The sequence below is a fragment of the Mytilus edulis genome, chromosome 7 (assembly GCF_963676685.1).
Source record: "Mytilus edulis chromosome 7, xbMytEdul2.2, whole genome shotgun sequence".
NCBI lineage: Eukaryota > Metazoa > Mollusca > Bivalvia > Mytilida > Mytilidae > Mytilus > Mytilus edulis.
This window is the reverse complement of record NC_092350.1, coordinates 62,881,895-63,004,800: the sequence shown is the minus strand read 5'-3', so window position 1 is coordinate 63,004,800 and position 122,906 is coordinate 62,881,895. Positions and strand designations below refer to the sequence as shown.

The window sequence follows — 122,906 nt, the reverse complement described above, 5'->3', positions numbered from 1 at the left end:
TTAATATTTTTGATTAACTTAAAAACATTTCAAACCTCTTAAATGATGCACACGTTGTCATTAATTCAGACTGTAACGTGTTGCACTTCGAAATTGACATAATTGACCTAGATACGACATCCGTTCATGCTGGCTGTTTAAAACTCCACCCTCTGAAAAACAACCTGCCAGTCGTTTGCTTGATTACAAACAAAAAAAGGGAGGTTCATGGAAGAGCCTACACAAATATACACACCTATACACATCGGACATAGAAATTACCTTAAGTGTCCTAATTAGAATCGAAATAATTGATGCAAGCTATACTCACTATCGCTCGGGCAAAAATAATCACGAATATATAATCTACCCATGTTAAAACTACAATAAAGTATAGCTGCATCAATTATTTCTTAAATTAAAGAAAGGAAGTATGTATAAGGCTAGCATTAACATGCTAACAAGCTCCATGGTTCATTACACCTTTTCTAACACAAAGAATTGCTGACTTTTTTTTTAGCAAATGTCCCAATCTAGCTCCTGCAACGACCACTGCGATATTTTGTGTGTCTAATGTTAAATTCATTCTTAAAATAATGTTACTTCATTCTATCATATTTCGTACAATTACAGCGTTTTCAACCTGGATAACACCGTATAATGCCGTATACAATAATTAATGTTAAGACATTGCTGCAAATATATAAGAAAAAATTCGTTACATTGTTTTGGTTCGACGGTTTATTTTTACACTTTGAGAAAGCCCAAGATTTATATGCTTCCTGTAAGTTTAATTATAATCCTAATCGTAGGTATATGACAGTTTCTGCAAATGTCTAGTAAGCGCTGCAGTCCATCGATCCTTTACAACTGGCAGCAAACCATCTACCAACACCTAATACAAACCACACCAAATCAAAAGGGACAAACTTAATGTTAGGAGCTTCAAATTGTTTGAGAGTCGGTTTGAAGACAATTTAAACAATGCCTTTATAAATGGTGAACACAAAATAGACGAAATACTAAACAAACAAGTTAAATTTTACTTAAAGTTATTTAGCTCATAGGGATTATATATGCGATCGTCATACAACTGAGAGGTTTAGCTAGCTTTAAAACCAGGTTTAATCCACCATTTTCTAAATAAGAAAATGCCTGTACCAAGTCAGGAATATGACAGTTGTTATCCATTCGTTTGATATGTTTGAACTTTTGGTTTTGCAATTTGATTGGGGACTTTCCTTTTTGAATTTTCCTTGGAGTTCAGTATTTTTGTGATTTTACTTTTTATAGAGTCGAATAAAAACGGAAAATGGGAATTGCATGTAAACACATAATAGACGAAATACTAAAAAAACAAGATAAATTTTACTTAACTTTATTTAGCTCATAGGGATTGCATTTGGAAAATGTTCAATTTCTAACAAGCCATGTATTAACAAACTAAATGAGGACGACAATCAATTACTTGACCGTGAAATTAACGCGGAGGAAATAATGAACGTTCTAACAATTATAATATCAAGCAAATTCCAAGGTGAGGACGGAATCATATCAGAATTTTATATACTATTTTGGATTACAATACAATCAGAATTTTGCACGTTATTGCAAGAAATATTAAATAAAAAAAACAATGTCGGACTCACAAAATAAAGGAGATGTAACATTATTATTTAAGGGTGGGGAACAGGAAAAGATACGGAATTGGCTCCCTCTCACACTACTGAATTGTGATTATAAAATTATAGCAAAAAAACTAGCAGAAAGTTCAAAATAGTCCTTCGAAAGCTTATTCGTCCCGACGAAAAAGGGTTTGTAAAAGGCAGACATATAACGAAAGCAAATAGAATGATTGAGGATATCATAGAATATATTGTCTGATAATGAAGATGAAGAGGGTATAATTGTCTTTCTAGACCAACAAAAAGAGGCTTTTGTTAGGATGGAATGGGGATGTTTAGACTTCGATATGAAGGAATCTAATTTTGGGATAATTTTCGTGGCTGAATTCAAATTCTATTAAAACATGCAAAGACATGTATAAAAACAAATGGCTACGTCTCTAAATATTTCTTCAATTACTAGATCAGCAAGGCAGGGGTGTACTATAGCCCCCTTCTTATATTTATTACAAGCAGAACCCCTGGCCTGTGTAATAAGGGCAGAAAAAGACATTGCAGATATCATGTTGCCCGGGGGAGAAAATGTGGAGCTAATATAAACCAAATTGAGTATGTTTGCAGATGACACGCAATTATTTTATAAAAATAAAAGTTCTGTTTAGAAAATCTTTTGAAATATTAGATAAATATGAAAAGACCTCGGGTTCAAAAATTAGTTACGAAAAGACTAAGGGAATAAATATTGGCGCAAATAAACACAAACGGCCTACGTTTAAAAGATAAGCTGGACACTGGGTATTCACCATGTTTATAACATTGATAACGACAAAAAATGGAAATCAATATTGGAAAAAGTACGAAATTGTGTCACATCTGGAATAGTGAAAAAATTGACATCCTCTGGAAAAGACCTTATTGTTAAAAATTGAATTATTTCAGTGTGTAGTTATGAATTAGAAATAAGAGGTATACCTGAAAAACACATAAAAGATGGAAATAAGATAATATGGGATTTTATGTAGGATGGTAAAGTGAATCAAGTAGACCGGAAGATTTGTTGTTTAGACGGCAAAAAGGGAGGCATGGGGATGGTTAATTTGGATAGTTGGATAGAAAGTAAATATATAAAATCGTTATATTCGATAGTGCACAAGCCATTATGTAGTTGGAATGCAATAGGTAAATCTTGGTTAAAAATGTCTGATAAAAAATTTGCAGATACATATTTTATGTGTAGATGTTCAGACCTTTCGGGTCTTGAGATAAAAGCCTACCTAGTCCTGGTACCCTTGATAACTACCACATTATTACAAAAGTGCTTTACAACCGTGGTCAAAATTGACAAGAATCACACAGGGTATATCTAATAAAATGGATAGGAAATACAGAAACAGCCTTTATTTGGAAACTCAAATATTTTATTCAAAGAGAATCTTTATTTTATTCTTCTTTTGCAAAACGTCTAATAAAAACTATTGGTGATATATGGGATGATAATACCAATGATTTTAAATCGTGCAGTGGAATATATCAACAACTTATAGATAAACGTAATTGTATTTCGGAATATTTAAAAAAAAAAAAAAAAAAAAAAAAAAAAAACCGAACAAATGCATATTAAAAGATACAATAAGACAACTATCGACCATAGATTAAATGATGTAATCGTTAGCAACTTCTAATCACAACATGACTTTCGAAAGTGAGCAAAACAAATCCTGTCTCAACAAAATGCACCATACATAACTAAATGTGAAACAATATTAACAAAGTATACCCCTTTTATTTTCATCACTTTCTATTTTATCTGTGTCTGTACATCCATTTTGATTAAAATTAGCAACAAAGTGTCTATTGCATTGTCAAGTAACACTCATTAGCATCTTTAAAATGTAATACAAATATTCAGTAAGCCTCGGGAATTTTCGTAGCGTGTTTTCTTTTTTCTTAACAAAAAAAGTTCCGTAAAAAATATACGAAAACAAATGGTTAAGACTATCGAGCATTACATGGAGCTACGAATGACCAAACTCAAAGTCAAAAACCAAAATTTCCTATCAAAGGATAAAATCAAAAGCCCAAAATTTATCGAATGAATGGATAACATCTGTCATTTTCCTGACTTTTTAACAAAAATAACCAATGGTGCATTAAACATGGTTTAAAAGCTAGCCAAAACTCTCACATGCATGATAGTAGCATACAATTCCATTTTATTGACAACAATGCATAGAAAAAACAAGCTGTATCAATGAAATAAGTAGGGATATATCAGTCACCAATGTGTTGAAGTCTTAGTGACTAAGTCACTCTTAAAACAAACAAATATGGTATGCATTTTAATGCTGTAGCTTGTCAACACTTCAGTTTTATCATATACATGTACATGTATATCAATTATATAGTTATTTTATCAAATATATAAATAAAAGGATGTTCTTGTCTGAGGCGGATACCCCTGGCCGTATTTGTCACAACTTTTTGGAACTTTTGGTCCTCAGTGGTCTTCAGCTTTGCACTTTGCACTTGTTTTGGCTTTCCAACAAATTCTCTATTTGTCAACGTCTGTCATATATTATAGTTCTTATATGACCACTCAAGTCAAATTCGAGGTATACATGCAAGTCTTAAAATCAGGCAGAAAGACACCGTGTCTGTTATTTCTAATACTGGTAGGTGCATTAAGTGAACCCAACCAGAAAAGTTGACATGTTAATGAAAAGAACATGAAAAACGCATAAAACTTACATCTTGAACTCCAATGCTAGCTAAAAAGTGGAAATGTCCATAAAAATAGACAAAATCAAACGCCTTGTTTGAACGTGTTTTTTTATATGTTATTACACATTATATAACGTACAATCGACAAAAAAATGCATTTTTAGTGGTTTTTGATCACAAGCTTATAAACTTTCTAGTCTGTAACAAAATCTTGCCGCATAGTGGCGTTGATAAACAATTAAACAGAGCACGTTGATAGCTTTGTAGATAAACGACATGAAAGATCCACGACATCTATTATTATGTTCTAATATGACGACCTATTATTGTCAACCTCATTTGAGGTAAAACGGAACAACCAGAACAGTATAGGGTTTTTACGGTTAACACAGTTATCGAATTCGTTCCCTTAGAATCGACATATTTTATGGCAACCGTAGATTTGTTTTCATTTAGTCATGGGTGGGTCAGTTAGATTCTTATTTTACCTCTCGCTAACGCTCAGGGTAAAAAAATCGAATACAAATGCCGAACCCATTGTTAAATGAAAATAAATCTAAGGCTGCCATGAATTATGATATTACTTAGTTTTTCATGCGGTCCCATTTGTTATTTTGATGATTCCATGAAAGTTGGTAAATATGTTGTTATATTTTAAAAATGTGTTCTTTAACATGTTTAATATGTTTAAGTATCAGTCATTTCTATTTACCTACAAGAATACGTGTGTTTAAATTCTTTCATCACAGTTTTCCTCTCGTATAATTGTGTAGTTTGCCGAAGCTTTGTTGTTAAGGTCACTACCAACTGAAAAACATATACGATTTAGTGTATTGGATGTTAATAATTCAATATCTGTACATTTCTTTGGTTGTATGAAAAAAAAAACATGACGTTCATTTCTACAGTTCTATTTAAGTAAACCTTAGTCATCTATGTATCTAGAAAATTTTCAACATTTTTTTCTTTAAATTGAAGTTTTATATGACTTTAACTGTACTTAGGATTTTACAATCTATTTTGTGTTCTATAATTTGAGGGTGATATTTATATTTTTTTCGAAATGCTCAATGTTGAGTCATCAAGATGATCAGTATGTATATAAAAAAGTGCTATTTGAAAGATTGCAAACATATGCCTATGATGGTATCTTTAATCAGTCGGATCAAAGATATCCTAATTTCCCATGCCCGCTGATTAAATAAAGAAGTCATTATTATCATTTCATCAATTAACTAGTCAAGTAATGTGTTATGTGAAAGTACAATAACGAAAACAACTACATAAACGTGATAGGAAATAGATAACAATCTTAAAACATTCCCGTTATAATTAGATATTTGTACATACGAAAGAGGAAGACGCTAATAATTTATGTATCTTTGCCTCAATCAAATGCTTTTCTTAGAAACAACTAGTTGGCCTATAAATAGCTTAATATGATATCTAACCCAGTATTATAAATCGTTTGCATGTGAAGGTCCAGTTGTTAATTAGCAAAGATAAAACACATCTATTTAACTGAAGTTTACTTTTTTGGTGAGTATATTAAAAATAAGTTCAAAACCGCCGCGACAATGTTATTTAAACAGGGTGTATGACTGGCGATAGAGGTTCTATTGGTAGCTGTTACTTCTTTGCCACGCAGGTCTCTTATGAGTAAGAGCAACTACTTGTTGTCTCGAAGTCATATCAGGTTCCATGAAGGGTTATAAGTGTTTTTCTAGCATATTTTTAGTCCGTCTCATAGTGTCAAATACAAAGTAGGGTTCATTTTTATAACGCATTAATATGTGCTTGTTTATAATATACATTGTATGCGCCATATGCCATTCCAACATCGTAACAACAATTTTCAAATGATTTATAGAACTACAAAAAGTGCAACAAGACAATCAAAATTAATACTTAGGTTGGTTAATTATATAGACCAAAGCCACTGTGGTCAGTTTCCTACAAAACACGCATGCGACTCTTAATTTATATAATAAGTAATATTTGCCTTCCTTTCCTTCTAAACTAAATTTAGATTTGTTTAATGTATAGCTAATTGGAATTCAGTGAGCAGGAATGAATACCAATTTAGCATTCAAATATATGTTCATGACATCAACTCTGTGATACTCATGATTAACCGTCTTGATTATCAAGTTGTATTGTGCACAACACGAGTGCGAATGGCCGTGAATTTCATCAACAACATGACCAAGCGAAGTCCGAAAGAGTTTGTAAGCTCAGCTGTAACGCTTATTGAACTGAACATAGAAGAGATAGCATCACTTTTGTGTTCGAAGTCAGAATAATGTGTCCATGTAAGGTGACATGTCCTCGTGCTCGCTGTTACATTGTAATTTGCACGTGAATTAGGGGACATACCCATCTACATTGCGTACATGATTTCCATAATAATTGTCCCCTTTATCATCAATCATATATGCAATTAGGTTAGTAACAAATCAATAATAAAAGTATAGATAAAAAATATTTAATCAGCAATTTGGTGTAAGCGTCATATATTTTACGTAGCGACCCGTCTGTCCAAACATGAATATTCCTATACAAATCTGATTGAAAAATAATAAAAAAACAAACTCATTATTTTTAATGATGTGGCAAACAATTCAAAATAGATGTAATTTAAACAGATATCTTTGTTAATTTCAGCTTTGACCATGAGATAAAATATTTTCAATATGAATTTTACCGCAGACAGCTTGACCCTTGTGCACTGTATTAAAACTGTGCCAACGGTCATAAATAATACCATCACAACACCATTTTGGAGTAACAAAACAACGACATCAGGTAGGAAGATATTTCATTTTAATAGTTGATATCAAATACATGTAATAAGTCCTATTTATTCTGACCCTAGCTATACCACACAAGAAACAATTTGCAATCAAGACAACCGATCAAATCATCAGATATCTTCATGGTTATCTTACATTTTGATTGATATGGGTGCTAGGGTTCCTACATGCATAATCATGGAAACTGACCTTTAAAAAAATGGGCGAACATGCAAATCCGAAATTCTTTTTAATCAGTAAATTGATTGCAATCAAATTATCACGGGTCCGTACGATACGATAAAATTGTGGACCTCTTGATTTACCTTTTTATTAGAATGTCTTTTTGTAAATTCATTTATTGAGGCGTTCCATCGTCCATCCGCAAGTCATCCTACGCTTGAGAGATCATTGCAATCAAACATTAGTCATCCTCATTACAGGACTCCATATTACCCCTCATATTTCCATGCTGATTAGAGTAGTTTCTGGGGTTTCCCATACACAAAAATGATATCTGCCTCTTTATATTATAATAGAAGTGAACTTCCTATATCCGCCACTCCTTATGAAAAAATGGCATTTTTCAATCAAACATAATCTGTTCTTCATTAAACATCTAGAGCGTGAACTGCTATTTTTTCTGTTACGATTCATATCTTTCCTAGGGTTTCACATATAAACCACCGAATTCGTCCTTTCATTTTTAAAGTGCTGTATATTCCCAATCTGCGACATGTTCTAAAAGAAGTAAGTTTATTTCAAACAATGATAATTGTTTGCAGATTTTGAATGGCATAATCATATTGTCCACTTCATTTTATTTTACTTTTTTGCGTTTCATTTTCAAAGTTTCCTTTATTGATACAATAACTTCGTAGTTCAATTATTGAGAGATACTGCTTTTGAATAGCTTAATGCTTTTTATTACCGATAGACGTAATTAAATCTCGTGGGTTTTTCATACAGTACTTAAAGTTGATGTTTAATGTTCAATACGCAAGGTTCTTAGTTACAAACATGAATTTATAAAAATTATTAGTACACCCGTTTAAAAGGGGATTAATATACTATAATTTTATACTATGAACTTACACTAAAATATATTTACAGACACATCGTCATCGATAAATGAATCGTCAGAAGTAGAAACAATGGTTTCTATAATTTTTGTAATGGTGTTGATGATTATCTTGTATGCAGCTGGTTGTCGACTGTTCTCCAAGGAAAAGTACCATGATTCTTTGAAGAAGGCCATACTCCATATTGCACTAACTTTGTTAACATATTTTCTCTACCTCTTTGATACTATATCTGATGTGTTCCTGCTCATCCATTACGGAAAGATTGGAGAATTATCATCTTTTGCCGTGGTTTTTGTTTTTACCGTCTTGCCAGTGTTCTTCATTGCGATTTATTTTTATATGCAAGTTGCCGGAAATGACGTCACTAAGTATTTTGAAAATTGTTGTGCAATATGTGTCAATAAATGTCGATATTGTGGCGTGGCAATCAAGATACTATCAGTATTCCTGTTTGATATATATGCAGTATTGTTGCCAACATATACGTATGTAATTTAATGCTAATATTTGTTTATGTTTAACAAAACACAAGCACACATTATATGTATTTCAAACACGTTCTACATAATATAAATAACACATAGCTAAGAGGGTGATATAGCAGACTGTTACTCTGAGAAAACATTGTCAACCGTAGCGAAGCTTATTTTATGCATAGACTGCTGGTAAATGGTACTGAATTTGTGTAATTGAGTCCAGCAACGGTGTTTTACTCCAAACCATGAATTTTAACAGATAAATACACACTCGTAGTAGAATAGTTCCATATTAATATGAAACACAAATGTTGCATGTCCAATGCGTAAATGTTGAAAGGTCCATCTTTTCATACTAGTTATTTATTGTAATATTTACATTTACAGGCATGCACAGGCACTCGCACAAGGGAAACAACCAGATAGAAAATTGGAATATACTTTAGCTTACCTTACTCTCGTCGAAGCTACAGTAGAGTCAGCATCACAGCTAACAATACAAATATACCTGTCAATTACGAATACGCTCACTGACACTACCCAAACAAGTAAGTTACTGTAGAAATTGAAATATATCAAGGAGGCAAAGACAATAAGTTTTCTTTTATCCCTAGGCAAAGATAAAGATGGCAACATACGACGCAATAATAAGAAAGTATCAATCGAAAAAAAAAGACATGTCAAAAGCAATTAAGAACCATCAAATATCAGATCTCTACGTTAGATAAGTAGATATCGCTTCACCCAAAGTTGTTTTGTACTTCTATTGAATGAATTTTTTTTTAAGGTTTATGACCCCTTCTGTTGTCATTTTTGTACGAATTTTTCAAACTGCAATAGTATCAAAACAACAAATATAATGAATAATACAGACCATTTTGTACATATACCAAGGGGAAACTTGATTTACTGTTTCATTGCATTTAATAGAACTTTGTGGCAAATAAACCAATATTTTAATAGAAAATATACAGCCTTTAATACAGAGATTTAATTTTAAACATAGTTTACTCACTTGCTTTTCTATGATGTGCTAGCGTTTATTGTTTACACAAAGTTCTAAGCAACCTGTAAATTTCAAAACACCTCGTGCTGAGTCACTAAAGTCGAGCGCATCCTAATAGGTGTACTTTGGTCCATATTTATATTTGTTTTAAGCAATAACTACATCGATAAACTTTTTTTTAAAGGAAATCAATGCTACATTGCAGCACAGCATGCAATAATCCTCTATCAGTCACCGAATTGCCAAACATGAGTGTACAAGGATAAAGGCTGTGGATTTTTTATAAAATTTCCATATGTTTAGTATTGAATCAACACAAGGGTACATAATCCTTAATAAATGACTTGTGTGAATGATTTACCAAACGAGCATTTGTTTTTGCCTTTCAGCATGTTCAGTATTTGAATTTTGTTCATGTTTTTATTTTTTGTAAGATTATTTCTAACATACACATATTTAAAAATACCAAACACTTTTTTATGGAATCCGATGTGGTTGTTGTGAACGCTATTTGACATTTTTGTATTGAACAAGCCTTTGAGAAGATTCCTGAAATTTCCGTATAATTTTATTATGAATGTAATGAATTGATGTCTATTTAATTCAAATGTATCAGAAATTATCGATCAATGATTACATAATCTGCTGGTTATTTTCCAACCGATTGGAGATAGTGGTCTAGGGCATTTTATGTCGTTCATATAGGCTTTCAAAATACCTTGTGGCATGTTTTATGATATGTGATATATTGCCTCCACACGAACTTCATTTTTATGCATAATTGAAAAGAATAAAGGTAATACTTTGGATAAAAAAATGTTAGCATCAATAATATGAAAAAGGTGTTATCAGAAATTATAATATTATTAATAATTATTGTGTATATTTTAAGTCATGAATATACATATCAGTTCTTCATGCCCTATTCAATATTACTTGTTGCAAATTGAGGTGGCATAGGAATACATTTAATTATTTTTCGAAACATATATTTTGCTGAACACTTTAAATGACTGTTAAGTTCAGACACAATGCATACATGTAGCATATCAAAACATTGTGTTTACCTTTAAACATGTAGTAACATCAGTAACATTCTTATTTTTGTTGCATAGATACTTCGTTATATGAGTATAAGTGCATCTTCTCTCGGATTGGCTTGGTCTTTGAATGCCTTCAAACACCAATATCGAAAGACGAAACAGAACCAGGAAGATAGCATTTTGATTAAAATCATTCACTGGATATCACGGTTTGCTGAAATTGTGCCACGTATCATCTTAATTGCGCTCGTTATGGCTGAATATAGCTATTTTGTGTTATTCTTTATAGCTTATCGTCTTCTCCATGGACTCATGTACATCTGCAGTAAAGGAAACAATGTTCTGGACATATTGTTGGGAATATTTGGCAACATATTTTGTTTTTCCGTTTCCCGCATTTATCGGTGCCACAAGAAAGAACACTGCGGGGGAATATTCTTCCCATTTTACTATATTTTATTTTATTTTGAAAATGCGTGCATGTTGTATCTTTGGTACAGTGATGATTCGGCTTTACTTCCGATAAAAATTGGGGGCGCGTGTTCAAATCATAAAGGGGGTGTGCCTTATGTATTCGCAGTTGTCATTTTGGGGTTCATTGTTCAACCGTCATGTCTGTTACTTTACTATCGGCTACGTAAAAAACAACATACACCAGAAGATACAGACACGTCTGAATAGAAACTGTTTTGCAGTCAAGCATGATTATGGCAACTGAAAGGTTTCATTGCTGTAACCGTTATCTTGACTACTGTGAATCGTTTGATCATCTGCGAAAGATAGTTATGACCGAATTTTTACGTAAATAAATTGATTGAGAAACATTATTTGTGTAACATAAATAAACTCATCATAGAACCCAGGACTAAATTTTATATATACGACAGACGCGGGTTTTGTCTACAAAAGACTTATCAGTGACGCTCGAATCTATATGTCACTGCTTACACCTACGAATCACTTGTGTTCATCTCAAGTTTTGTTGTGGTTCAAGTTGCTCAAGTGTGTTTCCCTGTACTGTCATTTATGTTTTGTTGAAAGGGAATGTATATTGTCGCTCTTTTACAATTTATGTCTCATCGTTCCATACAAATGTTTTACTGTTGTGCTTTCATTGTTCCCTTGATATTTTCATTATCACTTGCAGTTATAAAATTTATTGGTGAAACTGTTGTTAAAATTAAGTATCCAATTAATTAACCAATTTGCTATCTAATGTCAGATATAATGAATAACTGAAGTAAAAGAGTGATGTAACTTTGTGTTTCATGTAAAACAGAAAATAAACTAACATAGAAAAAGTCAACATCAGCTCCAGATCAGTTTCAGAGGAGATTATCTCAAGGAAAAATAAAAGCTTTTACAAGACTTAAATCTTAATTGAACAACTTCCTTATGGATGTTACAACAATCAGAAACAAAGTTTGTCGATAATGTTATGCATACGAATGTAAAACTATTCTCTAGAAAATAATCATACACAATTAAGTGCTCGAATGATTTTCATTTAATTGTTGGAAAATACTTGTGAAAATGCGGTTATGTTTCCAAATCAATATGTCAATTTTAGTATTAACTAGTTTTCTTACACTGATTTAAACATATATTTTGTAAATCAATTATAGAAACAAGAATTGATTGCAAGTTCACTAAATGTCCACTCCCGCATCCAATCATTGGATCTTGTATAAATTTAACTTATTGATAGACATGTAAATCAATAATGTACACAGTGTGCACTTTATGCATATGTATATGTTTTTTCCGCAATACTTTCACTTTAGAGACAGGCAGTATTGGGTTTTACGATGTAGGCAATTGTGCTTAGCATACAATGTACTGTTGCATTTTAGAATCTAAAAATATAAATTATCTTATACATAAAAAAAATGTATATAAATAAAACCATTTGTTTGTGTATATAATTGTTATCAGTTGTGTATTAACTAGTTAGTAAATCATTTAGGAACATAATACATATTGTCAAATCCTCTAAGTTTTTTTTTTTACATATGTATTTGTTGATTTATTATATAATTCCAGTCATATCGACCTAAAAGAAGGATATTGATTAAGTAGGAGGTCCGATGTCGATATGCTTCTATAAATAATACAAAATCGTATTTGCATCAAACAAAAGCTACAGTTGTTATAATTCTGCGAGTTCTAGGGTTCGAATACCGGATGAGTTTAACCAAGCACTTAAGAAATGGTATCTGCTGCTTCATCGCCATGCACGTGACAAACAACATCACTTGACTACAGAACAAAGACTCGTTGTTTCAGATTCTGAATACAGTGTCCAAATAGGTTGGCAAGACTGTTTTTCCACACTGAACTGTGTGAACACGCACGTTTGAAATATAGTTTATGTTGTCATTGAAGAACAAAACAGAGTTCATTTTCATATCTTGTTAACATGTATTATTCCTTAAAATTTGATACTGGACGTTAAATCATTCGTTATGTATTTGCAATTCAGTTGAAACTTTTAACAAAAATATTCGTAGTAATGAATCAATAAGATTAGGTTGGAATAGTATTTACAAAGTTAAAAAAATATTTTTACACTAAGCCAATAATGGTTATTTCCCAACAAAATTCATTAAAAACACTTCTAACAATTTAATACGCAACATTTCTTTCAATAATTAAAAATCTTATCTATCAAATGTTTAGTTATATGGCAAAAAAGAATGGTCATGAATATTACTAAAATTCATGGAAGTTCATCTTTCAAAATTCATTTTTACAATTGAACAGCAATCAATATGTGAATGAACTCTATTTGATGACACCCATGAAAAGTCTGATATATTTTTTTATGGTTACTTGAATATAAATGCATCTTATGAATACAGTAAACAGACCCTATTCCCCCTCTGCTTGTGTGTTAACTTATTGAGTATACGTAGAAATGTCATTATTCTTAAATTTTGAGCATCAACTCTCAAGTATGTCATGTAATATTTCCTTATTTCAAGTACGTGTAAAATCAAAATTGAGAATGGAAATGGAGTCATGATTTTATCTAGTGTGAAACAAGGAAGATATAGTTTATCACACTGTTTTGATCATATTTAATTCGTATGACCTTGTTTATGGAAGGCAAAAAGTACCAAGGGACATTCCAACTCATTAATCAAAAAAAAAAAAAACTGACAAGGTCTTGGCTGTTTTGTTTCTATATCAAAAGATAACGATAATCACCACCTGGGCATACTTTTGTTATCATAAAGTGGCATGTCATAATTTATTCAAACCATTTAAACTTTAGTATTTTCTGCCTTATTAGCTTGATAAAAAATCCCTTATAATCTTTATTTTTAGTGAACTGAAACTAAACACTAAGGAAAGAGGAACCCTGAATATTCCGAACTTCAGATCTTTATAAAACGAACATAGACGCAGTAACTGCACTACAGGAGCATCAATTATACATAGTAAAATACAATTACAGATGACAGAATGAGTAGAAATTATCTAATATATAAAACTATACCGTTTCAATTTATGATAACATATATTAGAGACAAAGTAATTATACAAAATTGTATTACTGCATAAATATGTTATAACATATATTTCAAAAGGTTATACACAAGTGTATCATATACCTATATGTCAATGCTACATTCGTGAGTATTCTAAGTGCGCTACGACACATTTGATTGTATCAGAAATTAACTGAAAACTCCAAACAGATCGCGAAAATATTTATTCAGGTGTGGAATGAGTCTTACGTTTGAATTAAACAATTCGGAAGAGATGTAGGTATAATCCTCTTACAAACATTTTGAATTAAATACCCTTTACACAAGTGTTCACATGTTACCTCAGATTAGCATTCACCCCTTCTGATTGATACACATCAGAGGAATAAATAATAACAAATTCCGCTATCCCTTATATTGGTAATTAGTATTTGTGTCTTGCATATGTAGTTTCAGTTTCACCTATTATTCTAAATTTAGATAAAATTTCACTATGAATTGCGGACGGAATAGAAAACAGTTGAAAAATGACAGTTGAATGACTCTAGGTATACTTTTTTAAAGATAAATGTTTGCAAGCAAATTCATTGTTTCTGTGTAATATTTTCTGGACTTAATCTGGTGTTTTTGTGTTTTTTAATTGGTAAAATAATAGTGGTTAAATAACCGACTTTGCATCTTGAAGTTAGATAAAAAAAATAACTGCATAACATACGAACATTTCTTTAACACACACACTCACGTGTCATATCAGTTAGCCTTAACCCTAATGTTACTGTGTGTATTTAATTCGAAACTACGGTAAAAGATTTTATTGGTTAAATTTAGTAAAATACAATTACAGATAACAGAATGAGTAGAAATTATCTAATATATAAAACTATACCGTTTCAATTTATGATAACATATATTAGAGACAAAGTAATTATACAAAATTGTATTACTGCATAAATATGTTATAACATATATTTCAAAAGGTTATACACAAGTGTATTATATACCTATATGTCAATGCTACATTCGTGAGTATTCTAAGTGCGCTACGACACATTTGATTGTATCAGAAATTAACTGAAAACTCCAAACAGATCGCGAAAATATTTATTCAGGTGTGGAATGAGTCTTACGCTTGAATTAAACAATTCGGAAGAGATGTAGGTATAATCCTCTTACAAACATTTTGAATTAAATACCCTTTACACAAGTGTTCACATGTTACCTCAGATTAGCATTCACCCCTTCTGATTGATACACATCAGAGGAATAAATAATAACAAATTCCGCTATCCCTTATATTGGTAATTAGTATTTGTGTCTTGCATATGTAGTTTCAGTTTCACCTATTATTCTAAATTTAGATAAAATTTCACTGCGGACGGAATAGAAAACAGTTGAAAAATGACAGTTGAATGACTCTAGGTATACTTTTTTAAAGATAAATGTTTGCAAGCAAATTCATTGTTTCTGTGTAATATTTTCTGGACTTAATCTGGTGTTTTTGGTTTTTTTAATTGGTAAAATAATAGTGGTTAAATAACCGACTTTGCATCTTGAAGTTAGATAAAAAAAAATAATTGCATAACATACGAACATTTCTTTAACACACACTTTCACGTGTCATATCAGTTAGCCTTAACCCTAATGTTACTGTGTGTATTTAATTCGAAACTACGGTAAAAGATTTTATTGGTTAAATTTTGTAAATCAATTTGGTTAGAGTTCAAGCATAATTGTCACCTGTTTGTGTTTATTTGGTTGCTTGTCTGCTTAAAAGTTTTGATGTTAACTTGGAATGTCTGCTTCGTGTTTACCTTTGTACATGTTCGGACGGTACCAATCTGTAGGGTTTTAACTTCCTGCTGATGAACCTTGGTTTTCGAAAGTTGTGATAGAGTCCGACTGTCAATGTAAAAATAGGATACTCTGTTTCATTCAGATAATTTCTTTGAGGTTTTGAGACAGCAAAGGCAGACTTAGTGGGATTCGTAATCATTTTTCTTTCTTTCCTGGGGTAAAGGAAATAACTTTAGTATCTAACGACACACGTCTTATATCTGAATTCCACTAGAAGCATGCAATTATGCAAAGTTCGCCCTTATTTGTTAAACATTCAGGTGTACTGCTAAAGTCAACATAATTTTGCTTACAGAGTGTTTTTCTAGTGTTAATATCCCAAGTATGTTATACATCATAACTATTTCATGTCTGCACTAGAACAATTGTTTTCCTTTGGATTTTGAAATATATTGGAATCCGTTCCCATAAGAATCCAATTCAAGAGTCAAATAACATACAGTTACTTCTGAATTTAGATTAAATATAATTTGTTTACTGCATTGACTTTGTTAAAATGCGTATTTCCATTTATGTCGTATTTTACAAAGCATCACAAACTGGCTTATCCATGTAAAAAGGGTGATGTCAGGCAGTGTGCCGGCCTAATTAAAAATGTTGCTCAATTTATAGTGTTTAGTCAGACTACGGTTTTCAACCAAAATACCGGAAACGTCAAAGACAAAATGAAACACACATAGAATTATAGTTACATGTCTAAATGAAAAAAAAAAATGATGCATATTGCATGTGTATACAACTATTGGTCCATCTCGAGAAGTTAAGTATGCATTGAAATGACAATGTCTGCAGGCAAGCATATGTATTCACACAATGAAAACCAGACATGAAGTAAACTTTACCATCGTTGAAGTTATAGTAGGGTCAGTATCATAGATAACGATACTAATATTACTGTCGATTAGGGATACATAAACAACATATAATTTGAGATGTATGAAAGACGGAGGAAAAGACAATTCAATTTATATTTACCCTAGTTCAAGATAAAGATGGCAGCATATTAAGCAACGAGCAAATTTATCAGTCCAAACAATATTATCATTTCAATCGTAAAAGCTCAAATAAAGTCCTCAAACGTCACACTGTTTATTTACAATCTAAGGGCTGTATCTTTAACAAAGGAAACTGCTATCAATGATTTAATACGGATCGTGATGTTACACAAAGTGATGTTTGATCAACTAATAGCTTAATACCATAGAGATGAGTGCTGCACTGCACCGAAAAATAACCTATCTGTATACCCAATATGATTGAGAAGGACCATGTCTATTATAAATTATGATGCTTGTATACTATAAAAAAGTTAAATGAGAATGTTTGACTAAAATCATCTACATAGTTATGTAAACAAGTATAATATAAAATCAACGTTCAAACCAATGATTGTGTTGGATAAAAACTTCAGTCTTGTATGCATGTGCATGCAAAACAAATTTCTTAGTAGAGGGGTCTACTTGCAGCACAAACCAACATTTTCCAAAAAAGCAAAAAGGTGAACAAGTATATTTTAACAAAACGCATTTGACTGACAGGTCGAACATCGGATGTTCTGAAACCCTGCTAACTGCGACTGCCAAATACATTGATTATCAGGTTAACAAATTGCATCTTAATATTAATCAAATACCAAACAAAAAACAAAAACAAAATTGTAGAAAATACGGTATACATGTACCACAAACACGAGGTACTAAATTATGTACACTGTATCCGGATTTTGACAGTTATGTCTCTTCTGTGATGTAAGGGATCGAAACTTGGTCGCCGTATAAATTACCTCAATTTAGTCAAGATTCATAAATATTAATTTTTGTTGTCTGCGCTAGGTTGAACTCTTCGGTTTAATTCAATTCTATTTAAAAGGTAAATCATATTTCTATATTGAACTCCAATTTTATAATTATTGAAACTGTAAAATAGAAGATTCGTCCGAAGTTGAAGCATCAATTTCGTAATCGTTGGCATATTTTATAAACATATTCATGTTGGATATATTATATTCTTCTGTTTCACTTATTTGAAGCAATGGTCATACTGGTTTTAAGAAGACCAATTTGACCTATACATGAAAGAACTAATATACTGCAAACAAAACTGTCTTAGCATAAAGTATATTTTTCTAATGAAAATTGCGATACGAATTTAAAATATACTAGAACACACCCGTGAAATCGCAGGGATTTAGAATGTGATTATAAGTATGTAAACTGTTGATAAAGCTCTGTTTAAGATTTTTCACAGGATAATTTCAGAAATTAAAACAAAAATAACAAAACAATGGTCAATGTTAACACCTTTCCGTTTTAATGATATTTTTTTCAGGAAACTTGAACGGATGAAAATAACACTGTTCTTGGAAACAGTTAGCCTCGGAAGGTCGAGTTGTTTTTATGAGCAACCATAATACAAGAATATACATGCAGTTTCTTTTGATGTGAGTATATTAAAGTAGTTGGTAACTTTGTGGTAGTCGAATAAAAGCAAAATCACAAAAATACTCTTACATGTCTTATCCGAGTTAAATTCAAGAATGAAAGTCCAGAATCGAGTGTTGGATGTCTTTTGTTCAAACGCCGGCCATATTAAACCAACTACCTTACTTGTTTGCTTTCTACCATGCATGCGACACCAGGTAGTAAAAACAGAGATTTGTTTTTCTGGAGTTAGAATAAGGCACGTTTTATATTGCGCCCTTTACGTCCTTACGAAAAACAGGATAGATTGTTCAATGTTTAATATATAGTATTAAGTGTATGCCTTTTTCATTTTTAAATCTTTATCTCGGTTATGTAAAATATAGAGAACGTGTTTGATTTTCCCTTTTTAAAGTGTTATTCACTGCCGTTATTCAAAACTTGGAGGTTTTTTAAATGAATTTATACAACTTTGGTCTTCCAGTTATTACCGGTTATCTGAAATTGGTGCTTCAACATTCCGACTCTCTCAATCTGTTCATTTAACATGACAGTGAATTCACACCTATACTATCTTTTGTTTTGATGTGTTAATGCCCTCAAATAATAAAGAACAAATTGTTTTACAAAATATTCATCTTTTCTAAAAATAAACGACGTCTTTCATGTGCGTGGAAATCAAAGTAGAAATGTAAAAAATGATTTTTTTTTCAAGTTTGATATATATTTGAATAATTTGTATTATACCATATCTAATACATGTTTTGGCGCTTTCAACATGTTCAATGAATAATATTTTATCGAAAATATACCGTAATTTGGTTTATGTTATCATTTTATGTTGTGGTTATTAGCTACATGTATCATGAACAATCAACCATTTATTTTCCCAAACACTTGATTTTTCTCCAGTTTGTTTCAGGAATTAAAATTTGTAATTTAAATAATTAACATGTTATGATGATAAGTACACAAAAGCGGATTTCCCTTGAAACTGTTTCGAACTATTTTAGTTATCTAGGGTCGTACATTATCGTTAATAATAGTGAGTTCATACATGTATACATAATTTGAAACATATCAATTGTCGTTTCGTTTCGTTGTGTTTAAATGACCCTAAAACGTATTCGATACGAGAGTCGAGATTGAAAACCAGTTTCTATATAATGTCCCAGATGTAGCGTGTTCATATAATTAGAATTAGATTGAGAAAATCATAGATTAAGAGCTTATCATTTAAAAAGTTTTTTTTTTTACTTTAAACTTAATCTAAAAGTTTTTTTTCCAGACAAATCATCAGCGATGAGTGACACGTCCGAAGCTGTTATTATGGTTTCAATAATTTGTGGTATGGTAGTAGTGATTATCTTGTACGCAGCTGCCTACCGACGGTTATCCTCTGAAAAGTACCATGATTCTTTGAAGAAAGCCATATTCCATATTGCACTTACTTTGTTTACATATGTACTATACTTATTTGATACTTTGTCTGATGTGTTCTTGTGTATACAGTACTATAAGATTGGAAAATATAATTCGTTTATAGTTGTTCTGGCTTTCACAATACTACCAGAAATCTTCCTAGCGCTTGTTTTTCATAAACAAATTGTGGAAGGCAATATGACAACTGCCTTAGAGAGATTATATATAAAATGTGTAAAGTATGATGAATGTTTCACCACATTATTCGGGTTGCTGTCATTTATTAGTTTACTTGCAGTATTTTATCCAGTAATGACGTATGTATTCAAATAAATCATTTCAAATACGCACAACTATGAAAAAGAATGAAATTGGATATGTTTACATTTTAAAAGTTTGATCAGATAACAAATACTTTCATTGCTAGCCCAGTACCAATTTATTTCTAAATTTTAACGTATACCCTCTAGTGGTTTTCTTCCGAATACGTCTCTTATATATTCGCTGAATATTCAATAAGTATTGGTAGTATAACATGTTATCTGCTTGTAAAATGATTTTTGCACTTCGTCCTTACAATGATTCATGTCTTGCTAAAACACCATTGTCAAAGGTGTGGAAAAGGTTGAGTGCTTACAAATATGCGTAACCAAAATACATTATGAATGTGTTTGTCTTAAGTCAAGAGCCTGTGGTTTAGTTGTAGGTTTTTTTTCTATGTCTTTTATGTTTGTTTTTTCTATATAGGATGATAATACATAAAGCTCTTAGTTCTCTCAATTCACTTGTCCCATATGTTTCATGTAGTTGTTTTAACAGTCAACTATACCTTGTGAGTTTTTAAATTATTGCAGGACTTATGGTTGCCTATGATTACTTTTATCATATTCATTAGCACTTGGGTTGGTAGTGATCGCATTGGCAATTATACCATATCGGCTTATTTGTCTTAAAACCTGAAAATCAAGTTCCTGTATCCAATATGCTTTTTTGTATCACGTTTTTTTTATTTGAGCTTAAATTATTTTCTTGCTACATACGTCAGACATTTGATTATTGCAACATGCTGTTGCAAATATGGATTGACATGCCATTACAATACGTTTTAATTTGAGATTTTCTCCAAATACTTACCTCCTTAACACGGATCCAGAATCTAACAGATCTAGTATAATAATTTTGAAATGCAGTTCAACCAAGTTCATTAATTTTCTGTTAAATGGCAATTTGAAGACATATATATTCATTTAATTAAAATGCAATACAATGATTGCATATAAAATGTGTAAACGATGAATTGTCTTTCTTCATAAGTACGGTAATGTGTATCTAATTAGTAATATTTACAGGTATGCTCAGGTACTTTCACGTGGAAAACCAGACAGTAAATTAGTATACACGTTAGCCTACCTGGCTCTCATTGAAGCTACAGTAGAGTCAGCTCCACAGTTGACAATACAAATATACTTGTTGATAACGGATACACACGATGTCACTACACAAACACGTAAGTTCTTACGGAAAATAAAATAAAAAAAAGAGTAAAAGAAAATATCAATATATTTTACTCATATGATATGAGAAAAAAGAGAGAGAGAAAACAATTTTATTAAAACACAAGTAGTTAAACTCTTATACTCACGTAAAACATGTAACAAAACGAAAAAACAAACATAAGTAAAAAATTATAAAGACTGAGCAACTAAAATCTATACCAGATGTTCAGGTACGATAAATTATTATTGCTTTAACCAAAAGTCTTTTTTTATGTTATTTTCTAAAAATCATTTACTGGAACAATATAGCAGTAGTAAAAATATTGTTACATGTTTGAATAAAATGACGTTTTTTGAATTTTTATTTACTCGTTTTTGTATAAAACACTTTTATTTGTATTCATTTTAGAATCTATTAATTTACACAAAAAAAGAACTGTTATTCACTTCCTGTATTCGTTATTTCAAATAAAAAAAAAATGTCATAGGAATTATCCATATTTGGTAGAAGCAAAACTTAATGTAGAATTGTAATTAATGCCATAGCGACATTGCAGGAATTTCTGTCATAAATAAAGTCTTTTATTTTTATTAAACATTTTGCACATTATTGTAAGTTGGTACATGTATAGTAGTCTGAATAAAAAAGGATTGAATTTGTTCATACTCTGTCAAAATGTTGTAAATATTGAAATATGATCAAAATCATAAAAATTATAGGTCACTATAGGTTGTGACACAATTACACATTTTAAAAATATTATACCGGGAAAATGAATCTTTATGTGATTAGAAGCTTGATAAATGGTAACATTGTCAAAAAAATGAGAATAAGGTTTTAATAAATGCTTTGAGAACATATATACAAAATATATGATCATCGTGCATTTTTCCAGCTCAGATATAATATAGTAAAATTATGACGTAGATTTACTCAGAAATGCACTATTTCAGAGTTAACTACCCTTGAAATGCTTATTTAAGAAATATTAAAATTCAACCAAAAATATCTACGTTTGTTACCATATTCTTACTCATAAGTTAAATTTAATTCAATTGAATGAAAATTCAGAAGAGTTATTTACACTCCTCATCCAATTGTGCTTATTTAATTGAAAATCTAGTCCCTAGGTTCTCTGTTATTTGCAATCCAAGATGGGCAGAGACACCACTTCCACCCTAAGTGATTAATAAATTATATATTAACGTCTCCAAACTATGAGTATTCGATTTGTAAGAGGTTCGACTTTGAGAAGGCCTTTAATTTACAACATTACAAATACTGAGTGGCTTTCATTATAGAAATTGTGATATTTGCGTATCTTAAATACACATTTTACGTTGTTATTAACCTCATCATGTTTATAGGTTCAATATAAGGGGGTCTTGTTTTTTTAATTCTAAGCCTGATACAAAAGTGATGTTCGTTATTCTATAAACAAAAAATAAATGCTTTAAACAAATTGACATTTACCCAATCATTTTCAGATTTTTTTTACATTTTGTACGTGCATGTTTTTACCTAGTAACATGGTAAACTAAACATACTAAGACGTGTTTAATTTTAACAGAGATACTTCGTTACGTGAGCATAGTTGCATCGTCCATAGGACTGGCTTGGTCTTTAAATGCCTTCAAACATCAATATCGAAAAATGGAACAGAAACAAGAAGACAGCTTTTGGATCAAAGTCATTCACTGGGTATCACGCTTGGCTGAGATTGGACCACGTATTATCTTACTTGCACTCATGACGGCTGAATATAGCTATTATGTTTTATTTTTCATAGGGTATCGTCTTCTTCATGGTCTCATGTATGTCCGTAATAAGAAAGACATGAAGCTAGATTTATTTTTGGGGACAATTGGCAACTTATTTTGCTTTTCCGTATCACATATCTATCAGTGCCAGAAGAGAGAACAGTATGGAGGAATATTCTTTGTACTTTACTACTTTTTGTATTATGCAGAAAATGCTGTCATGCTGTGTCTGTGGTACATTGATACTCCAGAGTTACTTCAATTTAAGATCGGAGGTGCATTTTCAAATAAAACATGGTATACTCCGTACATATTCGCTGTTGTATGTGTGGGCTGCGTTTTTCAACTCTCATTTTTGGGCCTTTACTATTGGTGTCGTGGAAAACAACAAACAGCAGTACCTCATAATTCAAACTTTACGTCGCCAGAATACATGGAGTAGGAACAAATTGAATCTAATACGACACATGATCATGGATATATTCCATTTTTGTACTCACAATATAGTCCTGTGTTCATCATTTGTGTAATCGAACAAATGAGACTGATTATCAGATTTTTAAAAGCTTGAACAACATGACTGGTAAATCATATGGAGCAAAATGTGCACACGCTTTCGGAACAAGGAGTTCATCCCATGCTGTTGTATGGGTTTGTGTTGGTCAGTCTTTTTTCCCCTTCTATAGTTTCTGAAATGTTGTCGTCTATGTCGTTTTCTCGTTTTTTTTGCTATGCTTTGCTTTCAGCTAATGTGATTTGTATGTTTCCTTGTAATGTTCCCACTCGATTGAAGTAGGAATTTGATCGGGTTAATTCTTGCTTTAATAAACAATATAATCGATAATTATATAAGTGAACCGGCTTTTTTGCCTTTACCATTGGACAAAACTCCTTTGTCTAAATAAAGATATTGTGTATATATTAATGTAAATCCACTATTTGGTCAATTAATATACATTACATGTAAGAAAATGAGAATGCACATATGAACGTAATTATACTAAAGTTCAAAATGACAAGGACTTAGTTAAATTAATAATTTTGTAATTATTAGAAAAAAACTCATCTTAATCATACACCTTTCCATTAGATAAACGAAAATATATTTACTTAAAAACTTACATTCATACTACATCGTATATCATCGATACAAGAACATTATTCGTAAATTTAGCTCAACATTCAGACTACTTATACGTACAGGTATTTCACATCCAATCTTTTATGGAAATGTCCTTTATAAAGCTTAAAATGTCAGTATTCAACTCCGAAGCTAACAACACGTTTAAATAGACTTATTAAGAAGGTATATAGTTACGATACTGTTGTCAGGTCATTAGAGATTGCATATTTTGGTTTCAGAATTGATTCACTTGAAGGGTCTCTGCATCGAAACAAAACGTATTTATTTAAAACCCAGTTTTTGGTATGACACGGGTTATGATATTCTTATATATGTTATGATAGTATGCCACTAAATCCCTAACGGGAGGGATTATCTCTGATATTTATATGATAAAGACATAATCTTTCAAACAGTATAATTGAAGTCTTGAGCTGGCATGTAAGTTAACTGCTAGTATTCTGTTGTTATTTATGTATTATCGTCATTCTGTTTATTTTCTTTACTTACATCTTCTTACATCAGACTCGGACTTCTCTTGAACTGAGTTTTAATGTGCGTATTGTTATCCGTTTACTTTTTTACATTGGCTAGAGGTATAGGGGAGGGTTAAGATCTCATTAACATGTTTTACCCCGCCGCTTTTTTTGCGCTAGTCCCAAATCAGTAGTTTCTGGCCTTTGTTAGTTTTGTATTATTTTTATTTTTAGTTTCTTGTGTATAATTTAGGGTTTAGTAAGGCGTTCATTATCACTGATCTAGTAAACATATGTGTTAAGGGGCCAGCTAAAGGAAGCCTCCGGATACGGGAATTTCTCGCTGCATTAAAGACCTATTGGTGACCTTCTTCTGTTGTCTTTTATATTTTCGGGTTGTTGTCTATTTGACACGTTCCCCATTTCAATTCTCAATTTTACTTTATGCAATATCTATTTAACTAACAGGAAAGCCGTTTTATGTTAGACCTCTTAATTTGTTTTATAAAGTGTGTGTCAGTTGACTATGTGCATCCTAAAAAATCCCTAAGAATCGATGAATGTCCAAATTCGTCAACCTTTAAAAGTTATTTCACTTCGGGCTACGCCCTCATTTTAACTTCTCGTGTTGACATTTTTGGATATTCACCTTTCTTTTCAACGGGCCATAATTGTATATTATTCATCATGTAGGTATAGTATTTTTTCGCTAAATGTGTAAATTAAACTCATGAAAATGATTTATTGTAACAATGAATATTCTTTTTGCTGTTCTGAATTTTAATAAAGATTTTTAAATATGTATTTTGTTTCTGAAAATAAAAGAGAGGATTTGCTATTTTGTCAGTAAAATAATCTATATACTTATCTGTCTTAAATAAATGTGTTTAATACACTTATTAACTATCAAATTGGATTCAGGTTTACACAATAGTATTTTTATATTATATGATGGCTATTTGACCACTGTTTCGAAAAAAAATCTACTTTTGAATCTTTCAAAGAAAAAAACAGTTAAGTAAGGTCAGTTGCAATACCAAATTAAATGTACCACAAACAAACATCAACATGTATCTACATGTTACAAAACCAAACAAGGACAAGGTCATTAACACGGGTAGTAACGAGGAGCGTTCAGTACATATGTTTGTCATAGTTTGGTGAAGTGTTTTCTTTTACGACAAACAATACTAAAATATAAACATTAGAATTTTTGTTGAAGGACATTCTGATCATGAATTTTAAGATGATTTTTTGTTTAGCTAATATGATAGTACATCAATGAGTTGATCATATAGGCAATGCTTCATCACTTGCGAATGTCAAAATTTAAAAGTCGTGATTTTTTCTCATACAGATAGAAAAGTGATTGGCTAACTTTCTGATACATCACATATTTCGTTATTACATAATAAAATTAACGGTACCAATTTTCTTGCACCAGATGCGCATTTCGACAATACATGTCTCTTCAGTGATGCTCGTGGCCAAAATATTTGCAATCCAAAGCTTATATAAAAGATGAAGAGCTATAATCCAAAAGGTCCAAAAAGTATAGCCAAATCCGTGAAAGGAATCAGAGCTTTGCATGAGGGAGATACATTCCTTAATTTCTAATAATTTCTAATATTTTGTAACAGCAAATTTTAATAACACAATAAATCCGTATTTTCATGCCAGTACCGAAGTACTGACTACTGGGCTGGTGATACCCTCGGGGACTAATAGTCCACCAGCAGATGCCCTCAATTAATCACAAAATATAGCTACTATTGAGCATAATTTAAGATAACAGAAAGTTCAGTGTGATGGTAATTTTTATTTGTGTCATTGTTTCATTTAAGTTCGACATAGTTCAGGTAAGGGAATTGTTTCGTGTATGAAGACATATGTGGAAAAAGTAAAAACACAAAAATACTGAACTCCGAGAAAAATTCAAAAAGGAAAGTCCAAAATCAAAAGTCCAAACACATCAAACGAATGGATAACAACTGTCATATTCCTGACTTGGTACAGGCATTTTCTAATGTAGAAAAAAATGGTGGATTGAACCTGGTTTTATAGCTAGCTAAACCTCTCACTTGTATGACAGTCGCATCACATTCCATTTCATTGTCAACGATGCATGAACAAAACAAACATACTCAAAGAGTAAAAATGTAAAATATAGGGCTACAGCAGTCAATATTGAGTTATCATTTTAATATCACTATAAAAACAACAAATGTAACGAAGAAGCACAAAAAGTCATACATCAAATATAACATACTCATTTTGCTTTTCTTATACGACTTAATTTATCTATGTAAAGTCTACCCGTAAAAGATAGAAAGTTTTCAGTACTGGTGTAAAAATGCGTGTTTAAAATTCGCACAGGTAGACATAAAAAAAATATTTTGTCGTTCAAAGTATGACGGCATACATAAATGCAGAGTCACGTAAAGTAGATATAACAAAAAAAAGACTTTACAGTAAAAGTAATAATAATAGATAAAATAATTGTGTGGTTCAAAGTATGACGGGAAACATAAGTACAGTTTCATGTCAAATGTATATCATTAAAATAACAAACTTAACAGAAAAAGCAGTATTGTTGAATAAAATAGTTTTGTAATTCATAGTATGTCAAGATCCATAAATAAAAGTATTATTAAAAAATGAAATAATTTTGTCGTTTATAGTATAATGTTTTACATAACCACAGAGTCACGTCAAAAGAATATATAAAAAAAACTGACTTAAAAGTACAAGTAATATTAATATAGACAAATAAAAGAATAATATTACACGTTATTAAGATGATAACCAACGTCAGTACGCAAAATCTATAATTCAAGACCATCTTGTATTATTTGTGAAATTGATACGGAATATTTATCAACAAGTTCTGGGTATCTTCCGAATGAACTTTTTTAGAAAAAGGGCGAGACGTTCTTTGATATACCCCTGGTTCATCAACTTTCTGCTCAGACACTGGTGACGTTTTACATAGTCTGAATAGGAGCTGCAAGCTCTTGAATACCTAATTAGTTGGGAAATGTATATTCCATATGCAGGTGAAGTTGGTAAAATACTACTAAGGTGGGGGAAATTGATAATTTCAAAATTAAAATCGTCTCGTTTGTCATAGATTCTGGTACTGAGATGACTTTGTATATCAAATTCGAGGTATAAGTCTAAAAATGAGGCGGAGGAAGCCGTGTCTGTAGTCTCTTTTATTTCTAGTTCTGATTGGTATATTAATGGAACCCAATCAGAAAAGTTCGGATTGTTAATGGAAAGAACATCATCAATATATCTGAGAGTGAAATTAAATAACCTGGCTTCTTTGATCTTTTGTTTTTGACAAGTGTCTGAAGGAACTCCGATTCATATGAAAATAAGAAGTCGGCAAGGAGAGGCGCACAGATCGTTCCCATAGGATTGCCGACAATTAGTTGAAAAAGTCTACCTCCAAATTCAACAAATATGTTGTCAATAAGAAACTCCAGCATACTGCTCACTTGTTCATCTGTATAGTATGTTTTACCACTATGTTCCTTATTAACAAAATATGCCTTATGGTATCCCAAAGTGATAAATTTATAGCGTATGCTACCATTTTTATGATGAAAAGTATAATGGATTATTTCTTTTAGACGGTTTTTCAATTTCACATGGGGAATGGTTGTATACAAGGTTGAAAAACCAAATGTTTTAAATAGAACTAGTTTCAGAAAAAGACCGAGATTTAAAATTATCCAGAAGTTCTTCAGAGTTTTTAAGAATCCACATATGGTTAATACCACTAAGTGAGTAAACAGTTTCACAAATTCACAATATATCTGAAGACCCTCTGTAACTGAGAACAGAATTTTAGTCAATCTAATGAACAATTCTTTAGTAGAAGAAGCAGAAGCGCCGGCACTGTACCGTTGTTTGTACGGAATTTTGTGAAGTTTAGGTATCCAATACAAACAAGGTAAGTCCTCCGATTTGTTGTTCAATGCAATGTTCAAAGAAGCCATGAAGGACTTATGATTCGCCAAAATCTCATCCTTGTCAAATGATATGTTTTTGTATGTGGGATTACCTGAGTGGTCATTTATTCCTAATTCTTATATAAGACACTCGTAGTAATACGATTTACATACAAAGACAATATTATTTGAGGCTTTCAAACGTTGTGTAATGTTTGTAATGTTTTGTAACACTGTTTCGTTCTTATGATCTGTTTTTACATGGTCCGAGATGAGGTTTAGGTTAAATACGTTTCAACCTTTGAGTTATTGTTTACTTTCTGTCGTACTTTTGTTGTGTTAATATGTATTATAAACAGATATCAAACTACTATTGATATACTTTTAAAAAAGAAACCAATATATTTGATTATTCCAAAAGGACATATGAATGTATATTCAATGAAGTATCATATAACTAGAACATGCTGTTTGATTGCCAATGCGATGATTAGACACCAAGGACCACAATGACGTAGATAATAGCAACTATTGCCAGTTTTTTTTACCTACGTTTGTTTAGCGATCCAGGCAAAATGTTCATGTAATTGAACAAATCACACAAAAAATCTTCAGTAAGGTAAAGGTTGTAAAACAAAAGTATTTTACATTTTGAAAAGATTGTAATACATGTAAAATGCAACAAAGGTTTATAGGGAAATACCTTCTTTCAGCATGAGTTATACGTTCTACCAGAAGCTTAAGCAGTATCCAATGCTAGTTTTAGTCGATCCAAAATGAACAAAAAATATTTTTGTACACTGTAAATAGAAAACGTATCCAGATAATTCTACAAATAAGTCCTAATGTAAGAAGTTGCAAGTAAAAAGGGTTATTTCGGCTAAACTAATATGTGTGTATTATGGTCACTATTTTGTGATAAATAATGTTTTATTTTTTATCGAAACCTATTAAAGTTTAATATAGGCGAGTAACACATAATTTTAAGAATAAAAGATACACCATCAATGGCGTTATAACAGACGATGATGCATAGAGATGTCCGTCTTCCTTATATAGCCAAATGTATCGTTCACGCATAGCCTTTTCACACGTATCACTGCAGAAGGAGTTAACTGCCAGTCACCCTTCTTTTTAGATTCTTAGATTTGCAATTGATTCAGTGTTAAAGCAGCTCTTGCTATATTTTTGTTTTACTCTTTTGTTGACTTCCTATGAAAAATACTCAATAACATACAAGCTGACGCACAAATAAATAAACACAACGTTCACCGTTTCATAATGCCCTTTTTGCTATGCTCAATTTACATAAGAACAAATCAGTCTTTGTTTATACATTACATATATGTAATTGTTACAATATGAAAACTGATAAAGATAGTAGCATGAATACGTTAAAGTATACACATTTTTTTTTTGATAAAAAGGGGATCCATTCCACAAGTTCCTGTCATTTTTTGTAATTCAATATTATCTCAAATAACTTTTATTAGTATAGTGCAACATACATGTGTTTAAACTGTATTATCTCCCCGAACAATGTGTATCATGGTCTATATTGTAATTGTCTGGATTATAAGTGTTGTTATGCAGGCAGTCTACAAAGATCTTGTCACACATACATACTTTCCATTTGCAGGAATAGCGACGATCTATCAATAGAAAAAAGAGATATTATGAAACGTAGCTTTAGGAATATATTGCATTGATTTACTATGTATGCAAAGTTGAACCCCATACATCGTTAAAATATAATTGGTAAAACATGTAAAAGTAAAAGGAACAAACAGTTCAAACGTGATAAAGATAACCATTGAAAACTTGTTGATTTAATTAATAGCCAAATGCGTAAGGGCATTTGTTTTCAACTACAGGAAAATCTGTCTTTATATTCATGGCTTGATTGTTTGTACATGTAATAACATTGATAGTTTGTATGATTTATGCAGTAACTGTCTCTATACTCAAACGTTGTGTTATGTTTGTAATGTTTTAAACACTGTTTCGTTCTTATGATCTGTTTTTTTTTTACATGGTCCGAGATGAAATTTAGGTTAAATACTCTTTAACCTGAGTTATTGATTACTTTCTGTCGTACTCTTGTAAATATGTATTATTTTTGAAGGACTGATAAAATCTAGAATTAAATAATATATTATTATTTAGCATTTACGATCATGATGGTTATGATGATTATTAGAGTACTAATATATATATGCCCAGATGGCCAAGTGGGTAAATTAGTCGCACTAATATGCCACTAGCCTGTGTACTACGTAATTGTTTGTTCTAATCATGCACTTAGCACGTGACTTTTTTAATCGTTTAAATAGGATTTGTCAGATTTCCTAACAAAAGTCGGTTTTCTTCCTGTGCAAGTCCGACCTCCTTCACTTATAAAAACTGATCGCAAATAAATATTAAAATGATATTGAAAGTGGCGTAAATACCAGTCAATCTATCAATAAATAACAAGAAATATACATCTATAATTAGATTGAAATGTAAATAATTCATCATATACACCAAATCTAAAATTATGTATATGCGCCAGACGCGCGTTTTGTCTTCAATAGACTCATCGAAGAAAAATAAAAGTGAAAAAGGTGAAAAAATGCTATTTTGAAGAGCATTGAGGATCCAAAAGTCAAAAAAGCTTTGCTTAATAAATCTTAGTAATTTATATAGCTTACACTAAATGATTTGACACATAACAATATCATTTTTTTTCAAAATTTATAATAACTATTTTAGAACATAAACTAACATTTGTTTCTATTTTGTGTACCGCAATTTTAACCGCAATTATACTAAGCTATTCGTCAAATTTGATTTATTGTCTAACATGTTAATGTGCATATTTTATTGTTTTACATGTCGATGTACACATTTCATTGGTGTTATGATATGATATAACATACATTTTACAACATGTACATGGTTAGTTTGATGACGTATTTGTAAGTATTACCGAATGTTTCGCTGGTGTATTGCATATTGTATGCGAGACCAACCTAACAACCACAACAATAAATCCCATTTGAAATGTAAGTCTTTAATATCGTGACAATATATAGAATAGCGGTGGTATAGACAAATAACCGTTTTAGACTATAGGACAAGCAAATGAAAACATCAAGGTCGTTTTAAAGACTTTATTTGATGTATATCGTATTTAATATAGGTTTATATGGACAATTCCTTTTAAATTTGTTTCAGAGTTCAATATTAATGGTAAAGTGTTGTGCTATAAACAAGAATGTTATGCAACAATACATGTTTGGAAGATTTAAATTCATTAGGTTTTACAACACTTTACAACAGATATAATATGATGGGTTATGAGCACCAATTTCACAGTTGACATTTCATTTAACGAACATGGCTTGTGGTTTGAAATAGGGTCAAATGGTAGCTAACTCGGCGTTTGTTTTCAAATTTTAGTTTGCGAAAATATATAGAAATAAGACTGTTTTTTCTTTTAAATATATTTACCATGGCAGTTGACTGTTTCGTCTTGAAGTCCATATGAGTACGGCCACGTTTTGGGCCAGCATGCATCTCCACGACCATAGCAATCATCGTGGTCTTTGCAACATCTGTTATAAAACAATGATATATATTCAACTTTACATCAGGTTCATACACAATAATGGTTGGCAAGAATAGCAAACATATAAAAAACACACAAAGTACACAAAACGGTGATGTTTCAACTCAGATTAATGATAAATGTTTCAAAAAGAGACTTAAAGTACTAGATGCTTCTTTTTTGCGACGTTCATCATTGATTGAAAAAAATATCAGATTAAAAACTACCCATTAGGTTTAATCGGTAATTATATAACTTTACTTTCAGCTTTCTGCCAATCATCTATATAAAATTATGTGGTTGACAGGATTTACGAATAACAATGCAGTATGACTATGTTTTTATGTCAATAGGCGTGTTTCCCGTCAATACAGATTTTTCATAAAAGCTAACACTAAGGCATGAACATGTTTATTTTAAATAATTCATGCTAAAAGGGTATTAGGTATCGTCGTAAGTGTAGTCGTTAACACGATATAGCCTTTTTATTCGTAGTAATAATGCAAGCTTACTGATCTACACCGTCAACTGGTGAACCACAACCATACCATCCACAATAACATCCGTAGTCTAGTAGTGACGTGGCTTGGTCTGCTCCGAAATAATGCGTCAATTGATATGCCAAGTTCCATACAGACCTCTTTTGTTTCACGCTTCTGGTCTCTGTATTCAAAATATATCAAATAAAAGGATGAACACTAGAGACCAAATAACACAGAGGTGTAATAGTTCATGCTATGGCCTTCCACTATAAATATAACTTAACCATGATAGAAAGCATCATCAGTCATCCAAATGACAAATTTTAACAATTCAATAGATAAAAAAAAACAATAAACAAATTAACAAAAGTAAGATATCAGGTAACAATTACACGACACATATTGAATTTTAACATGTATAAGCCCCTGCATTGGAACAGGTTCATAAAAATATATACACACACAAAAAAAAAGAAACATATTGTTTGATTCATCATTATTTCAAGTTACTTCCAACTTATTTATCTCTGTTATTTTAGCTATCATATTATGTTAGTATGATACTTGTGTCTTTGGAAACAATGTAGTATACTATCTTTGACTTTTTGGGCTGAGGTCATAGCATTCATGTATAAGAATTTTAAATTGTGATCATTTTCTAGTCAATTACTCGTATACCGCGTGAATGCATGAGTTTTATAAAAAAAATCGAATCTTGTATCAGTTAGGTTCCGTTACAAGAATATAAATCGTGAACATCTGGCTTCATTTCGATGAAAGTTTCATTTGTTTAATCATGACGTTTCAGATGCTTGCTGTTAGTTTTTGACTTTCATTTGGTCTATGTGAAATCATTGTTGACCTGATCGTTTATGTTTGTAATGGATTGATTATTTCCCCCTGAAATTTGAATTTCAATTGCCTGTCAAGTTTATGTTTATTCGCCATTATAATCTTGATTTGTTTATTTTTGTGGAATCTGTGAGTGTTTACATAAACAAATTTTAGTATTCAATTTTCAAAATTGGTAAATGTTAATTGTTATTCACAAGTACAATTTGAGGTGTAACTTTATAAAATAACTTCGGTCAGTGTAGCACACTATTAACTGAAGCTAAAATTGTTGACGGATTAAGGAAAACAGTTATCACTATATTATATCTGTTGTTTACTTACCAACTATGCCAATGTACATCTTGATACCCAACAAACATACTGCAATATTCTAAAATGAAACATCAGTGAAAAATAAGATACACTATTTCATTTAAAAAAAACGGTATACATTAAGTCTATATACATGTAGTTTATCTTAAGTAAGTGATAGCCTATAAAAACAGATTTTATGTTTTTGAATCCCTGTCGAAGCTTATATCTTTGTTGACTATATAAAGAAAAGATTTGCATTTCAGTTATTCTGACGAGAGTCATCGGTTCTCTTTGGATATCTCAAACTTCCTAAAAAAAAGAGGAGCTATCACTGTAGGAATAGGTCGAAGAGTGTAAAATAACTAAACATCAGTCAATCAAGTAAAATTTACATTAAATCCATATTCTCGACAAATATAATAGACATTATGTTTAAAGTCTTAATTATACATAATAAGCGTTCTCATGCTGAGAATTTGGTAATTCTGAAAAATCATACGTATTACTTTGGTTTATCCGACAACACACAATAATAAGTATACTTATTGATGATATTTCCCTTTAAATGCACATTCGGTTTACACTCGATCCATTACATGCATGAGGTGATTAAATTTTCCACAATCAATTGCATATGTAGTATCATGATTGTTTTTACAAAACAGACGTTTTAGTGATATTTCACAAATAATTTTATTATGTAAAACTCATAAAATAATATAAACACAATATATAATAAAACACCAGGAAATGATTAAACGTAATTCTGTAGTTATTATTCTATTTTGAAAAAAATGTCAAAAGCCTGAAATACCAAGTTTTTAATCATAAATAATATATATGTTTGTTTGTATTGTTAGATAGTAGCGGAGAGAAATAGGCAGCTCAAAATTGATAAGGGTTTGTTGTATAATTTAATTCGCAATAAAAAATATATCAAATACTGGCATAAATAATATGTTTGATATTGTAGGGTTATTGCATGAATATTGGGGAATATTGTCCCGAGTTAAACTTTATATTGCATGACCTTGCGAGTGCAATATATGTTCTACGAGGGACAATATTCCCCAATATTCATGCAATAACTCTTTTATTGTATAGCAATATAATATTTGAAAGTAAAAATTTGTTTAAACAAAGATTTTGTCTTTGATGACGTCATGAATTTTAAAGATTTATTTCACTAGTGTAATATTGGAATTTATTGCACGCTCACTTTTGTTAACGTTCTGTGGGAAAAAGTATATTGCTATGCAATAATAAAAAATATCTCACATCATTATGTACTTAACCGAACCGTTCATCCGAGTATTAATCAGTTTTCGAGCTTCTATGTGAACATGGTGAATGAATCAGTATTATTGAAATTCTGTCATTGTAGATTCAGAATTTAAAACAGCAAAACAGTATTAAAAAAGACATTGGGACTCTCAGACACTCAGACACCACCAGTGCGGTACAAACAGATTCTTAAATGTATATTGAATAAAAAAAAAGAAATTACCGGTACACAACACGTTAAAAAAAATACTTACGAATAGATTCAACATAATAGGTATTTTTTCCAGCTACAAAAATCGAAAAATAATAAAAAGATAAAATGTCGTTTACGATGAAAATAATGCTACTGTCTGCTTATTTCGAAGGACTAGGAAAAGTGAATAAACAGAAACATTGGTCTGTATTTACATGGTGATGGCTAAGAAAAGAAAAACATAGGACATGTAGGAAGCACAAACGTTCTTTTTTTCCATTTAACCACCACAACCAAAAAGAAGGATAGTCATGGCATCAAAAGGCGGGAGAAATTATTGCTGACAAGAACTGTTGTGAATTTCTATAAATATCGATACATACAAATCTTTATGATTGTTCTATTCGCGTAAGACTCGAAAATAAATCGCTCGCGAACATTTTTTGGTATATAGTATGCTTCTGATTCCTTTCAACTGCTGTAGGGTTAGTAGTACTTGACTTATCTATTTTGCCACAAGAACTATTATAAATTGTTCAAGTTTATATAAGGTGTAGACAATCTAAATTTGAGTGTAACAATTTTCTTTTTTCCTAAATCTCATTTAAAAAAGTGGTAGAAACACCTTTGTAGCAGCAGTAGCTTCCCATTAGAATCTCATCAGACGAAAAGACACAATGTATGTGTGTCAGCAGAAAACAATTCTACATCATGATTATGACGGAATATCTTTTAAAATGCTATAACAACAAACTAAAACCGAGGAAAACACATTAACAACAAAAGATTGGTGAAAGATATCAGAGCGACATTCACAGTCACCAAAAGAAAATAAACTGGCAAAGACCTGGTAAAAATAAATAGACAGACAAATCATAATACACACCTCACATCATAGAAAACAGAATGAATATTTACAAAGGAAGATTTATCCTTCCCTAAGACAAGTAATTAGGGCCATTATTTTACTCATTTAATTCGTCCACCCGGTCCTCTTCCTAACGATAGCCTGACTCTGCAGAGGTATCAAATCTTGTATTTTTGTAGATTTAAACTTGATTTATTTGCCAAACCTTTTTTTTAATTTTTTTTTATTTTTACTTAATGTCTTAAAAATGATGCACATAAAAAAAAGCTGCAAATTGAAAAGACAGAGTATAATTTGGAAAGCATGACAATCATGCAAAATTATTTTTATTTAGAAACAAGAGATATGAACAATACCAAAACATACTTCATAAGTTGACAACATTCTGACAATGACATGGCTAAATGCGGAAAACAAACAAACAAGAGTACACAAAACACGACAAAAATAACTAGAGACGAAAGAACACGAACATTCATATTTTGTAGGTTATAAACAATGGAAAATTAAACAGCAGTAATACTTTTTGCGAAAAAATGTTAAAAGTGTTTTTTAATCAACTGTACAGAATAAGAAAAAAAAACAGATGCATTAAGATATATATTTTTTTAAATACATCATAGGATAGAAGTGCTTCTACTTTTACAAAAGAAAAACAAAAGATACAAGAGGGACAGTAAAACTCATAAATCGTAAATAAACTGACAACGCCTGACTAAAAAAAAAAATAGACAAACAGACCAACAATAAAAAACATGACACAACATAGAAAACTAAAGAATAAGTAACACGAACCTCACCAACACCTAGTGGTGATCTCATGTGCTCTAGAAGGGTAAGCAGATCCTGCTCCACATGTGACACCCGTCGTGTTGCCTATGGTATTACAAATCCGGTAAATAGCCTTATTCGGTAGGCCACATTGATGGAAGGGGAGGGGATTCTAGTTACGACGTACGGAATATACCCGATATCATTTGTGAAACGATGATACCATAACGACCAACCAAATGGTAATGGCGTCCGTAAAAATTACTACGGGATGATTTCAACTTCACCATTTGGAACTCTTGGTTTTAAAGCTTCCTTGTGAGCAGCAACGCTTTATCAAGCAAATCATGATAGGAAAGATTAGCACGGAAATATCGTATCAATGGGGAGATATATACCCCGTATGCAGGTGGTGCAGGAATGTTGCTACTTAGAAATATAAAGTTTACAATTGGAAAGCTTCTATCATCTCTTTTGTCGTAAAGGTTTGTTTTCAACCGACCCTCATTGTCAATTTTCAGAGATTCGTCAAGATATGGGGCAAAAATAACTTTATCTGTTGTAACCTGTATCTCTAATTCGATGGGATAGATGCGTTTAACATAGTCACCAGAGTTAAGGGATATTGCTAACTTCTAATATTATTTTCTAAGAAATTTCTGTATGAATTCAGCCTCATAATAATAAAGAAACTAGTCGACAAGAAGAGGGGCACAATTGGTTTCAATTGAAATGTCCACAGTTAAAAAAACACGTCCTCAGAACGAAAAGAATATGCTGTGAATCAAAAAATCAAGCACCTTGATAATGTCAGGTTCAGATAATTTTTTAATGGAATCAGAGTGATCGTTTGGAAAATAGGATTTATCCCTCCCGAAGACCAAAAAATTGTATGTCGACTTAACCATGTTCTATAATCTTTTACAAAAAATAATGAATAACTAATTTTTACTACAAATAACAGCTGGTCATATAAAAAAATGCAGACGTTTTTGTATTGAAATTCTACATACATACCTGACCAAATCCCGACTATCCCTACAACCCCTATACGATGAGGGCGATCTGGTCTGGTCGAGATCAGGCTGAGATCAAGTATAGTTGATGTGGTCTAGCTAGTCGAGGAAAGATTATGTATAGATCGTGAATTGATCGGAATTATCGAGTATGTATGCAAGTAGTGGTCGGATTTGAGTCGTTGTGAAGTCGTAAATCGGACTGATCGTGGTAAGGTCGTGTACAGTTGGATAGCAGTATGGTAGAAGTCGTAAACAGGCCCGATCAAGAATCTGATAAAGCTTGGTCGGGGAAATTTGGACAATCGGGATCATCAGATTGATCTGATCGGCAGTGTAAACCTAGCTTAAGCATTTAGCATATCCTATAATAAACCTATTGAGTGTAAATATCACGGAAAAGAAAGTGTTTTTTTTTTATTGTACCCATGAATCGAATTGTACCATTCATTGCAGTGTAGTCATGTTAAACACAATATTTATTGATTTTATCAGCAGTAACAAAAGTGATTTATCTTCTTAATATGCAGTGCACATGCTCACAAAGTAGGACAAGTACACGATTAACTGATATCTTGTCAGATTATGTAATCTATTTGCTTAAAATTTGAAGTTCAAATAATACAATTCAAACGGATTTTGTCGACAACAGATTATAATAAGCAGTGAGTTTGTTTAAAATCTTTTTAAAACTTATTTTATAATTGTCTTTTCAAATTTATTATCAAAGTATTCAAACTAGCTATTTCAAATATGCTTTTTCGTTTATCTACAAAACATAGCTTTTAAAAGAAACTCATTATTCGCATACTTTGTTTATAAATAAATATTGCGTGTGAAATGTGAAGTATGGATGCATACTCAGTTAATTAATATTCACGCAATTACTACATCCTGATACTTAACTTGAGTTATCGTATAAAACCCAAAGCTTCTCAAGTCTCCGCCAAAGAAAAACTCACTGCGCAGCTGTTGTACTATCGGAAGTGTATAGATATGTATCAATGTTTGACATTGGACATAAGATTAGCGGTTAGCATGTGATTAGAGTAAGGAACAGTGGAAATAGTAAATGATCAAATTAAATATTTGCATGTTGGCTGTTTCGAAAGACGCTGCGTTAGAATTCATCTTTATAAGTCTTAAACATGAAAAGTAATTGCTACAAAACGAAAGGAGACCTATACTGATGCACCAGAATACAAAGTACACGTAAACCATAGAAAAGTAAAGACTGGGCAACATTATAGCCCTATCAAACCCGAGGTTGATCCAATGTTCCCCAGACATGTAAAAAATCTTATATGTTATTAGAAAGCTGAAATTCCAGATTTTCATAATTTTCACACGTTTATGATGTACGACAGGTCGGCTTTTTTTTCGTAAAATCGTACTTTCGTATCAATTGTTAACGTTTAACAATATTAGATAGATGTTTAACAACAATCTTTCAATCAATAATTTGCAAGAGATAGAAAGCTATTTATTCACCTCTTTAAGTTCATTTCAATAATAATCAAATTAATAAAGAAAGTAAAACTGAAACATTTAAGAGAAAAACAAATTCCACCGCATTTTTGCACCTGTCCTATGATAAGAGCCTCTGGCCTTGGTCAGTCTTGTATGCTTGTTAATGTTAGTTTCTTGTGTATAATTTTGAGTTTAGTATGATGTCCATTATCACTGAACTAGTATACATATCTGTTTTGGGGCCAGTTGTAGGACGCCTCCGGGTGTGGGAGTTTCTCGCTGTATTGGAAAGTAAAATCACAAAAATACTGAACTCCGAGGAAAATTCAAAAAAGGAAAGTCACCAATCAAATGGCAAAATCAAAAGTTCAAACACATAAAACGAATGGATAACAACTGTCATATTCCTGTCTTGGTACAGGCATTTTCTTATGTAGAAAATGGTGGATTGAATCTGGTTTTATAGCTAGCTAATCCTCTCACTTGTATGACAGTCGCATCAAATTCCATTATATTGCAACATTAAATTTAAATTTGTTACAAAATGCAAATATGAATCTTACAGGTATGGAGTTCATGACAACTGCATCCAATTGGGACTTCACCACAACTCCATACTATTTGAACTGTACTAAAGCTGGGGCATCGCTCATAAACAACACCATCACAACACCATTTGAGAGTTTGGAAACTACGACATATAATTATTATCGTGATTATGGTAAAGTTACTATAAATAAAGACATACATTAAAACTCAAAAAGCTCAGGGTGAAAGCAATGATTCATGAGTATTTCTATTCTGTTATTTTGTAGCATAGGGATGTTTAAAGTTTAAGTTAGTATTTGAAAAAAAAGAAATACAATAAGTTGAAAACAGATTACATTTTCTGAACAAGAAACGATTAACTAAAGGTACTATGAAAATATCAAACTAAAAAAAAACAAGAAAAACTGTCAACGCAATGACGAAAATCGTAACACGACGAAAAGACGAACACATAATAACAACACATAGAAAACGTAAGATCGAGAAACACAACATGCACCCAGAAATAAACTGGAATGACAAGTGAAAGAATACAAAAATACTTTGGTAGTAAATCGTGTACGCAACGGTTAATACTTATATTTCCTCAAACTATATCTTGTCCTTCATTATGGTCATAAAAGGAGTTTGTATTGAATAGACTGGATTGGATATCTTCTCCTAGCGCACATTGTTTTATTCGTAGATGATTAATTGTAAACTTAACAAACCACTGCACAAAAAAATCCGTGTATCCGTTTGAATTGTTTTACATTGTCATATCGGGGCCTTTTATAGCTGACTATGCGTATGGGTTTGCTCATTTTTGAAGGCCGTACGGTTACCCATAGTTATTAATGTCTGTGTCGTTTTGGTCTGTTGATGAAAGTTGTCTCATTGGCAATCATACTACATCTTCTTTTTATATTAAAGAAAATCTGCAATACAGCGATTCTTTAAAAGTCGTAATGCAAAATATTTACAGAAAAAACAAAGGTTTACCTATGAATATAGATTTTTGGAAACTTTTATATGAATTGTTAATTAACATGGATAATCATATAATACAAATATGCGCAATATATGCCCGATAACCCTGTGTTCAATATGCCAGACTTATTTTTCTTCCTTCTGGTCTTGGTTAAAACAATATATTTAATTGAAGTCAAAACGCCTATCATCTTGAAGATAGTCAAATGGTTGTTCCATTGTATGTTTGTAATATGGAAAGTTTCACGGCCTATCAGATTCAAGGCGGAAAAGGTCTCAATCTTCAATAAATAGTAAAAATATATTTTCAGATGCACTATCAACGTCGAGTGAAACTATCAAAATAATCAGTATGGTTTGTGCTATTTTTGGTATGGTTATGTTAATAATTTTGTATGCGGCTGCCTACCGAATGTGCTGCTCTGGAAAGCAACCTTATCATGATTCGTGCATTAAGGGAACTATCCATGTCATACTGACTTTGTTAACATATGTCCTGTACCTGTTTGATACTCTTTCGGATGTGTTCCTGTTCCTACACTACATTTCGATTGGACAAACTTCAAAGTTTCTATTGGTGATGGCCTTTACCTTCGCACCAGTTCTCTTTCTAGCGTTTATTTTCTTTGCAAAACATCACGAAAAATTAAGTGCGACTATAAGGATCTATCATGTAGAGAGCAAATGTGTTTCCAGATGTTTGGTTTGGTGTTAGTTCTCGTGTGTAGTCCATTTGCTGCATTGTTACCAATATACACGTACGTATTTTAATGAATATACATTTTTTCTATAACGAAACCTGATTTATTTCACACACGTTCGGATACCATTCCAACTATAGAGGTTGGTCTGGTAATATTTTCCGTGTTAATTATCATTTTTAGGGTGTAAACCAAACAGCTAATAGTCTAAACCTGCCGAATAGCAGCTAACGAATAAACCAAACATATAATGTGTCTAACAGCTAGTATTTTACAATACAGATGTAGTAGCTTTAGAAAATTTAATAATCACACAGAATCTGTGCATTTTTTTCAAATATGATATTGCCCTTTGCAAATCGTCGAACTAAAACATGTCAAGGACCATACGAAATGTGCAATATTGTACAACAGGTTTATGTGACCTCCTTTAACATTTCAGGTAATACGATTGGTTAAGAAATAATAAATGGTAGCCGTACATTTGTTTTCATTTTCAAGGGTTGGGCATTTATACTCGAATAATTTACCCTGAGCGTTATTAAAGGGGTAAAATATGATTATAAACACCTAGCCTATAGTTAAATGAAAACAAATCTACGGCTGCATGCCATGCATTAGTTCGATACTAATGGGACAAATTCGATAATTTTGTTTGCACCCATATGCTAATATAAGTAATATTATATAATTCAATAATATATTTTTTAATTTCATTTACCACCAATATGTATGTTCTTTTAATGTAATATTATTGCATTATGAGGCACCCACGAAGCTTAATATAACGCCTGGTGTTTAAAAATGTTTTTCATTTATGGAAACATTAATATGACGTCACCTTGTGTCGTTGCCATGTAAACACGATAACATCCTTTCGCAGAATTTTCGATTTATGAAATTTTACCACAGAAAATAAATTAATCCTTTTCCCTTTTGCTATAGAATAGAGATAAATATATTGTATTTGAAATTTGGCCTAAGTAAACTGTGGGTTTTGATGTCGAAAATTGAGAATACCTGGCAATATTATTAAGCTGGACGTAACGCGGAATAGCCAGTTGTGTGTTTGTATACGCGTGCACTAAAAGTAGATATACCGTATACAGACTAGTTGACGATAATAGGTCGTCTTATTAGAAATTAAAAAATGGCATGGAGATTGTGATTATTCCATAGTACGTAGTAGATAAGGCATTTTTCAATACACGTTTAGTAGTGGGATTGCGTCTCTTTAAAAAAACAAGCAAGATGTTTATAGTTATCTTTAATGTATCAATAGACAAAGAAATACATCGATATTGATGATTAAATTAAATTCATAAAACACATGTAAAGCTTATAAGTTGCTATTGGTGGCATTATGTTTGTATCTAGACCAATGCACGTAAGTTATTTATGCTAACGATATTTAAGACCTTGCTCATTTGTATAGGCCACTAGCTAAATACTAAGTACCAAATGTTAGGAAAGTCAATAAGATAAATCCGTTACTTAGTGTGATGATGACCTAATACGATATATATGGGGTCAGTAAATGCAATATGAGATGTACAATCCTTTACCATCCACACTGTTTACAGAAACGTCCTAAAATGCATGGGTATTTGATCAAAACATTTGAATTTAATTTTTAAAATCATATATTATATCAGAATATTGTAGAAAAAAGTTTATCATAGGGAAAAAATATGGACGGCTATATTTATTGAAATATAAGGAAAAGGGAAATATGAACACTCATATCTACCGATAAAAGTATCAACTGTGAAATCCGATGATGCAGTTAAAAGTTATTAATGGAATCTTTTGTTCATTTCGCGCAAAATTTTAGTATAAACGTGAAATTGGAGGCAAAACAGATGACATATGGAAATGTGGTATGCTTTGTACGTTACTTTCAAGTTGATCGATGAATTGCAAGGATTGCCCTTTTTGGATATAGCTAATCCACCCCCCCCCCCCCAAAAAAAAAACCCAAACAAAGTTAAACGCGCATCCACAAATGCGAAATTAAAATTTTGAAAAAAACTAAAAATATCTACTAACCACAATAACTGACTCGACAGCTGCTTCATTTTCCATATCTTTTACAGGTACATGTATATATTAAAAGGTTATTCGTATTGTTGTAAGTTATAAATAGAGATATATAAGTAAATTTGTCCTAGATGTTAACCTGTAAGTTTCTTCATGTATTTTTATATGCGTTAATGTCATCGTTAAACTGGAAATTTTTATTTTTAACACATAATACCATTGACATGTTGAAAGACACATGTATTATGTTTCAGTTACTATTATCTGGTAAAGAAATTACGATTATCAAAGAAGAAAAATGCCTTAGAGTACGATTTTTCTACGGCAATTTTCAAAAAGCTTAGACAATTCCAGTGCGTCGTTACGATTCAAATATGATGTAATGGTATAGAAAAACCTTGCAGCTGAGTATCTATTGATAAAAACATGCTACATTTGAGAAAAATAACTGTGAAGATTTTACCTATATCTGCCGTCGCCATATTGGGATAGTCGTAATTGCAGTTACGATTATCTCTTTAATACCAGTGATAATACATACTCATTATCGTATGTCCGATTCACTCAACAAACATGTGTTGATTTAAACTAGAAAAACTATATTTGATTGAGAAAAATGAGTTAAAGTTTGAATTGGAAATTATTGATAAGATTGACCAAAAATTGAAATTCTTCTGTTATATACACATGGATTATAAAAAGGATAAATTACACATGTTGCCAGACTTGATCAATTTCAAAATTAAATATGTCGCTAATGTTTTAGTTAAAATCAATTTATTCCTACACATTTTGCTTGGTTTGCAGCCTGAAAAATCTGGATAGGATACTGAAAATTCTTCTTCGTTCTTTGTATTAACTTTCGAATTCTCCGAGTTTGATTCTTATTATATAATTAGTCAGATTGACCCGATAAATCATCACATCACTCCCTGAACTACATAGTTTCCTATAATAGAGATCACATTATGCACGACGCTTGTTGCTTTATCAAATTATGTATGTAATAATGATGTCCGTATATCTGAGGATTAATGACCTGCTTTGGATTCTTTACTTTTTTAAATGCTGAAAATAAAGTAAAGGGTGGACATTATCATTGCAATCGTTTTTCATTTATTTGCACTTGGAGAGGAATAATCTGTTTACTGTTCATTTCCGAATTAAACCTGGTAGATACGAGGTTTTGTAGTATCATGGGACTATTCTGTATAAAAAGTTTAAAAAAAACAAAAATGTAGCCAAACTCATACATGAAAATATAGATATGAAGGAGGGATATGCATTTCTCAGTTAATTAAGATATTCAAAAATTGCTACCACCAAGTTCAATTAAGATAATATCAATAATTGTCCTGTTTTTTTTTTTATTGTCATGTGTTTGTTAGGTTTTTTTTTTTTGCGAAATTGTGAGCTTGAATGGCCTTTCGATATCTGTTGGCGCTGTTATTTATATATACGGAATGCATAATTTTTTATAAGTTTTTTTAATACATAGACCATCCTTCTGTAAGTCATACCATACATTCATGACATTATTGTGATAATAAATGTTTTACACGCACCACGAATGTATTTCATTATTTGTATATTTGAAGGTATGCCCAGGTACTTGCACGTGGTAAAACAAATTTAAAATTTGAATATCTAACATCTTATATTACGCTGGTTGAAGCTACACTAGAGTCAGCTCCACAATTAACAGTACAGATTTACCTATTGATCACTGACAGCCATACAGACACTACTTACACAGGTAATTCATTATTGTTTACTAATGTATATAATTATCTGTATGCATGTTTTATTTATCAATACACGGTTTAAGAACCGTTTAATCTATTATTAATGAATACAAATTATTTCGGTTTCGGCAATTTGAAATACTAAGTCGGATGAGACGTAGTTTATCATGTTTATTAAAGCTAGAAATGTATTTGAGAAGGCTTATTATGTAAATTAACAAACACGATCATCTTAACTTATTGCATTACCAGATTGTCAAATTATTGTTAAAAGTAAAATAAAAAAAATACTAAACTCCGAGAAAAATTCAAAACGAAAGTCCGTATTCAAATGGAAAAGTAAAAATTTAAAACACATCAAACGAACGGAAAACAACTACCATATTCCTGACTATGAATAGCAATGAATGATGAGAATTCAACAGCAACCAGTGTATAAATGCCATGACTGTTGTTAATTTATTTATCTTATTTTAACTGTTAAGTGATTGATCCAAATTAAATAAAATAATATAAAACTAAAGAAAAAACGAAAATGTCGGGTATCGGTGTCTTTTTTTCAAGAACGAAAGAAGTGTAAAAATGAAATTTATGAGAAAAAAAACTAATTTTAGCATTTTTAAAACTGGTCAATTCACATTTGAAAACTAGCAACTGTTACTGGCACCCCATTTATTATTGAATCTCATTCAGTTGATGACAACATATGATAATACATGATAATTGATCTCATGTACCGTTTTTATCGTTACATAATAGTCGTTTTTGTTGACATGATACATCATGCACTTATATACTTATATGATATATAAAAAGTTAAAATAAAAAATGTTTGATCTAATCTCCGAGAAAACGTAAAACGGTAAAAGACAAAGAGACAGAGGGTATTATCACAATTTCATCTACTGAAACATATACATGTATACATGAATACATAAATACCGAAATATACTGATAAACTAAAATAAACGCATGAGTTATAATATATCAACACATCGTGTATCTGCTTTTATTTGAGTTTTACTTTCTGTTATAGGAATGATTCGTTCTCTAAGCATAATTGCATCTTCTCTTGGGCTTGCATGGTCATTAAATGCATTTAAACATCAAAATCGAAAGAAAAACCACAACAAAGAGGACGGCTTTTGTGTAAAATTTATTCACTGGATATCACGATTTGCCGAGATTGTGCCACGCATTATTTTAATTGCACTCTGTACTGCTGAATACAGCGTATATGTTTTAATTTTCATATTTTATCGTATTTTATGTGGAATCATGTACAGCATTTGTGAAAGATTGACTATTGGTAAAAGCTTTCGCTTCTTAGAGGAACCTGATTTGATATTGGGAATAGTAGGCAACATATTTTGCTATTCTGTATCAAAAATTTATCAATGCCAAAAGAAAGAACAATGTGGGGGGAAATTCTTCGTAGGTTATTACATTATATATTATATAGAAAATGGCATTATGTTGTTCCTTTGGTATAGCGATGATCCTGCTTTACTTCAAATGAAGATTGGAGGGGCATGTTCAAACCATGCATGGTGGGCACCAGGTGTTATAGTTGTTGTCATTATCCTATGCGTTCTACAGCTGTTATTTTTGTATTTATATTATCGTTTACGTGGGAAACAACACCAATCGATTGCTCAGAACATGTCGTCAGGAACATGCCACCAATCTGCATCACTTAATTCGGACTCTTGCACTAATTACGGACAATTCGATAACAATGGTTTTCAAGATGAACGGCAGACATACAATTTTCAAGATGGCCAAGTGGCCAGTCCTTATGATATTGATAGTCAATATGCACATGACTCACAAATGCAGCCATATCGTGGATATGAGAGAAATAATCAACCTATATATCGATATCCTAGGGAAGAGCTACATGTTACGCAGTCATATGAGTCGGATGTCAATAACATATGGAATATTGAACCGTATCCAAATGTATCGCAAAATTCTCAGCAAATTCAACAATATAATATGAATCCGTTGCAACAGTGGAATGATTACCATTCCCAAAGTGAATGGTATGAAAGCAACATGAGCAATCGGCAAACACATTTTGCTTCTACATTTCACAATCAAACATTTGTAGGAAACGTTAGTTCCTCGTATCAATCATCCATGCAATCGATGACTCAAGGTGCCGTGTTTACTGGTACACAATATAACAGTCAAGGAGAATACAGGTTTAGTGGATATTAATATGTATAATAGAAGCACAAAAGTGCCTGCTGGTTAATAGTTTACGCTTACAAGAAATGAAAATGTTATGTAAGGAAATGAAAATATATACTCATATTCATTTAAATATGTATCCAATGTACGATTTCATTCCTTTGCGAAGATTTTTTTTCTGAATGTTTGCTTTCAAATAATAACATACTACATAACATTCTTTGAACTGTTTGTAACCTTTTGTTTTTTGCCGCTGTTGTAATCAAACAATAGAAACTAATAACATGTATACTGCAATTTGATGTCTTTCTACTACAGATATCGTTTTAAAGTTCCGCCCACTGCCGGCCTTCGTTTATGTATTGCTGTTGACGAGTGTAATATGAACATGTACAACCTCAGAATATGTATTGCAGTCCTATTTCGATGACGTATTGTTTGACCTTACACGAACTAACGATTACCCTTTATACGTTCTGTTTGTTTTCAAACATTTCTTTAGAGCAATAAGAATAAAATCAATTTTCTAATAAAAGTCAAACATGAACAGCAGCATTTTGTACGACGACAATCATCCATTTTAAAACTTTAATGTATTCTCGTAAAAAACAAAAGTTACCAGGTCAATGGCAGCATGCATGTTGAGTGAATGTCAAGTTTAGTTAAAAATTCTGAAGCGTGAAACAACTCGTACATTTCTGTTTCAACTTGGACAATGCTTTTTTTTATTTGTGTTTATGTTGTAATTAGTTGTAATGTTAAAATAGATAATTATTCACCATGAGCGATGTATTATTGTTGACCATTCGAAATTCTTTTCTGCGATAATAATGATGTTTTGTCCCAGGCGGATAACCCTGGCCTCATAACTTTTTGGAACATTTAGTTCTCGGCGATCTTCAACTGTTTGTTACGTTATGGTGTTGTGTCTTTGTTATGTCGTAGTTCTCTTATATTTGATATGTTTCCCTCAGTTTTAGTTTGTAACCCGGATTTGTTTTTTTCTCTATCGATTGATGAATTTTGAACAGCGGTATACTACTTTTGTCTTTATTGCGAACCCGTCTTCAGCTGAACGCGTGATTTAAATATTACTCCGAGGGTCTCACGGGATTTTAGATCGAACAAAAATGTGAGTTTTGTGTGTTTTTTAAGGCACAAACAATAAAACATAAATTGTAGGATACAGACAATAACTGTTTATTGTCTTTGAAGACCAGCTGTATTTGAACTCGGCTCAAAACAGGAGTAATAGCTCGCTAAAGCTCGCATCACACATTTAACATAGCCTCGTACAAATGCAGCTGTTATTCAGAGACACTAAACGGTTAAAATTAAAGGCAACAGTTGTATACCGCTGTTAAAAACTCATAAATCCATGGACATAGAACAAAATCGGGGTAACAAACTAAAACCGAGGGAAACGCATTAAATATAATAGGAGAACAACGACATAACACTAAAATGTAACACACATAGACAAAATCCCACGAGAATAACAAATATAACATATATATATAACATCAAAACCAAATACATGAATTTGGGATAGACAAGTACCGTGACACGTCTTATCGCAATGTGAATTTACACTCAAAAATAAGAGAAAACAAACGACACAACGTTATAATGTAATACACACAGACACGAACTATAATATAACAATGGCCATATTCCTGACTTGGTACAGGGCATTTTTAAAGGAAAAAATGGTAGGTTGAACCTGGTTTTGTGGCATGCCAAACCTCGCACTGTTATGGTCATGTGAAATATAACATCAAAATGACGTAGTAGTTATTAAAAGAGGTAAAGCTTGTTAGTTTTAATAAAAAATAATGTATTGAATTGACGACCGAAAATACCTCTTACAACCAGACATTTTGCCAGTAAATTTATTATGAAGAACAGATGCAAACAAATAAACCAACCTTCCTGATTAACCTGATCAAAGTAGACATTTGCGAAAACTTTGTCTATACCTAGGATTACACTTTAGACTTACGATTACAGGTGACAAGGGGTCATCTCAAAATACAAAAAAAATAAAAAAATACAGAAACAAAATAGCAAATGGTGTCTTTTAGAAAAACGATGGAAGCAACACGTTGAAATTGCAAGTGTACGAAGCGCTTTTCTAGATTTACAATCAGGACCGCAATCAGCTGAATATTTGAAGACAGGAATTTATAAGTACCGAAGGTATAGTTTGTTATATATATTATTTGAAGGAGATAGCAATATACTTTCCCCAGCAAAACAGGATACTTTGAATGCAATGGTAAGTATACGGAAACCAGCTAGAACATTTTTTAGAGGATACTCTACAAACTGTTTCATTTTAAATAGTAATGTTGGCGTCGTTTTTGTTATGCACGATTACAACTTTGTTTCTGCAACTATTTCCTTGCCGAATTAAATAAATTGTGATTTTTTAACAATTTCTTCTCGCCTGCTGCACTTTTACATTTTGTATTCCTAACAATCAATTAAATAGATTTGCGTATAACTTCTGTGTTGAAATGAACAACGTCGTTCTGAGAGATCACGGGCGTTCTTGCCGATCATTGCTTTTAAATAGGGACATATCGTCGGACCCACCCCGGACCTTTATCTTGGGTTGGAATCCCCTTTTGAAAATGGCTTGGTCGACCCCGGCGTCGTCAGTGCACTCTTTATTACAATTCCATGAAATAGTACCAGTCTCGGAACAGGGATTAAAGCTCATGTTTCGAGCATACCACTCCCATCCATGTAAAATAGGGGTAATTATCGTCACCGCGAGAGAAAAAAAACCTTCCATACTTAATGATTCCCAAGATCTCTTTTATAATAATTGCATAAAAGAAAAACAACTTGGAACTCGTTTGTCATTTTTTTTTTATTGTTGCTGTTGAAAACATAGATAGCAAGGTTTTAACTACTTGAGTTCACTTATTCGTACATTTCAACTGAGTCGGGCAAACGGTCTAAAATATATAGTAGTTCGTTTATAAGGGGTTTTTGTTCATGTTTTTTCTCTCGAATAGTTGTATTTTTTTTTTCTATTGAAACCAAAATCGTAGCTAAAAGTGTTTGTCCTTTTTAGGGAAAATAAAAGATTTTAAAATTATACCGAACGGCAAGTGAAATATCATGCAAAATAGATAGCTCAAAAACACCCGTCCGATGTATTTCCTAATTCTCTTTAAAACAAATTCTAATATGACGTGCTTCATACGCTTTATGAAGAAACCCATGCTCTAAATCCAATAACATGTGTTTGCACGTGCGTATATTGACTTCTACAGAATAATGAGTTTTATCAAATTGGCATGCATTTAATATTTTTGATTAACTTAAAAACATTTCAAACCTCTTAAATGATACACACGTTGTCATTTATTCAGACTGTAACGTGTTGCACTTCGAAATTGACATAATTGACCTAGATACGACATCCGTTCATGCTGGATGTTTAAAACTCCTCCCCCTGAAAAACCACATTGCCAGTCGTTTAATTGATTACAAACAAAAAAGGGAGGTTCATGGAAGAGCCTACACAAATATATACACCTATACACATCGGACATAGAAATTACCTTAAGTGTCCTAATTAGAATCGAAATAATTGATGCAAGCTATACTCACTATCGCCCGGGCAAAAATAATCACGAATATAAAATATATCCATGTTAAAACTACAATAAAGTATAGCTGCATCAATTTTCTTAAATTAAAGAAAGGAAGTATTATAAGGCTAGCATAAACATGCTAACAAGCTCCATGGTTCATTACATCTTTTCTAAGACAAAGAATTGCTGACTTTTTTTTAGCAAATGTCCCAATCTAGCTCCTGCAACGACCATTGCGATATGTTGTGTGTCTCATGTTAAATTTATTCTTATAATAGTGTTACTTCATTCTATCATATTTCGTACAATTACAGCGTTTTCAACCTGGATAACACCGTATAATGCCGTATACAATAATTAATGTTAAGACATTGCTGCAAATATATAAGAAAAAAAATCGTTCTTCAACTACAGGAAAAAAATCACTATCGTTACATTGTTTTGGTTCGACGGTTTATTTTTACACTATGAGAAAGCCCAAGATTTATATGCTTCCTGTAAGTTTAATTATAATCCTAATCGTAGGTATATGACAGTTTCTGCAAATGTCTAGTAAGCGCTGCAGTCCATCGATCCCTTACAACTGGCAGCAAACCATCTACAAACATCTAATACAAACCACACCAAATCAAAAGGGACAAACGTAATGTTAGGAGCTTTAAATTGTTTGAGAGTCGATTTGAAGACAATTTAAACAATGCCTCTATAAATGGTGAACACAAAATAGACGAAATACTAAACAAACAAGTTAAATTTTACTTAAAGTTATTTAGCTCATAGGGATTGCAATTCGAAAATGCTCAATTTTTAACAAGCCATATATTAACAAACTAAATGAGGACGACAATCAATTACTTGACCGTGAAATAACGCGGAGGAAATAATTAACGTTCTAACAATTTTTATGTCAAACAAATCCCCAGGTGAGGACGGAATCATATCAGAATTATAAATATCATTTTGGAATACCATACAATCAGAATTTTGTACGTTATTGCAAGAAATATTTAATAAAAAAAAACAATGTAGGACTCACAAAATAAAGGAGTTTTAACATTATTATTTCAGGGTGGGGAACGGGAAAACATACGGAACTGGCACCCTCTCACACTACTGAATTGTGATTATAAAAGTATAACAAAAACAATAGCAGAAAGATTAAAAATAGTCCTTCTAAAGCTTATTCGTCCCGACGAAAAAGGGTTTGTAAAAGGCAGACATATAACGAAAGCAAATAGAATGATTCAGGATAGCATTGAATATATTGATAATGAAGATAAAGAGGGTATAATTGTCTTTCTAGACCAACAAAAAGAGGCTTTTGATAGGATTGAATGAGGATGGTTAGACTTCGTTATGAAGGAATCTAATTTTTGGATAATTTTCGTGGCTGGAATCAAATGCTATTGAAACGTGCAAAGACATGTATAAAAACAAATGCCTACGTCTCTAAATATTTTTCAGTTACTAGATCAGCAAGGCAGGGGTGTACTATAGCGCCCTTTTATATTATATATTACAAGCAGAGTCCCTGGCCTGTACAATAAGGGCAGAAAAAAAACATTACAGGTATCATGTTGCCCGGGGAAGAAAATGGGGAGCTAATATAAACCAATTTGAGTATGTTTGCAGATGACACGCAGTTATTTTATAAAAATAAAAGTTCTGTTAGAAAATGTTTTGAAATATTAGACAAATATGAAAAGGCCTCGGGTTCAAAATTTAATTACGAAAAGGCTAAGGGAATAAATATTGGCTCAAATAAACGTAGACGGCCTACATTTAAAAAGATAAGCTGGACACTAGGTATTCACCATGTTTATAACATTGATAACGACAAAAATGGAAATCAATATTGGAAAAAGTACAAAATTGTGTACACATCTGGAATAGTGAAAAATTGATATACTCTGGAAAAGTCCTTATTGTTAAAAATCTAATTATTTCAGTGTGTAGTTATCATGGTTATGAATTAGAAATAAGAGGTATACCTAAAAAACACAAAAAAAAGATTTAAATAAGATAATATGGGATTTTATGTAGAATGGTCAAGTGAATCAAGTAGACCGGAAGATTTGGTGTTTAGACGGCAAAAAGGGAGGCATGGGGATGGTTAATTTGGATAGTTGGATAGAAAGTAATATATATAAAATCGTTATATTCGCTATTGTACAAGCCTTTATGTAGTTGGAATGCAATAGGTAAATTTTTGTTTTAAAAGTGTGATAACAAATTTGCAGATAAATATTTTCGGTGTAGATGATCAGACCTTTCGGGTCTTGAGATAAAAAACCTACCTATAATATAAAAAAAAGATGTGGTATGATTGCCAATGAGACACCTATCCACAAAAGACCAAAATGACACAGACATTTACAACTATAAGTCACCGTACGGTCTTCAACAATGAGCAAAGCCCATACCGCATAGTCAGCTATAACAGGCCCCGATAAGACAATGTTAAACAAATCAAACTAGTCCTGGTACCTTTGATAACTACCACATTATTACAAAAGTGCTTTACAATCGTGGTCAAAATTGACAAGAATCACACAGGGTATCTATAATACTAAAATTACGAGGTCCAATTTGTTAGCCGTCATCACGTATAAACGATGAATCAAAGAATTCAACTTTATATATAACTAATATAGTACTATGCTGTTGATTAAAAATTACACCACTCCAGGCCCATTTGTTTTCCACGTAATTAATATTGCCAATAATTAAGAAGTTCCGGGTCGACTCCGACACCGATACCAATAGTATCTGTAACATATAGCTTCCGGTCATATCGCATGTGTAAGTTGAACATTCTGAAAAAACTATTTTAAGTCGAACTCAGTTGAACTGAAAAGTAATGCTTACAGTGTAGGGTTGCCTTGATGACCAACACACGCACCCGCTTTAGTTCGTTCACTTATTTAGAGCCACAATGGAGGGAACCCAAATCGAGACTTCAATGCCACAACGTTCACCCTCCAGAATAAAATTCTGTAAATAATAAAGTTGACTATCAATAGAGCTTCTCGCCTCTCTACGTTCTGAAAAAAACTATTTTAAGTCGAACTACAAGGGTACACTGCATTGACAGTAACAAAATAAAAAGGTGGGCGATGTGGGTACACTGGCACTGCTAGGGTGGGCGATGTGGTTACACTGCCACTGGGCGTTGAGGGTATACAGTAACAAAATGAAAAGGGGTGGGCGATGTGGGTACACTGTCACTGGGCGATTTTGGGTATCCCGACATTAGGGTTGCACTGATAACCAACACACACTACCGTTTAAGCTGAATGGAAAATCCTAAGGGATTACAAATCTATACTAAATTTATCTGTAATAAATTTATAATATCAAAATAAGGAGATGTTGTATCATAGCACAGCAATGAGACACAGTTCAAAAAGAACTGGGACCTTATTCACAAAGCATGCATTAACTAACAGACCCTTTAACGACTATGTCCGTTCCGTAATCGATATGCTAACGGGTGCACTATTAACAAACCCGTTGGTATGCAAATTTGATTTTATTAATGCGTCAGATATTTTCATTGGTTTAAATTTCACAGAGATATTAACGGGTCCTTTAGCTAACAGATGTAATAAGCTCCCTGTTCAACTTAGATCATTTATATAATTGGTATGCAGGTGTACATTTCATTAGATTAACATAAAAAAAAACACCCCACTGCCTCAGTCATCATGGTCATGCTCCAGTGACTTTGAAAATATTACTCAATTTTCTAATTAAATGTACATGTACATGATGTAGGTCATTTAGGTGATTTTCAGAAGAACTTGCTCCAGCGACTTAGAAAATATTACACAGTTTTCTAATTAAATGTGCGTAATTTTTACAAGAACTGTTTATACATGGCCATAAACATTTGATATGGATGTATATCTATAAATCACTAATCCCCTCTGTCGCACTTCATGGACTAAAAATGTTGCAGATTGCTGATTTCTTTGTAGAGAATTCATTTTGTTGTAAATACATTTATCTCAACTATGCATGTGTACTATACATAATATCACATGCGAGACATATCTATCTTCAAATCCTGTTTAAATATTCATTCAGTACCTCCACATGCATGTCTGTGTTTACAACCAGTTCTCCGAAACATTTTAATCTTCAATCATATAATTTTTTTACATAAATAAGGCCGTTAGTTTTCTCTTTTGAATTGTTTTACATTGTCTTATCGGGCCCTTTTATAGCTGACTATGCGGTATGTGCTTTCCTCATTGTTGAAGGCCGTACGGTTACCTATAGTTGTTTTCGTCTTTTGTGGATAGTCGTCTCATTGGCAATCATACCACATCTTCTTTTTTTTTTATATTACATGTATATGCATCTTACAAAATCTAACTACCAGTTGCAAAAATGTCATGTTTCCTATATTTCAGTTGCATCAACACTGTTCATGCTGTTATTCATGTTATTTATGAAAACATTTTAATACCAGAATTTTATTTTATTATACAGATTTTTTAGATCTGACATGGCAACTCACCATGATGATTTCCTGGACACACCAGAATACTCAATAGGTATCATTTATTTCTTTAAAATCATCATGATCTTGATAAAGTTACAAAATAACAACAACAAAACTTTGTCAATGTTGTCATTAAAATAGCACACACAATTTCTTGCTACAACTTTTCTCACAAATGGGATTAACTTGCTTTACCAGAGTTCACAAACATGTCAAAATTTGATCAAGTTTGTGAGTACAGCAGTTTGATAACACACATATAACATAGACAATGATACTTGGGTTGGTGCATCTAAATTAAAGTCTACATAATAATACATTTAATTGCTACAAATGTATGAAAATTATTTACTCCCACTGCCTACATTTATAAACTTTGTAATACAGGTGTGCAAAGTACTCATTGTTTCTATCTTAACACGTGACATCAACATGATAGTTCATATGAGAATGTCAGGGAGATTGCAACCTTCATTCATTAACAAACAATGTTCCTGTAGGTTTAATATTATGCTAATTATAAACTGTCAATGACTGTTATAACCTGAATTAAAATAACATAAATATATATATATATCATCAATGCAACCAAGTGAAAACAATGTTCAAACCTATGATTACGTTGGATAAAACTGCAATTTTTATACGAGTGCATGCTTAACAAATTTCTTGATAGAGAGGGTTAAATACAGCACAAACAACATTTTCCAAAAGACCAAAAAAGTGAAAATTTACATTTTAACAAAACGCATTTGACTAGCAGGTCGAACAACTGATGTTCTTAAACCCTGCTGACTGTCATCGGTGATTGCCAAATAAATGGGTAACCCGGTGTTACAACATGGATCTTATTATTAATTTATTACCAAACAGAAAACAATAAACCTGCGGAAAAGATGGTATACCGCAAACATGAGGTGCAAAAATTTGTACACCATATCCGGATTTCTACAATTAATGTCTCTTCAGTCATTGTCAGACATGTTCGGAATATAAATGGGATATATTTTGAAGGCCATATAATTTACCTCAATTTAGGATAGACTCTTGAATATATATATCAACAATGTATATACAATTATTTACATCAAAATTCTTTATTTCTTATAGATAATCAACACCATACTGATATCCATCTGCCATCACATTGCCAGCTCCAAAAAATACTTTTGTTAATGAACAAATTTAAGCACAACACCAGCAAAAGTGCAATTGCAATAGATGTGTGGGTGACAAAAAACAAAACTGCAGAGCTACGAGAGGAATGCATAGAAATTCAGCGCATTATCAGATCAGATCTGAATAAGATTATAGATTTAACCAGCAACTGCAAAGCAAAAGCCTCTAAACTGATATCCACATTGCATGAGTGCAAAGGTAAAAATGACAAGTTAACTGAAGAACTTAAGTTAAAAACAGAGCAATGTAATGCACTTAAATTACAAGTAGATGAGCTCAATTTTTCAGACTTAGAGATAACAATGGAAGAAACTGATAAGGAAAAAGAGAAAGCCTCAGATAAATGAACAACACGATTAAAATTAGGACAATTAATATGATATTCATATTGTTATTGACTTTTCTTTGATACTTTGACTTTTTTTGTGTGTGTGTCAGTGTTTAAAAAAAAACCTCTTAAATTAAGAAAGGTATTCTTTATATGTTTATAATACAATTCTGTTTTGGTTTTTTTTTTATATTTTTGTGTGTTTCAAAATAACACAATACCTAAATAAAGAAAGGTATTCTATTTATACTTTTTAAAATGATGAATAAACAGTTTTTGCAATTTACTTTTAGTCAACTGTTAGTGTTTCACTTTAAAAAAAAATACAAAATGACAGTTTTTGTAAAAATCTTACAAAAGTCATACAGATATCTACATAACAATTGGGTCATCTTCACCTACATTTCATCCTTCAGTCACTTTGGTTTAATTTTATGTTCAGATCCATATCTACGATACTATACATCATATATCAATAAAACTTCATCAGTGCGGGCATCTTACAGAGTAATGACTGAGTATACAAACAACAGATAGGTCACCTCAACTCACATTTCAAATTTTATGTAATTTTAGTCCTGTTATTCAGTTAAGGTTCAGGCATAGCTACAACTATACTTCATACATGTATATCAATAAAACTTTAGCAATATACCTAATTGATACATTTCATTGATTAATGCAGGTTCAATCATAATTGTGGCAACCTTGACCTACATTTTATGCTTGAATAATTTTGGTTTAGGTCTATATCTCGGATACTATCCACATGTCAAACATATTTCATCAGTGAATACATCTCAATGAGTAATACAGTCCTAATGAACAACTGGATCACCTTGATCTTCATTTACGCTTCTACGAGTCAATGTCATTTTATGGTTACTTAATATCAAGGATGCTGTACATCATATAGCAATACTACCTCATCTTGGAGAGTAATGAACACTCACACAACAATTGTTCACTCCAACTTTTATTTTTTCCATGTTTCACCAGTTTTGGTAAAGTTTCAGTTTAGGTTCTCATTACTGATCAGTATTATATAGCAAAACGAATATTTCTGTACTTAATAAATTACTTTTTATTAGTAAACATCAACACCACAAATAACTGCATCTTACTATTCGTTCTTTTGTAATATCAACACCTAATCATATTGTTAAATTGGGAACAGGGACAGGATTACCTGCTATTACCTACTGTTCCATTTCTTTATATTATTTAAGTCTCCTTGCAGGACTCTGACAAACTTAGACATGCTTAGAACGACATTGCACAGAGTTAAGTTTTGTTTCTATAATATTGAAAAAATAGTTTATGAATTTCTTTTTTAAAATTTCTTCACTAAACATAACTTTTTTGACATGTTATTTTATTACATCTTTTTTTTTTAGAAAAATGCCAACAAAACCTAAGTCAGCAGCTCATCAGGTCATGCTGAAAAAAACCAGTCATAAACGTTCAGCCCAAACAACGACTACACAACCTGCATCTAAAAAGAGAAAAAAATCAATAGCATCAGTATCTTTAAATGACCTTTACTGTGGAAAACTAACCTTGCCATCAATCGATGACATTGGCAAAATGGATAATGTTTGTAGTCACTGCTCAGCTCATATGTGGAAACATGAAATACACAAAGGTTCTCTTCATTTGAATGCAAAATTTTCTACTTGCTGTTCTCAGGGAAAAATAACTATTCCAGCTTTACTCACACCACCTGAAACACTAAAAACACTTCTAACTGAAAATACAACCCAAGCCAAGTACTTTAGACAAAATATACGAGCATTTAATTCCAGCTTGGCATTTTCTTCTTTGGGTGTAAAAGAAGACATACTTAAATCAAGAGGTCCATACACATTCCGCATTAGTGGTTCAGTATACCACAGAATTGGTCAGTTGTTTCCAGAACCAGGAAAAGATCCAAAGTTTGCTCAGATTTATATTTATGACACTGATAATGAGTTAGCAAACAGATTGCTTTGGAATAGTGACTTAGATAAAGATATCCTTACTGATCTTCAAACAATGATGCATGAATGCAACCCATTTGTTCATACATTTAAGCATGCTGCTGATGTAATGAAAAAAAATGAAAATTTTCAATTGATTTTAACGTCTGATACCACGCTACAATTTGCCAACTTCTTCTGAAATTTCAGTTATACTCCCTGGAACTAACACTACGGAACCTTCGAAACGTGATATTGTTTTATACTGTAGATCCACTAATCACCCTGAAGGGCATAACATAATTCATATCAATGAAACACACTCAAAATATGACTCTCTACATTATGTACTATTGTTTCCTTTCGGTGAAGATGGTTGGCATATTGATATCAAACACAATGACAATAAAAGGAAAGTTTCGGCAATGGAGTTCTATTCTTACCGCTTAATGCAAAGATCAGATTTTAATATCATATTGAAAAGTGGAAGGCTATTTCATCAATACATAGTTGATCAGTTTGCTAAAATTGAGCAAGAAAGACTTAACTATTGCCTTTATCATCAACATGAATTAAGATCTGAACTTTACCAAGGTCTCAGTGATGCTATAAACTCAGGTGATGTTGACGGTGCAACTGTTGGAAAAAAAATTATTCTGCCATCTTCATTTACTGGCAGTCCACGTTGTATGCATCAGCTTTACCAAGACGCTATGTCTATTGTAAGGAAGTTCGGAAAACCAGATCTCTTCATAACTTTCACATGCAATCCTAACTGGCCTGAAATTAAAAATGCTCTCTTGGGTAATCAAACACCTGCAGACCGTCCAGATCTCACAGCACGTGTTTTCCATCTTAAGTTAAAGAACCTACTTAATGATATTGTCCAGCAACAAATATTTGGAAAAACATTGGCACATGTATATATAGTTGAATTTCAAAAACGTGGATTACCCCATTCCCACATTCTTATAATATTACATCATGACAGCAAACCATTCACACCAGATGCATATGATGAATATGTATCAGCTGAAATTCCTGATCCAAAATTGTTACCAGACTTGCACAAATTAGTTGTGTCGCACATGATACATGGACCATGTGGAGAAGCGAATAAGCATTCACCATGTATTGAGAATGGAAAATGTACTAAACAATTTCCAAAACAGTTTTATGAGAAAACATTCCAAACCACTGATGGTTATCCCAACTATAGACGCAGGGATAATGGAACAACAATTGAAAAAAATGGAGCAATTGTAGACAATCGATGGGTAGTACCATATAATCCATACCTATTAGCAAAATTTGTAGCTCACGTTAACGTTGAAATATGTACAAGTATTACAGCAGTAAAATATTTGTAAAAATATGTGTACAAGGGACCTGATAGAGTCATGGCAGGTACTGAACAGGTCTGTACAGAAAATGATTCCAAAAATATTATCAATGAAATAACAAACTTTGTAGATGCTAGGTACATATCAGCATCTGAATCAAGCTGGCGTATATTTCATTACGAATTACATGACAGGTCACCAGCTATTCAACGTTTAGCCGTTCATCTTCCACACCAAGAAAATGTTGTTTATAAGGTCGGAAATGCAAGGCACACCTTAGAACATGCAAAAAACACTACACTTACTGCATGGTTTAAAATAAACGCAGAGGACCCAAATGCAAGATCAGTGTTGTACCATCATTTCCCAGAACAATATACTTGGGACCCATCTACATCCACATGGAAGCCTCGAAAAGCAGGAAATATGATTGGTAGGGTATACCAAGCAAATCCATCTGAAGGTGAACGCTTTTACCTAAGACTTCTCTTACACCATATACCAGGGTGTAAATCGTTTGAAGATCTGCGAAGTTTAGATGATGGCACTATTTGTGACTCTTTCAAAGAGGCAGCACTCAAACGTGGCTTTTTACAAGACGACCAAGAATGGATTGAATGTCTACAAGAAGCAACTTTATCTGCATCTCCTGCACACATAAGGTCACTTTTTGTTACAATTTTGATTTTCTGTGAGCCTTCAAATCACATAGTACTTTGGGAGAATTTCAAAGGTCCTATGTCTGACGATATTAAATATAAAATGACAAATATCTGCGCGAACAACAATGAAGATTCTGTAACTAATCGACTACTTACAGTTTTAGAAAGTCAACTCCGTATTCATGGAAAATCATTGTATGATTTCCCAGGAATGCCACATCCACACCAGGAAAATCCTTCAGATATGACATATGAACAAAACTTCTGCCCTGCTGAGCAAAAACAAATAGCTGACATGAATGTGTTGATGCTTAACACAGATCAACGTAAAGTTTTTCAAGCAATCCTGGATGCTATCCAGACTGAAACTAAACAAAAAATATTCTTTGTTGATGGCCCTGGAGGATCAGGGAAGACCTTTTTATACAATACTTTATTAGCACGTGTCCGATCGGAACATAGGGTTGCCCTGGCTGTGGCATCATCTGGCATTGCAGCCGAGTTATTGAGTGGAGGGAGGACAGCTCATTCCACATTTAAAATACCTATCCCAATACTAGAAACAAGTACATGTAATATAAGCAAGCAAAGTATATTAGCAGAATCAATCCGTACCGCATCAATTATTATTTGGGACGAGGCTCCAATGGTCCATAAACATGTTATTGAGTGTGTTCACAGAACTTTCTGTGATATTATGGAATGTAATGATCCATTTGGAGGCAAAATTGTTATGTTAGGCGGTGACTTTAGACAGATTCTTCCGGTTATAAGGCATGGGAGGCAAGCCGACATTGTCGAAAGTAACCTAAAGAGGTCATTCTTATGGCAGAATATACAAACATTGCATTTAACTATCAATATGCGTGTTCGCACAAATAACTCATTTTCTGATGAAGCATTTGAAAACTTTCTTTTTCGTATAGGCAATGGAACACAGCAAATTTTGGATGATGGACAATCTACCATTGAGTTACCAAGATATATATGTATTGAGCCAAATGATAATGGACTCCAAAAATTGATAGATAGTGTATATCCAAATTTGAAAAGGGTAGATCCTGATAATAGTTATTTGGGAACAGCAATATTAACTACTAAAAATGAAAATGTGGACAAAATTAACACCTTAGTCATGGATCAATTTCCTGCTACACCATCAAACACCAAAATTTATCTCAGTGCTGATGCAGTTGCAGATGAAGACCAGCAAGGTCATTATCCAACTGAATTTCTGAATTCGTTAACACCGTCTGGAACACCTCCACACAAATTGTACTTAAAGAAAAAAGCGCCCATAATACTTTTGCGCAATTTAAATCCTACAGAGGGATTACTTAATGGAACACGACTATGTGTGCTTAACTTAGGCACCAGAATAATAGAGGCTAAAATTCTCACTGGACAACATTCTGGCAATACTGTATTTTTACCCAGGATTACAATCATTCCATCAGATCCTGGACTTCCCTTCGACCTAAAACGCCGACAATTTCCTATTAGACCAGCCTTTGGAATTACAATCAATAAGTCTCAGGGACAAACATTAGATCATATTGGTTTAGACCTCACAGAGCCAGTTTTCTCACATGGACAATTATATGTTGCCCTATCTAGAGTCCGCTCTTTTCATTCATTAACAATACTTCCTAACAAAGATTCCTTCGTCAATGAGAATACACAACACAAAATATAGTGTACAAGGAAGTTTTAAATTAAACTTCAGACTGTTCTTTGTTTTAATAATGTAACATATATTTGCCATCTTTTTATACCTCCACCAGCGAACCGGCCATATATAATATTTTACATATCCGTCCGTCCGTCTGTAATATTTGTAGGTTCAAACAACTCTTATATATATATAAAAAAAAGAAAAAGAAGATTTGGTCTATTTGCCAACGAGACAACTCTTCACAAGAGACCAAATGACACAAATTAACAATTATAGGTCACCGTACGGCCTTCAACAGCGAGCAAAGCCCATACCGCATGGTAAGCTATAAAAGGCCCCGAAATGACAAATGTAAAACAATAAAAACGAGAAAATTAACGGCCTAATTAACGTACAAAAAATGAACGAAAACCAAATATGTATATATTAATATTATAACACAGCAACAAACGACAACCACTGAATTGCAGGCTCCTGACTTGGGACAGGCACATATAAACATAATGTGGCGGGGTTAAACATGTTAGCAGGATTATGTATTGAAGTGAAACTTCTTAAACAAATTTAATGTACACTGTTCTCTTTGAAGTGTTTGTAGTTGTGCACCACGGTTTCATTTTTTTTCTCTTGGGTGTCTACGGCAGTGGTGATTTATGACATCTGCAACTCCGCACTAACCATTCTATCTTATACAAGGCATACTTTTTTTTTTTTTTTTACATCTAAACTGTTTGTGCACTATCACATTTGATCTGTAGGGTAGGTTGCAGGGTTATTAGATACCTTTTTTTGTCATACACAGTATGGAACAATTTGATCAAATAAAAATAGTAATAGTTCAGAGCAAGTTCCTGATTTAGAGATTTGATATTACGGGATTGACAAGACATTTCAAATTGCACATTGTATAATCAATCATTAAAACACCCTGGAGATAACACACTTAATTCTTTCAGAACAATCCATTTCACTACATCCAAAATATTCATTCAAATTAACACAATCAATCGGCAATAACACTGCACAATCACGGGTTACTACTAGTATGTAATAAAATGGAAATAAAGAAACAGCCTTTATTTGGAAACTCAAATATTTTATTCAAAGAGAATCTTTATTTTATTCTTCTTTTGCAAAACGTCTAATAAAAACTATTGGTAATATATGGGATGATAATACCAATGATTTTAAATCGTGCAATGAAATACATCAACAACTAATAGATAAACGGTATTGTATTTCGGAATATTTAACAAAAAAACCAAATAAACAAAAAAACAAAAACCAAACAGATGCATATTGAAAGTTACAAAAAGACAACTATCGACCATAGAATAAATGATGTAATGTTTAGCAACTTTTAATCACAGCATGACTTTCGAAAGTGAGCAAATCAAATCCAGTCTCAACAAAATGCACCATACATAACTAAATGTGAAACAATATTAACAAAGTATACCCCTTTTATCTTCATCACTTTCTATTTTATCTGTGTCTGTACATCCGTTTTGATTGAAATTAGCAACAAAGTGTCTATTGCATTGTCAAGTAACACTCATTAGCATCTTTAAAATGTAATACAAATATTCAGTAAGCCTCGGGAATTTTCCGTAAAAAATATACGAAAACAAATGGTTAAGACTATCGAGCATTACATGCAGCTACGAATGACCAAACTCAAAGTCAAAAACCAATATTCCCTATCAAAGGATAAAATCAAAAGCCCAAATTTATCGAATGAATGGATAATATCTGTCATTTTCCTGAATTTTTAACAAAGATAACCAATGGTGCATTAAACATGGTTTAAAAGCTAGCAAAAACTCTCACATGCATGATAGTAGCATACAATTCCATTTTATTGACAACAATGCATAGAAAAAACAAGCTGTATCAATGAAATAATTAGGGATATATCAGTCACCAATGTGTTGAAGTCTTAGTGACTAAGTCACTCTTAAAACAAACAAATATGGTATGCATTTTAATGCTGTAGCTTGTCAACACTTCAGTTTTATCATATACATGTATATCAATTATATAGTTATTTTATCAAATATATAAAGAAAAGGATGCTCTTGTCTGAGGCAGATACCCCTGGCCGTATTTGTCACAATTTTTTGGAACTTTTGGTCCTCAGTGGTCTTCAGCTTTGCACTTGTTTTGGCTTTCCATCTTTTTCATCTGAGCGTCACTGGTTAGTCTTGTGTGGATGAAACGCACGTCAGGCTTATAATTTTTTTAACCTTGGACCTTTTGTTGGCTTTTATTCGTGTTTTTTTCTGTCCTATATTTTCTCCCATTTATTTGTATTGTAGTCCTGTCATGTAATATTGTCATTTTAATTTTATATTTACCACTGCATTAAAGCGGGAGGTTTGGCATGCCAAAAAATCAGGTTCGACCCATCATTCTTTTAAATGCCCTGTACCAAGTTCTGCAAATGGCCATTATTATATTATAGATCGTGTCTTGTGTGTTACATTGTAATGTTATGTTTCTATTGTGTCGTAGTTCTCTTAGTTTTAGTTTGTAACCCGAAGTTGTTTTTCTCTATCGATGTATAAATTTCGAACAGCGGTATACTACTGTTGCCTTTATTTAACAAAGTAAAAACAAAAATGCATATAGACAAACCAAATCAACAAAAACGAAAAACATGTATACATGTACATAAATTTACCATGGCACGATGAAACAACAATTGGAAGTATAAGTTCCAAGCTACGTCAAAAAGATACGACTAAAAATAAAGATTAAAAAAATAATTAACTATCAAGAAAAATAAAAGAACATTAAACACGTAATTAATATCATATTATTTGTAAAGTTTACACGGAATACTTATCAACAAGGTAATTAGTATCTTTCAAGAACTTAACAAATATATAGGACAATCCGTTCTTTTACATAAACCTAGATCATCAATATCTTGCTTAGATACTTGTGACATTTTATAGAGTATGAGTAGCAAGCTCCTAAATACCGTATCGGTTGGGAAATGTGTATTTCATATCACATGTAAGGGAAGTTGGTATATTGCTATTTAAATAACAATTTTAACATTCAAATTCTCTATTTGTCAACGTCTGTCATATATTATAGTTCTTATATGACCACTCAAGTCAAATTCTAGGTATACATGCTAGTCTTAAAATCAGGCAGAAAGACATCGTGTCTGTTATTTCTAATACTGGTTGGTGCAATAAGTGAACCCAATCAGAAAAGTTGACATGTTAATGAAAAGAACATGAAAAACGCATAAAACTTACATCTTGAACTCCAATGCTAGCTAAAAAGTGGAAATGTCCATACAAATAGACAAAATCAAACGCCTTGTTTGCACGTGTTTTTTTATATGTTATTACACATTATATAACGTACAATCGACAAAAATGGTTTTTGATCACAAGCTTGTAAACTTTCTAGTTTGTAACAAAATCTTGCCGCATAGTGGTGTTGATAAACAATTAAACAGAGAACGTTGATAGCTTTGTAGATAAACGACATGAAAGATCCACGACATCTATTATTATGTTCTAATATGACGACCTATTATTATCAACCTCATTTGGGGTAAAACGAAACAACCAGAACAGTATAGGGTTTTTACGGTTAACACAGTTATCGAATTCGTCCCCTTAGAACAGACATATTTCATGGCAACCGTAGATTTGTTTTCATTTAGTCATGGGTGGGTCAGTTAGATTCTTATTTTACCTCTCGCTAACGTTCAGGGTAAAATAATCGAATACAAATGCCGAAACCATTGTTAAATGAAAATAAATCTAAGGCTGTCATGAATTATGCTATTACTTAGTTTTTCATGCGGTCCCATTTGTTATTTTGATGATTCCGTGAAAGTTGGTAAATATGTTGTTATATTAAATGTGTTCTTTAACATGTTTAATATGTTTAAGTATCAGTCTTTTCTATTTACCTACAAGAATACGTGTGTTTAAATTCTTTCACCACAATTTTCCTCTCGTATATTTGTGTAGTTTGCCGAAGCTTTGTAGTTAAGGTCACTACCAACTGAAAAAATATATACGATTTAGTGTATGGGATGTTTATAATTCAATATCTGTACATTTCTTATGATTTTGGTTGTATGAAAAAAAACATGACGTTCATTTCTACAGTTCTATTTAAGTAAACCTTAGTCATCTAAGTATCTAGAAAATTTTCAATTTTTTTTTCTTTAAATTGAAGTTTTATATGACTTTAACTGTACTTAGGATTTTGCAATCTATTTTGTGTTCTATAATTTGAGGGTGATATTTAGATTTTTTTCGAAATGCTCAATGTTCAGTCATCAAGATGATCAGTATGTATATAAAAAAGTGCTATTTGAAAGATTGCAAACATATGCCTATGATGGTATCGTAAATCAGTCGGATCAAAGATGCCCGCTGATGAAATAAAGAAGTCATTATTATCAGTTCATCAATTAACTAGTCAAGTAATGTGTTATGTGAAAGTACAATAACGAAAACAAATACATAAACGTGATAGGAAATAGATAACAATCTTAAAACATTCCCGTTATAATTAGATATTTGTACATACGAAAGAGGAAGACACTAACAATGTATGTATCTTTGCCTCAATCAACTGCTTTTCTTGGAAACAACTAGTTGGCCTATAAATAGCTTAATATGATATCTAACCCAGTATTATAAATCGTTTGCATGTGAAGGTCCAGTTGTTAATTAGCAAAGATAAAACACATCTATTTAACTGAAGTTTACTTTTTTGGTGAGTATATTAAAAATAAGTTCAAAACCGCCGCGAAATGTCGTTTAAACAGGGTGCATGGTTGGCGATAAAGGTTCTATTGGTAGTTGTTACTTCTTCGCCACGCAGCTCTCTTAGGAGTAAGAGCAACAACTGGTTGTCTCAAAGTCATATCAGGTTCCTTGTAGGGTTATACGTGTTTTTCTAGCATATTTTTAGTCCGTCTCATAGTGTCAAATACAAAGTAGGGTTCATTTTTATAACGCATTAATATGTGTTTGTTTATAATATACATTGTATGCGCCATATGCCATTCCAACATCGTAACAACAATTTTCAAATGATTTATAGAACTACAAAAAGTGCAACAAGACAATCAAAATTAATACTTAGGTTGGTTAATTATATAGACCAAAGCCACTGTGGTCAGTTTCCTACAAAACACGCATGCGACTCTTAATTTATATAATAAGTAATATTTGCCTTCCTTTTCTTCTAAACTAAATTTAGATTTGTTTAATGTATAGCTAATTGGAATTCAGTGAGCAGGAATGAATACCAATTTAGCATTCAAATATATGTTCATGACATCAACTCTGTGATACTCATGATTAACCGTCTTGATTATCAAGTTGTATTGTGCACAACACGAGTGCGGATGGCCGTGAATTTCATCAACAACATGACCAAGCGAAGTCCGAAAGAGTTTGTAAGCTCAGCTGTAACGCTTATTGAACTGAATATAGAAGAGATAGCATCACTTTTGTGTTCGAAGTCAGAATAATGTGTCCATGTAAGGTGACATGTCCTCGTGCTCGCTGTTACATTGTAATTTGCACGTGAATTAGGGGACATACCCATCTACATTGCGTACATGATTTCCATAATAATTGTCCCCTTTATCATCAATCATATATGCAATTAGGTTAGTAACAAATCAATAATAAAAGTATAGATAAAAAATATTTAATCAGCAATTTGGTGTAAGCGTCATATATTTTACGTAGCGACCCGTCTGTCCAAACATGAATATTCCTATACAAATCTGATTGAAAAATAAGAAAAAAACAAACTCATTATTTTTAATGATGTGGCAAACAATTCAAAATAGATGTAATTTAAACAGATATCTTTGTTAATTTCAGCTTTGACCATGAGATAAAATATTTTCAATATGAATTTTACCGCAGACAGCTTGACCCTAGTGCACTGTATTAAAACTGTGCCAACGGTCATAAATAATACCATCACAACACCATTTTGGAGTAACAAAACAACGACATCAGGTAGGAAGATATTTCATTTTAATAGTTGATATCAAATACATGTAATAAGTCCTATTTATTCTGACCCTAGCTATACCACACAAGAAACAATTTGCAATCAAGACAACCGATCAAATCATCAGATATCTTCATGGTTATCTTACATTTTGATTGATATGGGTGCTAGGGTTCCTGCATGCATAATCATGGAAACTGACCTTTTAAAAAAATAGGCGAACATGCAAATCCGAAATTCTTTTTAATCAGTAGATTGATTGCAATCAAATTATCACGGGTCCGTACGATACGATAACACTGTGGACCTCTTGATTTACCTTTTTATTAGAATGTCTTTTTGTAAATTCATTTATTGAGGCGTTCCATCGTCCATCCGCAAGTCATCCTACGCTTGAGAGATCATTGCAATCAAACATTAGTCATCCTCATTACAGGACTCCATATTACCCCTCATATTTCCATGCTGATTAGAGTAGTTTCTGGGGTTTCCCATACACAAAAATGATATCTGCCTCTTTATATTATAATAGAAGTGAACTTCTTATATCCGCCACTCCTTATGAAAAAATGGCATTTTTCATTCAAACATAATCTGTTCTTCATTAAACATCTAGAGCGTGAAATGCTATTTTTTTCTGTTACGATACATATCTTTCCTAGGGTTTCACATATAAACCACCGAATTCGTCCTTTCATTTTTAAAGTGCTGTATATTCCCAATCTGCGACATGTTCTAAAAGAACTAAGTTTATTTCAAACAATGATAATTGTTTGCAGATTTTGAATGGCATAATCATATTGTCCACTTCATTTTATTCTACTTTTTTGCGTTTCATTTTCAAAGTTTCCTTTATTGATACAATAACTTCGTAGTTCAATTATTGAGAGATACTGCTTTTGAATAGCTAAATGCTTTTTATTACCGATAGACGTAATTAAATCTCGTGGGTTTTTCATACAGTACTTAAAGTTGATGTTTAGTGTTCAATACGCAAGGTTCTTAGTTACAAACATGAATTTATAAAAATTATTAGTACACCCGTTTAAAAGGGGATTAATATACTATAATTTTATACTATGAACTTACACTAAAATATATTTACAGACACATCGTCATCGATAAATGAATCGTCAGAAGTAGAAACAATGGTTTCTATGATTTTTGTAATGGTGTTGATGATTATCTTGTATGCAGCTGGTTGTCGACTGTTCTCCAAGGAAAAGTACCATGATTCTTTGATGAAGGCCATACTCCATATTGCACTAACTTTGTTAACATATTTTCTCTACCTCTTTGATACTATATCTGATGTGTTCCTGCTCATCCATTACGGAAAGATTGGAGAATTATCATCTTTTGCCGTGGTTTTTGTTTTTACTGTCTTGCCAGTGTTCTTCATTGCGATTTATTTTTATATGCAAGTTGCCGGAAATGACGTCACTAAGTATTTTGAAAATTGTTGTGCAATATGTGTCAATAAATGTCGATATTGTGGCGTGGCAATCAAGATACTATCAGTATTCCTGTTTGGTATATATGCAGTATTTTTGCCAACATATACGTATGTAATTTAATGCTAATATTTGTTTATGTTTAACAAAACACAAGCACACATTATATGTATTTCAAACACGTTCTACATAATATAAATAACACATAGCTAAGAGGATGATATAGCAGACTGTTACTCTGAGAAAACATTGTCAACCGTAGCGAATCTTATTTTATGCATAGACTGCTGGTAAATGGTACTGAATTTGTGTAATTGAGTCCAGCAACGGTGTTTTACTCCAAACCATGAATTTTAACAGATAAATACACACTCGTAGTAGAATAGTTCCATATTAATACGAAACACAAATGTTGCATGTCCAATGCGTAAATGTTGAAAGGTCCATCTTTTCATACTAGTTATTTATTGTAATATTTACATTTACAGGCATGCACAGGCACTCGCACAAGGGAAACAACCAGATAGAAAATTGGAATATACTTTAGCTTACCTTACTCTCGTCGAAGCTACAGTAGAGTCAGCTCCACAGCTAACAATACAAATATACCTGTCAATTACGAATACGCTCACTGACACTACCCAAACAAGTAAGTTACTGTAGAAATTGAAATATATCAAGGAGGCAAAGACAATAAGTTTTCTTTTATCCCTAGGCAAAGATAAAGATGGCAACATACGACGCAATAATAAGAAAGTATCAATCGAAAAAAAAGACATGTCAAAAGCAATTAGGAACCATCAAATATCAGATCTCTACGTTAGATAAGTAGATATCGCTTCACCCAAAGTTGTTTTGTACTTCTATTGAATGAATTTTTTTTAAGGTTTATGACCCCTTCTGTTGTCATTTTTGTACGAATTTTTCAAACTGCAATAGTATCAAAACAACAAATATAATGAATAATACAGATATACCATTTTGTACATATACCAAGGGGAAACTTGATGCAACGCATTGTTATTTACTGTTTCATTGCATTTAATAGAACTTTGTGGCAAATAAACCAATATTTTTATAGAAAATATACAGCCTTTAATACAGAGATTTAATTTTAAACATAGTTTACTCACTTGCTTTTCTATGATGTGCTAGCGTTTATTGTTTACACAAAGTTCTAAGCAACCTGTAAATTCCAAAACACCTCGTGCTGAGTCACTAAAGTCGAGCGTATCCTAATAGGTGTACTTTGGTCCATATTTATATTTGTTTTAAGCAATAACTACATCGATAAACTTTTTTTTAAAGGAAATCAATGCTACATTGCAGCACAGCATGCAATAATCCTCTATCAGTCACCGAATTGCCAAACATGAGTGTACAAGGATAAAGGCTGTGGATTTTTTATAAAATTTCCATATGTTTAGTATTGAATCAACACAAGGGTACATAATCCTTAATAAATGACTTGTGTGAATGATTTACCAAACGAGCATCTGTTTTTGCCTTTCAGCATGTTCAGTATTTGAATTTTGTTCATGTTTTTATTTTTTGTAAGATCATTTCTAACATACACATATTTAAAAATACCAAACACTTTTTTATGGAATCCGATGTGGTTGTTGTGAACGCTATTTGACATTTTTGTATTGAACAAGCCTTTGAGAAGATTCCTGAAATTTCCGTATAATTTTATTATGAATGTAATGAATTGATGTCTATTTAATTCAAATGTATCAGAACTTATCGATCAATGATTACATAATCTGCTGGTTATCTTCCAACCGATTGGAGATAGTGGTCTAGGGCATTTTATGTGGTTCATATAGGCTTTCAAAATACCTTGTGGCATGTTTTGTGATATGTGATATATTGCCTCCACACGAACTTCATTTTTATGCATAATTGAAAAGAATAAAGGTAATACTTTGGATAAAAAATGTTAGCATCAATAATATGAAAAAGGTGTTATCAGAAATTATAATATCATTAATAATTATTGTGTATATTTTAAGTCATGAATATACATATCAGTTCTTCATGCCCTATTCAATATTACTTGTTGCAAATTGAGGTGGCATAGGAATACATCCAATTATTTTTCGAAACATATATTTTGCTGAACACTTTAAATGACTGTTAAGTTCAGACACAATGCATACATACATGTAGCATATCAAAACATTGTGTTTACCTTTAAACATGTAGTAACATCAGTAACATTCTTATTTTTGTTGCAGAGATACTTCGTTATATGAGTATAAATGCATCTTCTCTCGGATTGGCTTGGTCTTTGAATGCCTTCAAACACCAATATCGAAAGACGAAACAGAACCATGAAGATAGCATTTTGATTAAAATCATTCACTGGATATCACGGTTAGCTGAAATTGTGCCACGTATCATCTTAATTGCGCTCGTTATGGCTGAATATAGCTATTTTGTGTTATTCTTTATAGCTTATCGTCTTCTCCATGGACTCATGTACATCTGCAGTAAAGGAAACAATGTTCTGGACATATTGTTGGGAATATTTGGCAACATATTTTGTTTTTCCGTTTCCCGCATTTATCGGTGCCACAAGAAAGAACACTGCGGGGGAATATTCTTCCCATTTTACTATATTTTATTTTATTTTGAAAATGCGTGCATGTTGTATCTTTGGTACAGTGATGATTCGGCTTTACTTCCGATAAAAATTGGGGGCGCGTGTTCAAATCATAAATGGGGTGTGCCTTATGTATTCGCAGTTGTCATTTTGGGGTTCATTGTTCAACCGTCATGTCTGTTACTTTACTATCGGCTACGTAAAAAACAACATACACCAGAAGAAACAGCCACGTCTGAATAGAAAATGTTTTGCAGTCAAGCATGATTATGGCAACTGAAAGGTTTCATTGCTGTAACCGTAATCTTGACTACTGTGAATCGTTTGATCATCTGCGAAAGATAGTTATGACCGAATTTTTACGTAATTAAATTGACTGAGAAACATTATTTGTGTAACATAAATAAACTCATCATAGAACCCAGGACTAAATTTTATATATACGACAGACGCGGGTTTTGTCTACAAAAGACTTATCAGTGACGCTCGAATCTATATGTCACTGCTTACACTTACGAATCACTTTTGTTCATCTCAAGTTTTGTTGTGGTTCAAGTTGCTCAAGTGTGTTTCCCTGTACTGTCATTTATGTTTTGTTGAAAGGGAATGTATATTGTCGCTCTTTTACAATTTATGTCTCATCGTTCCGTACAATTGTTTTACTGTTGTGCTTTCATTGTTCCCTTGATATTTTCATTATCACTTGCAGTTATAAAATTTATTGGTGAAACTGTTGTTAAAATTAAGTATCCAATTAATTAACCAATTTGCTATCTAATGTCAGATATAATGAATAACTGAAGTAAAAGAGTGATGCAACTTTATGTTTCATGTAAAACAGAAAATAAACTAACATAGAAAAAGTCAACATTTAGCTCAAGATCAGTTTCAGAGGAGATTATCTCAAGGAAAAATAAAAGCTTTTACAAGACTTAAATCTTAATTGAACAACTTCCTTATGAATGTTACAACAATCAGAAACAAAGTTTGTCGATAATGTTATGCATACGAATGTAAAACTATTCTCTAGAAAATAATCATACACAATTAAGTGCTCGAATGATTTTCATTTAATTGTTGGAAAATATTTGTGAAAATGCGGTTATGTTTCCAAATCAATATGTCAATTTTAGTCTTAACCAGTTTTCTTACACTGATTTAAACAGATATTTTGTAAATCAATTATAGAAACAAGATTTAAGTTCACTCAATGTCCACTCCTGCATCCAATCGTTGGATCTTGTATTAATTTTACTTATTGATAGACATGTAAATCAATAATGTACAGTGGTGCGCTTTATGCATATGTATATGTTATTTTCAGCAATACTTTTACTTTTGAAACAGGCAGTTATGGGTTTTACGATGTAGATAGACAAATGAGGTTTGCAAAAGCAATTTTTTGAACATAAAATATACAGTTTCATTTCAGAAGCTTACATTTAAAGTTATATTATACATTAATAAATACATAATTATAACCATGTGTTTGCGTATATGATTATTATCAGTTGTGTATGAGCTTCTTAGTAAATAATTTCGGAACATGTTAAATATTCCTTGAGTTGTTGGTTTTTTTAATATATATTGGTTTATTTATTATATCATTATAGTCATACCGACCTACAAGAAGAATATTGACTAAGTAGGAAGTCCGATATCGATATGTTTCTCTGAAAAATACAAAACAAAAGCTACAGTTGTTATATTATTTATTAAAACTGATAAACTTTTCGCTCTCAATGTTTCCTTACTTCAAGTACGTGTACTAATTAGTCTCATATTATCATCTAGTGTGAAACAAGGAAGATATTGCTTATCACAGTGTTTACATCATATTAACTTCCTATGACCTTGTAAAAGGAGGTAAACATATCAACCTCTTTATTTAGTAAAAAAAAAATTGAATTACAAATCCGATATTGTGTTAATTGATTGTTCATCAATATCACCTCAAACTATGTTGGATGCGCTCCCCATTTTTCCTATAAGTTTGAAACACATTTTGATATCTGCATTCTGTAAACAAACTGGAGCAAAGTGACAATGTTCGAATTATTTTTTCACAAAACGTTACAAATACGTGAATAATGCATGCTGACGGATAAAATATACAAAGATTTTAAAGTCTCAGTTTTATTTTAAAAAAATAGCCACAGAATTGAGACTCGACAAGAAAAACTTCACATCTTCTATAAAAAAAATTAATGAACAATCTTTGTTCACTACAAAATACTAGCATAATAGATACAAACGATACAGATACAAGAACAAGTACAGACATGTTCAAAATTAAGATCAGTTTCAAACAATGACTCCTATTTGAACTAGAATAACACTGCAGCAATATCACATTTTACATCATTGATGTAAATCAATGAATTTCAATTGCATAGATATTGGCAGAGTTTTGTAAAATGTTTAATAATTTGGTTTTTAATATCAAACATTTATGGCATTGCTTTGATTTTCAATCGTCATATAAACTACATTATTATGTTTTGATTGAAATTAATACACATATTTCCATTAATGACATTATAGAAACTACCATAAGTTAATTTCAATTCTGTGAAAAAGAAATAAAACTGAGACTTTAAAATCTATGTATATGTTATCCGTCAGCATGCATTATTCACGTATTTGTAACGTTTTGTGAAAAAATAATTCGAACATTGTCACTTTGCTCCAGTTTGTCCACAGAATGCAGATATCAAAATTTCATATGTTTCAAACTTATAGGAAAAATGGGGAGCGCATCCAACATAGTTTGAGGTGATATTGATGAACAATCAATTAACACAATATCGGACTTGTAATTCAATAAGTTGGACTCCAGATACATTAAAATATTTAGGATACAAAATTTGTTCGACTAGACGTACAACTTTTCCCCTATCTTTATAATGAATCGTCAGTCACGTTGAGACAATGCAATCAAGTATATTCCAGTGTTTGTTTTTTTTAAAACGAACGAAAAACTGGTTGCTCTAGATGACAAATGATTCCAGAAACTTAAACATTACAATTAACTTACAACATGTACAATGAACCATACAGTCAGAAATATTTTTGAATGGCTTACTGTCGATAGTTATATTCATTCAATTCATATCTTAAAAAGTATGTCTTGTCAACAAAAACAAGATTAAGACTTTACTGCTTGCAAATAAAATCGACAGTGTTTTTCATACCCACTAAGATAGATTTTACTACCGGGTCATAACATATATGTGGTACACATGATACATCAAAATCGTGCAATCCTAGAGTGCACAAAATTTTAACATGTTGGTCATCAGGCTTGATTTTAAATATGTTATGAGACTGTGTACATATAACATATAAGTATCCGCAGTCGTCAGTTGTTATTCCATCTGGTCCTTTCATGAATGGGTGAACAATTGCAAACATTATGTTTTCTGACGTATCTATACATACCACGCTGTTGTTAACGTTGTCAGTGTAAAATACACGATGTTTACGGTCTGTACAGAAGTAATAAGGAATGAAATCGATTTTTACTGAAAATTGGATTTCCCCTAAAGTATCCAAAATTATCAGTTCGTCGCTTTCACAACTAACGACCAACATATTTTCTTGTATCAAATCTATTCCAAAATATCGTTCACATGCACTGATTTCATACAAAACTGTTAATGTTAAGTCTCGTAACACTTGGATAATTAAAATCTGTTTCTCCCAAGGCAAAGTAACGGCAACGGAAGTATCGTCCAAAACAGCGATACACCATGGCTGACCAGGCAACTGCAATTTTTCCTGTTGATCAGTCATATTACAACTTACTAGGAAATTGAAACAATCATCGGCAAGAACAAATCGTCCACCGCGTAATGATTTGATGTCTGATATTCTCAGATCACCAAGCATAAAAGTGTTTGTGACGTGGATTGCTTCGTTTTTGTGTCGTAAAGAACAATCGCTACACATAGGTTTGTTACATCGGAAGCAACACTGGACGATTGACTTACTGGGAACATTACATACACTACAACTGAAAAAAGAAAAATATAGTCAGCTGATAATCTCAAAATCTATTTGACTTCGTCATATATTTGTGTTTGTTTCAAATTTGAATCCATGTCACATATCTCGTCAAACTCCCGAATGAAATATAAATTAAACAAAATGCATGAATTAATTGTGTGGGTTTTTAAAGGGAGGGGGGTCAGAAATATAAAAAGCATTACCTTTTATATGAAATACCTCAAATACAAAAAAGGAAACTATTTGTTTTTTCAATAAAATAATGGATCCACAAAATCCCCACAAGTAATACCTGTTTGTCACTTATACATGTTATAAGCATTTGTTAATTTTTAAAGTGTACTTGTCATGTTGAAATAAATACTTTTGAACCTCATAAATATTTACAAAATTAAGACGTTACCATATTCGTCTATACAAATACATGTTTTCTTCAGAATTTATACATTTGTATCTATTAGTCTTTAAGGAATAACAAGTACATGAACAGTTCATGCATTTAAAAAAAAAGGATATTCTGTAATCGTAAGACAACTGTTCACACAATTTAAAACTGAGACGATAAAAGTGTGGCATATAGTACGATATCTTCCTGTTTTCAAAAACAGTGGACCTACACACATATCGTTTTTTTTTTTTTCATTTTGGTCTTCTTTCTTTAACAGATAAACAACTTTAAATTATAAATTTTAAATTGAAATAGGTCAAATAAAGTAGATACAGTAAAATGACCATTAAGAAATACGAGACAACAATATATTAACTACAGACAAATACGGAAAGACCACACACCTATCAGTAGATCTGTGCAGAAAAGTTAATCAACACGACCCTAGCAATATATAGATAGTTAAATGCATGAACAACAACATTAGTTGTAGGCATCCTCATATTAGTAAAAACTCCTGATAAGAAATACAAGTTGTATTCCATCGTGCTTATATTGTTTAGCATCTCCTATGTTTCAAAACATATATATTGTTCCAAATTAAACTAACTGTATTTGTGGTATAATGAAATCGATTGGGACATCAAGCAAACTAGAAATATCCCAAAGCTTTGGGTTTTTTTACACTGTGTTTTTCATAGAAACAAATAATAGAACATAGATAACGAAAAACTCACTTGTTCACGTGTTGCTTGGAAGTAACTCCTAAAATAAATTTAAAAAAAAATGTTTTATTGGAATTATGTGTTTCTATCATGGAACTTTGATTCATTGAACAGTCTGGGTTTTTTTTAACTCGACAAAGCAAAACGGCCTTGGCCTATGACGATCTATCGCATTGAAGCAGACAGGGTGGAGCATGGCCATTACAAATTAGTTGATCAGTTCTGTACTCACATACTTTCGATTTTCAGATATTGGATATATGTTATATAAAATTTTCCGTACATCCGTCAATGTGTTACACATTTATATTTGAAAGGTAGTCTCATCTGAAATTTCAAATTCAGGCATCCATCAACATTTGCTATGAATCATATCATATATTACTTGAAATGAATACAACTCCACTATGGCTGTTTAGAAGTAATTTTGCATTATGTGTTTGATTATAAACCATCATAGGTCTATTACCTTTCTATAGCTTAATAATATTTAACAATTCTTGTCGGAGTTATGAAGCATTGACCAATTGTTTAGTCTTGAACTACAATAACACTTTGTTCATTCATACCCTAGCCTGCATATATCATACTCAATAAATCTTCAGTCACAACAAAATACTAAGCAAAACATCAAAACAATTTTGAAAAGGAGAGGCGAGACATTTCAAAGAGACATTCATACTCATATGTCTTATAAAAGACACCACAATGGCTAAAACAATCAAACCATCAGTCCACAAAACACAAAATAGAAAACTTAAGACTAAGAAAAAGAAGTACATTACCAAACACTATAGGTGATCGAAGCAAGCAGATCCTGCTCCTCATGTGGCATCCTTTATATTGTTCATGTTAGAAAATCTGATCAAAAATGTAATCATGAGGTCTCATTTGAGGTAAAAGGTACGGATATTCCATTACGGTCAACAAACTCTTGAGAAGTTCATTACGTTTGAGAAGGAATTATCTTAACCTCAGCACTTGAATCTCTTTGTTTCCCGTATTGTAAAGGCTTTGGGATGCACTTAGGACGTTATGAGTTCGAAATGGATATTTGTGTGAACGGGGTTAACGTTCTAGACAGACTCAGGCAATGTGCACATGTACATCCAATTACAGCATATCACTTCAATCTTACACTACTACTACCATTGCGGTCATACGTCTAACGCTTTATAATGTTGTCCAATCGTCTTATTGCAAGACTGACTTGTGGTAGGCAACTTTGAGCAGGCTAATAGTTCGTGAGCTCAAATCTCAATCTTGCTCGTGCGTAAATTCCAAATATATGTAAAGACATTATATGATAATTACTGTTTTACATTTTTAGAGTAAAACATACATTAAATTGTTTCAAAGGAATGATATCAAATCAAAGTATGACTATTATTAATACCTCCAGAAAGTTCAGTAATTGTTTTATACCAATCATCAACCAGTTCTGTCAAAATATTGTTTTCTGTCTTCAGCTTTACGCAATTTTCACATTCGCTTTGTTCTGTCTGTATTGATGTGCTAATTGATGTTTTATCGCTCGCTGCCACAAATATAGAAAATAAATAATAAAACAACAAAAAATATTGAAACATTCACTGAATGTCAAAAATTGATATATATCAACAATGTTTTACTTGTTTTCGTTATTGGTTTTGGTACACTATACATCATTCAAATTAATTTATAGATTCAAAGAATGGTACCTAAAAAGTTGTTTTGGCGATATTTGTTAATAATAACTAGATATATAATTTGATAAATACATTACAGGTGACAATTGTACAGCACTGGATGCTCATTTGGGCAATTATAAACGTTTCAGAAGTGGTATAACATAAAGGTGAACAACCACACTAGACAATATTTTAGAAGAAAATATACAAGTATCTTACCATTAAAAGTTAAATACACTGGGATAACATGATATTCACTTGTATCAATTTTTGATTCCCTCCATATATTCCTCAGAAAAGACTCAACAGCTTCAGCAAACGATTCCGTGTTCTGTATAATTTTCAAAGGAACACTAGTTTTGATGATTAACGATCCTAACATAACGAATTCAATCTGAAAAACCTCTTCCAAAAGTGCAGCAACTTTATTTAATGAACGTGAAATCCTTTCTACGTCCCAGCTTCCTGGGGTAACAATTTTCCATTCAACCTTACAAACTGCAATGAAAAGATAATAACAAGTTTCTTTCATATATGTAAAAGAAAGAATTATGCTTGAGTGTTGACAAGTTAAAAGTTATTCAGAAAATCAAGCCTCAGCACCGGGAAAAATACAACCATATAAAATTTAGAATTCCGTATGATATTCAAATATTTTCTTTTATTATAATGTGTTTTCACAGAAGACTCCTAATTCCAACGTGGCATTTGTCAGTCTTATACAATTTCAAAGACCTTCATGTTGCTAGCATCATAGTGTATTATTATCGATATGTACACATACAAATATGTTAAGTGCATTGATTAAGTTTAAAAGGGCACACTACAATACCATTTTTGTTTTCTGTTACAGGGATACAGCATTCGTTGTGTTCTGTATCTATCACAGCTCCTCCGCATGTTGCCTCTGACTGAGTTTCTTTTGTTTCTGTTAAAACAAAAATTGAGGTTAACATCTGACAGCTTCTCATTCTTTATATATGCTCTCAATAATTGATAAAAAAAAAGGATAAAGTGGAAATTAAATTGTGAGAAGATCCGTCACTAAGCGATAAGCATTTTCTGTCATAGTTTCAGTTTTAAGTAAATTGTGGATTCGAAATTCATGACTTTATAAGGGAATACGATACAGTAGCAGGGGCAGATAATAACGTTTTCAAAACTGTTCGTGTTGTTTTCGCGACGTTGGTAACCAGAACGTTGTAATTTCGCGATGTTACTAATAAGAACGTTAATATTTCGCGACGTCGCTTTAAAAGATTTCATATTTCGCGGAATATTCACTGACGTCATTAATTTCGGTTGCGCGAATTTAAAAAAAGTACCTGCTAAAAAAGTGGCCATTTCTAAAAGACGGAGAAATCCGCCGAAAAGCAGTGAGATTAAAGGAAATACTTGAGATGAACAAAAATAAATCAAATACAACTTTTTGCATAACGAAGTTGAAGAATTATTGATAGACACAGAAGAGAGTATTGACAGTATAACATGGAAAGACAGAAGAAGAATTGTGGAGCTTTTTAGTCTGGTACTGAATATCTGTCAAAACTGCACGGCCCAGCGGAATCTGCTCAACATAGAGAAAAAACAATTGCAAGGAATTGGGGTCTATCTTACTATTCGTTGCTTAAACTGTAACATGCTGAAAAACATTTTATCAATAACACAATTCGGAACAAAACGACCTGCAATAGCTAATTATGAGTATTGGTAGCTGGTTAACGTCCAGCGGCAAATATTTAATTGCACATTTATGACATCCAAATGTTAAAGAAATGAGAAAACGTATGAACCCGTGATTAATGAGAAAAAATGAACAAAATATATATCGCGTAGGGTGGCCGAATCAGTTTTGGTGTTGAAATCCATACACAAAAGTCATTACTACGGCGTGTTGTACAGCTGTGCAATATTTTTCATGAAAAGAACAGTTATTTTCATTTATTGATAATGGATTCGAAGTAAATAATAATATCTTGAATTGAAAAACATCAGAATCAAAATAGTTATTTTTTTTTCTTGTTAAGCATTTGGCAGCCTCCAAATTTTACGGAGAATTGTCATTGTAAGGCCAAATTTAACAGACTATCAATGAAATAACAAAACCGACTTCATTTGCGAGACCCTCATTGGTGGACAAGGTCGTATAACACCCCTATTCGTAAATAAAATAATAAATAAAGAGAGTGTCTCATCCTGTTCTGGACTTGCCGATTTTAATTGATATTTTAAAAACATATAATAGTGTATGTGTATGTACAAAAACTGTCAATAAAAGTCCGTTAAAAAGATTTCAATAAAATATATTGGTGTCGTTTTTGGTTTGAATTTAAGCAAAATATTACCAATAGATGCAGAATTGTCACACGTTAGTTTGTTTAATTGGTTGTATTCTTTTTGTATATGAAACTGCATGTAATAGACCAAAACAAGAAAACGCCCGTACACATGCTGTTAAAAGGGCTTGTAATTTTAAAATGGTGTCTTTTGGTATTGTTCATCATATTTGTATTTTGTTCAATGTTTTGTACTTAAATCAGGCCCTAAGTTTCCCGTTTGAGTTGTTTTGCATTTGTCATGTAGGGGCCGCTTTTATAGCTTACTATGCGGTATGGGTTTTACGCATTGTTGAAGGCCGTCCGATGTCCTATAGTCGTTAAGCCATTTGGTCTCTGATTGAGATTTGCCTCATTGGTAATCATACCACGTCTTCTTATTTGTATTAGCATGTCCCTATTGTACGTCAATGTATTGAGAGATAAACATTGAAGTGTTGGCAAATGTACACTAATTGCAGACAGACAAATCAGAAAGTGTACACACGTTAAAACTAGTCGTATAGTTAGACGATCGGACAGACGAACAATGTATTTTCAATATAGCTCTACTTCTAGACAAACAAGTACGCCAGTATTCATGAGTATACGCCGCAAAAAAGGTTATGTAACTTATCTATTGATAAAGACATCGTTCAATATTATTCTCTTATACCGGCTGCTGTACTTCCTATGAAATATTATGTTACAACTTCATTTTCGGTCGATTGAGGCAATAATGGCATGAGTTAAATTGCACGAAACAGCTCTTATTATAAAACAAGAAGTACTGCTTATAATTTAAATTTGAAAGATGATTATCTTTTGAATGTAAAAAAAAAATCAAAGTACGTCGGGACCTTTTAAAGTTGACGATACGGTATCGGTTTTGTCATTGTTGAAGGTTATACTGCTGTCAATTTATGGTATCGCCTCACTTAATTTATAGATGGTTCACATTTTGTCATGTCAATAATGTTGTCTGATTCCTCTTACAGTATACATGAAGCAATTTAGAACTAATGTCGGACGGAGATGCACCTTAAAAGTTTATACTTCTATCAGATTTTCTCTTTTGTCGTACATCTGACAAAGCAATCTGCTAGAATCCTTTTTTATAGTCTTTTTTTTTATCATGAAAAGGTTCTGTCCGAATTTCGTTTCGTAAATGTTTAACACAAATGTTTTTCCATTTTATGATAACCATCTTATAAATTTTTAAAAAAAAAGTATCAACGCTTTGAAAAACACCTGCATATACTTGACAGCGAACTCGTGTACGGCGGGAATGATTACACCACGAAGTTGCGATTAAAACTTAATTTAAGGTAATTTAGCGCCATACTGACAAACGTCGTAAAAAAATAAGGTATATGGCTTTTATTGAAAAAACAAGCACATGGACCCAATTTTTTTCTTTTGCAATCAATCAAGTACTGTTTCAAGAACACTCCGCCAAAATTTCAGGAAAAAATCAACGATCACATTTTTTCTGCACTTCCGAAAAGACGCAAAAATTTAGTCAAATTCCCTATTTCGGATATAGCAATCTAAATCCGGAACATGATGATTTGATTTAACCTTAAACTTGTTTCAGCATGTTGATGCCATGGATCAAGGGTATAATTTACAAAAAAATCAGTTAAGTTATGACTTTTCGTTCAAAAGTATTGTTACTTTCTTTAAAAGTCCTAATTTATGAAATTTCAGAGATTTTCTTCCAAATATGCAAATTTCGAACCAAATTATCTCAAAAAGTAAGTCATGAAGGTAAAGTAAGTCATGAAGGTACTTTTTTCTTTGCATATTTGAAAAGTACACATTGAAATTGACCTTCTATCAAAATTTTAAGAAAAAATCAACGAGGGATCTCTACTGTATCGTATGCCCTTAATACTTGACTAGTAATACATGAATTACGTTTATCAAATTCAAAAACGTTAATAAATACAAAAGCAAATCAAAGCAAACCTGGTATGTTTATTGATGATGCTACCTCTGATTTCCTGTGCTGGTCAGGTTCCGTACAGACGTGGTTGTCGTCTTTATGTAGTTCTTTAGTTTTATCACAAGTTATCAAGAATATCAAGTTTCCAATACGTTTGATAAATCTTTCTAGAAAAGAGAAAAATATAATATTTGTTAATTCATTATTCATTCTTTAATATAGAAATTTTACCGCCTTTCCTATTCAAAACAATAAAAAAAAAGGCAAAACATAATTAGAAACACACGAGAAATAACGAAATCTACAACGTTATCAATACTGGGAAAACATTCATTTTCAATTATGTTGAGCTTTTGGTTTTGCCTTTTGACAAAAACAAATGTTTGATTATGGACTTAAAGGTTTGAATATTCCTCGGAGTTCAGTATTTTTGTGTTTTACCTTTCATAATTATATTAATGTTATTGGTATGAGTGTTCCTATCGAAAATTAAGTCAAGGACAGACAAACTTCAATAGAAGCCACTACAAAACTTCCACCAAATGTATCGAAGTACGATAATGGCGTTATTAATAATTCGGGAAAAAAATTTATCAACGAATTCAGTTCGTACATTGTATCTGCATGGAAATATGAACTTTAGAATCAGTGAACAGTTTTCTAAATTACAAATTTTAAAGAAATCTTTCGAGTTGTTGATCATGTTGATTTTTTAACAGTATTTTAGACACCATATACATGATGTGGCATATTACCTATTCCTTTGTCCACTGCATCAAGCATTGCTTTCTTCAGATGTTCAGATGTTTCCTCTTGAAAGTGTTTAATATCCTCAATTTGTGATCTTTGTAGTTCTCCTAATGATCTAATTTGAAGTTTTGTGTCTGCACAAGAACTTACATATACATCCAATAGTTTGTCCTGCAACAACACTGATTCTGTCCTCTGTTTACACACAATGTCGTGCTTTGCTTCATCAACAATTTCAGCCAGTTGATCTGCAAGTTCAGTTTGGCTTCGTAAAATGTCGTCTAATTTTGTGTCAGTCTAAAAAAAAGTCCATGGAAAAAATAAAAAGAAGAACAAAAATGAATTTATTAATAACTTTAAATACATTTTTTTGTAATATATAACACATTATAAAATACAAGGAAAACAAAAAGCTATACAATTTTCAAAAAAAATCATTAACAAATATATAAAATTGATCAATTGATGCACTTCTAGCAATGCCATACAATCATTATTTTCTTTTTCATCCCAGCCCCTTGGTTGTCTTTACATTTCATAAGATCTGTGGTTTAGAATGTCTTTTATATAAAAAGTAAAATTCCCAAAATACTGAACTCCGAAGAAAATTCAAAACGAAAAGTCCCTAATCATATAGGCAAATTCAAATCTCAAACACCTCACACGAAAGGATAACAGCTGTCATATTCCAGACATGGTACAGTCATTTTCTTATGTAGAAAATTATGGATTAAACATGGTTTTATAGCTATCTAAACCTTTCACTTGTATGACAGTAGCATCAAATTTCATCATATTTACAACATTGTGTGCACAAAACAAACAGACGTAACAGGTAAAAATGTTGATAATCGAAAACCAGAAGTGACGTAGGACTATTGATCAAATACGATAAATGATTTTTTAGGAGAATTACAGTAATGCTGCAATAAAACATTTTTCCTACATATTTTTCTATTGGAAAACACCATTTAAAATGTTAGTAGTCAGTGAGGAGAACAACCAACATGCAAACAAAACGAAGAAAAACAAAACAGAAATACTCTTTATTATCCAAAAACATCTTAGTTTTTATGACAAAACATTAAGATACTATTGATATATTTTCTATTGCGATAAAACAAATGGTTCAAAATAAGTAAAACTACTTGCCGCTGACTTAACCTGTTTTATTAAGTCTAAAATTTCATTTTTCTCTACAATATCAAAATCTGCATTCTTCAGAAGGCTTATTTGTCCTTGGATAGCATCCAAATAGTACTCAAGTGGTATTTCTCCGGCTAAACATATCACAGACCCCTCTAGTTTTATCCACCATTTTTCTAATCTGCCAGTGTCAAAATTGCTTGTACTGTGCACATGTGCAAGTTTATTTCGTACGTTTTGGATAACTGTAAGCCAGTTTTCAACACTTGTCGAAAGAGTAACAGAATGTCTAAACATAGTATGGAGAATAGTAAAATCAAGATCTTTTAGCGAACAATGTAACTTTGGTGTTACCTTACATATGCAGTGTTGTTTTATATTACTCTGACTACGTAAAAAATGACCCGACGTTGTCGGTCCATTCAAATTGTAGCATTTATTGATTTGTTCTTGATTCAGCTCCCTGTAAGATCTCGTTGGAACAGCGTTGCATTCACAGCATCTAGTAGAATGTATCCATAAATGATATAATGTATGCCTATTCGATGTAAGGAAATTAGACAAAGAATTGTCATAATTACAAATAATACTCGATTTTATAAATGCTCGTGTAACATTAAGCGATAAGTCATACGAAAACTTAATAAGACGTAAATATTTTCTTTCCTGAACAGATGTCATTGGTGAAGTTTAAATTCAACGTTTCTTTCTTCGTTATACAGTTATACCATTAATCAAAGTCGTTGTTACTGTTTATCTAAAAAAGAGTAACGTATTTTGCATCCAAAAACTAGTACAGATCATTATTGTTTATGCTAATAAATCAATAAAAATATTTAAAAAACAATTATCTATTAAATTTGTCAATTCATTTAGAATGTAATGTGGCCCTATGATTGCAATACATTTATTTTATTTACGAGATATGTGAATACTAGTAGTATTTTCCTGTTCGATAGCTTATCAAATGTTATTGTTACAACCTTACCACTAGAGCATGATTTTGTATTATTGTAAACGTTTTATTCATTATAATTATATCTTGTTTTCGGAGGACAAATCGAACTTCAGTATGCTTGATATTTTAAACTTAATTGACATTGAGCAGTGGTCGTTTATTCAAAACAAATTACCCATGTATATAGGACCCAACCGTGCAACTCTTCTCAAATGTTGATTAATTCGTCTGAGAGATATTGAACATACATAACAATCGAAGCAAACATTACACTTAAAGTCAAGTAACAGTAAATGGGCTATGTCACAGATTTTGTTAACATTTTGCATGCAACCTTTGCTCGTTGAATTAAAAATAGACTGCAAGTAGAAAAAATAATGCAGTTATCTCTTTTATTATCTGAAATATTACAGATTGCTTTCTTTTAATATTGGCGAATATGTGTATGGGAAACAGAAATTTATGAATCAACAACATACAGTTTTTTTTTAAGAAAAAGCTTTGGAATTGAATAAATGATTTGACGATTTTAAGACAAGTTTTGGAAGGTTTTTTGCCGATTGTATGTGCCTTTCATACAAATATTTGCCAATATTGAAATAAATCAATCTGTAATATTTCAGATAATAAAAGAGATAAATGCATTATTTTTTTCTATTTGCAATTGTAGTTCAACGAGCCAAGGTTGCATGCAAAATTTTTGCAAAATATGCGACATAGCCCGCTTACTTTTACTTGACCTTAACACAAGGCTCTGCTTTATCAAGTACACCCCTTGGACAATTCTTCTATATCACAGACACAGTGAGGGTATGTTTGATATTTCAATTTCACTGACAACAAGAAATATAAACATCATCGAAAAATAATACTCTGTTCAGAAAATCGTTAGGGTAACCTGAATATTGTATGCACATTATACCTGACAACAACTGTAATATAACACACAAGACAAACTACAAAAAATAACCCTATCATTATATAGTAATTCAATTCTAAACGTGAATTTTGCAGGTATATAAATCTTCCGTAATTATGTGAAACGGAATAACAAAATTTTGTTTAAATTTGTTTAAATCATGTTTTAATATTTTGAAAAATAGGAATCATGTCGCAACACGTTCTGAACATTCTAAAATTATCGGATCTGATTACTAACATTCTGATTCTGATTCTGTCTCTGATTTTTTTTTTCTTAATAATCTGTTCATGTTGTTATCTAATGTTAATAAATAATTATAGCTGTAAACATGATTTCATCAAAGATATATATATATATTTATATAAATATGGTGTTACCCTTCGTCAAAACCACTACATACAGCATGTGTTTATTGAATATATCAACCTCTAACTACAAATCAAGCTTGTTTACTTTATAGCTTTCATTCACCAGAAACGTGTATACGTATATTCATTTGAGAAGTTTCATGAGTAATACAAGTACGTACTTTACTTTTTATATAGATTGAACAAAATTTTAGTATATTAATAAAAGTCTACTAGGTAAATTCCACCTATGCTATATTTCAACCTTGATATGTTTCACTCGTTGTAAATTGTTCTTTCCTTTACTATACCTTTAAGTTTATGGTCATTGACATAAATAAGATATTTGATATGTGCATTAAATGGATCTTAACAAAAGGCTTTGACGACCCGGACCATTGATTCTCTATTTCGAATACAATTTAGTAGGGAGTTCCTTCTATAAGACATGTACAACAATTTTAATTTGATATCTGATCAGTATAAGATATAACGCCACCATTATGAACAAACTGTCATGCTAAAAGAAATGAATAAGTTTGATTCACTATTTAAAAGAACAATTAAAAAAATAGAGTATCGTTGTGGAAGTACCTTAAAAATACAATATCAAAAATACTGAACTCCAAGGAAAGTTCAAAACATAAAGTTCCTTATCAAAAGGCAAAATCACAAACATATTAAAAGAATTGAAAATAATTGTCATGTTCAAGATAAATAAAGACAAAAAGACAGAGAAAAGTTATTGATTGAATAATAAATATTTTCTTTTGTGAATGTACGAATCGGAAAAGTATTTCAATGAGAAGTTTTGATACTTACAATAGCATTATCGGTGCTTGTTCTAATACAAATAAAGTGAAGTGCATTTCGGCAATTAGTTTCTTTTCAGTACCTTGGATGCATCCCAGTTTCCTTTCAAACAGATTTAAGTTTCACTTTTATATATACTACAGTACTATAAATATTTAAAAACAATAAAGATATAGGTCATGCAAAGTCAAACAAGTTGGAACAATTGTGTTGTTGCCTATTAATATTAGTCATGGATAAGGAAACTTTGTAGAAAATCTGACATAACTAAAATAAATGTTATATTTTACATTGTTCTCCTTTTTATAATCAATGATGTTGAACTGCCTCAAATTACAATCCAGTTGGTCAAAACTTAACAGACAGGAAAAAATACAATCTTCAAAAGATCAATATTTCAAATTATAATATTTTCTAAATTTATCTATAGTTAGCCGATATAAATTGGAATTCTGCTTTCAAAAGTAATATCTTAAGGGAAAAGAAGGAAATTTGAATTTTCATTTTATGGAGTGGCCTGTTTTTTTTTGTTTTTTTTTAGTACTTTGAGAAGTTGCAATTTGTGCATACGACTAAATGTATATTAACTGTAATAGTACATGTGTGTAGTGTAATTATCGTCGTAGTTAATCAATAATAGAAGAGAAAAGAAAGTATATGGGGTATCAATACATGACACTAGATCATTACATGCACAGCAAAACACAAAAACAAGAAAAGTAACAACTGTAATTTCTCTCAAAGTGACGAAGATGCCGTCAAAATGGAGCAACGACTTTTGACCTAACTGCGAATATGAGGCGGCCCCTGGTACGTTTGTCTGCAATAAAGATGAAATATGAAATAACTACTAAGTTGAAATCAAAATCGTAAGTTGAATATATACAAACAACATCAATCCAAATAGAAAAAAAAAAGAAAAGACATATTATTTACTTCGAAACAAAACAAAATACCCAAAGATGACGTAACATAGACCCCTAAAATACCAAAAGATGTAGGTCATACTTTCCGAAATAGCAAACAGCTAGTGCTCAAACAAGAAACGGTCGAGTGTTCGTGCTTAGTGTGCATGCAAATATATCATTGGTTTACTACTCTGGTCACAAACAAATTCTCACTAATATTTCCCCAATTAACCCCGAAAATCTAATTAAATTGTCTTTAAAAATTAAATTGAGAATGTCGAAGAGACAACAACTAGACCAAAGAGCAGAAAACCGTCAAGGCCAACATTTGGTCTTCAACAAAGCGATAACTTGAGTCTGAGATTGATATCATGTATGTTTTATTTTATATGGAACGTTACATTTCAAAAAGAATATAACTATAGTTATGCCCTCCTCCTCTTATTCACAACAACCCATTTGCTATACACTTGGGTGTATAATCTTTTGTGCCGATGAATCGAGACAAAATGCATAGTGAACACGCAATATGAGTTTATGCATTTTTACTCATTGCAGTAATTCTCTCAAATCAGGAAGATTTTCAAACATTACACCAGGTACAACAAACAATTGATAAATTGACAAATTTCCATAAGGAAGTAACACCATTGTTCAACATAAATTCCTGGCCTAGTTTGGGATAAAAATATGCAACAAGGACATTTTTGTTTTATATCAAATATGTTCTACATGCTATTCTGAAGATGACAAGTAGATATCTGATCTTATCTTAATTTAATTGACAATACGAAAACACAGTGAACAGTTCATCATTTACAATTATCGAGTATGTTGAGTATATTTTATCAACATGATTATATCATTCGATTACATGTTACTGAAGTATAGATATTTATCCATATTTGTGGCAAATTTTATTTTAAAAATATATGAAGATTTAACTGACAAACTTGTTCAAGTATTCATTCAGATATAGTCTTCATTGCGTATTAATTCAAATTATTCCATTTTTCTGACGTGGACACTTTGTATGAAAAAGTAAAATGATATCAATTTAAACTGAAGCCCCACGAAAAACCAGGAATGCTCTGGCATTTTTGCACCGTACATTAACAAATGTTTTATTATCAGTAATAAGGCTAGAAACTTTAAGAGAATGGTTAATGACCCTAGTTTAACCCTTTAAATCATTCCATTGTATGTGCATTTTTCAGAATTGGCATATTGCTAAATAACCAGTTTTTAAACAATTCCCGATGAGTGGATTGACATTATGATAGCAAGTAAAGAACAAAAAAGACCCATCATTTGGTCTGATTTGGAAAGTTGTACCGTTAGCAATCCTACCACAGTTTCTTATTGTTATACTAAAAACTCATTTATAAGTAAATATATATATATATATATAAATAGCGTTGATATCCAAAAAATTACGAACCTACCAGGAAGTTTGAAAAGTATATATAAATAAAGATAAACGGATGTAAGTATTAAACTGATTTGCCTATTTTCCCATTTTCGTGCATAATAACGCCACTGCCGAAAAGACGGAACTTAAAAAAGTATACAGTACATACCATGTTTGAAATAAGTCAGATTTCCAGTCTCTTTTCAATAGCGGTTGTCAATATTTATGTTTTGACAGACGCCTTTATTGTGTTAATGGGTTTAAATGCGTCACGTGTCCAAAATGTGTTTCAACTAGGAAAGCCCATTCAGTTTGTTTTCACTTTTTATCTTTGTCTTCTTTTCTAACTGACTTTAACACGTTACATGAAATATATCTAGCTACAGTAGATCACTATATTTATATTTCTTGACTCAATTTAAATACAAATAAAAAAGCATCATCATGTTTATGTAATTTGTAAGATATGTAAATGCTAAAGTCAAGTACTGATAGTATTATTTGAAAAAATATACTTACAAGGCTGATTACAATTATTTCTTCCCTGACTAATATATTTTCTTGTTAATTCGACTTGTTGATACTGTTTATAATGCTTTTTTGTTATTTTTATTTATATGGATCTTGTCTGTACACCAGCTTTGATTATTTGTAATATCTTCAATTTTTCACTTATTCTTACAACATTTGTATAAACTTCAAGATTATAAAAAAAAAGTGAACATTGATTGGTTAAATATTTCTCAGTCATGTCCTGTTTTTGAATTTGTTTGTTAGCTTTTTGGTCATGAATGTTTGTCTCTAATATTTAATTAACTGTGCATTTGTATTCAGATATCGCAGATCAAATTTATTCGTTCATTGTTTAATCATACGTTTTTTGATTGAGTTAAGTCTGCCAATTGATATTTTATCGTATGTTTTTCTTTGTTGTGATGTTATGCTACTGTTTCAGAAAAAGGGAGAAGGTTTGGATCCATTTAAACGTTTAATCCCGCTGCAAATGTTTGCACCTGTCCTAAGTCAGGAATCTGATGTACAGCGGTAGTTGTCGTTTGTTTATGTAATATATACGTGTTTCTCGTTTCTCGTTTTGTTTATATAGATTAGACCGTTGGTTTTCCCGTTTGAATGGTTTTACACTAGTAATTTTGGGGCCCTTTATAGCTTGTTGTTCGGTGTGAGCTAAGGCTCCGTGTTGAAGGCCGTACTTTAACCTATAATGGTTTACTTTTAAAATTGTTATTTGTATGGAGAGTTGTCTCATTGGCACTCACACCACATCTTCCTATATCTAATATAATTACTGTGAAATGCACATTAATTGTATTGTGTAAAAAGCATACAAAGTAAACTTCGAGATATATTACAGTGTAAGGGGTAAAAATACTGCAAACAAGTCTTCTGAGTAACTCTTCTCCTTTGTATAGGGAAAATATTTATAGATTGATAAATGATATTATTTTTTTTAATTATTTTTTTTTAAACTAATAACATGATTAATGCATTACGTTTTTTAATATTTTGAAGCAAATCAGTTGCTACCTGTCATAACGTTTATGGTCATTCAGTGCATATCCATCACTTTATTATTATACACGCTTCCATAAAATGACTTTTTCAAAACATTTACATCCATCGCATATATGGTATTTTCTAGTTACAAACACTACCAAGAAAGGAGATAATTTAGTCAGAAACTGTCTTATTTCTTGAAAATATGACTGTATTTAGTTGTCACAGCTGATACGATATGTGTATGCATATTTGATATTTTGTATTCATTATAAATATTCAAAATAATGTTTTCAATAAAAATATCTAACGTAACGTGATTACTACTGCTGGTAAGATTACAAAAACCTACATAGTACATAGAACAGACACATATGTAAGTTTACTAACGACTATTGTGAAATACTAGAAGTATGGTAATTATCTTGTTTGAAGTTTGGTTGAACTATAATTTCGTTTTTGTTTAAAGTGTGACTAAGTATTCTTTGTAAATGGAGGATGGCCTCCTGTTTTTAAGGTAGCCTCTATTGAGAGAGTACCTTTCGTTTAAGGTGCCACTCTTCTTGTCCCTCAGTAATAATATCTATGTATTGTTAAACTCAATTCAAAAATCATTTCTCATATAAGGTCAGTTTTCACTGGTCCCGAGCGTGACTTGTATATACAACTTTTGCTGTAAAAATTTCAGTTGTAGTTCATGACATACATTGTTTTTGTGGTAGCTTAAAACATTTCACTGTAAACCATACGCATTTCGACAATCAGTGTATCTCAACTGATTTTCGAGATTCCAATTTGAAAAAATCCAAAACCTTATTCTAACGTCGATACAAAAAATGATACATGTACGTAATCAGTTGTATTCACTCGAAGCATTTTTCTGGATTCCCTTTCACCAAAAACGTGCATATCCAATTGAAATTCTAAATATGTATAAGTAATCGAAACATTTGAATATTATAACCATATAACCGAAATTGGGTTAAAGTTCAGAACCAAATAAATGCAAGGTTATATTCGCATTAGAAAGTTGGACACTAATGTTGTTGACATTATATTCATGATATTCAATTAACTTATGTACAATTTCAACTCTATATAAATAAATAGTTAACTCAAGAAGGGTATGCTAATAATCATGTCAGTACCGAAGCCCTAATTAATGAGCTGATGATAACCTGGTGGAGTTACGTTTACCAGCAGTGTTATGAAAATTAAAGTTGATTAATTCATTAATTCATTATTTGTTTGTGTGCTTAGCTCTTCTCTGGATTAACCGTCATGCAGAATGCTCGACTCATAAATTTGAATGTTTAAGTACCAAAACCAGTGAAGAGCTTTTTGGCCAAAGGGGCCTTAACAATGAGAACTCTATCCATCAAATGTGAACTTTGTCTGAGGGAATTGTAATGTAATAATTGCTTAATATATGAATGGACAATTGAACAAATGTATGTTATAAATCATGTCAGTCCCGGAGCATGATACCCTCGGGGATTCATAATCCGCTAGCAAAGAGAAATCGGCTGAAAACTATAACAATGAAGTACATTTGTTTAGCTAAGACAATATACTTATATCTACGTTGGCCGTTCTTTTTATTGTTTTAAACAAAGCATTACCAACTCATTTAATTTGTCTATTAGTTTTGAATGTGAATTTCTTGTGAAAAGTGTAGAAAAGTCAAATGTTTTAATACTATTAAAAGAGTTAGCATAATCAATATCGGTTGAGACAGGCTTAACTCGTTAGCTGGATACGAACAGAAATACATATAACAAAAACACATAGTGGACGTGGCCGGGTACTTTTATATTCCAACATTAGAAAGACAATAAGTACAGATCTGAGCGTACTCGCAGCAACTGACAGCTGCTTGTTCAAGGCTACTAACAACTAATACAAAATCTATCTTAGGACAGCAGCAGTTTCCGAGACATGCAAATATAGTAAATCAATAAAGTTGGCCAAACAGGCTGTTTAACGTTGAATTTTTTAACAAAACTTCAAGGTTTCGTATGAATTAATAAACTTCACAGGATTACTATTTAAACCATTAATAAAAATCAAAAACTACTGTTGTGTCACCAACTGGTCATTGTCTGTAAAAAGTAACATTGACAAGTTATTTGAAATACAAGTACGCTAAAACATCAATTAAGGTTAAGTAGCAATAAGTGGGCTATGTCACAGATTTTAGTAAAAATGTTGCATACCATTCTGGATTGATGAACTTCATCTGAAAATCGAAAAAATAATGCATTTATCTGATTTATCATTTGAAATATTACTGATTGGATTCTTACCACATGGGAAAAAGCACATACAATCAGTGAAAGGCCTTGTCTTAAAATCGTTAAATATGTAATTTCACTCCATATACTTTCCTAAAAAAGATATATGTTGATACATAAATTTCAGTTTTTACGATACAAAATAATTATAAGGTCACTAAGTTTGTGTTTGCGGCAAACAACATTCAGAGTGGTGTTTTTTTGTGAAAAAAAATCAAACAAAACGTCAAAACAATCGTAATATCATCGCGTTGCAGGCTGTAAAACGTTCATTTTTAACGTTTTTCAATACAAACAAGGTAGCAAATTGATTATAATTAAAACAAATAGGTCGGTGAGCATATGATGTTTCTATAGCACTGAAACAGAAATTTACATTAAATCAACAGCATGCAGTTTTTTAAAGAAAAATCTATGGAGTAGAATCAGAAATTTGACGATTTTAAGGGTTTTCGCCGATTGTATGTGCTCTCTATACACATACATTGTATCCTCCAAGATTGAAAGAAATCAATCTTAAATATTTCAGATAACAAAAGAGATCAATGCATAGCTTCTTTCGATTTTCAGTTCAACGAGCCAAAGTTGCATGCAAAATTTTAGCAAACTCTGGAACATACAAATGTAGCCAATTTACTATTCCTTGACCTCAAGAGTTTTTTAAAACCGAAAATGAAAACGTTAACGGAACAAAGGTGTACAAATAAGTCACAATATATAAAAAGTTCAGTAAAAGAAATGGTTGTTTTGCTTAAATGACTAACATTGTTTTGTGTTATTTGAAGAATTACATAAGAGAGAGAGACAAATCTCAAAAAGCACAAATGGTAAGTAAGCAAATATAAGTAGAATCAGTCAAATCGCTCAAATGATCATTTGATTTGTTACAGAAAATGTTGCGCATGAATTAAAAATCGCTTTTCTAATGTTCGTGTACCTGGCTTGCTTTAACACTATAAAACCATATGAAGACATCGACTTTAGCACAAAAAATCAACAAAAAAAATATTTACTAATAAATTAACCTGACTGAAATTGTAGATCGACTTATAATAGGCGTACGCACATTTTAACATGTTTACTGACATATCTTCGTCAATTTGTATGTGTGTCAATGATAGTCATCATAACAGTAGATATACAGTGTTTCAGGGACAACTTATCATACAGATGAGATCTACACATTAGTCAGATGACCGAAATCGTCACTCAATTCCTTATACAAAATATTGCTTTGAATAACAGTCCATGCTTAATTTATATATAACTGAAATGTACAGAGATAATCTGGACAAACACAAAAGATCAGCTATAATAGTTTCAAATTGATAAATAAATCATATGGACGATAATTACACCTTTGACCGACTTATAATTGATATATTTTCCCATAGTCTCCAAAGATATGAACAGAACAGGAATTTCTGAAATGCCTGTCATTAATTCGTTCTTATTCCATATTATCACAAAATTCCTTTTTATAGATAATGACACACACATTTGTATACTATGTATTATTTCCCGGAACAATGTGTATCATGGTCTATGTTATAATTGTCAGGATTATATGTATTGTTGTGCAGGCAGTCTACAAAAATCTTGTCACACATACATACTCTCAATTTGCAGGAATGGCGACTATCTATAAATGTATAAAAAAATGAGATAGTATTAGACGTAGCCTTAGGAGTGTATTGCATTGATTTACTATGCACCCAAAGTTGAATCCCATACAGCGTTAAAAAATAATTGGTAAAACATGTAAAAGTAAAAGGAACAAACATTTCAATCGTGATAAAGACAACCTTTAAAAACTTGTTGATTTTTTTTGTAAAAAAAGAAATGCCAAATACATCTTAGTAAGGGGACCCTTTTATAGTAGAAAAGTCAATAATTTTTTTTTAAATCGGGAAATTATTTTTGTCACTTTTTTAATTTTCACATTTACGAAGAACGCAAAAATCTACTTTCTTCTTCCGGTCTCGTTGTCATTAGACTCTGAGTAGTATAGTAAAATAAAAGTAAAATCAAGGAACACAATACCGATTTCATTCTTTGTCTTTGATTTGAATAAACATTACCTGATGATCGCGTTTCCTTGTTAACATTGAACATGACGTCTAAACTTAAATAACGTCAAAAGCAAAATCCCTAACAAAAGAACCAAAATCGGAAACGACGTTACGTTACGGTGTTTTTGTTTCTTTTTTAAAAGATTTTGAAGTTACAAAAATATTATTTATATAGACTTCGTCCCGTTTCACAGGTAATGACTGCCTCATATTAATTTGAATTACTTATATAACATACTTTGACACATACAAATATCACTGTTTAAAATTTATAATTACTAGTTTGGAATAGAAACTTATAAAATTTGTTTAAGTTTTGTATACCGCAATGTTGACCGCAATTTTACTAGGTTATTCGTCTAATCTAATTTATTGTCTTACATCTTAATGTGCATATTTTATTGCCTTACATGTTAATGTGCATATTTTATTGTCGTACATGTTAATATGCATATTGCATTGGTGTTATAATATTATACAACATACATTTTACTATAGGTACGTCATAAGTTAAAATTTTTAAGTATTACTGATGAATAATTCGGTGGCATGTGAGCGATACTATCCTAACAGCCACACAGATCTATCCCATTTTAACTTTAAATACCGTGACCATATATATGACAGCAATATGTACAACTAATCGTTTAGGGCAACATATGAAAATATATAGTCAACGTAGGGTCTATAATTTGATTACATGGTTTGTATATATCGGATATAAAGGACTTCCTTTTTTTATTATTATTATTTTTTTATTTTTTTTTTGAAGCTCACTATTTCTGTTACAGTGTTTTGCTCTAAAAGAGGGGCGAAAGATACCAAAGGGACAGTCAAAACAAACTGACAACGCCATGGCAAAAAATGAAAAAGACAAACAAAAAAACAGCACACATGACACAACATAGAAAACTAAAGAATAAACAACAAGAACCCCACCAAGGGTGATCTCATGTGCTTCGGAAGGGTAAGCAGATCCTGCTCCGAATGTGGCACCCGTCGTGTTGCTTATGTGATAACAAATCCGGTAAATATACTATTTTGGTAGGTCACATTCATAAAAGGGAAGGGGATTGTAGTTACGACGTAAGGAACATATCCGATATTATTTGTGAAACGGTTATTCCATAACGGTCAACCAACTCGGGATGGCGTCCGTAAAATTACGAAGGGATGATTTCAACTTCACCATTTGGAACTCTTGGTTTAATAGCTTCCTTGTGAGCAGCAACCCTCTATCAACAAAATCATGATAGGAAATGCAAGAACGGGAATATCGTACCAATTGGGAGATATATACCCTCTAAACGAGATTGTTATGAAATACTATATTTTTAAAGATTTAAAAGATAATTCATCGGGATTTTCAACACTTAACAATAGATATAACAGGATGGGAAATGAGCACCAATATCACAGTTTGGACAAAGTAAACCATAATAGGTCTAAATAGAGTTCACGTTTCAACAGCGAACATGTCTTTTATCGAATATGGCTTGTTTTTTTGTTTTTTTTTGTTTTTTTTTTGTTTTACATTTTGAACTATCACATTGTCCTGTTTTACAACCTTAATATACAAACGCTGTCTTTATCTATGTTTCTATTGATTTTTATAGCGAAAAATACTTGTCCACAAAGATGTTGATGTGGAAGAGAGTCAACTTGTATCTAAGTCGACATTTTTTTTTTTTTGCTGACAAAAATAGAAAAAAGCTGTTTTTTCGTAAATTTATATACCATGACAGTTGACTGTTTCGTCCTGAAGTCCATATGAGTAAGGCCAGGTTTTAGGCCAGCATGCATCTACACGACCATAGCAATCATCGTGGTCTTTGCAAAAGATTGATATTTATTCAACTTTACACATGTTACATATACACTAATGGTTGATGATAATAGTAAACATAACAAACAATGAACTTAGATTAAACATAGATGTGTGAAAAAGAGACTCATAGTACTAGATGTTTCTATTTCTCGAAGCTCATCATTGATTGAAGCAAAATGTCCGTTTAAGAAATATGCATGAGCTTTAATTGGTAATTATATTACTTCACTTTCATCGTTGTGCCTATATGTTTATATGTGGCCAACAGGACTAACGAGTAACAATGCGGTATGATTATGTCCGTCGGTCGTATTCATATCTTCCGTCAATACAGCCATTCATAATAAACTAAAACGGATTGTCAAGTTTTAATCAGAAGGCGTGGAAATTTGCATTTTAGATAACTTATGCTAAATGAGTATTTGATGTGTTCTTGAGTATTTTGGGGGGAATTTTGGGACTTCAATGCTCTTCAACTTTTATTTGTTTGGCTTTATAACTATTTTTATCTGAGCGTCACTGATGAGTCTTATGTAGAAGAAACGTGCGTCTGGCGTATTAAATTATAATTCTGGTACCTTTGATAACTGTTAATGTAGTCGTTACCACTACATAGCCGTTTATTCGAAATACTAATGCAAACTTACTGATCTACACCGTCAACTGGTATACCACTACCATACCATCCGCAATAACATCCGTAGTTTAGAAGTGACGTGGCTTGGTCTGCTCCAAAATAATGGGTTAATTGATATGCCAGGTTCCATACGGACCCCTTTTGTTTCACGCTTCTGGTCTCTGTAGGAAAAAATATCAAAATAATGGTGCCGGGAAACGGTATTGCATATCTATATCAGACACCAAATGACATAAAAGTCAAACTATATATCATCGTGAGTCCTATAACTATAAATATAATCGATACACGATAGTAAGCATAAAAGACCTCAAAATGACAAAATCTGAACAATTCAATCGATCAAGAAAAAGCAATAAACAAAACAAGAATAACGGTAACAATTAAACGACAACCATTGAATTATAAGCCCCTGAGTTGGAACAGGTACATACAAAATGTGTACAAACACCAACAAAGAACATGTTTTTTATCATTATCTTCCAACTTCTTTATTATTGTTGGTTTAGTTATCATTATATGTAAGTATGATATTTATTTATTTGGAATTTGCCTTATACAGTCCTAATCAAATGTTAGAAATACTAAAAACAGGAGATAGAAATGGAGACCAGTATTACACAAATCAAGCAATCGTTAATTAAAACTATGCAGTATACTATCTTGGTTTTTTTCAGACTGAAGTCAAAGCATTCGTGTATAGGAACTTTAAATTGAAATCATTTCTATTAAATTATTTATATTCCGTTTAAAAACATGATATCATGAGCTTCACAACTCTTGTTTTTTTTCGAATCTTATATCATTTAACTTCCGTTACAAGATTATAAGTTGTGAACATCTGACTTGATTTTGATGGAAGTTTTATCTTTTTTTAATTATGACGTTTCAGATGTTTTCCGTTAGTAATCAACTTTTATCTGGTCTATATGAAATTATTGTTGATTTGATAAGAGCAATTTTCAGTTCAGCTTTATAATCGAACTTCGGCCAGTTTAGCACATTAATATTCTAAGCTTAAATTGTTTCAGGATCAAAGGAAACAGTTATCACTATATTGTATTTGTTTTTTACTTACCAACTATGCTAAAATACATCTTGATACCCAACAAACATACTGCAATATTCTGAAATGAAACATCAGTTAACAATAAGATACACTATTCTATTTCAAAATAATGGCATCGGTCTGCGTTCAGTCTATATTCATGTAGTTTATCTATAGTAAGTCATAGCCTTTAAAAACTGTTGTTATCTTTTGGATCCCGGTCGAACGTCAGTTGTTCTCTTTGAATATACCAATCGTCTTAATCAATAGCAACTGCCACTGTTTTAATAAAACAGATATTTAGTTCCAAATGTCGAAGTTCAAATCATCTGTTCGTGAATTTTACGGACAAAATCACGAGTTAGTTGACCGTTATGGAATAATCGTTTCACAGATGATATCGGATATGTTTCTTGTGTCGTAACGACAATATCCTTCCCTTTTCACGAATGTGACCTATCGAATTAGACTATTTCCAGGATTTGTATTAGCATAAGTAACACGACGGGTTCTACATGAGGAGCAGGATCTGTTTACCCTTTTGAAGCACTTGAGATCATCCCAGTTTCTTAGTCTTTAGTTTTATTTGCTATGTCTTCTGTACTATTATGGTCTGTTTGTGTTTTTATATTTAGCTATGTCGTTGTCAGTTTGTTTTCAATCTATGAGTATGATATACATGTACACATTTATCTTACCTCCTTTAGATTTATAGATATATGACTAGTGAAAGGACTACACGTGGTGACTATGTATATTTGATATAGGATGTCCTTAAAAAATATAGGGTTAGCAACCATACATGGTAAGTTAACATATGGGGTTAGTAAGGAGTTATTTCGCTTTCAAAACAAATTTGATGCTTCAACCCTTCATAAAAATGACACGGTGTTGAGGACAATCTGAAAGTAACCAACAGACACAGAAATTGATGATAAAAGGTTGAAATAAATTCATATAACATAATTCAAGCTAACATATGGAACGCCAAAACTGTCTTGTTATGACCATTTTTCATTATATGATGTACATTTACCTTTATATGATGTGCACTTGTCATTATATGATGCGCACTAACCTTTATATGATGTGGACTTGGACTTATATGATGTGCATACACCTTTATATGACGTGCAAATATGCTTATATTATGTGCAAGTCAGTATCTTTATATGATGTCTAAACATCTTTATATGATGTCCAAACATCTTTATATGATGTGCAACTACACTTATATGATGTGCATACATACTTATATGATGTGCATACATGCTTATATGATGTGCATACATACTTATATGATGTGCTAATGTACTTATATGATGTGCAAATATCCTTATATGATGTGCAAATATCCTTATACGATGTGCATTTTCCCTTATATTATGTGCAAACATCTTTATATGATGTGGTTGTGTCATTATATTATGTGCTTGTAATCTTATATCATGTGATTCGGTTAACTTCATTATATGATGTCGAAACGTCATTATATGATGTGCTTTCATCGTCGTTATGGTCAATGAACATGATTACGATTAGAATGATTACTGTCTACGTCATAACTGATTCCGATCTGCTTCTGCAGAATTGATATAAACCCGGATCAAATCTGAGGTTATTTAAAAAGAGGAAAACCTTGACATGTTTGTTCCTCGATTTTCAAGAAGAAAAAAATCACACCGAATATTGATGGAAAATTGTCAAATTATGAATTTTTATCGATGGGTCTACAATAATGAATATACGGGATCTACAATAATGAGCATACAGTTAACTTATTACGTTTTAGAAATAAATCTTTAATCTTTTAAGCGAAAGTACATTTTTAAGATAAAGTGAGACAGTAAAATTGAGAATGGAAATGGGGAATGTGCCAAAGAGACAACAACCCGACCATAGAGCAGACAACAGCAGAAGGTCACCAACAGCAACGAGAATTCTCGCACCCGGAGGCGTTCTTCAGCTGGCCCCTAAACAAAGTGCATTTTAACAAAAATTAAAGTTTCAAACATTTCGGCGGAAGATAAAGATCAATTAATGCAGGAACTAGTTGAAGTATTTCCCGGCAGCAGCGAAAATAAAATAAAACAAACTGTGTGGCTCTTGTTTATAGCTTGCTGTTCGGTTTGAGTAAAAGCTCCGTGTTGAAGGCCGTAGTTAAACCTATAATTGTTTACTTTTTACACATTATGACTTAGATTTAGAGTTGTCTCATTGGCACTCATATCATATCTTCCTATTTCTATTCATTTCAAAAGACACCAATGAACTCAAAGTCAATTTCAAAAATATTTTATAACGATAGCTACAATATTATCCTCTCTTGCATATAGAATTATACCGGTATGGATGATTGGTTGATTAATTTGTTGATTGATTGCTTTTTAACGCCACTTTTAACACTATCATGCTAATTCGTGGTGGTGAGTTTATAGTGATGGGGGAAGCCGAAGTCCCCGGAAAGAAACACCGACTTTCGGTACGAAAAACTGATAGTTCTATTCAATTGTGATTGGAGTCGAGCTTACCTGCCACGTGTGGGATTCGAACTCACAACCTACATTTAGCTAGACACTTGGACCCCTCGGCCACCGAGCCCCCCCCCCCCCCCCAAAAAAAGGAATGAAAGGAGATATGGGATGACCTTCAACTCGTTGCATGACATTTGCTTGCATCTTTTTATTTTTATTCATGCATTTATTGCACACTTACATGATTATGAATGTATGCTTGACGTCCAGCGGAAAATTGATAAATAAAAGACTATGTGGTATGATTGCCTATGAGACAACTCTCGACAAGACACCAAATGACACAGAAATTAAAAACTATAGGGTCCCCGTACGGCCTTCAACAATGAGCAAAGCCCATACCGCATAATAAGCTATAAAAGGCCCCGAAATGACAAATGTTAAACAATTCAAACGAGAAAACTAACGGCATAATTTATGTACAAAAAATGAACGAAATTACCGGTATGTAACACATCAACAGACGACCACTGAATTACAGGCTCCTGACTTGGGACAGGTGCATATTCGTACGAGAACATATTAATGTGAAATGAATATTAACCCTGTTTTGTATTAGACCGGCACCCTGAGTCGGATTTTAAACATGCTACTTCGCAGAAATCCATTTCACCTTACGGTGTTACCCGGACAGATTATTCTGATTCCGAGCCGAACAAGTCTTTGATTTTACTCCTTGATTTAGCAGGGAAGCAGCAAATACCAATTTTAAATTCTTTGGTTTTGAACCGGCCGGAATTCGAACCTACGACCAGCAACACTAGAGGCTAACATACTACCATGAAAGCACCGCCACTAGACAGCTACCCGTAAAATAAAAGGAAAGCCGTTCAGATATACAACTACGTAAACAGGGCTAAAATACTGACCATTGATTTTTTTGGGGTGATTGCAGGGGAAATGGGGGCATGTTTTTTTTTGTAAATGTTTGATTCCAAGTTTCTTGAAAGATATTTTATCTTTTTCAGGGGGGAATCAAAATAATTGTTTCCATTGAAAATGAGAGAAAAAATAAAACAATAATGAAATTAAGAAAAAAACTATATTATTTTTAAAAAAGAGTTTTTTCATTAAAGTCTAAAAATATGTTTGTCCTGGAACAAGGAAGTACACGGCCTCATGCCCACACTTCATGTTTACATCACGTTGACCCTGAGGGCACTCCGATGTATTGTCGCAACAGAGATTTGACTTTCGATTTTGACTGGTACATGTAATTGATCGTATAAAAACGCAGACATAATCGAGTGCAAAATAACATTATTTGTCGCTTCAAGTAATACTCATAAAAACATTTTTTTAGAACATATAATAATATGAAAATGTTGTGTCGTTAAAAATGTATTTATACATTTGTAAGTAATATATATGCACACGTACAGAACAATTGTGTTATCGCATGCGGAAATAATATCTCCAGAACGTTTATGCTGGGAAAATGAATGCCTGCATAAATCCAAACTATTAGAAAATCCGAATTATTACAGAAGAGTTTTCACTATGCACTTGCACTGCACTATTATTAGAATAATAGAATAGCATTTGGATCAAAATTATGTATACATGTAACTGTTATATACAAATATTAATTTAATATATAACAACAAACCAGAGTATACTGATTTGTATCACTACAATATAATTGTGAATACGGTGAGGTTGAATTCCCTGTTGTTTATTCATTATCCAAGCACGAACTTGTCTCAAAAAAATATATCTCTGTAAGTTAACCTCACTTTCAGGTATTGAGATGTGATTTTCTTTAAGACAAGTGCTTCTGACCATCTACGAGAACTTGCGGTCATCTGATGTTCAGTACTTCAGTCCTTTGATACAGTTTGTTCTAGTAAATATTACATCAGCCAATGAAATTCGGCCTTCGCATTTTTGAAGGTGTATATAAATCCGACAAAACCGAGAATCCCAATGGTCTTTAAACAGAAAATAGAATGGAGCGTTTTCAGATCCGCGTAAGCATAGCTTGGACACACAATATCTGTAATTTAATTAGATTTGTGTCTGAATGAACATAAACACACTGTATTTATTTTTTGTTTACTGAGGCCTGGTGGTCCCTGGCAGATAGAGAGTTGTGTTTTTAATTTTTCTAAGTATAATTTTGGGCCATTTTGGCTCTTATGAGATTTATTGTTTAATGCATATTATCTTGATACTTATTTATCGAGAAACCTTGTCTTAGCAAAATAGTTTTCTCGTTTGAATTGTTTTACATTGTCATCATGGGGCCTTTTATACTGACTATGCGGTATGGGCTTTGCTCATTGTTGAAGGACTTACGGTTACCTAGTATTTAATTTCTGTGTCATTTTGGTCTCTTGTGGAGAGTTGTCTCATTGGCAATTATATCACATCTTCTTTTTTTATATTATAAAAACAGATTTAAAAATAAGTAAATTATAATTATTGTCATTTTCAATTTTCACCATTGGTGGTGGGGACGGGATAGGAAAGATGGGAATTCCTCTAATAATTTTTTAACGTGAAATAGGGGGAAAACACAATAATTCCAAAGACATATACTTTACACTCCCTCCCCCCCCCCCCCCCCCCCATAAAAAACCCACCAGAGAACAATTACACACACCTTTTTCAATACATTTGTTCGTAATAACAAAAAAAAAACCCGCATTAAATTCCTTTTGTATTATATAAGTTTGAAATAGCACGTCAATAGTGGATCTAAAACTTCAAGTGTGGAAGTTGTTTGCGACTTGGAATTTAATTTGGATATGCCGGTTATGGTCTCATTGATATTTATCACACCTTCATTCAATATTACTAGCTTCAGATTAAACATACTCTGCTGGAAGAAATTATTTGTTGAAAAAATAAGGATTTAGATTTTAACAGACGAGGCTAGCGGAGCTAGGCGTAAAATTGACGTCTTTCGAGTCAAAACTATTAATTTTTACGATGAGGGTCGAACCCTAAACAGTTGAGGCAAGTATGGACATAACCACTCCAGCTTTATACAGGTCTGAATTTTAATTTATTCATTATTCAATATCTGACGCATCATAGGTTTGTGACACATTACCTTTTATATTGTCCAATATCAGAAATATAAATATATTGCTAGATTCAACATATCAAAGAAACCTAAGAATTGCTTGTTTTAAGTGCCGTTTTGGCCCCTTATTTCTAAAACGTTTTTGTCTAGCAACAAAGTATTTACGGACAACGAACACATCGCAAAAACATTATACTGCGTCAAATCTATAAATATAAACAATTGAATACCACCATTTTATTTTTAAAAAAAATCAAAATTAAAGGCTCCCTTAATTTCTTCCTATCCCCTCTTTCTTGGGGTTGCAAATGATCGGTCCATTATATTGGTCATTACCCATTTTTGTGTCTTTCTTCAGAAAAGTGATATATAAAGACAAACTTCCACAGGTAAAATGATCAGTAAAGCAAACTTTACAAAACAATGAACATACTGGAAATTCATGTCCTTAGTTCTTTAAAAAAAAAAAAAACGCTAACGCAAGATATAAAGATATTGCCAAATATAAGCCTAGTACAATGAGCATAGAGCATGGCATAAAAGAATCATTTCTTTAATTTAATAACTTTAGTTAACTGTATGCCCGTTATTGCAGACCTGGTATATTCATTATTGTAGACCCATTGTCTAAACTTTGCAATTCACAATTTTCCAATAATATCTGGTGTGATTTTTTTCATCTTAAATCGAGGAACAAACATGTCAAGGTTTTTTTTTTATTTTTAACATCTCAACCATTTTCCAAACGATAGCTACAGATTTGATCCGGGTTTATATTAATTCTGCAGAAGCAGATCGGAATCAGTTATGACGTAGACAATTCTAATCGTAATCATGTTCATTGACCATAACGACGATGAAAGCACATCATATAATGACGTTTCGACATAATATAATGAAGTTAACCGAACCACATGATATAAGATTACAAGCACTTAATATAATGACACAACCACATCATATCAAGATGTTTGCACATTATATAAGGGAAAATGCACATCATATAAGGATGTTTGCACATCATATAAGTACATTTGCACATAATATAACTAAGTATATGTGCACATCATATAAGGATATTTGCACATCATATAAGAATGTTTGCACTTCATATAAGTATGTTTGCACATCATATAAGAACATTTGCACATCATTTAAGTATTTATGAACATCATATAAGTATATTTGCACATCATATAGGGATGTTTGGACATCATATATAGATACTTGCACATAATATAAGCATATTTGCAGGTCATATAAAGGTGTTTGCACATCATATAATGACAAGTGCACATCATGTAAAGGTAAATGCACATAATACAATGACAAGTGCACATCATATAAAGGTAAATACACATCATATAATGAAAATGGTCATAACAAGACAGTTTTGGCGTTCCATACTAACAAATTGTTAGTATTGGCATAACGGGGTTACTTTCCTTTCAAAACAAAATATGAAATCTGAAAGGATTCAACAGTCGAAGTAATTATATCACATGTAATGAACTATTGAAAGTATTCATAAAACAAAATTCGCTCTCACCCAATTTTCTGACCCCTTATATAGCGTATTAGGTCACTAACAAACCATGTTACTAATAGTATTTAATTGAATTTGCAATAAAGAATATGTCAGATACTGAGATATATATGTTATTTTTGATCTTACCAAATACCTCACTTCATTAAGTATTTAACTGAACCGTTAATCAGAGTATTAATCAGTTTTCGAGCTTCTATTTTAATACTTGGTAATACAAGCGGAAATAAATTCTGTTCCTTGTATATTCGGAATTGAAAAACAACAAAATGGTACTAAAAAGACATTGGGACTCTCATACACTCAAACAGCACAAGTGCGGTACGAAAAGGTTCTTAAATCATGTACATCCCAAATGAATGTCTTGGCAAGTGTATAATATATGTATATCTTAAAAAAAATCAAATTTAAACCAAACACGTTATAAAAATACTTACGAATAAATTCAACATATTAGGTTGTTTTTTTTTCCAGCTACAACGTGATAAAACAAATTGAAAAAAAATAAAAAGATAAAATGTCGTTTACGATGAAAATACTGCTACTGTTTGCTTATTTCGAAAGAATAGGAAAAGCGAATGAACAGAAGCATTAAAAATCATTTATAGTATTAAAGTATTTAAAAACAACAAAACCTTCGTGTGTAAGTTTGAACTGCCTACATAAGTGTTTGTATTACGTAAATCACATGTACAGGTAGAACCAGCGACATTATGCTTACAATATACATGTTTGTGAAAGTATGAATATGACGTTTATGTTTTAACTTAAATAAAATAATCTTATTGGTTTGAACATGACATCAATTAATTGCATGCAACACGGAAATAACATTCAATTGATTTAAAACTTTCATCGAGGAAAGGATATCTGAAAGAAAACAACATTGGTCTGTATTTACTGTGTAATGGATAAGAAAAATATATTTTAGGAAGATTAAACGTTCCTTTGTTTTTTATTTAACCACCGAAACCTCATAAAATAAATAGAAGATAAGTCATCAAAAACATCAAAAGGCGGAAGAAATTATGCATGTTATGGCTCACAAGAACAGTTGTCATTTCTGTATATATCGAAATATACAAATCTTTATAATTGTTCTATTCACGTAAAACTATAAAGTAAATAGCTTGCAAACATTCGTTGGTTGACCATGTTTACATTATGCTTCTGGTTCTATGTACCAGAAGTAGCTTCCCATTACTCCGAATCAGACGAAAAGACAGAAATATTTTGTGTATGTCAGCAAAAAACAAATTTACATCATTATGATGACGAAATGTATTTTAAAGTACTATACACAATATGGAATGTTCTGCATTTGTCTAGATTATGACTGTTTAAAATCTATCCCTTAGATCAGATGAACTTGTGAAATCAAAAGTCGTCTTCACTAAGGTATCCTGATAATTTTAGCTGAAGAGTGTATTTTTGTCTGCATCTAAATCATCAATATCCACAAATCGATTTGTTACTCAGTTATAATGCAACAGTAGTATACATCTTTGCAATATTCATGTTGCAAATAAGCAAGAAAAACTACCAAGGTAACAAACTAAAATAGAGTAAACACATCAACAATGAAAGAGGGTTGAAAGATACGAGAGCCACATTCAAACTCATCAATTGAAAATAAACTGTCAAAACCTGAGCTAAGAAAAAAAGACAGACAAACCATAGTACACACGACACATTATAGAAACATAAAGACTTAGCAAAACGCATTCGACTAAAAACAATAGAGTTATATCATGTGCGCCCGAAGGGAAATCAGATACTGCTCCATATGTGAAACCAGTGTTGCTAATTTTAACACTATCCCAATAAAAAGTTTAATACGGTAGGTCACATACTTGAAAAGGGAACGGAAATGAAGTTACGGCATTAGGAACATATCATAATATTTTGTTATAGTGATTACTTATTTTGAATCTATTTAAAGTTTTGGTTTTTCTTCCCTAAATGCCATTTTGTCTCATATTCTTATTAAGTCAGAATGCGAATACATATGTTTAAACTCTTTTATGCAATTATATTCTACCATATGTCATGCTTCAATTAAAAAGGCCTATATACATCAACGGGATTACTTATGTCTAGTTAACTGTAATGTTATTTTATTTAAAAAATACTATAACAACATTTTTTATATCTGCCAAAATGAATGTTGATAACAAATGGTCCCTCATTAAAATATAACAGTTTTTCAAAATAGTATTTGGAAAAAAACCAGCACATTGGTTGCATATGAATACTAATGTCCAATAAATGAGCAGTAACGATGTTACCGTCTTACGTCTAATGATTAAAACAGGTGTGGGATTATCAAACAACCACATCAGTTATGTAAACCATCAACGGAATGTAATCAAAATGTCCTGTTATTTACCATGATAAACATAATCTCTGTGAATATTAAATGATGTGCATGAAATATCAAATGCTTAAAATAAATTGATAAAGCAACAGATTTGGGATTTCATTCCTGTCCTTTGATAACCCGTTTAAGATTATATTAGCTGACTTTTTGTTATTTCCCTGTCAGAAGAGGCCACACTAAGGAGAAATGCGGTTTGATGCAGCAAGTAAAGAAATATCTGTAATTATCTCTAATAATTATATTGAAATTGTACCTTTGCCCCTTTAGTATCTTTCATCACGAATATTTTCCACTGTCGTACACATTTCATTGTAATGAATATCACGATGAATGCAAACAGCTGGAATTCACTATCCTCCTTTGATACCTGTGTTCATCCCTCGTTTTCGTTCATATTGATTTATGTTACCTTTGAGTTTTCTTGTTTTTCAACGTGTGTTTTGCTTTGACTTATATTTATTTCTCTTCTCTGTTTGAAAAAAAACTGTCTTCATAGTAGGACAAACACTTGAACATCTGTTATAATAAAAGATAAAATAGCATCTGGGGAAGTTTTGAATGATCTTCTGAAAGGTTTTTATCAACACATTCTGTACATGAACGGTGAGTAGTTTTTAATATCATCAGGTTACTTTTAGTTATAATTTTTAGATATCCGAAGTCTTTTCTAAATTTATCTTCATCGGGAAGACTCATGCTTAACACGTAGAATGTCAAAGATGTATAACTATCAACTCACTTGCAAATTAATTTAAGATAAAAAATAATAACAACTAAAGTAGTTAACTATTAAAAAAAGAATACCTATTCAGTTGCAATTTTGAATTAATGAAAATATTTTCCGAATTGACAATAGTTTTACCGCCGCTAGCAAAATGCCATCCGCACTGTATCAATCTGAAATTAAAATTAGTGTCACAATGATAGATTTTGTACGTCTTACCTTACTGAACATTCTTGCCGCTTACAGTTATCTCTATCTATAATGAACTTTGCCCAGTAGTTTCAGTGGAAAATGTTAGTACAAATTTACAAATTTTATAAAAATTGTTAAAAATTGACTATAAAGGACAATAACTCCTTACGGGGTCAATTGACCATTTCAGTCATGTTAACTTATTTGCAAATCTTACTTTGCTGTATATTATTGCTGTAAACAGTTTATCTCTATCTATAATAATATTCAAGTTAATAACCCAAAACAGTAAAATTTCCTTAAAATTACCAATTTAGTGGCAGCAACCCAACAACGGGTTGTCCGATTCATCTGAAATTTTAGGGCAGATAGATTTTGACCTAATAAACAATTTTACCCAATGTCAGATTGCTCTAAATGCTTTGGTTTTTTAGTTATAAGCCAAAAACTGCATTTTACCCCTATGTTCTATTTTTGGTTGGCTGAACATTATTGCTGGTTACAGTTTATCTCTATCTATAATAATATTCAAGATAATAAACAAAAACTATAAAATTTCCTTAAAATTACTATTTCAGGGGCAGCAACCTATCAACGGGTTGTCCGATTCATCTCCAAATTTCAGGGCAGATAGATCTTGACATGATGAACAATTTTACTTCGGTAAGATTTGCTCTAAATGCTTTGGTTTTTGAGTTATAAGCCAAAAACTGCACTTTACCCCTATGTTCTATTTTTAGCCATCTTGGTTGGTTGACCGGGTCACGTTACACATTTTTTAAACTAGATACCCCAATGATGATTGTGGCCAAGTTAAGTTTAATTTGACCCAGTAGTTTCAGAGGAGAATATTTTTGTAAAAGTTAACGACGACGGACGACGACGACGACGACGGACGACGGACGACGGACGCCAAGTGATGAGAAAAGCTCACGTGGCCCTTTGGGCCAGGTGAGCTAAAAAGGGAGGCCCAATCAAAAATTATTTCCTTTTCCAAATTATTCATAAGAAAATTCAAACTAAACTATGCATTCTAGCTTGATAACTAGCCTTTGATATCAGCTTAAACACGTCGTTGGACAAATGACAAGCAAGAAATTGTCAGGAAAGAAAAGATTAATATGCAGTTGAAGACTTTTAAATCAAATAAAAAAAAAATGATTTTTCTCGGAGTTCAGTAGTTTTTTGATTTTTTTTTTTTGATTTTTTTTTTTTTTTTGGTTTGTATGCCTTCTCGTATTTTAATTAAGAAGGCATTGCTAAACAAATAATTTGTGTTGGAGAAGTCGTTTCTAAGTTGTTTAACTTGTGTCTGATCCATTTGTCATTTTGAACAATAAAATATGTTTAAACTAACACATATGGTTGTATTGTTTATAAATGACTGATACAAATAAAATAAAAAAACATTTCCAAATCTTTTGGCATTGTATGATGCTCAATAAAGCTACCGTTCTATACAAACCAAAAGATAAGTACAGCTATAAGTCGTTACACTGCCTTCTCGAACTTTAAAAAAAAAAACATTATTTACTGTAATGAATGTTACGGCCAAAAATCCAAACAACTCGAAGAAAAAAAGAACAGTTCAAAACATTGAGAAACATATAGTAAAACAGGTTATTGACCATTCAAATCACACTGTTCTGTCTTTAGACAAGCTCCAGACCTTACTTAAACTGATTGAAATATTATGTCTTCATCATATGAATATCAAACACAAATCCTCCTGTTAGGGGTTTAGCATTATACCAACATAAAATATATCAGAAGAACATACTTGTGATTGTATTGTTAATAAATCCCTTGTACAAATCAAAGAACACATTTGAGAATCATTTGTCGATGTATGATTAATATGATCCCCAAACGCAGCTCCTATTTTAAAGAAAGCAAGAGTACAACTGTGAGTCGCTATACTGCCTTCTCCAACTGGAAGAATAAATTATGTACTATAATGAATGATACGATAAAAAATCAAAACAACACGATAAGAAAAGAATGGCTTAATTTACCACACAGTTCCGTCTTTAGATAAGCCACACCAAATGTGACAGGGTTCAAACTAATTGAGTGGTGGACAGATATGTTACAGTACAACGTAAAAAAACACCTATAATGTTGTAAATGGATTGACTTATCAGATCGGCATGATAATCAAAATGTTCTAACAGAAATACGTGTTCACGACTATATCATGTATATAGTACATTAAGGTGGTACCCAACACTTTCACAAAACTAATTTGGCTAGTTTAATTTTCATAAAATTTTAACAAACATACAAAAATTTAAAAATTTTGGAACCAACCGTTTTGTAAGAAAAATTACATTGGTTATATAGCAGTTTGACAAACACAAACTTTGATCATTGAGAAGCTTAATATTCTCTTTACCACACAACGTAATTAAAACGTTAAGCTGACTTTACAGAGTTATCTCCCTTTTTAGTGTTAGGTACCACCTTAAATGTATAATCTATTTAGGTTTTACTTTGTGTAACAAAATCTTTGTTAACTTTATACCGATACATATACAGATAGTATTACTACATCAGTGTAATATAACATTCTAATTTGTGTGATGTGTTTATATTCCGTGGTGAACAATTCGAAGTAAATACTGGTTATTCATAGTATTGTTATATGTGTCATATTCACTGCCAACATGTTGTTTTTCAAGGAAAAGTATGCTATCATCAAACTATTGGACGCTTTCAATTGCTAGATTCATCTGATTCAGGTAGCCACAACATGTGTACGATGTTGTAAATGAGCTTCTCAATATCATGAATATTAAGTTAAAATATCCTAAAAAATATTGAAAAAAAACTTTTAGTCGCTCTTTCTTTTATTGTCTTTGTTGTATTTTGCAGACTGTTGCTTATCTTTAAATGTATTTACTTTCTGTCGTGTCGCTATTAGTTTACTTTTGATTAATGCGTTTGAATTTCATTTAAATATATTTCGTCTGACATTTTCAGTTAGAGGATGAATTTGGGAGATAATCGAGAAATATATGACACAGAGATAGTACTATATTTTGAATACAACTTCAACAAGATCGATAAGTTAACTAACCGGATCTTTTCTAAATTTAACTTTTGATCTTGTCTGATTTACCTTTTAAATTTACTTGTGGTATTGACAGCTTTGTTTTATTAAGTTATATTTTAAATGATTTTTATCTGGATACTTAAAAAAAGCTTGTATTGTTTTATTATAACAAAACATAAGCTATACTTCACCGACCTGAATGGATAGAATGGGAATAATTCGTTGAAATGCCACGCGAAATATAAATTGTTAACAGTCAGGCCTTTTAACAGTGTGTGCAATAGTTTTACTCTGTTCCGCAATATTGTTTAAAGACTGTTTACTTACGTCTTCATTTAATCTTTTTTTTTTGTAATTTGCCTTTGAAAAATATTGAAAAAGGTGTTCCTTCATTTAATTAAAATGCCTTCAGTATTTGTTGTTTATTTAAATCTGTTTCTTTTTTTAAATTTGATAAATTTACTTCTATGAATAAAAGTGATGATATTATCTATATTGTATTTACATTTGGTATGACCTTTTAAAGTATTGATAAAAACTATAACATCAAGTACTTAGTTTTTTTAACATGTCAGGTAATAAAATCTCACACATCTGTTATTAATGAGCATTAATAAGTTTGAATACGATTCATTCAAAATGATTTCAAAATTAACAAAAACAGAGATGTTAGTTAGAGACCAGGATATAAGTTTCACGTTTCTTCATCAAAATATTAACAAGAGACACAAGAATTAAACAACTAAAAGTTCCAAATAGATTTCGGAGTTTATTGAGAATACATAATTCGAAAGGTTTTGCCAAATAAATGTATAATTGAGATAATATTTTTTTCTTCTTTTCTCGAAATGCATACGCTATATATATATACAATGAGGTCTAAATAATAATTAGTGAACTAGAACAAAATGATGCCACACCGAATGTTTTCTCCATTAATCTAAGTCAATCCCATTACAGGACAAACCTTTTGTATTTTTGTTAGTGTAATTTCATCAAGAACATGAATGAAACATTTGCCACTGGGCGTTTATCAAACAGTTCATTGAGATAAGAAATTAATAAATATTGTACATAAAGGTAACAGTAGTATACCGCTGTTCAAAACTCATAAATATATGGACAAAAAACAAAATCGGGGTAACAAACTAAAACTGAGGGAAACGCATTAAATATAAGAGGAGAACAACAAACACAGCAACGGACTAAGCATTAGACAAAATCTGATGAGAATAACCAATATAACATCATTTGGCCATATTAGCATAATTCCATTGTTATTATGCATTGCCCTTAATTGCAAACCAGCTACTGTGTTTTTAATTCTCTAAATACTTTAGCTATATATTTAAATTGCGATTGTTTGTGTGAATTGTAATGAATTAGTCAGAAATGTGTTGTTTCTAGGAAAAATGATAAAACTATGCGTTTGATACGATGTCTACTAACATCTGTTACCTGTATACCTAAATATATAATCAACTGTCCCCTAATTCAGTTAAATGTGATTTGACCACTTAAACCAGGTTAAAATTGTAGACTATTCAGGATAACGGTTTGTTTTATTTTTTATATATATTTATATATTATTATTTTGTATTAAACAATGGAAAGCTGACATGTTTAGTTATGAATGATAGAAATTGTCTGACGTGTTTTTTATGATATTTACATCTTTGTCTAAGTGCTTGTAGTGCATGTCATTTAAGAGTAGTACTTGTTTGTTTTAATATAAACGTGTAGTAATTTCTACAATCCTAATTAGGATAAACAGTAGTTCGTGGTACCGAATTTATTAAGTGCAAGTTTTCTTACAACCAGTGAACTATTTGATTTTGTGTTTTCAGTATATTGTCTTCCAGTTTGAAAATGAGGAGAAACATCTTGCTGTTGTTGGTTATTACATCATCGCTTTGTATAATTGATTACTGTGACGGATATAGTTGGCCAAGAATGCCACGCATACCCAGATTACCGATATATCCAAGGTATCCAAGATATCCAAGATGGTATAGACGTCCCACAATAAATTCAGGACGAAAACGAGCCTCGTTGGATAATGACATTCAAGGTGCATAATTTTAAATGCTGCATAATTTACATTGTTAGGTTTTTGCCATTGATCTAATAGCACTGACGTTATTATATCACTTTCAATATCTTAAAAAAGACATTTGTGTTATTCAGATATAATTGAATGCGTTGAAGTTCACAAAAGAGGAAAACCATTATCGTAACTTACATAGGAGAACTAATACATTTTTTTCTGTTTCCTATTTTCCGGAATTTTATGTGTAAAACGTTTAATTTTAATATCGCTATGCAGTACAAAAATTGTTCAATAATGGTGAACTTTAGTTGTAAATTGATATGTCTTTAAGTCTCTATTTCAGAGTTTTTAATATATAAAAAAAAAATTCATATCGTCTTATTTCTTTATGGTTTCATTGTTCATGGTAAATGCTCTGGATCATTTATCAAATAATTATAAAAAAAACCTTTCAAACATATTTAGCCCAGGCCTCACGGTCATAAAACTTTCGAACATGATTTTTGTACTCAGACTCGAAAATCAACCAATCAAATTGCTGGATTTCATGTTTCAAGCATGATTTTTGTGCTCAGATCACTGAGCAAAGTTTTATGCCTTCAAGGCCTGGTATCTATGATGAGTTTATTCATCTCTAAGTTAAATATAGTGACATGGTATCAGTATTATCTGTATTTTATTGTAATTGATTTTAAAAAGCTTCAAATTTTATTTCAGATGAAGACAATGAGATTCAGGACATTGAAGACGGACATATAGATGAACGAAATGTCAATATGAATGCTGATGCTACGAATGATATCGACGATAGTTTCATGAATGATATCGACGATCGTGATGTGAATGATATCAATGAACGTGACGTGAATGATATCGATGAAAGTTATGCTGATGGTTCACAAAATGATGACTGATTTAAACACTGTCTTCATACAATTAAGATGGAAATTGAATAAAATTTGACAACATCTAGTAGCACTTATTACTTTTAGTACACAGCTATCTCGTGCAATTGACAGAAGCTACAAGGCAAACCTCAATATGACAGCAAATCAACTGAACAAAAGCTTCATTCGTACAAGCTCTGATTATCATAGACGTAATCCAAACTTTGAATAACTTTAACCAACTTCATCTATTTGATTAAAATATCAAATTCCATGAATCCATGTTTTGCACCTTTGGTAATTCCTTGCCACCTAGTCTAATTGGTTGCTTGATATATCCATAACAACCCTTCGTTGCTTTAATCAGAGAGTTCTTATTGACAATATTTGTCGTTCACATAACACATTCATCCCCAGTACTGCATTTTTAATCAATGATTGGACATTTCATACATTTTTTATCATTCCAATTCTTCCCAGGTATATTTTGCTAGTTAACGGTAGATAACTCTTTTTAAGCTAACATAAATGGTTTAGTTCTAATGTTTGCACGTCAATAAGTAGGTTATGCTGATTTTTATACTTTCTTGTGTCTATGAAAATATAAAAAGCTTGACAGGGGATGATAACTCTGAAATGAAGGTATAACAAGGCATTTTATTATTATCAGTAATGTGAATGTTATACTGTCAGACAATTGGAGTTTTTTAATTGTTTTGTTATAGTGTTATGTTAGGCATATGGGGAGTATAGTTAGGGTCTTTTCTTATATATACACATTTTGTGAAACATTTTTACATTTTTACTTTTAACTTGCCTTATTTAAAGTTGCGTCGTATGTTTTCTCTTATTTTTGAGTGTAAATTGACATTGCGATAAGACGTGTCACCGTACTTGTCTATCCCAAATTCATGAATTTGGTTTTGATGTTATATTTGTTATTCTCGTGGGATTTTGTCTGATGCTTGGTCCGTTTCTGTGTGTGTTAGTTACATTGTAGTGTTGTGTCGTTGTTCTCCTCTTATATTTATGCGTTTCCCTCAGTTTTAGTTTGTTACCCCGATTTTGTTTTTTTGTCCATGGATTTATGAATTTGAACAGCGGTATACTACTGTTGCCTTTATTTATCATAGTCGTATGTCTTAAATTCTTTCGGTATAATTTTATTGTTGGATTTCTAATCTATATACCATTAAGGTAAACAAATTATCGGCGATAGTTACATGAATGATATCGACGATCGTGATGTGAATGATATCGATGAACGTGACGTGAATGATATCGATGAAAGTTATGCTGATGATTCACAAATTGTTGACTGATTAAACACTATCTTCATACAATTTATATGCCGAGTGAATAAAATTTGGCAACATCTAGTAGCACTTATTATTTTTAGTACACAGCTATCTCGTGCAATTGAAAGACGCTACAAGGCAAACCTCAATATGACAGCAAATCAACTGAACAAAAGCTTCAGAAAGTATATAGAAGTCTATACATGCCTATAATGATAAGCGTTACCTCATTCGTACAAGCTCTGATTATCATAGACGTAATCCAAACTTTAAATAACTTTAACCAACTTCATCTATTTGAATAAAATATCAAATTCCATGAATCCATGTTTTGCACCTTTGGTAATTCCTTGCCACCTAGTCTAATTGGTTGCTTGATATCTCCATAACAACCCTTCGTTGCTTTAATCAGAGAGTTCTTATTGACAATATTTGTCGTTCACATAACACATTCATCCCCAGTACTGCATTTTTAATCAATGATTGGACATATAATACATTTTTATCATTCCAATTCCCAGATATATTTTGCTAGTTAACGGTAGATAACTCTTTTTAAACTATAATAAATTGTTAAATTCTGATGTTTGCACGATAATAAGTAGGTTATGCTGATTTTATATACTTTCTTTTGTCTATGAAAATATAAAAAGCTTGACAGAGGATGATAACTCTGAAATGGAGGTATAACAAGGCATTTTATTATTATCAGTAATGTGAATGTTATACTGTCAGGCAATTAGAGTTTTTTAATTGTTTTGTTATAGTGTTATATTAGGCATATGGGGAGTATAGTTAGGGTCTTTTCTTATATATACACATTTTCCTTTTAAATTGCCTTATCATAGTCGTATGTCTTCAATTCTTTCAGTATAATTTTTTTGTTGGATTTCTAATCTATAAACCATTGAGGTAAATAATTTATCTCATACATATCTCAAAGTAATATAATCATGATAATGTCATGTGTTTATTTATTAAGAATACGACCTTAAGATATATAAATACGATAGAACGATATTTCATTGGTGACTTTTCAGGGTATACAAATAATAAAAAAAGGGCGGCAGGGAAGAATGCAATTTTTAATTTCAACTTGAAAATGTGTTCATAGTGATAACAAGACTATTTTAATGATATGGTAAAAGTTCGGATTAATCCATATGATTGAATCTTCAAAAATAAAACAATGTTGGGTATAGTTGACTTATTGTGTATGTATTTAGATATACAGAGATATCAAATGATATCTTTTCACACAAAAAACTGTCTTGTAGTTGTTCCAAAATGTTCTATTGACAAAATTACTAGGTTTCTTGCTTGCGTGCTAAAATATTGTCATAGTTTAATTTCACATTTTCACAAATAAAAGTATCAAATTATGGCAATAATTTAGGGTTCATCAGTCAGTTTTCCCCGAAAAGCAAAGTATGAATAATACAATATTGGTGACAGCTGGTACATTGTGTGATACTAGTATATGTTTGAAATGATGTTTTGTAAATTTCTAAGTAAGTGGAAGTTACTTACTAATTAGTCGATAACTACAATGTATTAATTTCAAATGATGGCTTGTTTTTTCCTATAGAGTTATATTTAAGGATATAGTTTAAAATGTAGATTTACGAAGCACTACTTACCTTAGTATATCATATACAATTTAATATAAAAAAATTCTATATATTCATGATATTTGCAGAAATATAGTCTTAAACATTCATTTTTTCTTATTAATATTTTTTTTTTTATCTTTGATTCATTTTGATATATGATAAATACTAACTTTGTCTATTAATTTCATAAATTTTGGTATTTTAATTACTTTAAAACACTATCTATCAGGTAATCAACCTTTATAAAAATAAAATTAACATAGATACCTATTGGGAACCTTTTTTAATTATTGACCGAAAATTATGAAATTAAAAGTCAGGGTTCGTAATTATCATATATTAACATACATCGAGGAAAAAAATATAAGATTATTTGTTTCTGCAAATATAGCTTCAAATGGACAATGATAGCATAACTTACAAGTCATACACATTTTAGAAGAAAAATAGATAAACGAAAAAGTATTATAACAATACTTATATTAAGCCGTACACAAGTTAGTTTATGCTTATAAAGTTTTGGCACTGTTAAAGAACAGCAAAATTGTTCGTAAAAATGGCCAAAAATAATTTGTAAACTGATCTCCAAAAGTCATATAAACAGCTTTTTGAATTATGTAAAGTAAATGTACAAATGTATATCTCTTTTCGTTTCAGAAAAAAGCAAGAATAACACTATTTAACAAAACTTCTCAACATGATCAATGAAACAAAAAAAACACATATTGACTCAATACACTTGATATATAAATGTATAAACCATAATATTTGAGATGACATTCAATGATACTTAATTGCACGAGATGCGCATTAAGTCAGCCGCTGTCCCTTCAGTTTTAATCATCAAAATATGTATACGTTTAAAATTAATACAAATGATAGAGAGTTATATAACCGTAAAAAATAAACAACAGTGTAGCCAAATGCAAATAATTGTGACGTCGTCAAAGCACTTATTTAAAATAACATTTCAATACACTCAATATATCATGATAACTGTTTGGACTAGTATTGTGAAAAAAATTACATGAATTTAAAGATTACATAGTTGTTACAAAAATATATCACTTTCTGTGGTCGTCATTTTTGCAATATTTTGTTGTTTTAACATATAAGCAGGAGGTCTGGTTAGCCATAATACGATGATTAACGCACAATGTGTTTCTTCAAATGTCTTTAGCAAGCCAGGAATATGGCAATTGATATCAAATAGTTGGTTTTGATGTAAGTTAGCATTGGTATTTCAATGAATTATAGTTTTAAAGGACGGTTTGAGAACATTTATATTCAGAAATTATGTATCGTTTTAAAGTTTCAAACGTTACCAAAAACATTTTGAAAACGTCATCTATTCCGACACGTTGTACGCTGATTAGCATACAGAGGGACCGTAACAAATTGTCAAAATTGTCTCAATTGATACTGATTGGATTTTGTTTAAGATGTGTAAGAAAAAACATTGCCAAATAATGCAAATGATCATGAATGTAAGTCCTACTTTTCGATTTATTTCTAGAGAATAGTCGGCTGCAAATTTATGAAATGTTTGAATCAGTCTATGAAATTTTACTTTTTCAAAAACTGTCTCGTTCCTTTCTCTTCGCATTATTTTCTAAAAGGAATCCTTTTTCTCTTCTTGTCTTTTTGTCCTTTTGTAGTTTTGTCTTTAAGATGTACAGTATTGTAAGGTCTTGATTGTGTAAATGGAGGTTGGGTTTGTTGAACATGCCATATATTCGTCGTCAACGGTGAAACATATGTTCCATAACAGGTCAACCGTCCGAAAAAGCTGTATATGATGATTACAGCTTTTCTACTTTGAACCCCTGGTTTAAATTTCACCTACTTTTTAATTTGTCAGAAGGAACATTTGAGCATACAAAATATATATTAACATATAATGAACAACCATTATATAATTATAGCAGATTAATTATTAACTTGATGTGAACTTCGAAAACCACCACATGGCTTATTACTAAAAGGTAAAATGTCCAATAGTGACTATATTTGTTAGATACTTGCTGAGTTCCTTCAAAAAAATGATTTTATCGATTTAGTTTAAACATATCTATTTATAGTGGATTGGGAAACAAGTTTTGCAACTTATATTAATCCCTTTCCACTTTGTGGGTGCGAGTGCTGCCTTGTATTTGATTTGATATTGTTATTATCAAATTATTAGTTGAATAGAAGTTGTTTCTATATGCTGTTTGAATTTCAACAGACATACATAGATATAACCACAATGGGATTATATTTTATTTTTGTGATTTTGTACAATAGAAGTACAGTTTTAAAATATCTTTGGACCTTTATTTTAGGATAATTAACGAAAGAGTACTAACTTTAACAGTTACTTTGAACAACAGTTAAGTCCGTGCATCTCGTTTTATAACATGTTAAATTTACATTTCTGTAATGTATAACAGTATAATAAAAAAAGACTTTCATTATTAGTCGAACAAAATACTGACTAACATTGTATCTGATGATCCAATAAAATTGAGAATGGAAATTGGAAATAATCCAAAGGGACAACAACCCGATTAGAGCAGACAACGATAGAAAGGTCTTCAACGCAGTGAGAATATGCCGCAACCTGGGATGGTCCTTAGCTGGCCCCTCAACAAAATTGTGTACTAGTTCTACGAAAATGTATGTCACACTAAATTCCCAAACATATATATGAACTTACAAAATACATACAAGACTAACAGAGACCAGAGGACCCTGATTTTGGACATGCTCAAAAATGCGGCGGGGTAGTGAGATCTCAAACCTCCCCCT

General features: G+C 31.7%; 6 protein-coding genes and 1 long non-coding RNA gene across 7 annotated transcripts; 6 read left to right on the top strand and 1 right to left on the bottom strand.

Moving 5' to 3' along the window:
* The first annotated feature begins 5,786 nt into the window (after positions 1 to 5,786).
* On the top strand, positions 5,787 to 8,647 carry LOC139483559 (uncharacterized). The gene is made up of 3 exons (XR_011655027.1): positions 5,787 to 5,864; positions 6,990 to 7,130; positions 8,231 to 8,647. It is a non-coding gene; the product is annotated as an uncharacterized lncRNA (long non-coding RNA).
* A 30,010-nt stretch (positions 8,648 to 38,657) lies between these two features.
* LOC139481964 (endoplasmic reticulum membrane adapter protein XK-like) lies at positions 38,658 to 48,527 on the top strand. The gene is made up of 5 exons (XM_071265539.1): positions 38,658 to 38,752; positions 40,123 to 40,278; positions 41,387 to 41,833; positions 45,415 to 45,572; positions 46,598 to 48,527. Exons 3-5 carry the CDS (start codon positions 41,760 to 41,762, stop codon positions 47,782 to 47,784), a joined length of 1,419 nt encoding a protein of 472 aa, XP_071121640.1. The 5' UTR covers positions 38,658 to 38,752; positions 40,123 to 40,278; positions 41,387 to 41,759; the 3' UTR covers positions 47,785 to 48,527.
* An 11,241-nt stretch (positions 48,528 to 59,768) lies between these two features.
* On the top strand, positions 59,769 to 60,713 carry LOC139483312 (uncharacterized). The gene has a single exon (XM_071267342.1). It carries the CDS (start codon positions 59,769 to 59,771, stop codon positions 60,711 to 60,713), a length of 945 nt encoding a protein of 314 aa, XP_071123443.1.
* A 30-nt stretch (positions 60,714 to 60,743) lies between these two features.
* LOC139483311 (ATP-dependent DNA helicase pif1-like) lies at positions 60,744 to 63,044 on the top strand. The gene has a single exon (XM_071267341.1). The coding sequence runs from the start codon at positions 60,744 to 60,746 to the stop codon at positions 63,042 to 63,044; it is 2,301 nt and encodes a 766-aa protein (XP_071123442.1).
* A 5,867-nt stretch (positions 63,045 to 68,911) lies between these two features.
* LOC139481963 (XK-related protein 6-like) lies at positions 68,912 to 74,543 on the top strand. Its single transcript, XM_071265538.1, has 4 exons — positions 68,912 to 69,046; positions 70,149 to 70,605; positions 70,984 to 71,144; positions 72,736 to 74,543. The coding sequence occupies exons 1-4, from the start codon at positions 68,935 to 68,937 to the stop codon at positions 73,344 to 73,346; spliced, it is 1,341 nt and encodes a 446-aa protein (XP_071121639.1). The 5' UTR covers positions 68,912 to 68,934; the 3' UTR covers positions 73,347 to 74,543.
* A 796-nt stretch (positions 74,544 to 75,339) lies between these two features.
* Positions 75,340 to 91,685, bottom strand: LOC139481962 (uncharacterized). Its single transcript, XM_071265537.1, has 9 exons — positions 91,582 to 91,685; positions 86,060 to 86,810; positions 84,913 to 85,204; positions 84,181 to 84,324; positions 80,727 to 80,822; positions 80,114 to 80,392; positions 79,621 to 79,761; positions 78,237 to 78,264; positions 75,340 to 77,118 (listed from the first exon to the last, which is right to left on the bottom strand). The coding sequence occupies exons 2-9, from the start codon at positions 86,732 to 86,734 to the stop codon at positions 76,260 to 76,262; spliced, it is 2,514 nt and encodes an 837-aa protein (XP_071121638.1). The 5' UTR covers positions 86,735 to 86,810; positions 91,582 to 91,685; the 3' UTR covers positions 75,340 to 76,259.
* Positions 91,686 to 116,086: 24,401 nt separating this feature from the next.
* Positions 116,087 to 117,291, top strand: LOC139481960 (uncharacterized). Its single transcript, XM_071265534.1, has 2 exons — positions 116,087 to 116,339; positions 117,036 to 117,291. Exons 1-2 carry the CDS (start codon positions 116,138 to 116,140, stop codon positions 117,230 to 117,232), a joined length of 399 nt encoding a protein of 132 aa, XP_071121635.1. The 5' UTR covers positions 116,087 to 116,137; the 3' UTR covers positions 117,233 to 117,291.
* The last annotated feature ends 5,615 nt before the right edge of the window (positions 117,292 to 122,906 follow it).

Coding starts and splice junctions, on each gene's coding strand:
- LOC139481964 (XM_071265539.1), top strand. CDS start 41,760: ATGTGTTTCCAGATGTTTGGTTTGGTGTTAGTTCTCGTGTGTAGTCCA. Junction 41,834..45,414: donor GCATTGTTACCAATATACAC/GTACGTATTTTA, acceptor GTATATTTGAAG/GTATGCCCAGGTACTTGCAC. Junction 45,573..46,597: donor TACAGACACTACTTACACAG/GTAATTCATTAT, acceptor TTTCTGTTATAG/GAATGATTCGTTCTCTAAGC.
- LOC139483312 (XM_071267342.1), top strand. CDS start 59,769: ATGGAGTTCTATTCTTACCGCTTAATGCAAAGATCAGATTTTAATATC.
- LOC139483311 (XM_071267341.1), top strand. CDS start 60,744: ATGGCAGGTACTGAACAGGTCTGTACAGAAAATGATTCCAAAAATATT.
- LOC139481963 (XM_071265538.1), top strand. CDS start 68,935: ATGAATTTTACCGCAGACAGCTTGACCCTAGTGCACTGTATTAAAACT. Junction 70,606..70,983: donor GTATTTTTGCCAACATATAC/GTATGTAATTTA, acceptor TTACATTTACAG/GCATGCACAGGCACTCGCAC. Junction 71,145..72,735: donor CACTGACACTACCCAAACAA/GTAAGTTACTGT, acceptor TTTTTGTTGCAG/AGATACTTCGTTATATGAGT.
- LOC139481962 (XM_071265537.1), bottom strand. CDS start 86,734: ATGACATCTGTTCAGGAAAGAAAATATTTACGTCTTATTAAGTTTTCG. Junction 80,823..84,180: donor ATCATCAATAAACATACCAG/GTTTGCTTTGAT, acceptor TTGTTTTAACAG/AAACAAAAGAAACTCAGTCA. Junction 78,265..79,620: donor AATTACTGAACTTTCTGGAG/GTATTAATAATA, acceptor AATTTATTTTAG/GAGTTACTTCCAAGCAACAC.
- LOC139481960 (XM_071265534.1), top strand. CDS start 116,138: ATGAGGAGAAACATCTTGCTGTTGTTGGTTATTACATCATCGCTTTGT. Junction 116,340..117,035: donor GTTGGATAATGACATTCAAG/GTGCATAATTTT, acceptor ATTTTATTTCAG/ATGAAGACAATGAGATTCAG.